This window comes from Cavia porcellus, unplaced genomic scaffold (genome assembly GCF_034190915.1).
Source record: "Cavia porcellus strain 051 isolate PalLab524CR breed Dunkin Hartley unplaced genomic scaffold, mCavPor4.1 scaffold_17, whole genome shotgun sequence".
In the NCBI taxonomy this organism is placed as follows: domain Eukaryota; kingdom Metazoa; phylum Chordata; class Mammalia; order Rodentia; family Caviidae; genus Cavia; species Cavia porcellus.
In genome coordinates, this window is record NW_026947500.1 from 5,404,941 (window position 1) to 5,526,836 (window position 121,896).

At 41.2% G+C, this 121,896-nt stretch overlaps 2 protein-coding genes across 4 annotated transcripts; one reads left to right on the forward strand and one right to left on the reverse strand.

Annotated features, from left to right (window-relative positions):
* Nucleotides 1-44,529: 44,529 nt before the first annotated feature.
* On the reverse strand, nucleotides 44,530-110,878 carry Nceh1 (neutral cholesterol ester hydrolase 1). Its single transcript, XM_003467541.5, has 5 exons — nucleotides 110,627-110,878; nucleotides 69,769-69,997; nucleotides 67,653-67,722; nucleotides 50,303-50,474; nucleotides 44,530-48,507 (listed from the first exon to the last, which is right to left on the reverse strand). Exons 1-5 carry the CDS (start codon nucleotides 110,762-110,764, stop codon nucleotides 47,890-47,892), a joined length of 1,227 nt encoding a protein of 408 aa, XP_003467589.2. The 5' UTR covers nucleotides 110,765-110,878; the 3' UTR covers nucleotides 44,530-47,889.
* A 49-nt stretch (nucleotides 110,879-110,927) lies between these two features.
* On the forward strand, nucleotides 110,928-119,045 carry LOC134470839 (uncharacterized). 3 transcript variants are annotated; one of them, XR_010039996.1, is made up of 3 exons: nucleotides 110,928-111,116; nucleotides 117,776-117,881; nucleotides 118,520-119,045. XR_010039996.1 is itself a non-coding variant. In XM_063227178.1 (3 exons), exons 2-3 carry the CDS (start codon nucleotides 117,079-117,081, stop codon nucleotides 118,695-118,697), a joined length of 981 nt encoding a protein of 326 aa, XP_063083248.1. In that variant the 5' UTR covers nucleotides 110,944-111,116; nucleotides 112,104-117,078; the 3' UTR covers nucleotides 118,698-119,045. The 3 variants fall into 3 exon arrangements, 1 of the variants encoding a protein (XP_063083248.1); XM_063227178.1 differs by having other exon boundaries at nucleotides 110,944-111,116; nucleotides 112,104-117,881; XR_010039995.1 differs by having other exon boundaries at nucleotides 117,776-119,045.
* The last annotated feature ends 2,851 nt before the right edge of the window (nucleotides 119,046-121,896 follow it).

Consider the following 121,896-nt stretch of genomic DNA (forward strand, 5'->3'; position numbering starts at 1 on the left):
TTGCTGAAAAAAAAATCATTCTTTTTTCTAAGAGTTTCTTAACTGGTAGAATGTGACTATAGAGATGATTATCACATGAAGAGAACCAGCCCTCGTGAGAATGAGATCAACATAGTCACACGGGAAAGGTAGTAAAATTGGAGAGATATTTATGTCTGGCTGATTCTTTTAAGTGCTTGGATTTAATTATGCAAGAACCCAGCCTCATCCTTTTTCAGTTATATAAACCAATACATTTCTGAATTTCTCTAAAGGTCTTTATTCTGGCTAAAAAAGGAATATTCTTGGTAGATGTCAGCAAAGCAACTAGCTAAACCATCACCTGTTGTTGTTTAAAAGACATTTTTACAGCAGTTTTAGATTCAAAGCAAAACTGAGCCAAAAGTTTATTCTTCATAATACTCCTTGCCCCTGAATAACCTCCCTCCCTATCAGCATCCCACACTAGAGTGTCACCAGTGATCCTCTACTGATACACCAAAGCTTACAGTAAGGCCCACTCACTAGATGCTCTACATTTTTTGAGTTTTGCTAAATATGTAAATTTACATCTATGTTCTGTCTATCCCTCCCTCACCATTATCCTCTGACCACCACTGATTTTTTTTGGATAATAGTTCTGCCTTTTCCTGAATGCTGTAAGTGGAACTCGTGCAATATATAGCCTTTTCAGATTTGCTTCTTTCATTTGGTACTATGCATTTAACTTTCTTTTATGCTTTCTTATGATTTCATAGTTCATTTATTTTTAGCACTGAATAATATCCCATTGTCTGGATATACAGTAGTTTATTTGTCTGATCCCTATTAAAAGAACTTTGGCTGCTTCCATGTGTTATCAACTACAAATGAAGCCACCATAATCATTTGTATGTAAATTTATGTGTGAATAGAAGTTTTTAAAATCTTTTGGGCAAATACCAAGGACATAATTGCTTAATAATATTTAGTTTTAAAATAAACTGTCAAACTGTCTTTTATAGTCTTCTTGGGCTACCAAAATAAATTAGTGTCAATTGTATAGCTTACATATAACAGAAATTTGTTTCTCACAATTCACAAAGCTAAGAAGCCAGAGATCCATGCACTGATGGATTTGGTATCTGGTGCCTTCTAACTGTGTCTTCACATGGCAAAAAGGTCCTGAGAAGGGTCTGACAGAGCCACTAATTTCATTGTATGTGTAGTGAACAAAAGTCACAGAGAGAAAGTGAGAGAACTGGGATCTCACGGTCTTTCTCGAGCACACACTCCCAGTGACTTAAGGACCTCACACTAACACTGCCTAAAAACACCACCTGGGAAACCAAGACTTGAACTATGGACTTTTGGAGGACATTCAACATGCGAACCATAGCAGCATATGATGTTGAACATCATTTCATGTGCATAATTAATGTTTGTATATCTTTCCTGATAAGGTTTTATATTTTCAGGTCTTTTGTCCACTTTATCAAGTTGTTTTCTTATTTCTTTGTAAATTTTGAATAACTGTCTTTTCATCAGCTAGTCTACAGCAAACATTTTTCCTCTGTTTCTTTTAAAATAAAATCAAATTATATCCTTGTGTTAAGGCTTGATTTGGAGGGACTTGGAAAACATCAGTACATGAGGGCATGTTGGCTACTTGTAGCTGTTTGAAAGGCAAGAGGAAAGAAAACATAGCTTTTCTAAGAAAGGTATGTGATGACTGAGTCTGGAAATCTAGTGATGTTGAAAGGCAGATGGGTACAGAGTTTGTTCTGTGCACCAAATTAAAGATAGAGAAAAGAAACAAAAGCAAATGGGAGTAGATAGAAGGATAAGATTTGAAGGAGTTTCACCCTCAATGCACCCTGGACAAAGCGGCCTGCTGTGTCTCTTGTAAAAATCGTTCCCTGAGGTATAACATGGGGTGAGAGGAAAGAGAGCTGGTCTTCAACTCAGGTGAGAGTTCTGAACTCCCAAGAAGCCCACTATCACACTGAATACTGAAAACTTGGAGAATAGAGGAAGCACTCTCAGTATATGACAGAATGCTTCATGTTTACCTCTTAACTCAAGAACAATAATTTATTAAAATCTATGGAACTGAACAAATATAAATCAATGGGGACTAATAAATATTAAAGGAGATGTTGTCAGAGAAACTTCCAGCCTATTACCTAAGACTCCAAACCTACAAAAATACAACCCCTAGAAACTAGAAATAGAATATTTCTATACCAGTTAGAAATAGGCTAATATAACACATCCTATAGAATGCAAATTTTCACTGCACCCATAAACAAATAAAGCCAAACAATAGTTAAAAGACAGGAGAGACACGGTGATTGATTCAGAATTCACTATCTTGGCAGAGAGTATGTGTCACTCCCATCTGGCAAGTTTTACTAATGCCATGAACCTGTGAATTTCATGCATTGTTTATCTATTTTCTCATTTGCAAAAGGGATTTTTATTATGAGTATGCTATTTACATCTAGTAGCAGTAGTAGTTGAAAGGTTCTTGCCCTAGTATAAATTATTGTACAATTATGGCAGTTGTCTAACATGGTGGAAGACCAAAGTGAGAATGCCCACTACTTCCTCCTTCTTTGGCCCTAATTGCAACTCCCTTTCCTATTTGCACACACAGAGAATTCCAATTGGTTCCTCACACATCATCAATGTCTGCCCATGCACCACTTCCAATCAGAGGCCATATAACCCTCTGCCTGTCTGTATCCAGTTGAAGGAGACAGCCCGCCTGCCATGGCTTGTGTGCTCCTTTCCATGTCCTCAATAAATGGCTTTTTTTTTTTTTTTTCACTTTTCACTTCTCTATTGCACCAGAAAACTCTAACATTTTGGTGCCTTGTGACTCAGATTGGTAGAGTGCATTGGCTCCTCGGAGCCACTCCCAGTTCAAGCTCCCCTGCCTGTGAACCACTTTTCCTTCCTCCAGGGCCTGCGTATTTGCTGCTCTGGCCTACATCCAACACCAAGCCTCCTCCTTCACTACACGTGAGCTGCCATCCAAGGTTTTCTGTTTCTGTTCCTCAGAGGTTAACAGCTTTCATATTCCTTGCACTGCTGCGGCAAAGTTCTTTTCAGCCCTAAAAATTCACGACTTTGTATCAGAGAACCTATCTGTTGCCATCCCTGGACAAAGATAGCAGTTTTTATGTTCCTTGGCAGAACAGCTTGAGGCAAAACTGTTACCCTCTTGTTCTCTGGGACTCCATCACCCACACTGTCGGTGACCACCCAATGAGAATGGGTGTTGGGACCTTCTGTGCCGCACTTTCAAAACAGGTGATGACTTCTTTTGATACGTGTGATCCAGGACAGCTTCCATGTTCCATGGTGGGGGACTAAAGCTCTTATTTCCCAAGGCAAAGTCATTCTCTTAGCTCATCTCTAATTTGGTTGGGAGGAACACCATTTCCTATTCCCCAAAAAACACAACTCTGGCCTGCTTCATTTATAACCTGGGTGCTCTTGACCTCAAGAAGGCTCTAAAAACAAAAAGCTGATCTTTTATCTATACTTTTGCCACAATGGTGGCAAGTTGACAGAAACCCCTTAATTTCAGGACTTTTTCACTTTGAGGACATGTTCTTCTCTCATCCTGTCTTGTATGGTGGTTCAAATACTTCTGGCTCACTCTGCTCCACCAGGAGCTCTCTCTTCCTCCCCACCGGCCCCTTAGATGATGGTTTTCCTGTCTTTACTGTTCCTCCCCTATCCTCAAGTCCAGCCCCTCGGCCTTTTCAACCACAGGTCTCTGAGCTCCCTGTTTCATTCTCTTCCCTTCCCTCACCCCCAGCAGTCTCTAGCTCTTCCTTTACTTCCTCTCTCTACTCTCAGACTCAGTCTCTTACCTTGAGCCATCTATCCCATTGGATGGCCTCACTTCCATCCCCTCTCTTCCTGTGTCACCATTCTCCCTGCTGGCTCACCATACCTTGTCTCATGTGTTTTAGCCGCCCGCCTAGCAGACAACATGATGCTTGTCCACCATCTTGTGATCCGATGCTACACAGCAGCCATCTTGATGCAGCTCATATGGAGGACAGGCACCATCTTGTGGTCCCTCATCACGTGCTCAGCCACAATTGTCTTGCTGTGGGTTTCATGTCAACCAATCACAGTCTTGTGCTTCCCTGTTGCATGGAGATGAGCAGTCATTTTATGGTCCATCACCCTGCAACTGTCTACAAATTTCTGCTGGGCATTTGGCTGCTTCCCACTCCACAGCCTTCTCAGCCTCAATCCCTATTCCCTGTTTGGGAATAGGCTGGTCCTGTGGGACTAGTTCACATTCAGGTTCCTTTTTCCCTCGCCGACCTCTCTCAGATTAACCATAAATTAGGTTCCTTTTCTGTTGACCCACAAAATTATATTAAAAACTTTAAACTTATAACTGTTATTTACATTTCAAGGGTATTTATGTGATTCTGAACATCACCCTCAGCTCACAAGAACAGGCTCAGCTATGGCAAGCAGCTCAAGAGAAAGCCAATCATAAACATAAAGCAAATACTACTAAAAATGACTCTGGGTCTGCTATTCTTATTTCAAGAGATCTCTGTTGATTAACCTACAGAAGGGTTCACACTAGCCTGTAGTTCAAACTGGCCAAATATATTTGAATGCACTCTGATTTTGTAAAATGTTTGTCAGTCTCTCTGTGTATCTGTTGTCTGTTTGTCTAGTGTGTTTATACTGTACAGGTCATCTATCCATGTTTGTCCATTTGTCTGCTCTGTAAACAGCTGTTCCTTTTTATTTGAGCTCAATAATCTTTTCTCTTTTTCTTTTCTTTTTTTTTTTTTTGTATTTTCATATCATTTAATCAAGGTTTATTTGGATTATAAATTTTAAAAAGCATGCTTCCACCTAGGTTGCCAGCTGGTCAAAATGGTGTCAAAATTGGTTAAACAAAATCCCTTGGGGTGAGAAGAAATTGGACAGGACTTCAACTGATGGATAAGAAACTGGCCTCCTGGTAACTTTAACCAATCCTTATTCATTAATTGGAGGCCCCCACTAATCTCCATAACCTTATGGGAGACACCCCAACTAAAGTTCATATTGCTAAGACAATTCATTGTTGCTGATCTTATGGTATATTCATGCCTTCAAATATAAATATTTTCTTTCAGGTCCAGATATCTGCCTTTTCTTGTGCTCCAGCCAGGATATTCAAGTCAAACCAATATGAGGTCATCAGTTAAATGATACTTTTTGAACAGAAATTTATGTAATGTATATGTTATATATGTACCACTAAACTTAGAGATGCTTAAATATTGAACAGTTTACAGAATGTCACAAATTTCTTCAATGACATCCTATTAAAGGACATGTATTACAAAATGTCTCAAATGTTAAAACACGGTTAACATAAAATAGCAGTTCCATTTAATGTTTTGTGTTAAGCTTACTGTCTCTACTACACTGTACTCTTATCAATCTTTTCTTCTGCATGTTCAACAATTAGAATTTAGAGATAATTATAAATTCTTTTTAGATTCCTTTTATGGGGATTCACCAGTAAATAATCCAAAAGGTCATATGACACACACTGGGGCTATAATTAACTATATTCAACAGGCCTTAAATGACACACAGCTGATCTCTCTCCTAAATAAAAAAGATAAAATTAATAAAACAGCACATCCTTCAAAATCAGATGGCAGTGGACATTCTAATAGCTTAAGAGGTACTTATGCAATTGTAAAAATTAAATGGGTGTATGAGAAATCAATGACATGTCAGTTTCTAAAATTCCCTGGACCTTATGCTTAACCTCCTTATGGGAAGCCATTACTAAAACTATACTCATAAATACCCTGTTGATTCTATTATTTGTGCCATGCATATTTAATTGATTCTTTGCTTTTGTCTCCTCTAGACTTAAAGCTGTATGCCTACTCAAGGTGAAAATGCCTGCGCTCTACTGAGGGTTAAAAGCTCTGCAGAGTATCCCTGACTGCCATTTGACAACTTCAAACCACTTCAGCCTGAAAAAGCCAGATTGGTCATTGCCCATTACCCCTCATGGCAGTTTGCGTTACTTTTTCAGAGGAAAAAATGTTATAGGAATCTGAGCTAGTTAAAAAAATATTATAGGTAGTCAGACAGGGATAGGGCCTCAAAGGAGCCAGACAGAGCACCTGATGTCTTGTGACCTTAGAGGAGGCAGATACCTCCCACTATGGGCCAGATCCCAAGACAAAAGACTAAACTTGGCACACAAATCCCACAGGGAGACCTTCTTATTATGGCTTTGCATATTTTCAGCAACAGAAATAAAAGTCAAAAGGAGCAAAAATAGAAATCTGATCTTTTAGCAGAAGCACTTGGGACTCTAAGACAAGTAAACTGAAACAAGGCAGAGCTTCTGAGCCCCTTCTGGAACATGCTTCAAGTGCAACAAGGAAAGACATTGTGCAAGAGAGTGCCCAAACCCATGAGTTTTTTAGGGATTGCCCCCTCTTCAATCTCAAGGGCCTTTGGAAGAGCGACTGTCGCAGCTACCGGAGAATGAGTAAGCCATCCTCTAACTCCTTGCCCTCACAGGAGATCTCATCACCACCAGATTCATCACTGGTTGATCTACTTGGATTTGCTGCTGAAGACTGACAGAGTTCAGGGCCCTTAGCCTCCATTAAGGTGTCCTTCTCAGAGCCTCAAGTCCCACTGGAGGTCTCAGGTGAGGTATTTGCTAGGATTATTTCCAAAAGATGAAAAATATTTCCAAAAGATGAGAAGTATAAAATAAAAAGCGGCCTTTATTCTGAGAACACGGAGAGAGATGACCAGCACCCCCACCACTGGCGTCTGGCGATCTCTCCGGCGGACATGTGGCGTGGGGGCATATAAATAGCCTTGGTTTGGGGTGGAACCTAAGGCGGGCATTAGGGATGCATAGGTAGCCCATTGGTACTAGGTTTGGCACCATATGTAAATTTCCAGGGGCGGGGAGATGGTGTCACAGGTAAATTCCTAGGGGTGGGGGGAGATAGAGGCTTCCTGCTTCCGGTTGAGGCTTTCCTGGCTACAGTGTCCTGTCTGGGCCAAAACCCTTTCAGTATTCTCTGTACTTATAGACACAGAGGTCATGTATAATGTTCTTCCTGAGTTTTCAAGCCATTATATTAGATCTTCAGTCTCTGTAGTGGGTGTTGATGACCAACCTACACAGTCTTTTCAATTAGGGCCCATTCCATACAAGTTCCAAACTCTTTTCTTCACTCAGAGCTTTCTGGTAACCCCAACATGTCCCACACCCCTTTTAGGTAGTGATATCTGCCAAAACCTTAACTCCTCCTTTACTTTCTCCCTCCTACAGTTCTTGTTCTCCGAACACCATCACAGTGCACCACAAAGGCATCTCCTCCTCTCCCTTCTTCCCTTGTTGATTCCATAGTTTGGGACACCTCCAAACCCACCCATACTACCCATGCTACACCTGTTTTAATTTTACTTTAATTAAGTAATGGAGAAGTGTGGAATTTTATCAAATGTTTAAACCCTTTAAAAAACCTCTCGGACTTCCGGGAGAACATGGCGGACAGATAACAGCAACTACCGGAGGCTCTCTGAAAGGCTCGGCTCAGAAGTCAGGAATGATGCGGACTAAGGAGACATGGGCCGGTAGAGATATGCTCTGCTGACTCAGGAACGAACTGGGCTGAGAGAAACCAACTTGGAATGCAGTCCTGGCGCTAAAATAAGAACAGAAAAGACTCGGTGTGGAGGCTGGACCCCACGCCATTGGAAACCACGATTTGGGTTTTCCGCCGCTCGGCGGCTGGCTGCCTCCACAGCGGCTCGGCAAGGAGAGACGTGCAGAAGCTCTGGGAACGGGAGTCTGTGAATGGAGTCGAAAACAGGACGGACAGGGAGGCGTACGCTAACTTGTGGCGAGGTGAGTGAGAGAAACTGACACTCTACCACAGTTTGACTCCAGCGGAGGACTTTCTGGGCTCGGGCAGTCCTGTAAGAGCAGGGCGCGGTGGCAACTCCAGCCACACATTCCCCTCTCGGACGGGATTGGTGAAAAGTGCCTGGCCTGCGTGACGCTGCGGGCGGACTTGGTAGGCTGGCCTAACCCAGATCCCAGAGCCTGACGGTGGCCCGGAGGGGCGACTGACTCCCGCGTAGGCTGCCTAGTCCATAACTCCCTGGTGTGCAGCGGTGGGCGGGAACACCTAGCCAGCGCAATTTGATCAGGCTGTGGCTGACAGGCAGGGAAGCTGGGCCTCCTATGTAAACTTGCATATATATAAGGAACAGAGAATATGGGGAAGGGAAGCAACAAGAAAGGCTCCTCAGCCCCCAATTCTGAGAAACAGGCAATAGCAGACACCGCACCAATAGACATTAAGCGCCATATAGAGAGCCTCATAGACCAATTCAGGAATGAAGTTATCAACGACCTGAAGCTAGAAGTATGCAGAATAGTTAGAGAAATGCTAAGCACCACCCAGGAAAAAACAGATGGTGGAATGGAAGAACAGAAAAAGAGGGGAGAATTGTTTGATGGAGAAAACAGAGAAAGCATAGAGTACGTGAAGCAGGTTCAAAGGGACTATCAAGAAATTAAGAAGTCTATCCAAGACTGGCATAACAGCTTGAAAGAAACTAAGGACAGACTATCTGAACTGGAGGGCAGACTCGTAATATGGGAGAATGAAATGAAAAACTTCTTAAAAATAACAAAGAAACAAACAGCAATAATACAAAGACAAGAAGATAATAAGAGGAGCCATAACTTAAGGATTAAGAACATAAAAGAAGAAGTAGGGACACAAACAAGTGAACTACAAAAGCTACTCACAGAAATAATCCAGGAGAATTTTCCTAATTTAGCAAAAGGTAAAGATACTCAGATGTATGAGGCATACAGGACCCCAGCTACCTACAACCCTAACAGAGAAACACCCAGGCATATAATAATAAAAATTCCAGAAATTCAATACAAGAACAGAATATTAAAAGCTGTAAGAGACAAGAAACAGACCACTTACAAGGGAACACCCATCAGAATTACAGCAGATTTCTCTGCACAAACAATTAAATCACGAAGAGCTTGGGGGGAAATAATTCAAGCTTTAAAAGATAATAATCTCCAGCCAAGATTGAGATATTCTGCACAACTGTCCTTGGAAATTGATGGAAAAACAAGGTGCTTCCAGGATAAAGAGGAACTAGGGGAATTTGCAACCACCAATTCAACCCTACAGAAAGTATTGCAGGATATTCTAAAAAAAGAAAAATACAAAGAATCCAGAAATAGTGGCGGGGAGGTCACAACGAATGGAGCAGAGAACAAAATGAAGAAGACAAACTGACAGCTACTGACAGAAAAAGAACTCAACAGAAATGAGACAGAGAAGATTGGATGATAGGAACAGCTATTTTGGAGAAAATGACATCTTAATAGGTAATACTGATTTAATATCATCTTGTTTTGAAGTCTCATCTAGCTTTTGTTCTGTCTCCAATGGTCTAAACAGGTTGTATCTTATTGGATTTTATTATGTACGATAGTATAAGCAAAAACCTTTTAAAGACAAGGAGATTATACAGAAACCATTGTTCATTTTCTGTTAGTCGATTCTAAATACTCTGTAATGCTGTCATTCTCTTAAATGGTTTTACATTGTTTTGATATACTTAATGCTACACTATACGAAGTTATACTCAAGGACTTCAAGGAAAGAGTCAATATGGTAACTACTTTTGGGTCGGAATTATCTGGTGGTGAAACACTATTCTGCTTAAATGGTTATGTTTTGATCTGCACTGTTTCGCTGTTATGCCCTCTTTTTTCTCAATCTCCACTCCATTATTTACTTTTTTATTTTTATCCGTTTAATTAAAGGGAAAAAAATAGGAGGATATAATATCGTAACCCACTTTGACTTTCTATTATCTCGATTTGAAGCCCTGTATTACTCTCACCATCTTGTTTTTGACTGATGTTCCCCTATTCTGTTTTGCTGGATAGTATCAGGTTCGAAAGTTTAGGCATCAGCTGTGAAGATAATGAGATTCATTATAACGCCCATTCTCGTTGACTTTTATCTACTTTTGAAGACCTACAATGTCTCCAATGTTTTGGTTTTGTCGGTTTTGTTCTTTACTGTTTTGTTCAATTGTATTATAACTAATGATATAGGCAATTCTATTAGAGATAGCGGGAGGCATTATGGTAACCATTGTTGATCACCTTGTATTATGTTTTTATATTATCTATTATGTCCACCCTTTTGACTTGACCGATTCTGTTCTGTTATGTCTCATTTGGTTTTACTCTCTTCCAAAAAAGCAGTAAGAACCGTGGGAGCAATGAAACCCAAAATGTGTAATAGTCATTGTACAAAAGAGAGGAAAAGAAAGTGCTCTAAACTATATAACTGCATGTATATTTAAGTGTATAAGATAGAAAATGATATCACAGAGTTTTATTGGATCATTGAACAGAACTGTTTGCAGTATCATTGTTGGAATATCCACTCTACAAGCTTTAATTTTGTGACTTGAACAATTCTAAGATGGCAATATGTAACCCATTAACTAATGATTTCCTACTGTTCATTTTTTTCTTCTGTAAATCTGTATAACTTGTACCCTTTCACTGTTTTTTTTTCTTTTGTCCTTAAAACAAAACAAAACAAAAAAAAAAAAACCTCTCTACATGGAGCTCGGAAGGACTTACTGAGGTTATCATCCTAATTTTCTGGTTGTAGAAAATGAGAAGACTAGAATCCTTTCAGTTCTGACTTGTATGATTGTATCTGAAAGAGAAGAAATGAAACTGAAAACAGCTAGGGGAAATGCATGAGTAATTCTGGGAAATCAGGCACCTACTTGGAATTTTCCAGGGAAGTTTAGTGAATAAACATTTACTGTTCACGTGAACACCAGACATTATTCACATGCACAATCAGATATACATGCAACAAAACAGCATTCCATGTTTTGCCATTTTTCTCCTTCTGGAAAAGGAACTTTAGGATCCTGATTCTTTTCAGACTAAACTGAAAGTACTTAAAATAGATTTTGCTAGTTGTTCTAACCATATTCAAGTTTATGTGCTTCTATATTTGCTTGCTCCAATATAATTTATACTGGAAATTCCTCTGAGCATTGTCAGTACATGTCTATCTAGTTTCTTTTCTCTCTTTAATTCAATCTTCATAAAGAGAAGTAAAATGGAGGTGAGAAAAAAGAAGAAATGAAAAGACAATGCACAGGAAAAGGATTTAGGTTTTAGTTTAAGGAAAATACACATATATGAAAGGAACTGTCAAATTTATTTAGTCCATTATATATTACAGCTTATTTCCTTAAACACTGGGTCTCAGATTCTTCCTAAAACCTTTACCTTTCCTCGTTTGAGGTGCTAACCAGGCAGAGGGCCAGGATTCAGGAGCCAGAGGAGGTTGGTCCTCTTCCTTTGCCGGCCCAGCCTCTTGGGAGCCTGTTTCCCAGCCAGCCCTTGTTTACAGTGGTGTATGCTGCAGGAGCGGAGAAGCTGTCTGCAGATCCCCACAGAGTGTGTAAGGACCCTGCTGCTCTGTGTGGAGCACAGCAAAGGTCACATGAAATTTTGTGGGGTTTTTTTTCCCCCTTGAACTGCTGGAAACTCCAGAACTCCACCCAGGCTAATCCATTCTAAATGACTTAGGGCGCTTAAGACTTTTGTACTTGCTGTTCCTGTTTTCCTTCAAGTTTGAAAGTCTAGCAGAAGCGGGCTTCCTGGTTTAAACCGGACCAAGTTCACCAGCTGACCTTCCTGAGCTGCTGTTTCTACCACTCTCTTCATCCCTCCTTTCTGGTTTTCCAGTCTCTGAAGACAGTGTGGACACTTCTGAGTTCTCCAGAGAATTTCTTTACTTTTAACTGTAATCTTTTTTTTCACTGCTATTTTAACAACTTGTTATAAAGATAAATGCCAATTTGCATATATAATGAGGATGAACTGGAAATAGTTTCCAGAGGAACTATTTGCAAATCTCTAGTGTTAAAGCTGCAGAGTCTGCTATCGCAGTACTATCTTATACAGGTGACAAATGAGGATGCCAAATCAGAGGGACATGAAGGTACTATGTCTGAGTTTGCCTGGGCAGGCTAAATCTGCTAGATACTACTCGCTTGAGTGGCTTAATATAGTGACTTACATAAAATAGAATTGGCAGGAAATTAGTTTGGATTTTCCCACTGAGTGGGTAGAATGTTTCACACGTAAATTTTGAATTGAATTCAACTTTTTAGATTGATATGGCAAAATTTTAGAAGGTGTGTTCAGGAATTTGAGGTAGCTTGTTTTTCTTTCCTGTTGCTGATTTCTCTCATTAGTTTGGATGAAAATTTCATCCTGTTGAGTTTTGGTTATTATTGGTGATGTCAGGAGTAGAGAACATGATTATGCAGGGGGGATGGGGACCAGAGTGCAGCAATGAGATGGAGCCAATCAGTTCCAATCCTTTTTAACATAAACTGCATGGGTTTCAAGAGCCTAGAATTCTATGAAAAATAAAACTAGGTGGACTTCCTAGGTTTTAGCTGTGTTATTGCTATGGTCTTAGCTTTTTTCCAACATGGATGGGTAATGATAAGTTAATTCCAAGAACTATAAAGTAAAACTTGTGTAACCAATTAAAAAAAATATCTCATGGGCTACGTGTCACATAATCTGTGTTTGGTAACTGCCTTCCATCATCTCTTTTTTCCAGGTTTTCTTACTACTACAACATTCATAATACCATTCTTTAGCCTCCAGCTTGAGAACTGTGATCTTGAAGCTCCCTCTTGCTGGTGTTGTGGGCACAACTCCCGGAAGGGAGGTACCAAAATTATTCAGCTGGAAAAAGTAACAACTGGAGCGTCATGCACCCGGTGGAGACGTTAATTAGATATTAACTTCCTTAGTGGACTTGTTTTCTGACTTCTGTCCTCTTTTCATGCAAAAAATGAGAGGGGTTTAGAGGGAAAAAAGACACTGGATCATAACCCAAAGTTAGTTCCAAACACAGGATTGCTGCTTTGGCATTGTGGGTCCTCTGGCCTCAGATTCCTGCTTGTTCGCTTAGCTGTAACCTTCTAGGGTAGCAATAAGGACTAAGTGGGATGCATTGGAGGTGCTTTGCCATTTGTGTGTATACTTTGCAGACATGAATCACTGGCATCCATACAGAGTTTGCTTCATAAGTTAGCAATATAAACACCCTTTCTCATTCAAAAGGCTGAGGAGTAGAGACTAAAAACAATCACTGTGGATTTCTGGATGTCTCCACTTTTGATGCATTCTGACCTCAGGAGAGTAGACTCTAGAAGCAGACAGATATGAATGAAAACCTTACCACTGTGACCTTTATGGATCACTTGCTGGCTTTGTGTGCCATTCTATCTGCAAAGTGAAGATGGCTACAAAACAAATAAATTCCTTCTCCAAATTCTTCACTAAAAACAGAATTGTAAGATATACTCACCAACCAAGAGCAAATGGTATCAACAACAGGTCATAGTTATAATAAGGAATACATGTCAAAATAAGTAATAAAAAAATTACCTTCAGAAAATTAAAATATATATATGATTAATTGCAGAAATATACTAATGCTTCAATCAAGGCATATTAGCAAGTTGATTTGAAATGGAGTGTGCACACATTCTTAGACCAAATTGTAGGAGATCAAATAAGACATGTAGTTTACATTATTGTTGTATAACACTGTGACACATGGATTGTTTTTATAAAAAAATTAAAAACTAAGATTTAAATATTCATTTTTCAAAGGGATTTTTAACAATTCTTTCATATTTAACCCGGTACATTTTGGAAGATTTTGTGTCATGATTCTTACAGATTATACTTTTGTGGGGTTAATTTATCTGATTCTTTTTCTGTTGTTTCTTCTTTAATTTTACTCGCGTGATTGACACAGGCCAGGAAATTGTGGAGTCCTCCAATATCACTTGTATCAGTTCTATGAATTGCAGCATCTATTTGACTTGGCCTGTCAGACATTCACATCAGTACAAATTTAAAAAGAGATGTCAGACTGCGGCCCTTCCAGGGGGAGAACTGTTAGGGCCGACGCCGCAGGGAAAGAGACCCCAAGGACTCAATTCTTGGTGAGGGAAAAAAGTTTATTTCCATGCGCATGGGGTCCCCCAGGCAAACAAGTGCAGAGGGGCCCCGAGGGGAATTTGTGTAGGGTTTTTAAGGGTACAAGCGGGAGGCAAGCAAGTTTACAGAAGCAAATCGCATTGGTTAATTTTGAGCAGCATAGGATTTGGCAGAAATTGATTGGAGGGGTTTGGGGTTGAGTAACCATGGAGACTGGGGGTCCTAGCCCAGTCACTATGTGCCCAGAACAGAACAGTTACTTGTCTTACTTATCTCGTTGAGACAGAACAACCTTGCAGGTGCATTTTTTCTTTTTTTTTTTTTTTTTTTTCTCTGCTCTGATAGCTCTGGGGAGTTAGGGAGTTAACCCTTTTATTCCCCGCTCTGGGGAGTTAGGGAGTTAACCCTTTCATTCCTCGCTCTGGGGAGGGGGTTATAGCAGGGGGGTCAACTCTCACATTCCCCCCTTTTCTTTTTTGATGACTTTTAATCTTAAAGGTCCTGTATTGGTAAGGGGTCATACTGTTGACGTAGCATCATAACCTTTACTTGAGAGATCTGAGCCCTCACAAACTGGGTTACTCGGTTAATGAGGTAAGGGGCTATAGCCATGACTATAATGAATCCAGCCAGGGGTCTCAGTAAAGAGAGAATATAGGGCAGGATTGATTTCCAGAAGGAGAACATTTTGGCTTTATTTGAAGGGGGCTCTTGAGATTTAATTTTTTTTTTCTTAGCTTTTTTATTGCATCTGTTTATAACCTTGTATGTGTCTTTAAAATCACAAGCTTTTAAGAACTTTGACATAGTTTATCAACTTGTTTACAACATAAGGCCCAGTAGGAGGATTAACAAAGGTCTTGTAGCTGTCATTAAAGCTGTTAACCAAAAGGAGAAAGAAAACCAACATTTAAATTTACTCTGTTTTACCATATAAGTAACAATTTTTAAGTCAGACAGAGGCCTCCTTGGGGTCTCTATAAAGGAGGAAAACACAAAATTATCAGTTATATTAGACAATCTTAAGCTTTAAAGTGTCCTTGGAAGAAATGACAGTTTACTTATTTGTAGGCTGACGGTCTTTTGAAGTTGGGACTTGTCTGCATTGGAAACGTTGAATTTAGGCAGGCTTTTAGCTATTTTGACAATCTATTGTGGCTTAAGAGATTTACGGTGAGGTCGCTCTCAAGAGATTTACGGTGAGGTCGCTTGTCTAGGTGTCTAGGCTCTTTAGCTGTAGTGGGCAGCAGCAAAGTAACCAGTAGATGGAAGTCACAGCTAGCTGAAAAGTCTGGGGAGACTTAATAAGATCTTGATTAGTTAAATTAGTTAATTTTTAGAAACCTCACATAAAACCTCAAAAGAGGAAATATCTGCAACATAGGGGGTGTATCACGCATGTAAAGGGGCAGAAGGAAAAGAGACTCACCCAGTTTTTGCCAGTTTTTAAGGCCATTAGTAATTATAGTCTTTAAAATCTAACTTATCTTTTTACCTTTTTTGAACTCTGAGGCTGGTAAGCCCAATTGAGTTTTTTTAATTGATCTGTAAAGCTTAGGTTAATTTGAGTTACTAGGCTATAAAAGCCAGGCCATTGTTGGACCCCACGGATAAAAAGGGAGACCAAATCAGAGAAACTGTTATCAGAGCTGACTCAGACTAAGTAGAAAACACTTATATTTTTGAAGTTTAGGCTTTTTATTTTTGTAAAATTTATTTTTTAGTGTTTTTAGGCATAGTCCCACGATAACCAGTGGTTTTTATTTGTTGCAGTACTTTTAGATTTATCAATTGGCACTGAGGGCATCTGAAGCTCACAGACTGGGCTAGCTTGATATTAGCCCCCGGAATCTCTTGGAAGTTGAGCTGCCAGATGTTGGTCTTTTTAAGTGTAAATGGGCTCTTGAGAGACATAACTATTTTTATCAGAGAAGTAGGATGGAACTTTAGACAGTAGCTTATCAACTACATAAGGTCGATGTTTCGTGAGGTGATCAATGAGGCAACGAGGGGTCATCCTCAGGCAGCAAAGTAGCCGAGTTTGAAGCTGTTGTTTCTAGAAATAGTGCCTGATAATGTATGGCTCAGGAATTAGACATCCATCAGTCTGGTGGGGCCTTGATGAGAGTCTCCAGTGAATAGGAGGAAACAATTAAGAGTTTGTGTCTAAAAGTCAATTTTTAAGCCTCCTTTATGAGGGGGCCATTGAAGAAATCACCGCAGACAGGGTGGCCATCTGGTTGCCACAGAACCAAGTCTCTTGGAAAGGTAGACAACAGGCCTCTGCCAGGGTCCCAAACTTTGGATCAGTCCTGTGGCTCTTAGAAATTTTGTACTTGTCTTTTAGTCACAGGGACTGGAATCCGTTAGATGGCTCACAACAACCAGTGTAGTCTTTTTTTGTGTAGACTGGTTCTGATAAGGTCGGGGGGACTCGCATCAGAGCAGTTACTTTTTTTTGGCTGGCCTCTCTCATGTGATTGTTACTCTTTCAGCAGCCTGATCTGCGAAATTGTTTCCTCAGGTGAATAGCAGTAATCTGCTGACAGCCAGACTGCTGTCAGCAAATTTAGGATTTGTGGAGCCCTCTTTTTTTTTTTTTTTTTAATCTTAGCTCTGGCCAAGGTTAAGAGACCTCGCTCTTAATAGATGGCTCTATGTATATGTATAGTAGCAAAAGCATATTTACTATCAGTATAGATGTTTACCCTCTTTTTTGTGGCTAGTTTTAGTACATCAGTCAAAGCAATGAGCTCCGCCTTTTGGGCAGAGGTGTCAGGCTCTAACCCTTTAACCCAGAGTACCTCCTTTTTGGTGGTCACTGTTGTCCCGGCCACTCATCTGTCTCTGTCGTTCTGGATGAAGCTGCTTCCATCGAACAGTTGTTGGCATTTTCCAAAAGCTGGTCAGTAAGATCAGCCTGTAGGTTCCGCTGCAGTTTGAAGATGTCAGCACACTCATGGAGAGGTGTCCTTTGTTCCTCCAGGTCATCATCAGGCATAAGGGTGGCTGGGTTTAAAGCTGAAGAAGTCTTGAATATCATTGACTCTGGGTCTAGAAGCAGGGCTTGACAGTAGAATTTTGGCATTGGAGAGCCTTTTTTTTTTTTAGGAGGGGTTTTGATAAGAGTCTCTAAACTGTGAGAGGTTACCACAGAAATCACTTGCCCAAAGCGTGTTTTTTTGTTTCCTTAAGTAACATTGTCACAGTAGCTAGTATTTTAAGGCAGGGGGCCATACTCCTGTTATTGGATTAAGTCTTTTGGAGAGGTAGGCTATAGGCCTCTTTTAAGGGCCAATGTCCTGAGTTAGGACTCCTTTGGCAATGTCCCTGAGTTTATCTATGAACAAGGTGAAAGGCTTGGTAACGTCAGGGAGTCCCAGGGCTGGGGCCTCTGTCAAGGCCCGCTTGAGCTGTTGGAAGGCCTGTTTACATTTATCAGTCCAGTTCAGCGAATTTTGAGTTTCTCCCTTATGAGAGTCATATAGAGGCAAGCATTTTAGTAAAATTTAGCCTACAGTATCCAATTGTCCCTAGAAACTCTCGTCTGTTTTTTTAAAGTTTTTTTTTTTTTTTATAACACCTTGGCTATCTTTTTGTAAATTTTTTAGTTTTTAAAGACCTTTTTGTGCTATCTTTATTAACTGGCTGAGGGGCATTTTTTTAAACCTCTTAAACCTTTGTAATTTTTGTCTAACATGTGGGGCCGACTGAGTTACAAAGAGAACAACTGGCGATACTGGGAAACCTCCTTACCTCTGGATGTCCAGTCAGGGTAGCACAAAAGGAGAACATGGTTTTGGCATTCCGGATCAGAGAGCCGGCTTCATCTGGATGGCACACTGCTTTTTGTCCAAGGGTGTCATGTGGCAGGCCATCATTTTATTAAAATTATATTCTTAACAAAAAGGGCTTTTTCACAGGTAACAAAATTGTGCTGCATAATCTCCCAGATGTTCACAGCACATGTAAGAATTTGTATCTTATTTTTAGTATCACCTATAATCTCATTTTAATGAAAACATTTTGTAGCAAAGTACAATCTTATGTATACTTTTATCAAAACTGACCTAATACTGTCAAATTCTGAACACATTTACTTTTTGTCAAACCTGTTATTTGTAGTACTATAAACCAAGACAAATACAAGACAAATAAAATTCACATCCTCTTGAGTCTTTTACAACTTACAATAATATCTCTCAAACTAAGCTTTAATCTTTTTCTACATTCTGGCATAGCCAGATACCTTTACTTGAAGACCACTCTCTTTGTCCCTCTTTTTACTATTACCAGTCAATTACCTTTTTTTTCGTTTCTCAGACAACATTAAAACTCACAATAGAACCCTTGAAGTCACCTTCTAGTAGTCTAAATCATATTTAATTATTTTATGTCTTTTTACCACATAAAAATGTTGTATTTTAAAAACAAAACTGTAACCTTTTAACTGGCTCAAATATACTACCATCTGGTTTTTACTTGGTAAAGTTGATATGATTTTTAATAACCATAGATATACATATATATGTGCACATGTTTACATTTTTACCAGAGAGGAAAAAATATTTCTTTTAAAAGGTATGCTGAGGTTGCAAGCAATCAATTGAAGTTTTACATATTAAACAAGGCGCCACAACATTAAAGACACAAACAAAGGGAGCTTTTTGTACAGTTTGGTCAGCTAAAGGAAATAATTTTTTTATCATGAACCTTTAATCTAATAAGCCATATGGATCCTACAACAGAAATGGGCAAGAAGCCCCTAAGTTAGTAACAAGTTTAAACAGGCAACCAAGGAGAGGGCGGAGGAAGGAAGGGTTTTACCCACGGTGGGGGCTCCTCCCTGAGGTCTTGTCATACCAAGATGTAGGCGATCCGGTCGGGGTGGCCCTCTCGTCCAGGGCAGAAGATGATGTTCTTAACTGCTAAGATGAGGGGAAGGTGGAAAGTCCCCTCCGGTAGCCAACCCACGGAGAATGTGGGCCACTCAGACGAGCAGAAAGTCTGTCATTTACTTTTTTAACCTGTAAGGAGAGATTGTGAGCCCTCTCTCGAGCCTCCGACCAATGGTTGAGGCTGAGGGACAATGGGGACGATGTCGTCTGGCCCATGATGTTCTGAAGACAAAGAGTGGTTAGCGTACACGCGACACAACAAATAACCGTTCACAACAGTCACAACATACAGGACAAACAGGCCGGCCACCTCACTCTCACGCATTAGTTTCACATCAAACGAGTCACCTTAGGGGGTGCCTCCAGATTGGCCCGGATGGACCACAGATTGGGAATGAAATTCCCCAGATTGGCCCAGAAGGACCACAGATTGGGAATGAAATTCCCCAGATTGGCCCAGAAGGACCACAGATTGGGAATGAAATTCCCCAGACCGATAGGAAAATCCTATCGCAGACGGTGAGTCACGGAAAACCGTGTGGGGCGTCCCCCGGTCACCAGAGAACAGAGAACAGATAACAAAAACAGGTAACAAAAATTGCCCGGTTGACTCGGGGCATAAAATACCGGTAGATTGATCCTCAGAGTAAAAATAAGAAGCGACCGGTCGTACTCACCCACCGCAGAGCCGTTGAGGTCACCTCCCGTGAGACGTGCTATCTCGCTGGGGCCTCCAAGATGTTAGGGCCGACGCCGCAGGGAAAGAGACCCCAAGGACTCAACTCTTGGTGAGGGAAAAAAGTTTATTTCCATGCGCATGGGGTCCCCCAGGCAAACAAGTGCAGAGGGGCCCCGAGGGGAATTTGTGTAGGGTTTTTAAGGGTACAAGCGGGAGGCAAGCAAGTTTACAGAAGCAAATCGCATTGGTTAATTTTGAGCAGCATAGGATTTGGCAGAAATTGATTGGAGGGGTTTGGGGTTGAGTAACCATGGAGACTGGGGGTCCTAGCCCAGTCACTATGTGCCCAGAACAGAACAGTTACTTGTCTTACTTATCTCGTTGAGACAGAACAACCTTGCAGGTGCATTTTTTCTTTTTTTTTTTTTTTTTTCTCTGCTCTGATAGCTCTGGGGAGTTAGGGAGTTAACCCTTTTATTCCCCGCTCTGGGGAGTTAGGGAGTTAACCCTTTCATTCCTCGCTCTGGGGAGGGGGTTATAGCAGGGGGGTCAACTCTCACAGAACCAGCAACAGCTCCTAAGATCCACACCATGTTGGAACTTAGGACGCTGTGAAACCAAACAACCAGCCTGCCTCCCTGCTAAGCAATAGTGAACCTACTGATGCACAGCCTAGAGTCAAACATCCCACTTCGGCTTACCCTGCCCCCATTACTAAATGAGAACCAGAAATCTGAGCGTCTCCTGGGAGGTTGAACATAGCAAATAAGGGGGACTTCCTTCTACCATCTCTTTGAAGGCAAATATTTTTATTACTGTTTTGTTCTATTCTGATTAATGGTACTGCTCTATTCAACATTCTGTTTTGATAAGTTCTATAATGTTCTGTATTTCGTCTCATTTTGATATATGTAATTGAAAGAACAACTATTTTAAAGATAACAAGATACTGTGATACCTATTACTGTTATCCCGGTAACCTGCTGTGAACTTCTGTACCAATTTCATTGTACGATCTTAGTTGGCTTTATTCTGTCTTGTCCTGTTGTATTTTACCACTTTCAAAATAAAATTAAAAAGTAATGCTAAGGAAGAAAGTTGTTTGAGAAGGAAAACAATTTTGTGATTATTCAGTTTATCAATGAATATCTTCAGGCAGTGATAAATTTTCCCTTCATTACCATGAAATATATTCCTTCACATGTTCATAAAGGAACTTGGGTAATGAAAACTCAAATAAGATGGAATCCCTGGTAATTCTTCTTTCTCCAACAAAGAAGTTCAGCATTTGATGGTTCATTTGTAGTAGACCGAATCTGAACTACATTTACTTTCACATAAAGGACTAGCATTTGCTTTATCAACTCTTAACCTGAATTGAGGAGTAACTGACTTAAATTCATTAATTCCTTAAATCAACACTCTGTGTTGTTCTCTTTATAACTATGTTCTCTTTATAACTTTATAACTATAATTGTATTTTAGTAACTTAATGTCAAGTGAAATTGAAAAATGAATGATTTATTGGAGTCCATTGTTTCTACCACAAAGAGAACAGTTTCTTTCTATTAGACAAAGTGTCACTGAGAGAGAAACACTAAGTGCTGTGGACTGGATGCAGTTTAACCCCCAAGGTTCATATAGTGAAGTTGTGGTCCTTGGAGTGGCAATATTGGAAGGCAATGTGGACCTTTAAGAGGTGAGGCTTATTGGGAGGCGTCATGTCTGAACTGAGAGACACCCTCCCAGCACACTTGCCACCCTCCACAAACAACAGAAAGCCACTAAAGGGCCACGCTGCCCTCAGCAAACAGAAAGGATGGCAAAAAAAAAAAAAAAAAAAACAAACCCTTAGGACAGTACACACAATCTCCAGGTGGTTTCTCACGTGCTGCTGATAACACACCGTGCTGGAAACCCAGGGTAGGTTAATTTCTCCTTGGAGGGTCTTACACCCCATCTCAACACTTCTCCCACTGAGGCTTCCTGCTGACATTGGCCTCATACCTTGCTCTAGTGCTCCAGGAAGCTCCTGCTACTCCAAATCTCTTCAAATCAGGTAAGGCCCTCTCCATGCCCCTCTCCTGCCTTTTTACCCTTCCACTCATGGGGACAGAGAGAGTTTGCCCTACTTTTCATGCCTTTGAAACCCAGCCCTAGAAACCCCCCAAGAGGGTTGCCTTCCCTTGGTGGTGGATCAGTTGCAGTGATGACTGCCTTATCCCTCACCCATGTCTCTGTTATTCTCCTGAGTCTCAGTGGAGACATCCAGTGTGGCCCTCAGTGCCACTCTCATTTTGTCATGTTGGACATGACAACGACCTCTTTCTACTTTCCATGGGAAACATTCCTTCTCTTCCCTCTTCCCTGTTTATTAAATAATGTAAATAACCTCTTCATATCTACCCAGATACGAACTCCAAATTTTTAATATTCTTCTGCAACACCACATGACCACAGTGCAAACTGGACAATGGCTCATGCTGACCAGAAAATGGCACTTCTGATTCTCTATTCTACAGGATTTAGAAAGTGACCGCCAGAGGCTGAGCAAATGGTCAAAGGTGTGGACATTCTTTGCACTCTGTAGTGAAGTTCTGACTTCGTGGGCCTCATGTAATCCCTCTCAAATCTTTCTTTTTTTCCTCCTGTCTGCTCCCTTCCACCAGATGCAGACTTCTTTTTGACAACAGAGCCAAAGGACCTAACTCTCCCCTGGTGGCTCCCCGCACCTCCTGCTTTGCTGCAGGAACTGCCACTCTCTGGGACTGGTATAGCTGCTTCCCCTTCTCACCCAGCGCCTCTGTCACTTCCAGGGGGTCAGGCTGAGCCCTCTGCTGCTGCTCTCCCTGACAGAGCCTCTGAATCTGACCAGGGGCTGTCCCCACATGCTGTCCCCATTCTCCCCTGCGTATGCTGGGCCCGACTCCACTGTACCTCATAACTGGTCTGGGTTATGGTTTGGTCCCTCAGCCCTTGCCCCTGACCCTCAGTTCCCAGGGGGGAGGGAATACTTAGGGCTCATATTCCCTTCTCTTTCACAGACCTCTCCCAAATTAGTCAGCAACTGTGCTGCTTCTCCTCTATCCCACTTAGTAAATGCACGATTCCACTTACTGGCTCAATCATATAATCTCACCTGGGCAGATTTCAGTGTTATCCTTAGCTCCATTCTTTCCCCAGATAAACAGTAATGAGTTCATCTCCCTGGCCCAGTCTACATATCTTCAGCCTGACCTTCCTGAGGGCACTGCAGCTATTCCCCTGGAGAACCCAAATAGGACTATCAGGTAGGAACCCGAGATACAGCCAAACAAGATTGAATAGTCCCAGGCTGGGGTGCAGCTCAGCAGCACAGCGCCTGCCTGAAAAATGTGAGGTCATGAGTTTGATCCTTGGTACCAAAAAAATAAAAAATAAAATAAGATTAAAAATGATTGAATGGCCTCTGCCTTGTAGAGGGACTTTACAGGGTGACCCTTAATGCAGTTATTAAAAGCTCAAACGTAATTAAGATACTTTTGATAAACTCAAAGAATCCACTCCAAACAGGAACAGGGATAAAATTCTAGCCCAGTTTATGGCTCACCTGGCCACTGCCCTCAGGCAATTCATAGCATTAGACCAAGAACAGCCAGAGGGATGACGTATCCTAAAGATGTATTTTACTAACAAATAAGCACCAGACAATTGTAAAATGAACAAACAAAAACACTCCACAGAAACTGGAGACTGGCCTTCAAACCTCACAGCAGGAAAAAATGGATTTGCTTTTTAAGGGTCACAACAACAGAGATGAAAACGGTTGAAAGCAGTGCATTTCTGAGCTGCAGATATTATCTCTGCCATAAGACATCCCCCAAATTCAATCACCAAGCTGACCACAAAGGGATCAAGAGAGTCCCCAACTCATGGCACACTTCCAGGAACTCGCTTCAAATGCTGCCAGAATGGTCACTGGGCTAAGGAACATGTGCAGCCTTGTCCATTGGGGGTGCCCCGCTGGAAGTCACATTAGCTACTGGAAGTTGCTTCAGCTGCTGCTGGCTCATAACCTGTGACCGACTCCTTCCCAGACCTTCTTGGCCTGGCAACCAAAGACCAATGCCACCCAGAGGCCTTGGAGGCCCCCTGGACCATCTTGGATGCTGAACTCCAGGTAACTCTTACAGTGGAGGGCAAGTCTATCCTTTTCCATTATTCGCCTGACTCTTCCCACAGCATCTCTTCTTCACCTGGACACACCGCTGACACTCAGTAATCCTAGCAGTGAACCTGGGTGGTCTTGCTTCAGGGTTTCCAGGGCAGCCCCCACTGCTTTGGTCAGGCCCTTGCACATGATTTACTTTCCTTTCATCCCTGCTCTCACCTTGTGCAGTATGCAGATGACCACTGCTCTGCCGTTCCATTGGAGATTATCTCCCATTTCTGCATCAAGCCCCAAAAGCAATAAGATATGCTGCTAACCTTCGCTTGATTCTCACCTTTATGAGGAATACCTGGCTGACAAACTGGTTTTGATTGAAGATTTAGCACCCCAGTTCCTATAGCCTAAGTGGACAGGACCTTTCTAAGTCATCTATAGTACCCAGTGACTTTTCATCTGCAAGACCCTCTGCAGTGGGTTTGCTGATCCAGGACAAAACTGTATCCTGCTGACAATTTACGGGGTCCTGACCTAGATCCCCGATCTCCCAAATGAGTGTATGGCAGAGGTTTAAATAAATTGAAACAAATCATATGATTTTAGGGCTCCAGGAGGGTCAAAACCCTTTAGATGGGCTCGAGAGTCTGAGGGCTGAGACAAAGACTTCTCTGGACCAGCCCACTTTTATTAGGACCAAGGACAAAAGGTGGGGAAACTGAGAAAAACATGGGAAATGAGCAGGACCTTGGGAGTCATTTCAAAGACTTCTCCAAGTAGTAAATTATGCCAATTTAGGAGAACCATCTTATCTTCCAGATGACATTTATGGTAGGATTGAGACTGCAGGAGTGAATTCCTTCAGCTGCAGTCTCTATTTACTTAATTAGTATTGCAGCCAAAGTGTCTTCAGCTGTGGCCTTATCTTGCCCTTTGAGGTATCTCTGGCCTCACAGGCCACTACAGGCCTCAGCCAGGACCAGTGATTCATAGAGGTTCACTTACTATAAATCAGCTCCCATTGACAGGCAAGGGGCCTAGACCTAGGACAGACTCACAGATAAACATAGAAAGCCAACTAGTAAAATTTAAATCCTGCTCAGAGCTACTCGTACTGGTCTCCAACAACAATTTGCTTGACCTGTCCTCCTTGTTGGAATTGCAAATGATCTCCTACTTCCCTCAGGCCTGATCCAAATTCCAGAAGACACACACCTTGCCTTACCCCTCCTGCTGCTCACTTCTTCCTGTGCTCAGTCTGCTTGGTGTCACCCTGGAGCCTCCACATTGAGTCCTTCTTTATCTGGATGGATCTCCTTTTCAAGGCACTCTGTACAGCTTCTTCCTAGAGGAGAGCATCTTCTCATCTTTCTCTTGTTCAATGATTGATAGAGAGAACTTTAAACACCCTCCTTTTCTATTATACATTTTCCTATGGGTTGTACTCTCCATTCTGCTGGGATTCCAAATCAATTGTTTTTTGCCTCAGGGACAAAATCATTTCTTATGCTCACATTCATTTTTGTCCTATTTAGGCCCTTCATCTTTCCTTCTCTATGCCCTTTGGTACAGTGATCCTTCTTCTTCTTTTCACCATAATCCATGGTTCCTTCCCCACAGCTTCTCTAAACAATCTCTAATTATCTCTCCAAGACAAGCAGTTAAATCATTCCTTGCTAAACTGATCTAATCCTTCCTTAGCCAGAAATTGCTGGCTCTATATTTCCATTTCTATGGCTACTTGTAAGGCTATCCCAGAACCTCCCTAGATCTGAGTCCTTACTAAGCTCACATACCACCCCCAATATGCCTCAACATAACTTCCTTCCCCAATACTTCTCTCCCAATTAGGCTGTTCATGCTTCCCCACTTGTCATAAACAAATTAGCCGTAAGAAACATTGTACAATTGGGGCTGGGGATTTAGCTCAGCGGCATAAGCACCTGCCTTGCAAGCAGGCAGTCGTGAGTTCGATCCCTGGTACCGATAAAAACGAAAAAAAGACAAAAAAGAAAAGAAAAGAAACATTGTACACTTTCTGCCCTTCTCTGTATGTAATAAAAAACCGGGAATTTCATGTCTAACCTGAGAGAAACTCTCCTAGCAAGCATGTCACCCGCCACAAACAACAGAAAGCCACTAAAGAGCCATGCTGCCCCCAGTAAACAGAACAGATGAATGCAAAGAAAATTTAGGACAAGACATTCAATCTCCCTGATGCTGGAAAGTCCAGTATTATCTACATACCTGCTTTAACCATCCTGGGAACACTGACCCCAAATATTCTACCCAGATTCTTTGAGATTATAACCACATTTCCAAACCCTATAAAAACTTAACTTCTCCTCTGGCCAGCTGCTGAAATCATTCACGACTTCAGGCTGTCTGCAGCCAGACAAAATACATGCAGCCTTTTGCTCACACAAAAACCTATATGTCCAGGTAGTTTCTCATGTGCTATTGATAACAGGAGGCCCATAGGTCACTGGGAGTGGTGCCCTTGGAAGGGACTAAGTAATTCTCTTGGAACATCTGATTTAATTCTCAGGAGATGGTTATAAAATAGCCAGCCTGGCCCCCTTCCCTGGTTGTGGCTTCCTGTGTAAAAATGAAAATAAAATCTTCAATGAGATACTGCTATACCTGAATTTTGTCAGATGATTAAACTCAAAAGGTATAAAAAAAATGCATGTGTTGGTGAAGATGTGCTACACTGGAACTCATAAATTGCTTGAGGAGTATAAATTATAAATCTGCTTTGGAAATCTGCGATGTTATCTACTAAATCTAAATGTATATATACTGCATGACAGAAATTCTAATACTGAGTATATAACCAACAGAAATAATATTGTTTTCCTTTATCATTTCTATGGTTTCAATTAACCACAGTCAACTGCATTCTGAAAATAATACCACAATGCAATGAGGAACACCACATTTTGAGAGACACCATGTTCATACAGCTTTTATTACAGCAAATTGTTGTGATTATTGTGTTTTATTCTTGCTAATTAGTTAAATGCATAATTCATGAACTAAACTTTATCACAGGAATGCATGTATAGGAGACAACAGAGAACATATAAAGTTACATACCATTGGCAGTTTCAGGCAGCCACTGGGAGTGTGATGATTAACCTCGATTGTTAACTTGAATAGATTGAGAAATTTCTAGGAAATTAGTCAAGCACACTTCTTGGGTGTGTGTGCAATGTTTCCAGAGACAACTGGATCTCAAGGACTCTAACATCATCCATTCACTGATGAGAGGGTAATTTGATATCATTATTAAGAGTTATTAGAAACTTAGGGGAAAAGTGGGTAACAGATGTGTGAACTTGGAGACTCTATCTGGGGTCCAGCTCCTTTCCTTCCTCTTTGTTCCCTCTTACTCTGTTTCCTGACAGCTGTGAGGTGAGCTGCTCTCCTCCATCCTGCCTTTCCACCATGGTGGCTCTGCCTTGCCACAGGCCTAAAAAAGCTGACTATGACTGAAACTTCTAAAACTTTGGGCCAAGTTGAACTTCTCTTCCTTGAAGTTGACTTATGTCACAGATATACACAGCTGAATATTTACTAGGGTCTTGGAACACACCTCTGTGGATAAAGGAGAAGAACTATAGATGTTTACATCACCCCAAAATACAGAAATATGAGTGTTCATGACTTCTTTATTAATTATGGCCCCAAACTAGGAACAATTATTAGTAGAATGGATAGATAAATTGTATTATATTTATACAATAGAATACTACATAGAAACAGAAATGAACAAACTACTGAGGTATGTATCAGTGTTGTAAAGAAACCAGACACACACATCATATTTAGAAGATGCCATAATTTAGAAGATGTTCAAAACAAGACAAAACTAATCAATAGTAACAGAGATGAGAATAACAATTATCTTCGTGTTATGGTTTGTGTCTGGATGTCCCCCCAAAGGCTCATGCAGTGATGGGGGTAGGCTTCAAAAATCTCTGATTGATTCCTGGCCCAATGCTGGGATTATGACTGTGAGTGCTACATCCACCCTAGGGTGGGGGGCCACATACAATATGAGGGACAGAAAGAGTCTTCTTTCTATGCTCCTCTCTTTTTATTCTTGTTCCTTTTGCTGTTTTCTGCCTCCATAAACTGTTGCCCTCTGCCACGTGCCACTCTGACTTGCAGTCAACCAAGTATAGACTAAAATATCCACAAACTATGAGCTAAATGATCTTTTCCTCCTTTAACTTTGAGTGTCAGGTATTTTGTCCCAGAAAAGAGAAAAAAAGTAACCAACACAGAATTTGGTACTAGAGAAGCAGCTTCACTGTTGTTGACTATACTTGACCATGTAGTCGAAGAGCCTTTGAGAATGACTTGTGGGAAGAATTTGAAAATGTTTGGAGATGAAAAACTAGAGCTGAAACACCTCAGCCTGCTCAGTATGGAAGATTCTGGTCAGAACGAGGAGGGCTGATAGAAATCTGCTGGTAAAGACCAGGTTCGGGAGGTTTCTGTTGGGAAGAAGGACTGCACTGATTGCTGGATTCCAGATGATGTGCGTTATGGCTTGGCAGAAAGTTTGTCTGCATTTTGCTTATCCAGAGACTTTGCCTGAGGCTGAGATTAAAGGTATCAGACTAATTAACCTGCAGAGGGAATTTCAAGAGACTTTGCCTATGGCTGAGATTAAGGATAGAAGGCTAATTCATCTGGCAGAGGGAATTTCAAGGCAGTCTAATGTTCAGGCCATGGCATGACTACAGTTGGGTGCTTTTATCCAGATCTATGTTGAGAATCAAGAGCAAGGAGCCAACCAGAATGTTTTAAAATGTTCCATTCTGCCTTTGGCTAGAAAGGAAGAGCCAATAAAGTTTTGAATTGCAGAAATAGAACTGAGGAAATCTTGATTACTGAGAAGGAACTGAAGATTATAAAGATGGCATGGGGCATCACAAGAAGCAGAAAGTCTCCAGCCTTTGAAGCCTCAAAATTGCAAAAGTGAAAGACTTTGTTTTGAGGAGAAAGCCATAGAGCACCATGTTCCAGAATGGAGGTTGTACCAGGTTCCAGGACTGTGGCAACATAGAGATTTGTTCCTCAGAATATGTTCAGAGTGCTCAGTAATCCATGTACCCTATAGCCAAGAGAGAAGAATGTTGGAAGTATTTAGATTTTTTTTCACCTATTCAGGGATCACAGTTAAGAGACTGCCCTACATCTTAGAGGAAACTTGGGACTTGGACTTGTCAGCAATGCTGAAACTGTTAGAATTCTGGCAACTCTTGCAGATGAACCAAATGCTTTTTGCATAAAGGGTGTGCATGAGTCTTTGGGGTGCCAGGGGCAAATGTCATGATTTGTGTCTGGATGTCCCCCCAAAACCTCATGCAATCATGGGGTGGACTTCTAGATTTTTTTGATTGATTCATAGTCCGGTGCTGGATTATGGATGTCAGTGCTACTTGCACCCTAGAGCGGGTAGCCTACATACAGTATAAGAGACAGAAAGAATCTTCTCTCCATGCTCCTAGCTTTTTTTCTCTTGTTCCTTTTGCTGTTTTCTGCCTCAATAAACTGTTGCCCTCTGCCATGTGCCACTCTGCCTTGGAGCCAGTCAAATATAGACAAACTGTGAGTTAAAGAAACCTTTCCTCCTTTAATTTTGAGTGTCAAGTATTTTGCTTGAGCAATGAGAAAAAAATAACCAACACACGTAAGTTAGGTGGTATTGACTGACAGGTGACACAAGTGAGCATTCTGGGGTACTGCACGTATTTCATAGCAATATCTTTAAGATTTATATGTTGAATGTAAATTATATATAAATTATATTTATTTTAATGGTCATATGTGATTATATAATATACATTTTATATTATTTATATATATAATAAAGAAAACTAGCAGTGAGTGACAATTCCATTGCTAAGGAATTCTGTTACTGTAATTTTGAAAGCAAACATTTATAATTCTTAACAGTATAGCATATTTTACTAGCATGAAAATATGATATCTTAATTTTAAAAAGGCTAGATAAGCACTTCACAAAATGTTAATAATGGGGTTGTGAATCACTTTTATTGTCACCTTTATGCTTTTCAGTATTTTTCCAGTTTTCTACGATGAGTCTTCATTTAAAATTAGAAATAATATATGAATAGTATTTTAGGGTTATGTGGTAAAGCTAAAAAGTATCTAATTTAAATGCATTGATTTACAATATTAATATTAATATTTTTTCTTTTTGTGTAATTTTTCATTAAAAGAAAAATTTTAACTTATGTCTCTCTGGGCTAATATTTTGTGGAGTAAATCAATATGGAAAGTATATATATTTCTCTTATTAAAACCACGTGGGTGTATAAGGCCCTGGATTCAAGCCCCAAGACTGCAAAAGCAGAAGATTTTTTTTTTGCAAAAGCATTTTCATTTTGCTTTATTAGAAAGCCCAATGTGAAGCATTTAAGTGTGACTGCTTGAGTTCATAGACAAAGCTCTCCTGTTTTCTGCTCCACTATTTCAAGCAACAAAGTTATCTTCTTACTGTGCAAGTTCTTTTGAACTAGGGAAGATAATAGCATCTATATAAAAAAAGTCATAAAATGAAGTCATTTTATCACCATTGCTGTGATATGTGATTAATTTGTATTTGTTAAATGTTTCTCTGGGTCTAGCAAAATTACTTAGAATTTTGGAGGATATTTTACTCGTCCTGAGCTCTCAAAATCTGAATAGCATAGCTTTACCAACTCCTCTGGCAATCTGCATTATTAATATAACCACTGAAACTCTCCATTGTCTAGCTGTGGCGGCCAAATGGCGGCCACTCCATGAAGGGGGAATGGCAGTACTTCCCTCTGTGCTTATGGTCACAGATGCCCAGAGGAGGGAAATGAGCCTTAGAAGACACGGAGAAGGCTGGACAGGGCAGAGGCCTTGTGCTTCACAGCCCTTCAGAGCCTGCCCTGCCACCTCAATATACACAGGCTGTTCCTGTCTGGTTGAGTCTAAGCTTTAATCCCTGCATGGCCTGTCTGATTTCTCCTCTGATCTAGGTGACCCCATCAGGCCACCCCAGCCCTCCATGTTCTTCCTGGCAACCAAACTCAGCTGCTCAGTGACTTTTCCAGTGGGCATACTGGTGCTGTTGCTTGCCCTTTGCTAGGTGCACTTACCATCTTTCAAAGCTAATGTTTGTCACCAGTGGGCTCCAGTCCTTCCTCTCTGCTTCCTCCTCCTAAAATAATTCCACATTTCTCGTATTAATTATACAGACGCTCTGCTTAATTGTAGCGTCTTTTATACTCTGACAAGCATTTGTTTTTCCTTTTAAAATTTAAATAATGCTCAGTTTTGCATTTCTGTTGTTTAGATGCTTGTTTTCCCTCTGAATTTCCTTCTGTTACTTGTTTTAAGAACTCTCAGACTATCCTACATAGAAAAATAGTACATGCTTAACAGATATGAATGAATGGGTAAATGATGCAGCAGGCAGGTAAACGTATATTTTAAGCTATTTATTTACAAAACAGGCTTGGGAGTACGTGACCTAACGTGCAGAAGTACTTCCCTGGTCTGGATATTTGAATGTAGTAAATGGCTTGCAGAGCCTACTTGCATTTCATTTATGAAAAAAAAAATTAACTTTTTTTAAAAAAAGGACTTCTGTTCTGTTGTCCTTGAGTTTGATCTCATTAATATAATAGAAATGACTCCACAGATCAAGAGACGGGGTACTCATAGACAATTTCCTGAATGTCAAACGGCAGAGAGGAAAGGCTGTAGCCCACTAGTGACAGATCTACAACCAACCTTTCTCAAGTGGGTCAGGGTGCTCCTGCCCAGGGCAACATCGTACTTCACTGATTTGTTTGAGGTTCCTCGATATGATTAAAGAGATTGTTGGAAAAAAGGATATGGCATGGTGGATTATATTACTAATGCAAAATGTAATTCTAGAAGTTGTGTGAAATATCCATTTCAATTTATAAATGCTCTTCTTTCTTGCTTAAAAGATAAATTTCATGTGATTTGATATATACTCAAAATAGTTTATGAAGCATTTTGTATCTATTAAGAAGTCTTGAACTGAATGTGCAAACTAAAAATATAAAAATAAAATGAAATTTGCAGTCAAAGAACCTTGGCTTTTAAAAAATAATTCAGCCAGCAGGAAGAACTTAGGAGATGTAGGTCACAGTCTATAAAAGTTATGTGTATGAATAAACTTGGGGATGTCAGGTAAGCAAGAGACTATATCGTATTGCTGGTGGAAAATTTGCCAGGTGAGCAGATTTTAGGTGCTCTTACAATAAAAATGTAAAGAGGAAGGAAGCATGGAAAGTGGAAGACAGGCTGATCTGTCCACCTGTAATAATAATTTTACTATGTAGATATATATCAGAACACTGTGTTATTCACAATAAAACTGAAGAAATAATGTGAAAATTTTTATGCTTGAAAATTTTACATTAAAAAGTGTTAAATGTTCTTTTATTTTATAGGTGATGAGCCTATTTTATTTCCTGAAATTCATAGGAACACTATGGACAAATTTGTGTGAACCGTGCCCACAGGGCAGTGCAGCGAAATTTCTGTACTGTTACTAGAGACTTGACGGTGGGCCAAGAGAAGGTGAAATAACAGCGGGATAGTCTCCGAATCTTTGGTGAGGAGGGTATTTAGCTGGACCTCTCCCACTCCCAATATTTGGCGCGGCTCTTGCAGCTGGAGCTTAGTATCAGAGAACTCATCTCCTTGATACGATAAAGACCAGGACTTCAGAGTTCAAGAGCGCTCGTCTCAGCCACTTTCTAGCTGTGTTGCAAAAGTTAATTTTATGTGTCAAATTTGAGTGGGCCATGAGAAGCCCAAACGTGGTTCACCACTATTCTGGGTGTGTCTTGCAGGATAGATTTGGATGGTAGCAACATTTGAGTCTGCAGATTGAGTAAGGTGATTTCTACAGTGTGTGGGCACCTCGGTCTGCTGAATACAGTGCTGAGGAAGAGAAAACTCACTCTGTTTCAGTCTCTGAGCCTGAAAGCCTGAGTCTCTTCAGCCTGAAGCCTCAGACTCGAACTGAAGCTTACACCGTCAGCTCTCCTATGTCTCCAGCTTGCCAACTGCAGATCTTGGGACTTCTCATCCTCTATAATTGCATAATTCCTCATATTAAATCTTTTTTTAAATAACGAATTCCATGATTTTTTCTGAAGAAGCAAGACTAACATATATTAACATGGATTAAGCTTATAAACCTCTCAATTTCCTGAAAAAGTACAAAATATTGCAGATCCTTGGGGAAAATATTTGTGATGTCCCCGTCACATTTATAAGCATTCAACACATCATATCAAATATAGCTAGTGCTTCCTGTATATAGCATTGTGAGTTATGTAGGATTGTTTCCCCAAAATTACTTTGCACTTAGTATTTCAGGTAATATAGAAAGCAATTTGCAAAGAGAAGATGAGTGACAGCAGATTAAATGTAATATTTTAAAGGTGTGTTTAGTGTTATTTTTAAAAGTACCTACAACTCAAAGTAATAGTTAAAACTAAATCAAACTGTGATATTAGTACTCTGTACACTCCATTTTCTTATGCTATATTCTTTGATTTTGAGACAGTTGAATCTTTGCTGTGTCTCTGGTATACTAAACTCGGTAGGGTAGGTCAAGGACAAAATAGGGCATGTCTCTCCATTCATGGGCAACAAAGTGTTCTCTCCTGTTTACAGTACTCTTTCTCTATTAGGTCATGCCACTTTGAGGACTGAAATAAATCATAAGGTTGAGACATTAAAGGGCATTTTCATTTGGCTACATAGAACTTCATGTGCTGTTTGGGGCACAAATTTATTATGGCCCCAATGAAGAGAACACATACTCCCCAGGCAGGAGGATAGAACAATGTTTATGGCGTTATCTTGTTATTTCTCCCTTTCAGCAAACCTGGAACAATATCCCAAGCTTGACCATAACTGACCTGGCCATCAACTCAGCCCTCGAAGGAAATCTTGAGGGAAGCAGCACCGGAACACATGCAGGCGATGGGGCTGGATCTGACTAGATCACAAAGCGGTGAATGCTGTCTGGTGGTGAACTGGGGTCTCCTAGTTTTATACTATTTTCCTCATTTTCAGGCCAACTTCCATTACACATATCCTTTTTCTCTTGTCAAAGTTTAAAACTGATTTACTCATGTCAAAATTTAAAAGTGATTTACATTCTAAAGTTAATAAGTTAATATTTTACCCCTTGTGTGGATATGGCTTTTAAACTAAGATGGCAGCTTAGAGCAGGACTTTGCATAGGCGGACACATCTATGACTTGTGTTTAGTTCCATCTCCACCAATCATGAGCCAGTAATTTACTTTTCTAAGTGTCAATTACTTGTCTGTAAGATCAGGGAAATAAAAAGTACTTCTAAACTGCCAGCAATAACATCTGCTAAAACAAGAAAAGAGAAAAGGCTTTGGTAGGCCAGGTACAGCAGTGAATGCCTTTAATCTCAGGAGGCAGAAGCAGGAGTGTGGGAAGCAATTCCAGTGACTCCCTTTGAATCCAAAACAATTGCTATGACTTTGAATATTTGGAGACTCGTGTCCTTATCCTGATATATAAAAAGGTGGCTGGGGTATTTCCTTCTCTTCAGTTAACTCTGAGCATGGCAAACAAGGCTAGCCCAGGTGCTAACCTGCAGCCATCACAGATGTGAGAGACAACTCCAGTGACCCCCTGCAAATCCAAAACAATTGCTGTGACTTTGATTACTTGGGGACTCATTTCCTTATACTGATATGTGAAAGGCTGCCTAGAGTATTTCCTTGTCTCTTCAACTGGCTCTAAGCATTGCAAATAAGGCTAGCCGAGGTGTTAGTGTGCAAAGTCTAGCCATCAGACAGTCCTGTTTCCTCACATGGTGCTCTCCACATTACAGGATGGAGCTGGCGAGAAGCAGAGCAATTTGCTCGGGGAATGTCAACTGAGAAGGAGCCTCAAGGTAAGAGGCTGAGACTCCCCAGGGCACAAGAGTTTGCATATCCAAAACTGAATCAATAGCCCCCCAAAACAATTCTACCGTTCCCTTAACCAGGTTATGTAAATTGATTCTTCTCCACGTCTTTATCTGTGCAAATTACAGAGACGCCATTCTTGCACCTGGCCAGCCAGCTCAAGTTACTCAGTAATCCCCGCCATCCTCACTGTCACTCATCCCTGAGCGACCCCTCCCTTTCTTCACAAGACAATAAGTGCGGGAGAGGCCTAAGATGGAGGCCTTTGTCCACATGTCCTCACGGGAAATGGACTTAGGATCCCTTGGCTGCCCTTAACTTGGAATACTCTTTGCTTTTATGTTTTTACTCTCGCTGTGGATTGCACTGCTGGTGGTAGATTGGAATTGATCAGCGAGGATTCTAATAACGTCTCATTGGGATTACAAATACAACTTTTTGGATTGTGAGGAAAGCTAGAAAAAAAGATTACAATACTTGGGTGACCGAACAATATTTGGGTTTCCAATACAGGAGGATCATAATGCTAAGGCAAGCCTGGACATCGTAGCAAGGCTCAGTTTCAAAATGAAGTTTAAAAAGATGCAGGCTGCAGCTCAGTGGTAAAACTCTTGGCTCATTACTGTACGAGACCCCTTTTCATTTTCCAGAACCACTTCAAAAAACCAAAAAGAAAGTCGAAGAGGACTTGCAGTTCTGGTCTGGCATGTAGCAAGTTTAGAAGTTGTCACTGCATCCTAAAATAAACTTAAAGACCATGAAAGAAGTGATGACACAGGTATTTTGTTGCCCTCAAAATGAGAGAAGCCAACAAGCAAACAGAGAATCTCAGCTGGCCTGAGAAGAGCCCACGAGTAGCTGTCTGCACCAGAATGAATGTCAGAGCAGGGAAACCTGAACGGTCCTACTTGGTAAAACTTCTGGCAGCTCTGTGTGGGTGACCCTGAGGAGTACAACCTCTAAAGAGACCCTGCTATGGGGCCCTCACCCCATGCCTATCCAGTGATGAAAAGCCATGGAGGAAACTTACCTAAAAAACTTACATTGTGCATGACTCTAGGTATATGCAATTTTGGAACAGGGAAAAAGTATGGAAAGGGTTAAAGACATAGATGGTTGCCAAGGGTTATGGGAAGTGAGGAATGAGTACCCAGGGCACAGAGGACTTTCTAGGGTGGTGAGACTATTCTGTCCAATACTATAATGGTGGCTCCGGGTCACTGTACATCTGTCCAAACCTGCAGAATGTGCAGCACCATGAGCAAAACCTTATATGACCTCTAGACTTCGGGTGATAATGATGCATTAACATAGGTTCATCATCAATGTATCATGCTAGTAGGAAATGTTGGTACTGGGAGACAGAGCAGTAGTGGGGAGGGAGTGCTGGAGTAATCTCTGTGTTTTCTGCCTAGTACTGCTGAGAATCTAAAACTGATCTAGAAAATCTCTTTTTTAAACAATCTTTGCTAAGCCAAAAATTGTGGCAAGCAGTTGTAGTGATTTTCATAACTAAATGATTATCATTTGCTTTTCCGTTCTCCACGTTCTTACACACTGTAAGCTCCTGGAGGGCATGGACTGCATCTTGCTTACTGTTGGATCGCTCAGGCACAGGCACTGTGTGAGGCATTAACCAGGGTGCAGCAGTACTAACTGAACTCATGGGTACATGCTGGAGTGACAGACAGCAGGGAAGGAGGTATTTTGAGTTCCAAAACCTTGCTGATTGTATCATGTATGTTTATGTCCTTTCTCTCCTTGGACAGTCTTCACTGGCCATAGAAGTAAAACAACTTTTTTCTTGGTTGATTAATAGACTGACAATCCACAGAAAGTCTTCATCTATATTAATGTTTCAATTATAGCTTACGAGATTCTGTGTGGCCCTCTAAAAGTCAAAATTAGTGCTCAGAAGTAGGCAGGAAATATTACTATAATTCATATTTAAAAGAGTAGGTTTGTCGTGTAGTTTTAGTTATTGAGCTTATGAACTTGAACCAGGGTAACCAACCACTGGACATAGATATAATGGGAGTACGATTGTGATTTCCACAGAGTGCCATCCAGAATTACACATCACTTCCATTTCTTTAAGTGCAGTTACTTCACTTAGCACAAAGAGCTATATTTTGTGTTAAATGGACACAGTTCTGTACTGTTCTACCCCAGGCTGCAAAGTACTAGGGGTTGGGCTGTCTTCCCTTTGCCCTACAGAGCCACTCGCCAGCTCTCTACCCGGCTGGGGGTGCACAGTCGGATATGGAAATCTGTAAAGGGTTCTCTCAGTTCCAGCTCTGAATGGGGGAGCACAGGCAGGAGAGTAGAGAGCAGTAGAAGATAGACATTTGATGTTAGTGCTTTATACACCCCGTGAAGAGGATACAGCTGATGCCAAGCTTCCACCTCACATCATCATCTCTCAGAGTTACCCCCTCCTGTCTCGCTGGTCCTATATTAGATGACAGCTCCCCACTGCTACTGTGTCTAAAGGACTGCCCTGTCTCTTGCTGGTTTCTTAAACCCTGCTCACATCTTCTCAAGAGCCCTCTTGTTAAATGTTCCTCATATAAATCACTTTGTATTTGCCATCTCTCTCCTGGCAGGACCTGACTGATATGCCACATGTGTAGAGAGAATGTAACACACCCATGAGTGTTTTTCTATCATAAATCCTTAAAACTTAGCAAAAGCCAGGATGGAAAACACTCACTTCTGTGAATAATTTGTATACTACTGTGTGACATTGTTATAGCTCTAAATTATTTGCTAAATATTGACATACAGCTTTTCAGTCCTGCCCAGGAGATGGGATATCGTCAGTAGTAGTATCACATGACACAGAGCTCTCCTCACAATATTTTCAGGGCTAGCAGCGGAACCATCACAGTTGAAAACTTCTTAAAATGGTAATGAATTTTGAGTTCTGTCCTTGACCTACTTTAGGATTGAGGCTACTGTCTTCACTTTAGCCAGCATTCCAGAGAATTTTAATGTACACTAATGGCTAAAACTCACTGACACACATGGCCACAGAAGTATTCTGATGTAAGTATCTTTGCCTTCCACACTTCAAGCCTCTAACCCATACAGAGGATTTTTTTTTTTTTTTTTGACTCAGTGGTTCTCAACCAGGCATGGATTCATGCATCAGAATAAAACATAGGGCTTCTTCAGAGTCAGATGCCCAGGCCCACACAAGATTTGCTGGATTCCTGAGCATCTCTGAGGCAGCATCTCACGTTTGAGGATCTCTAATTACTCCATCAGCTTAGGATGGTGAGAAACCACAAAGCTGCAGCAAGATCGTTCACCACTTGAGGTGTGAATTCGACCTCAGCTGGGGTAATTTTGGACTGAATGTTGGGTTGTCAGAACAGGAAGAAAGGGTTTTCTGGTATATATGGTTGGTTCATGTTATGGAAACTGTGGATGCAGATGGAGGTAGAACCACGTTTTTACATGCCTGGCCACTCACACACCTTTTCTTAGAGGCGCTAGTCCCATCCATAGCTCTGGCTAAGTGGGCACGTGATACAAATAACACAGGTCACATCCAAAATTACCCAGACTGCATCCAACTCATGTCATTGGCTGGTGACCAATCAATCACATTCCCTGTTTCAGAAATGGGCTGAGGGGGAGGAATGTGAGTTTGAGGGCAGCATGGACTACACAGTGAGAACTTGTGAGGAAGAGAGAGAGAAAGAGAGAGAGAAGAGAAGAGGGGAAGAAGGGAGGAAGAAGAGGGAGAAGAAAGAAAAGAACAGAGGGGAGGAGAATAGAGAAGAGAGGAGGAGAGGGGAGAAGAAAGGGAAAGAAAACAGCGAGGGGGAGAACATGAGAAGGAGAGCACAGTGGACCTTCCTACTCTCCTGTGTCTGCTGACCAGCAGCAGCAGGGAGTCACCTGGAAGCTCAATGTACAGTTAAAGCTCTGGATCACGTTGAGCTACCAAATTAGAATCCACACTTTAACATCCTCAGTTGATTCTTAGGTGATTCATGTGCAGACCAGAGAAACATACTTAATAGACAGCTCGTAGGCTATACTTTAACCCTGCTCAAAACTGGTAGCTGTGTTAAAGCGAGCCAAGAAAACCAGTATGTTGGAGATAAAAAGAAAACCATTATTTGAGGAGATAAAAAGAAAGAAGCAGCAACTAGTTATAGAGTGAGACTAAAGACATGCCATGGGTTCTTGAATTTTCTGTGCCAGATTCTCCTAAGGAAGGCTTCTCTTCATTTTTGATATTGGTGTCCAGGAAATTTCTAGTGGTATCCTTATAATAACCCCCCTCTTGACTTTAGCTTCAGTGAATGCTTCTTACAAGAGATGAATTATATCATAACTAAAATAAAATTAAACTATTTTGAGCCATTTTGCAGATATTTTACCATGTATATTCTATATGGATAAACTGCTTTTTCTTTCACATTTAAAATATTAAATAATACATAGGAATTATAAAAATATTTCAGAGTGGAGAAAACTGTATGAGGAAAGATTAAATCTTTCTTTTCTAGGATCTTTTCTTATCATTCCCCAGAGGTACCCAGTTTAAAAAGTTTTTATATAACCTTTAACAATTTTTCTATATGCTTATGTCTCTTTTCTTCCCCTTAGCACAAATACAAAAAACAAAAGTAGATCACTTTATTATCACTACCCCTGGAGGAACATTTTTAATATTATCTAACATTTGTTTAACTCAGAACTCTAAAAAATGTCCTTATTTAGCTTTATTTTGAAGTCTTCCAGGCAAACAATAAAACAAGCATTATTCCTTTCATAGACTGAATGTATAGATACAGCGAGGTTTAAAGGTGCATCCTCTGCACTCAGGTTCATTAAATAACCAAGAATGTGACAGTTTCTGTTCTATTGGTTTTACTATAATTGAAGACATTATTCACTGTCACATGTAGGAATTTTCTGTTAGAATTCAGGGTTAGGGAAAATTCATCACCTAAGAAGCTGGAAGGCATCTTCCCTCATGAAATGAAGGCTGAATCACTGGTGGTGTTTTCACTTTCTGCCTGGACCGCCAGGTGAGCAGAGCCAAGCCAGATTAGCCACTAAAACTGATATTTTTCTAGCTGGCCTGTGCTCCTTCTTTGCTTTGGCTGTAACCTACTAGGAAGGAAGCAAGGTGGAGCAGTAAACGCAGGTCACCAGTGAGAGTCACCAGATGCAGTGAGATGGACTTTGGCAGAGCTGGACTGGTTAGTGTCCCAGAGTTTGCTTGGAGCAGCTTCCTCTGGGCCACGGAGCCGAGTGGTGAGCTTCTCCTGGTTGGAGGGCAGGTCTGTTTCTGAAAGCATAAATAAAACCCCCATGTAATTTGTTTTGCGATGAAGCACGACTGGCCTTTTGTTCACCTTTTATACGAGGTAAAAGAAAAAGAAAGCTGCAAGGAAACCTTTTCTTTTTTAGAAATCTCCGTGAACCACAATAGCAGTCAGGGGACGGCAGGTGCCATCGACTCGCGCGCCCTCTGCTGACCAGAGCCGTGAACTCTGCAGTAGTACATAGAAAACGGGATGGGGTGGGGCAGAAATTTTAAAGACCATCAATAAGAAAAAATATCTAATACTATCACGCATAATTTTGCATACCACCAAAAGAAAACTATACCTTTATTGTGTATTCATAAGAAAAATAATGTACCCAGTTGTTCAGCAAAGACTGTCAAGTGCTGGCTGGTTACCTGTCAGGCCCAGGAGTCACTTAGGTGAAGTTAACATTACGATATCAAGGATCCTGGTTTTGCATGGAGGCAGACCCTTCAGCAGGCAATGTCCATACCATGGGTCAAGTGCAGTGCGAGACCAGAGTAACAACTCCTAATCACCTTCAAGAGGGAACAGTTACAAAACTTGGGAGGCTGAGGAAGAAGGATTGTTGCAAGTTTGAGGCCAACCTGAGCTATGTAGTGAGTTCAAGGCCAACCTGAACTACACAGAGACTTTGTCTCAAAAACAAAAACAAATACCAAAAAAATCCATTTGCATTTTAGGCCTCTCTTTTGCATGGGCTTTTATCCAGGAACTGAAGTGACCCTTTTATGGTGTGCAAGATTATGGTGTGGCAGGGGTGGTTGTGGGGTTATACATAGTTTGTGGGGAAATGCCTGCTCTGCATGCATGAGACCCTGGCTCTGACCCTAGCTCCTTGAAAAGGCAAGAAAATGTTACTGATTTTTTAAAAAATATACAAAGATCAAAACACCTTTTACCTGCATCTGGTTTTTCTTTCTCTTCCAACTCTAGCTTTTCCTCAGCTCATGATTCCTCACATGTCAGATGGTTTGGTTGGCTGCAGGCATTTTGGGGATCCTACTGAGGGAAATGAACTAGGAATATGTTCAGCATTGATTTAATGATATATATTTATGTGATCTGTACCTTCTTCCCTCAAATTACTGCTGGCTCAGTGAGTGGAGAGAGTTTCGGGGAATACCAGCTCATACACCCCACTGAGGTCTAAGTCAGATGCACTGCAATATAAACTTATTCTTTGCCACCCAGTACTAGAAATTTGAAGCAGGTAGAGGAAAACTAAGATTAGGAATGTATAGGGCCAGAAATAATTTGTAAGAAAGTCTCCAAATCATCAGCCATAAAGAAAATTAAATTTTTGTTCTAACCAATGACTGACCTAAATGCAAGTTCTCTTCTGGCAAGAGCTGTGGTACATTAAAATAGCGATAGCTCTCAGTCACTGCTTTCTTTAGGGTTGTGTTTGCTTCTTTCCCTTTGAAACTGGGCTCGTTCAGTGATTTGTTTGAACAGTGTGGTGGAAGTGATGCTGGGTAGTGTCCAAATCTGCCTTAGATACAATGCTTTCACCTTTTGCACACTCGGAAGGCCCTGTCACGATACCCAGATGACATGCTCTTAAAATTCCAATTCAGGAAGCCAGGGGTATAGTTCAGCGGTGCAGTGCCTGCCTTGCAAATGCAAAGTCCTGAGGTTGATTCCCAGTAGCCACACACACACACACACACACACACACACTACAAGTCAGGAGGAAAAGCCACGTGCAGAGAACACAGGTGCTCAGCCCATAGCCAGCAAAACTGGCCTGCCGAGTCCTCCTGGATGTTCTAAGTGGTGCAACTCTGAGACTGGCAGCTCCACTGAATACCATAGTTAGCAGACTGCCCACCAAGCTAAGCCGTGTGCCCAGAATCCTGAGATATCAAATGACTATTTTCTATGAATTTCAGAGTATTTCATTACTCAGCAACAGAGAACCCAAACAATACCAAGGACGTATACTTTTAAAGTATCTCTTGGTGTGAGGAAATTAGACTGTCTGAAGTAGAATCTTATAATGTTTTATATCAACCAGAACAGATAAAAAAATAGAGGTAAAGGGCAAAAAGGGGTTTCTTCCAGACAGTACAGACTTGACAGTATTTATAATGATGAGGAACCAGTGAGTAGAGGTGACCTTCAAAGGTATAGGGGTGAGGGGAAACACTGCAGCAAACTCTTGGGTGCACCAATGATTTTGTTTAGAACACAAATTGAGGCCCTGGCTTTGTCCAGGAGGCCTGTCTATGGGCGTGGTGGAAATGAAGTTCGTGGGAAAGGTGCTGCTTAGCTTAGCAAGCCATTATCTTAAGGTAGCATGCTTACTTAAAACAACTTTGACCTGTAACCAAGGTTACTTATCTGTGTGCAACTATTTATGACAGGGTCTTGCTAAATAGTCCAGGCTGGCCTTCCACTCATGAGCTTCCTTCTTCAGCCTCCTAAGTGCTAGGATTACAAGTCCGTGCTACCATGCCCAGGCCTTTATTTCTTGACTTTGTGAATTCAACTGGAATAAAGACCATAGCATTTGTTTCTCTACTAAAATAACAATAATGAAAACAAAGAATTGAAGGCCATGTCTTAAAAGCTACAGAATTTGTTTCATTAAAAAATTCTCAAATATTTATAGCTGACTTCTGTGAAATACTTGTATTGGGTCATCTTTTTGAGGGCAGTCTGCAACAGTTTATTCACCACAGCAAAAAATGTTAATATCTATCAAGAAAAATGAAGAACAGGTGCATTTTGGGAGGAAAAATAATCTTCATTCAAAAGCTATTTTTGACTTTAAAATTTGGCAGTTAAAAACAGGGCATAAATTATTTAAAATCTAATTTTGCTTGGAAATATTTAGTAGCTGTAACTATATTTGACATGAACTTAAATTACTTCTAGAAGACACACATGAAAAATCACACCATGATTCTTAAAAGTTGAATTTTTCTCGGTGGGACTGGTTATTCGAAAGCACTGTTTTTCACAAGTCTATTATGGGCTGCAGTCTAAGTGCTGAGGGAGTAGGGATGGCAAGACAGGGTCCCTGTAGCAAAGAGCTTACGTTTAAATGTAGAGAAAAAGAATCCAAGCATCATTAAATGAGTAAGATTTCAGACAGAGTGTGAGAGGGCAGACAGTTGAGAGCAAATGCAGGCTGGCGAGGGCCGGGGCTGCGGGGAGGTGGAGCGGGGAGCTGTGGTCAGGCAGGGGAGTTTGGCTGAGCAGGTGGACGTCTCAGAGGAGGGGCCTGAACCTGAACTGTGAGCAATGCGCAGTCTGGGGGAAGATCTTCTCACACAGAAAACGCGTGCAAATGATGCCAACCCTCACATTCTCTGATGACACAGGATAGCACGCTGGGTGATGCAGCTCGGTGATCCCTGTGTGCCTAAATAAAAATCCTATGGTACACTGCCGGTTGGTCTTTTGCGTTTGGGAAAGCTGGCACTGGAACTGCTATCAGTGATGACCACTTCTGGGTCTTCTGTCTTCCGGGTTCTAGACAGCTGGAGAACGCCAGTGGGCAGAAGATTTGGGCGGGGATGCGGGGTACAGAGGGAAAGACAGGGCAGCGTCTCCAACAGGAGCTGGACACTGTGATGAGGGGAAATGAAGAAGCACATTCCCAGATGGAGTCCTTTTACTTTTAAACAAAGATGTTTAAATTGGGATCTATTAGGAAACATGAGGTTACAGGAAAACAGGGATAAAAAGAGAAAGACAATCACAAGAAAAAGAATAGTAAGAGTTTACACTTAAATAGCCCAAATGAGACTTACAGAAACTACTTATGGATCCTTCTTGCAAAATATAGCTACACACCAGAGGTTTTGTTGAAGATCAAATTGAGTACACTGGAATGGGAACATTTAATTTATGTACTGGTATTTGACCATCCAGCACCAAAATAAATGATTTAGTGAAAAGATCTTATTTTGTAAGTTCCTATGATATAAACTAAACATAATAAACTCAAGTGATGATGCCAAAGTCAACTTGAGACTTGCCTTCAGTGACAATGCTACTTGCTGGCTGAAATGCTTCAAGCCCCACCTCACTAGCATTACAATCCTCTTTCCCAACAAGTGCACTCAAGGTCTCCAAACTTTCCTGTGGCTTTTAGGAATATTCTAGGTGGTCCAAGAAAGGCTTCCCTCGTGCAGAGCAATATGCAACAGATGCAGACGTGAAATGAATGCTATTCAAGGAGCCACTAAGCCTCCTCTGGGTGATGAAAAGCCAGCTGAAGAATGAAGGGGGCAGAAGATCTGGCAGGATGTGGGGAACAGAGAGAAAAAGAAAGAAAGCCGCGTCTCCACAGGAATCAGAAAATGCAGGGAGGGGGAATGAAGGACGCACATTTCCAGGTGGAGCCATTTTATTTCCAAACAAGATTCCAAACAAGAGATGCCTTGCCATCTCCACACTGAATTTTCATTTTACAAAATATATTTGCTCCTAAAATCCTTCATAAAATCTGTCTTCCCCTTTGCAGTGGGAAATAGGCAAAAAGTCAAAGGTTAAAATATCATGCAGAAAACATTATATCCACCAAGATAGTTGTACAATAATCTTAAGTTCTTCACAGGGCAATGATAAAACAGTACGATTAATTTATACTTCACTACATTTTACAGCACTTCAGGTTGTTTCTTCACATGTTAATGTTCCTGTTTCACAAACAATATTATAAAAAGGTTATCAACTTTTTCATAAAATAGAAAAACAAAGCAAAGCTACACACTAGAAAAGAGCTACAGAGCACAAACATTTTCATAGTAATAAAAAGAACAATGAACTCAAGTACTTCCTCAGAAACAGTGGCTGACCCTAACCCTTCACTCTTTTCATCAGAGGGCTATTCCAAAATCTGAAATCACTTGTTCATGTAACCACGACAGAATGTGTCTGTAATTCTGAGAGAAAGGTCATTTGCGAAGGAACTCTTGGATTATATGTTCTGTTTCTCAGAGGCAGTAAAAACTCAAACCAAGATTCTTTCAACGGTGTCAAAAGCCCAGGAATGGGGCTGTTGGCGTAGCTCAGTCACAGGGCACTTGCTGGGCATGCCGAGGCCCTGGGTTCCATCCCGGGGACACCCGCACCACCACCACCAAGGTGTCATAGGAGGATGGTAGCTATCATAGAATGAGAACCAAAATTTTGATTTCTTAGGAAAATAAATCTTCACTGATACGTGTGTCTATGTACGTGAAATTACAACTTAACAACAACAACAAATCACCAATACAATTTGTCCAGTCTGAAAAAAATGGTTGGAATTTATGACTAGAAGACAAATCAAAGATCAGTAACTCAGCTCTCTGATTTTAGAGGAAAGGGAGAAGAAACCCAGAGATGGTATGAATGCCTCACCTCGGTACATCAGCAAGGTGGCCTGCATGATTATTCTTATACACACACCACTGCACACAAATACGGTCGTGGTTGCATTTACTTGTGTTATGCACGCAAAATCCCACTATCTCTTACAATAGATACAAAATAGGCATGTAAATTTTTATTTGTTACCTCACGGCTAGATGTGGAAATGCCCATCCTCTAAAGGAGCGGAGCGCTCGGCCTTCCCTCCACGTGCAGCTGTACCGCTCTTCTCTGCCTGCTCTAAAAGTAGCACAGATTGGGGGGCAGTGGGCGGGGCAGGAAAGAGTACGGCTGTATGCACCCCAACTCAGAACTCAAGCTTCCCCTTACCCCAAAAACGCTCCCACTGGCAGTGCAGATTTACGTGATGGTAAGCTTGGGCTGCTGGAACTTGTAGACCTGGCTGGAAGGACAGAATGAGGCGTGGAGACAGTAGCCGGCAATGTTTTCCTGCCCCTCACCCAGAAGAATTTAATAAGTGCTCCTCTGACCATAAAAAACAGAGAGGAGCAGTGTGTTCTGACTAACATATTAAACTACAGGTTGGGTGTCTCTTCCGTGAAATGCCCAGGACCAGAAGCATTTTGTTTTTCTGTAATTTGCAGTATTTGTACATGCATGACATAACTTAGTGACAGGACCCAAATCGAAATAAGAAATTAATGTTTCACATATACTCATATGTGAAGCTTACATATACTTAGAGGCTGAAAGTAAGCTTATACAATATTTTTAATAATGTGCATGAAATAACTTTTCATTATAGTGTAGACTTGATGGCTCATGCCTGTAATCCCAGCCACTTGGGAGGCTGAGGCAGGATTGTGAGGCCAGTCTATGCAATTTAATGAGAATCTGCCTCAAAATAAAAATAAATAAATAAATACAAAGGGCTAGGGATGTAGCTAAGTGGTAAAGTGCTTGCCTCCCAAGCATGGGTGTCCCTAAGTTCAATAACCAGCACTACAAAAATGTATTGAAAAAAAATCTTCATGGTGTGGAATTTTCCACTTGTAATAATCACGTTAGCACTTAAAAGTTTTACATTTTGGAGCATTTCAGATTTTGGATAAGGGATGCCCAACCAACATAAACTTAAGACAATTTTATTAGGTGCAGAGTTTCTAATTATTTTATCTTGTATATGCATATAAACTATCAAAATATTTTTTCCTAATATATGGTACTATTAATATTTTATCTCTTTCCAGAAAATTACTTGTGCATATAATTTGAAGGTAGTTTTAAAAATACCATTCCTTTTAATATTTATTACAGACATTTTTCAGGAAAGTCCTTAAGTCTAGCTACATATAGTAACATTAAATAACTTAAAAAAATAAACAATACATTATATTTTACCAAAACAGTCATATTTTAAAGCCATATAAGTGAAAAAGTTGAGTTTTTAAGAATAGACCTTCTAAAGGTATTTTTTCATTAGGGAAAAGTATTTTAAATTAATAGTAAATGTTCTTTATTTCCTGACTATATCAAATATATGCACACTGCTCTTGGTAATTTGTGCCAGAAGTATTTTTACGATTGTTTCCTGTGTCTGTTTTTTTTTTAAAGTGGAAAATTTATTCTAAATCTAAATAAATTTGTTCCCAAAAGATTTCCCCAAGGAGACAATGTTACCAAACAATAACAAAAGTTTAATAACGTATATATAATCAGTGCATGCAGCCTCCTATTTTCTAATAGTAGTAATAGAAAGTAACCTTCAAGTATCATTTTCATTGAAATGGACTTAAAGATGCTATCTCATAAAATTAACACGCTAGAGAAAGCATATCCTCGAGGAACCTGTCTTGCTAGAAAGCCATTGCTGAAATCCCCACAGGAAACAAAACCATCTACCAAGAACGGAGGGCACTTGGCCCCCAGCACGGAGCTAAAAGTACACACTTCTAACACTGCTCTGAATCCAATCGGCTCTAATAACTTTAAGAGCTCCCGTTTCTCAACTCATCGCAGGTCGTTCCATCATCCACATCTGGAAAGACATCTTCTGAAAAGAATGTCTTGAGGAGGCAGAACCCAAAGCGATTTCCAACCCTGCTCCTGCGTTTTGCAGCTGTGGATCATAGTAGTAGTTGGCTAGAAAACAAAGAACAGAAAGCATGGCCCACTTTGGAAACTAAATTCAGATCTTTCTGCACTTACTCAGATTCGCTTTTGAAAATTAGATTATCATAAAGTCTACAGAGAATAGAGAATTCAAGAATCACAAGAACCAAAGGAGGGGGATTCAGCAACTAAAAGTTCACGTCTTTGCAAAGCAGATGCAGGAGGTCAGGAGGGGTTCGAGCCTTTGGAAGGTTTTATTCCTTTACAGGTTTTGATCCAGCCACTTGATGTAACTATTCCTCGTCCGCATTCCCACTGAGAAGTTGGTGGGCCAGCTGGTGAAAATCATGCACCCATGGAAGCCATCCTCGAAGTGATCGAGGGTCACCTCCACATCTGCGCTCTCCAAACGCTTGGCATACATGATCCCGTCGTCTCTCAGGACGTCGTGCTCACAGGTCAGAATGTAGGTCTTCGGGAGGTGCTGCAGCACCTCCTGGTCTGCGATGAGTGGGGAGGAGCGGGCGTCCAGCAGCTGGGGGATCTCCCGCACAATCCTGGCATTGCCCGTGGTCTGCACAACAGGTTTGTAGTTCTTTGTGATGGACGCAGGCAACAGGGAGGTCCAGTTTAGACGGGCCCTGAGGGAAGCAGCCTCTTCTACCTCCAAGGAAGTGTGATTGTTAATGATCATTGCTTGCACAAAGTCATAGCTGCCTTTGAAGTAGTCCACCCAGTACTTTACCATGACATAGCGGGGCAGGATCGGGGTGTTCACATTTTGCTGATAAGAGGGTGTATTAAAATCTAATGCCTGGAGGACTGGATATATTAATGCTTGCAGTTTGAGCTTGTTCCTTAGGTTGGCATCTTGACTGAACTGAAAAAGAAACACATCATTTTGTTTTGTGCGATTCCTTTTACAGAAAAGACACCCTATGGAGTAGCTTCATGTATTGCTTCGAGTCAGTGAAAGGAATACATTTTACATTTCTACCAGGCACGGCATCAAGTGATATAGTTTAAAAACAAACAGTGCTCCACCACTACCACCCTATCAAGCTCCTGGGTATTTATTAAGAAACCCATGCTGTTTGTAATTCATAGCTTTGAGTGAACCCGTAGTACATGACCCCTGAGATTTTAACACTATTTGTATCTACCCTTTGGCACTTAGCACACAACTTGGTAGACATTATGGGTGAATAATCTATGAACCTCATTTAATTTTATTCTGTATAAAGCCCCAGAAGGCAAAGGCTTCCTAAGGAGAAGAAAATGAGGCTTGCTCTTCCGGAAGAGAAGGGTAGTATAGCTGAATGAACAGATGACAAGACTAAATGATGAGCATTTAGTCTCCATGCTTGGTGAGAGCGTGACAATTTAAATAATGCTGGGAATGCACCTCCATTCTACTTAATAAGCACGTTCCTCAGAATAAAGCCAAAATGGAAATGGAATCACCTCTTCTCACCTGCAATTCTTGCTGGTATGATTAAATCATGGCATTTCTGTAATTCTATGGTCCAAAATTATATATTTGTCATTTAACATCCTAAAGGAACCTAGCTAGGTCATTATGTTTTCATAAGCAGCTAAATGATATTTAGGCTAACTTCAACCACGCTGTTTTGCTTCAAACCTGGATTTTCAAACCTTTTCCCCAGGTAAGATGTAACTGCTCCTATACAAGCAAAAGGAAACACTCAGGCATATGTTCATGCAACAGCACTGCAGCCAGGCACACTGCAATCATTTTCCGGAGGCTCCGAGGGTCAGGGGACTCACCCGAGCGCATACTCTGCAAGGTGGGACCTGCATTAGACCCCAGGTCCGACTGGCTCTAAAGCCTATGTTTACACACGAAAGTAGCAAATGTGAACATGTCTAGTTCAAGTTCTTTATTATTAACTGAAGTATGTTACAAATAAAATGGAAGATGCTGTTTAAACACATCAGAAGAAATGTAGATGTGAGAAAGCAGAAATGCTAGTTTAAGTTATTTAATCTACAAGAAGAAAATGTGCTTATCTTCAAGTTTGCACAGCTGCCAAAGCATCAGGTCTTATTAGTCAGACACAGCATTCACAGAGATTAGCCAGGTAAAACTTAAATCAACATGTGTAATTTGACATCTAAAAAAACCTGAAAATTGGTGTTTTTCCTTTTTATACATAAGGAGACATAATAAACTTTACATTACAACTTTGAGAAACAATAATTTTTCTCTAAGTTCTAAGAAGACAATCACAGAAAACAGAATACAAGCAAAAACACCACATTTTGCAAAGCAAACTTGGAAGAGAAGTAAGTGGTGCTAATTTTCATGGCTCTCCCTAAGAAGCCAGGAGTCCTCTAGGATGTCAGACAGCCTCTAACATGGGTTGTAATCAGGAACTCTAGACCTTTGGATGGGGTTCTTCCTTCCGTGAACCATCTTCTTTCTGGGCAGGGTGTTCTATGTGTGTAACCCCAGCCTCTCAGAAGGCTGAGGCAGGATCCCAAATTGGAGGCCAGCTTTTTCAATTTAGTGAGACCCTGGTCTAAATAAAATAACTTCTCTGTGTAGCTAGTAGCTGGCAAAATGTGTTTGCCCCACCTAACAGACCACGAGTTAATCTGCTGGGTGGAACCACACACTCTCAGCACCCAGCGATGCAGGGCAGCAGTGTTACCTCTTGTCCAAGGGCAGCAGCCAAATTTCCACCAGCACTGTCACCAGAAATGCCAATTCTGCCAGGGTCCACTTTGTACTTCTCCAAAACCTCCGGGTGCAGGAAATACTTCGTGGCACGAACCACATCGTGAATTTGCTCAGGAAAATAGACCCGTGGGACCAGCCTATATCTTTGAAGACAAAAATGGTATTCATTGAGGGGCATCATCAAGTTTTCATAGGCTATTTAAGGTTTAAAGACAAAGACTAATTTACTTGAAGTTAGAGATACGCAGTTAGTTTAAAAATTTTGCAACAATTTTGTGTTAGCAAAAGTCCTGTTTTCAGGATAAGCCACCAAACAAAGCTCAATACACTCACCACTGCCAACAACTCAAAAAGAAAACTTTAAAAGGCAGGTGTTAGCTGGGTGTGGTGGGACAGGCCTGTTACCTTGGCTCTTCTGGAAGCCAAGGCAGGAAGATCTGGAGTTTGAGGCTAGCCTGGGCTGTTAAGATCATCATCTCAAAACAAAAACAAAGGCTGGAAATGTCAGTCACTGCTATAGAACTTGCCTAGTGTGTACAAGGTCCTAAATTCAGTCCCCAGTACTGCCAAAAAGTAAAAACATAAATAGGCAGGTGTTGATGATTACATTATAGCTAACATAATAACAGATTTTGACATTCTGCTCACAGTGCCTCTGGGTTAGGTGAGCAACCATTTGACTGACCTCACACTGAATAAGTCTGTATGTCCCTCTTTGTAATTGATTTGATAAAATAATATTGTACTCTGATGAAGAGGTTGATGAAAATGGTGAAGGATCTTTCCTCACATTGATAAGTCACTGATGATAAACCCACTGCCTACATCATATTAAGTGGGAAAACTGGAACTGCTTCCTCTAAAATCAGAAGCAAGGCAAAGGTATCCGTACCATCACTCCTGATCAATACAGTGCTCAACACTTTAGCCAGAGCAATCAGGCAGGAGAGAAACACAAGAGACGTAGAGGAAGGAGCTGAATTATCTTTAATCACAGATGACACCATCTTTTACCTAGAAGTTGCAAAGAGCTCCCCACTGTAGGCTGAGTTGAAACACAAGCGACGCACACTCATGGGAAAGCAAATTAACAGGCCGACTCTGGCCTTCCAAAGGACAGCTAAGCTGGCCACACAGCCTAGGACGGGCCCTCTAGGATGTTTCTAGCACTGGAGTTCTTTGTGGTCCTGTCTCATAGAATGTGTAGAAATCCTGGTTTTGTCGAATGCCCCACTAATACTATTTCTGTACCTGTCTTGGTGGTGGTAGCTGGGGCACGCTCTCAGCCACCCCCCTTTCCTCTGACTGTCAGTCTTCTTCAAGCCTGCAGGAGAGGGTGCGGCTGACTCTGCTTCTGAGGTTGAGCCGCTATGCTAGCAACGCCTTCATATTCCTGTGTGCTCGGGTACATCACCACTCTTACTGTCCCTGTTAAAAACTGGTCTGGTTCCTTAGAAGGCCATGTTCTCTGATTCCCGGGACCCTTTTATGGATCATTGTATTTTCAGTATCTACAAATGATCTAGGCCTGTGGCCAATCTATTCAATAAACGTTTTAAATTTTTTTTTCATATTAACATAACTTTAGTTTGCAAATGAAGAAACTAAGGTACTAAAAAGTTATTTGACCTGTAAAATAAGTTAAAAAAAAAAAGGTTGAAGAGAAAATATCTAATTAAAATTTAAAATCTCATTTCAGACTCAGGTTGTTTGATTTCCATCTTAAAAATAGCATGGTTATTTTCACAAACTAATTTTTAAAGCTACTCTATAAAAGGACATTTATTTTATTTTATTTATTTTTTTGTCTTTTTCATTTTTATCGGTATCGGGGATCAAACTCACGACTGCCTGCTTATGCCACTGAGCTAAATCCCCAGCCCCTAGGCCATTTAGTTTTTCCACTTAAAATCTTGCTTTCTAGGGCCAGGATTTAGCTCAGTGGCATAAGCACCTGCCTGGCAAGCATGAGGTCATGAGTTTGATCCCCAGTACAAATCAATCAATCAATCAATCTTGCTCTTTTAAACATTTTGACATTCAGTGCAAATACAAATAGAAAAATACTTACGAAATTATTACATTTTGAAATGAAATGAAGAAATTGGTTTAGTGGTTGCCAAAAGTCAGATAAAAAAGTTATTTTTTAAATCTGTAGTGACCAATGAATTAACCAAAATTTTCCCCTGGCATTTGATTTTTACACGATGGGCAGAGAAAGTATGATTGCACCATTTTTCCACTAGATGGCGACATCACACAAGCGTAGTTCTGATCACTTGTAGGTAACTTCAGTATCACCAAATTGAATTCTTTATTTTTAGATAAACAAGTGAACTTCATGACATGTTGTGAAAATAGACTTTTATTTCATTAATATCCTTTATATCACGATAAGCGATTTTCTGGTCGCCCAGTGGTCAGAACACATTTCTACCAGGAGGCATACATGAATTAAATAACATTTTAAAGTGCTGTTTCAAAAAAGATTTCAGTACCATTAGATAAAGGAAAATCAGTAATCTAAAAGAGCACACTAATGGATTCCCGCACCGTGATAACATACCTGTTATCCCAGCTACTGAGGAGGACAGCAAGCTCAGGAGGAACAAGACTTGTCTCAGTTTTAAAACATAAAAAAGGCTTAGGGTCTAGGTCTCCCTGATTTCTCTGCTAAGCAAATGAATGAACGAATGGCATGCTACCGATTAATCCTGTCAACTGACTCAGACTGCAGAGCAAACATACTTAAAAACAGACTGTGATTTAAGACTCTCCCTTGCACCCCTGAACATCCATATTCTAAATTGGAAATGCTTGTTGACTCAGTAAAAAAGGACATTAGTTTTGCAGACTGGAGAATACACTGAAATTAGATGTTTCTTAGGTCATCACGTGTAATAGGAAGCTTCAAAGTAGCTAAAATGCACCTGAGATAACAAAATTTCACAGCATATTCACAGCCAAAGAAATCATACACAAATACTATTTGCTATCTGTGGCTTGTGTTCAAAGTGATGTCCCATGGAAAGCACTGAAACAGAATTCTTTTTTGTTTAGTTTTGAAAACTGTAATCTTGGAGTGAAGCAGTGGACGCAGGTATAAACATCTGTGTGTCCGTCTCAATTTGCCAACTCACTGCCAGGAGGCCACTCCTCAGCGTGGGCGTCTTTATCACTGCACACACCTCTTACCAGATGAGCAAAATTCCACACACACGCAGGCCTGAGCTTCAATCAGTTGAGTAAACATGTACACTCCGAAAAGCTCATGCCAGTCCTCCTACGTGAGACACCTGGCCAAGGGTTCTACGTATGTGCTCCACTCAGCTCTGAGTAAACCTGCAGGGAACACAGCTCAGCGGGGAGGGGCACATTCGTGCTCTGTCTACAAAAGCTGGAGTTTATTTTGAGGCAGGATCTGGCTAAGCCGCCCAGGCTGGGGCCTTACTTTACAGCTGACTTCCTAATCAGTGCTCTCTCCCTTAAATATATTTTCAGTCTCCAAAACCCACCACCTTTCAAAGCTATATAAATAAAAGCACTAAAATCTCAAAACTGTGAGCGCCTGACAGCTCAGAACACTTCTCGCAATTTCAATGAGTTTGCAAAATTCTCAAAATAAAACACCTGACAACATACTTGTCCTCCTCCCAAAGAAAAGTTTAAAGGCATACTTTATACCTTTTGCATATAAGATGTACAGCATATGGCACTACCTGTGGTGGGGAAAGAAATAAGCCATGTGGCTTTATAGAAAATTTTAAAAAGAGCCAGGTGTGACGGTGCATCACAGGTTTGAGCCTGGCCAACTCAATGGCTTAGTAAGAATCTGTCTCAAAATAAAAATTTTAAAAAAGGGCTTGTAAGGCCCTGGGTTCCAGTTCCAGTTTAAAAAAAATTAAAAAGGAAATTGTTCCTAAGCCCTATTGTGGCTGTATCCTTGGACTCCACCTCTGGATACCACACTCTGGGGTTCTCAGTTCAGAATGCTTTCACCTACTTGTACCATCTTGCAGCTAGCTTGCTTCCTTTCCCTTCTCCTCCTTCCTCTTCTATCTCTTTCCTTGTTTTTATTTTCAGCACTAAAGATTGAGCTCTATCACAAGGTACAGTCCTGATTCCTTTACTTTTTAATTTTGAGACAGGGTCTAGCTAGGCTGCACAGGCTAACCTTGAATTCGCAGTCCTCCTGCCTCCACCTCCCAAGTAGCTGCGATTACAGAGGTGCACCATATCTGGTTACTTGGCAGATTTTCAAAAGCACCAAGGTCTAAGCCCTGCTTCAAAATATGCCGATTCAATTAGTTGGTGAGGGTCATAAAATCACCAAAATGATTCTAATGTGCAGCCGGGGTTAGAAATACCAGATTCCAGTCAAATTCTCATTCTTTGCTGAACATATCTCCCCCATTCCTATTCCTAATACACTGGTCCCTCCCTCCATCCCCTGGGCCTCTTCTCAATCACTCCCTCATGAAGAGTCCCCATCCTCTAAGTTGCATTTTAATTAAATGCAACATTTTCCATTAAGCTTTCCTGATTCCCAGCCAAAAGTAACTCTTCTTTCCTGGAGCTTTCAAAATCTAACCATACATTATAACACATACACCTCACCCGTCTCCAAGTAGAAGGGGAGTCATAATTAAACACTGAAGAGTTACGATGTTAACCTACTTAAAAGGATCGGCACCGTTTCCATGATGTAATATTTACTTTATGACCTCCTGGACCAGCAGTGTCCAGAGACAGGGTGCTATGCTCAGAAAGACTGACCATTTGATCTTTATGGCAAAGGCCGCTGCTGTGTACAAGCCCAGGGTTGAGTTGCTTTAGGCACATTGGACGTGGAAGCCCAGGAGGACGCCAGGACTCTAAGACAGCTGAATGAGATTTTCTCTCAAAATGACTTCACTTGCAAAGTATGTGTACCACTTTCTATGGGAGGAAGGGCAGAGTCCACTTCACCTCGTGCCAGGTAGGTAAAAGGTGTGACAGTCTGGCCTGAAGTGACATTCCTAACAGATTCTATGAGGGACAGGGAAGTCCTAGTGTTTCTTGGCTTTTTCCTCCTTTTCACCACCTCTCAAGAACAGCTTAATTGACTCACCTTGAAAACATATAACACAGTTTCTGTTCCTGCAGTCTTCAGAAAGGGTTATCTAAAACAGAGCAATCGTTACATCCAAATCACGTGAGAGGAAGAACCTATCTTCCCTTCTAACAAGCTTCTTTTTTATTAAAAAGACATAATTAAACTCCCCTAAAGAGGAAGGACTGAGAATGGATGGCTCATTGGTAAAAAGTGCTTTGCACATAAAACTTAAAACAAGATCTTCATTGCTCTTTCTACTCTCAAAATTGACTCCTTGAGATAGTTCTGACCACCCTCACTCAGGAGAGAGTGCAGACATTAGCTCCTGCCCACTCAACAAGACTAACACTCAAAAGGACAGAGAGACCAGGGTGTTCAACAGAATGCCAGAAATACAGAGACCGCGCCTAGAACTGTGGTCTATTTAAACAGTCTGAAGCACCTATGATCTGTTCCCTGCTTCTGGGCTTAGAATAATAGGTCAGTGCCAGTAGAGTTGTGTGTCCAACCCCCACACCTAAAGGAGAAAAACGCACACATACACACAGCTCAGGATACAAATCTACATAAACAGCAGGGTCACCCTCAGGCTCTCTTGTGTTTACCTACACTGCCTGCTCCATTCCATCCAGGGGCAAACCTCGTTTTTAACCTGAAGGGCAAAGAGAGCCACAGAAGCCCAAGCAGGCTTGATGCTGTGTCCTTCTACTGTTCTTTCTTGGTGTAACTCCAGAAGCTAAAGATAGCTCCGCAAGGTCCAGGTGTGAGAGGCACCAGGCTTCCAAGCTCACAGTGGTTTTAGTCACAGATATTTCCCACCATTACCTGTGAAATTCTGAAAAATCCAAGCCATAAGACAGAGTTCAAGAGTTTTTTTTTTTATTTTAGAATAAATCAGAGCCAAGAAGACATTAGCTAAATATGTCTAGGAGAAGTGACTCAGTTAGTGACAGTGAAATAAATAAGCAATTTACTTTTTTTAGAATAAACCTGCTTTAAAAATGCACCCCTAAGTCTCATGTTCTCAGAGGTGGGGCTTTGGGAAGGTGGTGAGATAAAGGGGTGCCACCCCATCCGTGGATTAATGCATGAATGAGTTTATGGCAGAATGTGCTGGTGGGAGGTGAGAACTGTACAGAGAGGTTGGTCACCGTGGGCGTGACCTAGAAGGCTATATCCTTATCCTTGGCTCCTCCCTTTTGTGTCTCTCTACTTCCCTGCTGCCATAGACTGAGCAATTTTCCATCTTGTTGTTTCTGCCTTAGAGTCAACCAGCCATGGACTCAACCCAATAAAATAATGAGCTAAAATAAATCTCTCTTCCCTTATGTCACAGATTCCAGTATTTTATCCCAGCAACAGGACAATGACTAACACAAAGCCACAATATTTTTTCTCTATAGGATTAAATTATTTGTGAAGCTATTTAGGTTTGCTATGGTTGGCATGACTGAGGGAAAGGCATGTTTTGAGCAAACCTGCTGCTTTGGAGGGGAACACTTCAGAATTCAATCTTCCCACATTTTGGAGGTAGAGGGTGATAAGTGTAGGTTCTCTGTTGAAGACTTTGAGGAAACAGCAGGACAAGGAGAAACAGGAAATTCACAACAAGGTCACTGTCATTTCCTGTTTTTCAGACTGTCTTAAACATACTACTACCGAGAACATGGCGGACAGATAGCAGCAGCTACGGAGGCTCTCTGAAACAACCAGCTTAGAATTCAGGAATGGTGCAGAGTAAGGAATCATAAGCAGGAGGAGATATGCCCCGGTGACCCAAGAACAAACTGGGCTGAGAGAAACCAACTGGGAATGCAATCCTGGTGCTATAACAAGAACAGATAAAGCCTCAGAGTGGAAGCTGGAGCCCGTGCCATTGGAAGCCGTGATTTGGGTTTCCCGCAGCTGCCGCTGTGTCTGCATCCGCTCGGCAGGAAGAGAGACGCAAGGAAACTCTGAGAACGGGAATCAGTGAACAGAGTTGAGAGCGAGACGGGCGGGGAGCCGTGCATCCACCTCTGGTGAGTGAGGGAAAACTGGGACTCTTCCACGGTCCAGGAGACTCCAACAGAGGACATTCTGGGACCGGGCAGACTTGCAGGAACAGGGCGCTGCAGTGACTTCAGTCATGTATCCCCCTCTCAAGTGGGATTGGTGAGCAGTGCCTAGCCCACATGACGCTGCTGGCTGAGACCCAGTAGGCTAGCACAGCCCAGGTCCCAGCTCCTGAAGGTAGACTGACCTGGAGTGACGGGCCCCACATGAAACTTCCTGGTGCGCTGCGGTGGGTGGGAACACCTAGCCCACACAATTCAATCAGACTGTGGCTGACAGGGAAGGAAACTGAGCCTCCTATATACGCTTGCATATTTAAGGAACAAAGAATATGGGAAGAGGCAGCAACAAGAAAGGGTCCTCGGCTCCCAATCCTGAGAAAGAGACAACAGCAGACACAGCACCAACAGACATAAAGCGCTATCTCAAGAGCCTCATAGACAAGTTCAGGAATGAAGTTATTAATGACCTGAAGCTAGACATAAGTAGAATAGTTAGAGAAATGCTAAGCACCATCCAAGAAAAAACAAATGGTGGAATGGAAGAACAGAAAAAGAGGGGTGAATTGTTTAATGGAGAAAATAGAAAAAGCATAGAATACGTGAAGCAGGTTCAAAGAGAATACCAGGAAACTAAAAAGTCTATCAAAAACTGGCATAACAGCTTGAAAGAAACTAAGGACAGATTATCTGAACTGGAGGGCAGATTTGTAATATGGGAGCATGAAATGAAAAACTTCTTAAAAATAACAAAGAAACAAACAGCAATAATACAAAGATTAGAAGATGATAAGAGGGTCTATAACTTAAGAATTAAGAACATAAAAGAAGAAGTAGGAACACAAACAAATGAACTACAAAAGCTACTCACAGAAATAATCCAGGAGAATTTTCCTAATTTAGCAAAAGATAAAGATACTCAGTTGTATGAAGCATACAGGACCCCAGCCACCTACAACCCAAAGAGAGCAACACCCAGGCATATAATAATTAAAATTCCAGAAATCCAATACAAGAACAGAATACTAAAAGCCGTCAGAGACAAGAAACAGATCACTTACAAGGGAACACCCATCAGAATTACAGCAGACTTCTCGCCACAAACCATCAAATCACGAAGAGCGTGGGGGGAAATAATTCAAGCTTTGAAAGATAATAATCTCCAGCCAAGATTGATATATCCTGCACAACTATCCCTGGAAATTGATGGAAAAACAAGGTGCTTCCAGGATAAAGAGGAACTAGGGGAATATGCAACCACCAATTCAACTCTACAGAGAATACTGCAAGATATTCTAAAAAAGAAAAATACGAAGAATCCAGAAGTAGCAGCAGAGAGGCCACAATGAATGGAGCAGAAAACAAAATGAAGAAGACAAACTGACAACTAATGACAGAAAAAGAGCTCAACAGAAATGAGGCAGAGAAGATTGGATGATAGGAACAGCTAGTTTGGAGAAAATGACGTCTTAAGAGGTAATACTGATTTAGTATCATCTTGTTTTGAAGTCTCATCAAGCTTTTGTTCTTCTGTCTCCATTGGTCTAAACAGGTGGTATCTTATTGGATTTTATTATATATGATAGTATAAGCAAAACCTTTTATAGACAAGGAGATTATACAGAAACCATTGTTTATTTTCTGTTAGTTGATTCTAAATACCCCATAATACTGTCATTCTCTTGAATGGTTTTATATTGTTTTGATATATTTATGCTACAGTATACGAAGTTATGCTCAAAGATTTCAAGGAAAGAGACAATATGGTAACTACTTTTATGTCAGGATAATCTTGTGGTGAGACACTATTTTGCTTAAATGGTTATGTTTTGATCTGCGCTGATTTGCTGTTATGCCCTCTTTTATCTCAATCTCAATTTTATTATTTACTTTTTTATCCTTTTAATTAAGGGAAAAATAAATTAAAAAATAGCAGGATATATTATAGTGATCCATTTTGACTTTCCATTATCTTGATTTAAAGCCCTTTGCTCTCACCATCTTGTTTTTGACTAATGTTCCTCTATTCTGTTTTGCTTGATAGTATCAGGTTCAAAAGTTTAGGCAACAGCTGTGAAGATAGTGGGATTCATTATGACACCCATTCTGGTTGACTATTATCTACTTTTGAAGACCTATAATGTCTCCAAAGTTTTGGTTTTATTGATTTTGTTCTTTACTGTTTTGTTCAAATTTTATTATAACTAATGATATAGGCAATTCTATTAGAGATAGTGGGAGACATCATGGTAACCATTGTTGATCACCTAGTATTATGCTTTTACATTATCTATTACGTCCACCCATTTGATTTGACTGACTCTGTTCTGTTATGTCACTTTTGGGTCTATTCTCTTCCAAAAAAGTAATAAGAACTGTGGGAGCAACAAAACCCAAAATATGTAATTGTCATTGTACAAAAGAGAGGAAAAGAAAGTGCTCTAAACGATATAACTGCATGTAAATTTAAGTGTATAAGATAGATAATGATATTACTGAGTTTTGTTGGATCATTGAACAGAACTGTTTGCAGTCTCACTGTTGGAATGTCCACTTTATAAGCTTTAATTTTGTAACTTGAACAATTATTTCTAAGATGACAAAATGTAATCCATTAACTAGTGATTTCCTACTGTTTATTTTTTTCTGTAAATCTTTATAACTTGTACCCTTTCTCTGCTTTTTTTTTTCTCCTTAAATAAAATTAAAAAAAAAAAAAACATACTACTACCAATGCGTCACAGAAGCACTGTGGCTTGTTATCTTGCACAACTGTGATTTTATAGATAAGCATCAAAGTTCTACTGCTTGTTAACTCTGTGGGCATCAAAATAAGGCCAGCACTCCAGTGTTTTGTCTGTCTGCATTAGCAACAGCCTTCCTTCAGTTCTTTAAAGGCCTAAGTTCTTCTCAGTCACCAGGTGACACCTGACATTTGATGGCCTGTGACTAGGTCAAAGGTATCTACATGTAAAGTAGTTTACAATTGCAGAAAAAATTTAACTAAAAGGAAAACACAACCTGAAACAGTTTTCCACACTGAAAAGTGAGTAAAGCTTTTGCAGAATTTAATAGTGTTCAACATACCCAATACTTTATTATCTTGCATTTTACCTTTTAAAATAGATAATAAAGCTTTCTTATTTGCTTCTGGTCTGCTTTGTTCTGTTTTGTTCTGTTTAGTTTTACCCTTTAAAAAAAAACTAGAGGTAAAAAAAAGAACTGTGTTATAACTAACCTGCACTGAAGTTTATGAATATAAATGTCTGTGTAAAACAAGATTATCCTGGGTTGTATGAATGAGGATACACCCATGTAACATAGATAAGCTGAACTTTCTCCATGTATTTCCCAAACACTTAGTGGATAGCAATGTCATAGAAGATACCAAGTACCCGGCACAGCATTTACCTGTTTTTGTATAACCGAAAAAGGTCTTAGCCTGCTTTAGTTGTTAGGTCTGTCCCCAGATCCTGGAGAGCACAGGTGACATGAAGGGAGGAAGGAGTTCCAACTCCTGGGGCTCACACCACAGAAAGTGCTTCTGTGACCAGGGCTGCCTACATCGAAGGGATCCCTTCCCATTCTTTTTTTTTTTTTGCTTTTTAAAAATTTTTTGCAGTACTGGAGATCGAACTCACGACCTTGTGCTTGCCAGGCAGGTGCTTATGCCACTGAGCTAAATCCCTAGTCCCCTTTCCCATTCTTGTCGTGGTCCAGGAAGTTTCTATTTGTAATCCCATGGATAAGTTATAGGAAATCTAGTGAATTAATTACACACACACACACACACACACACACACACACACACACTTATGAGGAGCCATGGGGGTCCTAAATCCAGCCAGGATGAAGACTCATCGAAACAAAGGCTTTGATCCAGAGCCTAATCCAGATTTTATTAATTTGTGAAGACGGGAATGGCTAGAGGCTGAGTGACTGTGAGAATGGTGGGAATTACCTGAGGACTGTGAGCTGGGCTAGCTAGGAGGCCAGAAAGCACCTCTGCAATATGCAGAGAGAAGGATATGTAGAAAGAGCAATCTGTGTAACACAACTGAGATAGCATTTAACGTCTTGGAGGCTGGTGATTTAGTTCTGATGTGCAAACTTCTCTGCCCTGGGAAGTCATAGCCTCTTATTTCAAGGCTCAAACCCAACAGCCTGGAGCCCTGGCTCTGCATCCTGCTGGCTCAACCATGGTTTGATGGCAGGAGCAGGACAAAAAGGAACTGTCACTGAACTTCAAAGATTATGCAGCAGCACCTCAGCTAGCCCCATGTACATGGCTTAGAGCCAATTGCAGGGAAAAGGAAATAGCCAGTTCTGTGCTATCAGTACATGGAGATGGGACTAGGTTTAGCCAAAGTGGAGGTAACTGTTCTTTATTCAAGGACCTAGTTCACTGAGATAATCTCCACACACACCCACGCCTATTTGCTTCCTTGGACTATAATCTTCCCCCAAGGCCATGACTCACGATACCACAAAGCTTTGACCCCAGGGCACACTGCTGCGGATCTCAAGGACAAGGGATAGCTGGAGGCAGAGAACTCTGCTGGGAGCAGGTGGAATGAGTGGCGACCCAAGGGTCCACCATGCACCTGAAGACTCTCAGAACCACACACCATGGGAAGCACAAGCCCTTTTATCCGTCTTCTCTCACATTTCATGCTCTCTGCCTCCTCCCTTCCTCCCAAACCCTCTTATCACACCACTGTGGACTTGCAGGACCGATGCACTTTGTTTGAACAGGTTCTGTTTATCTTTGGGAACTTAAAGAAAGTAGGATTTTTAAGATGCCTTTTGTACCTTTCAAACTAGGTATAACCTTGCTTAGATGGGACAGGACACTGACTCCAGGCCAGATTGCCCCATCACTTCTCCCGCGTCTCCTTCCCACCACTTATCACACTGAACATCATGGGTTCAAGGCTTCTCTTTCATCTAGATTTTGACGACAGGAATTAAGCTATCACCATAGCTGAACACAGTAACTGGCACGGAACAGGAGTGTCATCAATATTCATGGAACAGAATAAAAAGGAAAGACCTAAGCAGTGAGAGGAAGTATGTCCCCAGTTAGATCCCCAAACATTCTTTTCAAGAGAGACACTGATCACATGACCTTGGTTGCATCTCCCTGGAACGCAGGTTGTAAAACTCTGTGGCTGGGTTGGACCCATTCCAAAAACAAGAACACATGTGAGTTCCAAACACGTATTGCTAAGTAGTTTGTACATTACCTTTTTTTCCCTACAAGCTACAGTACTAATCCTGTGTACCTGTCTAGTGCTCTAAGACATCTGACACCCTTTTATATCGATTGTCTAGACTGATCCCTGGCAGGGCTCTGAAGTTATTATCTCAGCTCAGCAGGCATCTGGCAGGCAGGGGCTAATCCTTGTCTTAGGTACTGCGGACCCTAAAGTAAGATTATTACTGTTCCCTGTAGTCACATTTGAAAGGACTCTGAAACCAATTTTGTACATAAACTTAAGTGACTTGCCAGTGGTACTTGACCACTGCACTATGGTACCTCCCAGTAAACTTCTGAACGCTACATTATAGAGATTAGGCACAGTGGGAGGCTTAGATGATAGCAGTAACCCTTCTTAAGTTTTAGTTCCTTAAAAAAATCTTACAAACATCTTATCTACCTGTCTGTGTTTTATGGTAAGCCTGAGACAGACACAAACATCATATCTGCACTGAAGTTTATGAATATAAAATAAGAGCTAGAGGAACACAGGAAACCACTGACCGGCCCCCGGAAGCTTGGCCATCTACACTGAGCTGGAGTGCTTACTCCATAATGGGGCAAGTCCTCTTAAACAGCTGCTTTCTTCTGGCCAGCGGAAAGTTCCAAAAAGCATGAGAGCTATTAGCATCCAAGGGACCACTCAGTGGGACTACAGGGCTTCTATTCACAAGATCAGAGTGGCCTAAAGACCCAAAAGAACAGCACTGCCAATAGACTGCAGAGAAAAAGATTCTCTAAGATCACAGAACCAGAGCAGAGGCAAGAGCAGTGAGCCATGAATGCAGAAAGATCTAGCGGAGGGGCGGAGGGAAGTAGAGACTTGAACAAGCTGGGAGCCTAGAAAGCAGATGACATGATGCGGCTGGATCCCATCACTCAGTGCTATCTGCTTCCTCCAATATTGGGTCAAAGGCCATAGGAATTTTGGAAGCAATCTGCCCTGGATTCGATTTCCTGTCCCATCTAGAAGACTAGGTGCTCCTTTTATCTCACAGGTTAGGTATAGAATAGGAATAGGTATTGGTACAGGTATTGGTATTGGTATAAGTGTAAGTGTAAGATAAGAGATAGAGATAGATATAATTTTTGTGGTACTGATGATCGAGCGTAGGGATTTCGCAGTGACCTACAAGCCCAGCTCTCTTTTATTTTTTATTCTGAGACAGAGTTTTGCTAAATTGCCCAGGATACAATCTTTTGGCCTCAACCTTGCAGAGTTATTATTCTTATTTCCATTCTTCTAGTTGCCAAAAAGAAAAAAAAGGCTTAAAACACATTGATAAAGACAACTCAAAACATAAAAAAGAATTACCATTACATTATACATAAAGATTTTTTTAAATACTTACCACTATTCATAAAATCCAAGTTAAAGAACCCATTGCCAAGATAGTAATTTTTCCAATTCTTGGCTATGGGAGAGATTCTCTTTAACTTTTTGGTTACTTTATAGTTTAAAAAAGTACATAATTGCTGATTATGCTAAGTACAACCTTGGGCAAATCTGTCTACATCTTACATATTTTATTTTATACTTCTTTTTCCTTCAGGACTAGGATTGAATCCAGGATTTTCTCCTTAACTGTAACCTTAACTTGTTTTATTTTTTATTTTGAGACAAAGCCTTGTTAAACTTCCGAGGTTGGCCTTGAATGTAAGATCCTCCTGCCTCAGTCTCCTGGTAGCTGGGATGACAGGAATGGAGCGCCACACTCGGCTGTTTTACATTCTAGTTTGTCACCTGCACAGTGAAGTTACTGAATCTTTACCTGGACTCCCTTCTTAATAAAAACATTCTTACTTCCGGGAGAACATGGCGGACAGATAGCAGCAGCTACGGAGGCTCTCTGAAACACCCAGCTTAGAATTCAGGAATGGTGCTCAGTAAGGAATCATAAGTAAGAGGAGTTATGCCCCGGTGACCCACGAACAAACTGGGCTGAGAGAAACCAACTGGGAATGCGATCCTGGTGCTATAACAAGAACAGATAAAGCCTCAGCATGGAAGCTGGAGCCCGCACCACGGGAAGCCGCGGAAGGTCTGCGAACAGGAATCGGTGAACAGAGTTGAGAGTGGGATGGGCGGGGAGCCGTGCATCCACCTCTGGTGAGTGAGGGAAAACTGGGTCTCTTCCACGGTCTAGAAGACTCCAACAGAGGATATTCTGGGACTGGGCAGACATGCGGGAACAGGGTGCTGCAGTGACTTCAGTCACAAATCCCCCCTCAAGCGGGATTGGTGCGCAGTGCCTAGCCCACGTGACGCTGCTGGCTGAGACCCAATAGGCTAGCACAGCCCAGGTCCCAGCTCCTGAAGGTGACCTGGAGGGGCGGGCCCCACATAGGCTGCCCGGTCTGAAACTTCCTGGTGTGCTGCGGTGGGCGGGAACACCTAGCCGGCACAATTCAATCAGACTGTGGCTGACAGGGCAAGAAGCTGGGCCTCCTATATATGCTTGCATATTTAAGGAACAAAGAATATGGGAAGAGGCAGCAATAAGAAAGGGTCCTCGGCCCCCAATCCTGAGAAAGAGGCAACAGCAGACACAGCACCAATAGACATAAAGCGCTATCTCAAGAGCCTCATAGACAAGTTCAGGAATGAAGTTATTAATGACCTGAAGCTAGACATAAGTAGAATAGTTAGAGAAATGCTAAGCACAACCCAAGAAAAAACAAATGGTGGAATGGAAGAACAGAAAAAGAGGGGAGAATTGTTTAATGGAGAAAATAGAAAAAGCATAGAATACGTGAAGCAGGTTCAAAGAGACTACCAGGAAACTAAGAAGTCTATCGAAAACTGGCATAACAGCTTGAAAGAAACTAAGGACAGATTATCTGAACTGGAGGGCAGATTTGTAATATGGGAGCATGAAATGAAAAACTTCTTAAAAATAACAAAGAAACAAACAGCAATAATACAAAGACTAGAAGATGATAAGAGGGTCTATAACTTAAGAATTAAGAACATAAAAGAAGAAGTAGGGACACAAACAAATGAACTACAAAAGCTACTCACAGAAATAATCCAGGAGAATTTTCCTAATTTAGCAAAAGGTAAAGATACTCAGTTGTATGAAGCATACAGGACCCCAGCCACCTACAACCCAAACAGAGCAACACCCAGACATATAATAATTAAAATTCCAGAAATCCAATACAAGAACAGAATACTAAAAGCCGTCAGAGACAAGAAACAGATCACTTACAAGGGAACACCCATCAGAATTACAGCAGACTTCTCGCCACAAACCATCAAATCACGAAGAGCGTGGGGGGAAATAATTTAAGCTTTGAAAGATAATAATCTCCAGCCAAGATTGATATATCCTGCACAACTATCCCTGGAAATTGATGGAAAAACAAGGTGCTTCCAGGATAAAGAGGAACTAGGGGAATATGCAACCGCCAATTCAACTCTACAGAGAATACTGCAAGATATTCTAAAAAAGAAAAATATGAAGAATCCAGAAGTAGCAGCAGAGAGGCCACAATGAATGGAGCAGAAAACAAAATGAAGAAGACAAACTGACAAATAATGACAGAAAAAGAGCTCAACAGAAATGAGGCAGAGAAGATTGGATGATAGGAACAGCTAGTTTGGAGAAAATGACGTCTTAAGAGGTAATACTGATTTAGTATCATCTTGTTTTGAAGTCTCATCAAGCTTTTGTTCTTCTGTCTCCATTGGTCTAAACAGGTGGTATCTTATTGGATTTTATTATATATGATAGTATAAGCAAAACCTTTTATAGACAAGGAAATTATACAGAAACCATTGTTTATTTTCTGTTAGTTGATTCTAAATACCCTGTAATACTGTCATTCTCTTGAATGGTTTTACATTGTTTTGATATATTTGATGCTACAGTATACGAAGTTATGCTCAAAGATTTCAAGGAAAGAGACAATATGGTAACTACTTTTATGTCGGGATAATCTTGTGGTGAAACACTATTTTGCTTAAATGGTTATGTTTTGATCTGCGCTGATTTGCTGTTATGCCCTCTTTTATCTCAATCTCAATTTTATTATTTTCTGTTTTTATCCTTTTAATTAAGGGAAAAATAAATAAAAAATAGCAGGATATATTATAGTAACCCACTTTGATTTTCCATTATCTTGATTTAAAGCCCTGTATTGCTCTCACCATCTTGTTTTGACTGATGTTCCTCTATTCTGTTTTGCTTGATAGTATCAGGTTCAAATGTTTAGGCAACAGCTGTGAAGATAGTGGGATTCATTATGACGCCCATTCTGGTTGACTATTATCTACTTTTGAAGACTTATAATGTCTCCAAAGTTTTGGTTTTGTTCTTTACTGTTTTGTTCAAATTTTATTATAACTAATGATATAGGCAATTCTATTAGAGATAGCGGGAGGCATTATGGTAACCATTGTTGATCACCTAGTATTATGCTTTTACATTATCTATTATGTCCACTCTTTTGATTTGACTGACTCTGTTCTGTTATGTCACATTTGGTTCTACTCTCTTCCAAAGTAATAAGAACTGTGGGAGCAACAAAACCCAAAATATGTAATTGTCATTGTACAAAAGAGAGGAAAAGAAAGTGCTCTAAATGATATAACTGCATGTATATTTAAATGTATAAGATAGATAATGATATTACTGAGTTTTGTTGGATCATTGAACAGAACTGTTTGCAGTCTCACTGTTGGAATGTCCACTTTATAAGCTTTAATTTTGTAACTTGAACAATTGTTTCTGAGATGACAAAATATAATCCATTAACTAGTGATTTCCTATTGTTTATTTTTTTTCTGTAAATCTGTATAACTTGTACCCTTTCTCTGCTTTTTTTTCTTTTTCTCCTTAAATAAAATTTAAAAAAAAATTAAAAAAAAATAAATAAGAACATTCTTATGACTGGCGCAATCACTTACTCAATGGAGACAATCACAGCATTCAGCTCCTCTGCCATCGCAGCACACAGCTCGTCGTAGTACCTGATCTCTGAAAGAGGCCAAGGGTGATCAGTCACTCCAGGGTGCGTCACTACAATCACCCATTCTTAAGCTTTGCTAAGTGTGGGTTATTTTCAGACCTGCAGCTACTGATACAAACAAATTAATAGCAAATGGGCACAAATGTTTTATTAATAGTTATACATATGGATGCAAAAATTAACTGATTTCTGATAAAAATGCAAGTAAGTATAATTAAAAGGAAATTTCTATTATATTAGTTTTGAGTATGTTATTAACTAATGAAATGCAGAACATTGATTTTGATTTTATAGTTCTTCAAATGGTGCATTTTTCAAAAAGCTCACAAATAAGCATTTTTCTCTTGAAATCACAAAATTTTGTTTCTAATAGCCTATTTGCTGTGTTGCAGAAACTTGCTAATTTAAAGATTGTTACTCTTTTTAAGCCAACATATAAGGAACTAGAATTTTACAACATCTTAACATTTCCTAGAACACAAATGTCTGTAGGTACAGAACCAATTTTCCTCTTTTCATTTTCTTTCCTCCTCTCCTCTCCTCTCCCCTCCTCTCCTTTCCTCTCCCCTCCTCTCCCCTCTTCTCCCCTCCCCTCCCTCCTCCTCTCTTCTCCTCTTCTCTCCTCTATCTCTTCTTTGAGATAGGGTCTCACTATGTAGTTCAGGCTGGCCTTGAGCTCATTATGTACCCAAGGTTGGCCTCAAACTCCAAGCAAACTTCCTGTCTCAGTCTCTCAAATTCTGGGATTACAGGCATGTGCCATCACACTTGGTTTACAGAACCAACTTTAATGTGTAAGAATTTAATCCTTTGATTGTACTTCTGATAAAATTAAGATAGATACTGTGCCAACAGTCTAATGTGTCCTTATTTTCAGGCTTTCCAAGGTAACTTTGGAAGCAGCTGTTTTAAGAATTGCATACCTCCTCTGGCAGAAATAATCAATCCAAATTCTGTAGAGAAGCCAGGCTGGTCATTGTAATCCATACCACTCTGGTACCTGCATTTCATGTCTTCCAATGCTATAGCTCTGCTGGCAAGTGTCAGATGCTACAGAGACAATCTCTATTGTGCCAGAGACCCAGTCCTATTCATTTATGTGTCTCAATCCCTAGTCACAATAGGGTGACTGATAGTCCATGTTTGCCCACAACTGCTTGTGTTTTTTGCACTAAAAAAGTCCTGCACTCAGGAAACCCCACAGCCACCCTCTATATACACAGTGAACAACTTTGGAAAATCTGAATAAATTAGTGAATGAAAGAAATGAGCTAAATAAAATGAGATTGGGAGAGGAATTTATACTTTCTTGAACTTTCCTACATTAGGAAAATCATACAGTGGTATCACAAACATTTCACTGTCTTAAACTTAGGGAGTGCCCAAAGCTCTAGGCTGAAGAGGAGAAAGTAATTTCATGATCTCCAGAGGCACAGAAAAGGTCCTGATGTCCTGACTTTGCCAGGGACTGCTTCACTCGGCATCCTGCCATCTCAAACCTTTCCTACTCATGAATGGTATCCAACGCTAAAGATAATACTCTTGAACTTTTCAAGTTTGTTCCCTCTTAACAGCTACATACTTTCTATGTTTTAATGCTTAAATTGTGTAAGCTGATAAAATGCCAATGAGTTAACATGTAAAGAAATATCTACTCTACTTCAATAGAAAGGTATCTTCAAAGTACAAGTTGGCAAAAGCACTACAGATAATTCTTTCATTTTCTGGACAAGCAAATTTCATGTTGTTTGGGTTCCAAAAGTGATTATTATCAATACTTCAAAATACATCTGTGATTTAGACTAGAGAGAATATTTTCAAAACAGTCTCCTGCGTTAATAAACAAAACAAAAGGCGAAGACTCTTCTCATCACATAATCATTTAATTTACCACTCAAAATAGGATTCTATTGGGATAGCATGGGTTAAGTGGGACAGTCCAAGACAGGCAGAGCAAACACTCTCCATACCTACCAAGGAAGCCAAAACCAATCCCAGGTCCTCCCCAAGGCCATCCACAAACGCCGCACAATCAGAAAGTGACCAGGACATACTTGCGCTTGCCAAGGCCCAGCCTCCTCCATGGATATAAACGACACTGCGTCTCAGTGGCTCGCCCGGCTTGGGAGAACCTTCAAACACTCGGACTTCCACACCATCGAAGTCAGTGTCGGTCACCTTCACGTGGGCAGAGGACCACGCACTTTTCTTGCCAAAAGAAATGATGATAAAATTGAGTGCGATCAGATGATGGCTCAGTCCCAGGTAGTGGATCAGGTTACTCTGCAGGAGGAAGAGGAAAGCAGAGGGGGAACAGGTGTCAACCTGGCCAGCATGAGAGCTCCTGCCCTGCTAACTCATACCAGCAACTGTCACTGAGCTGGAGGACTCACGGGCAACTGTAACACAATGGCAAGTTTAATTACCTTTCGCTGTTATAGTGGACAAAACATTTTCACATATGAAACATCCTTTCATTTTTCAAGCCAGTCCAGAGATGGAAATGGGGTGGGAATCATCAGTTCCATTTTCCTGAGAAAGCTTAGGAAAGCACTGAACTTGCCCACCAAGATGATTAAGTGCAATGCAGAGACTCAAACCTAAGATTTGTGAATTGCAGGATTTAGCCCTTTCTTCTTCTTGTTGTTAATGTTTCATTTTCTAAATTAGCACATCACAGTTCCACAACACACTAGGAATGGAAGAAGAATATTGCTGAAGTGCAAATTAGAGGGAGGGCAGTTTTACTCTAAGGATCTTTTAAGTGCTCCGAAGTTTATATATCTATGTGTGCCTGTGCTTTGAGAGCAGGAGCAAGGAATGAGTGCAAGAGAGAAGGAATCTGGTCAACTGAGTTCCAGCACTAACAAGCAGAGCAGCTCAGATACAACCAGGAGCTCTCCAGAAACTGCAAAGGCCATGCTGTCTGATGTCTCTTCCCTTCTCACCCCACACGGCACTGAACTCTGCATAAAGTATTCACAGGAAGGTATATCGGGCAGCAGGAGGCATGGAGAAAGAGGAGACCTAAATCACCCACGCAGCAAACCCCCTGCAGAGTTCGCTTTTCTCTTTCCATTTCTCCAAGTTCCTCAGGAAGGAGACCAGCTGGAGAGCAGCAATGCTCTTTTGTAGAACATGAAGCAGAACCCTGGCATTCATTCAGTACAATGATTACTGCCATCGTAAGATCAAAGGAACAGTGATAGCAGCCACCAGGACCACATGATGCCCACACTGTTCCATCCCAGCCTCCTGGCTTATGGGGACATCAGTTTCCTTGGGAGAGGAACGGGTAATGCTCATCCCTCAGCCTCTGGCAGCAGCCAGGCTTCTGAGCCCTATACCCAGTTTCCACAGAAATGCTATTATTGCCTATAACATATGACTTGTCTTGAAAAGCACTGCATTTATAAACTACTAGTGCATACTTGTGAACAACAAGAACAAGAGGCAATTAATCTCACAATGAACGGCTATTTCAGGGATTCTGCTAATATCCATTTGTTGGCGAGTATAAAAGGCAGCAGTGCAAATAAATATTAATAACTTGTACATGTGCCAACTTATGAGAGTTAAAATAACTATTAATGTCCTATTAATATTAACTATTAAATAAACAAATAAATATATGGGGGGCACATGCATGTGTACACAATGAAGATTCTGTCAGTGTAAGTTTCTGGCAAGTCGGAAAACGCCAACCATCATTCAAGTTTTGTGGTAAAAATGTCAGACAAACTTAGGGATCACTGAGACCTAACAGGGCAGAGCTGAGAGTCACTGGATTTGCCAAGATTTCCAGGAGGGACATAGTAAGCTCTCATCTGTTATTAATGAATAGGAAACAAACAAGATCCACTCCATTCCTTGTAGGACACTAACTTGATAGCAAGAAATGCTGAGGTGTAATCAAGGGCTCTGTCCCTGACTGCCCAGATGTGAGCTTCTGCCATGATGCGCCTGCCTTGCAGCGACCATGAACTGAAACCATGAACCAAATCAAAGTCAGGGAGGGAGGGAGGGAGGGAAGGAAGGAAGAAAGGAGGGAAAGGAAAAGAAACATGAACAAAACATGGTAGGCTTGATTTTGCTACTTTCCATTTTAGTTAAATGAGATCATTGTTAAATATTTAGCACAAACTATACATGAGTATCTTCCACTGTAGGAAAGCTCAACAAGAAGTGTGCTGCCTTCCCAGACGGACAACAGAGCATTCATTTTACAAGAGAACCCACCTGGGCATCCCCGACGTAGCACACGCTCTGAGTACACGCAGACCTAACCTAGTTCTGCTGTCCCTGTCCAGAAACACCTCTGCTTGGTGGCTTTTGTTCGCTTGTACGAGTAGAATTTCCAAAGAGCCATCTGTATTGTTTACAGGGGCAGGGTGACTTGAGGACAGAAGCACGGAGTATAAAAGGGACAGAATGAAGAAAGGGCAGCTGGTGAGAAAAGAATCCAGAAAACTACAAGAAAAACTGTCCTGAAATTTGTAATTACAGTAATAAATCAGAGAATGGGACAAAAATTCATTCTTTAGCCAATGCTGAGATGCTTTCAAATTTGAAAATGGAGAAAATCGATCAGTAACTTACTGGCAGACACTTTTACCGTGACTATTCCTAATGGCAAGTATCAGTGCCTAAGTGCCTATACTACAGTGAATGAGAGAGCGGGTGTTAAAGTTGTCTGCAAGTCTATGAGGTGGGAACTGTTCTATTCCTCATTGGCAGGAGGGAAGAGAAGCTTAGAGATTAACTACAGAAGCTGGATTCCTACAGCCGTGAGAGAGCTCAGGGGCCAGAGAAGTACCCTGGAAATGTTGGCTTAAAGCAGTGCAGGTCCCCCAGCTTTGCAGAGTCTTGTTCCCTCAGCTTTTCTTCAAGAGATATTACTCATACCCTTGATTTTGTGAAATAAAAAGTTCTATTCACTCAAGGAACATTTTGGAACAAAGTCTCCTGAAACTCTTTTGGAAGTAGCTGGAAAACTCCAGTAGAACACAGAAGCAGACCCCACAGGAGAGTCCTCTGAATGGCAAATTACTAAACTTGGCAGGCTGAAGTATCGCAGGGCTGTGCTAGAGGTCTTAAGCTTTGCAGGCCCTCAGGAAGGTAATTCTGTGGAAGGAGACGGAAGGGGAAGAACTCACTACTCATCCAGGACGCAGTGAAATCTAGCGGGGCCCTGGCTCCCTCCCCAGGGCCAGTGACTAAGACAAAGGACAAGCAGGGAAGCTAAGCTCCAGCGGCACTGTGCCCATTAACACACACATCAGCTGTGAGCTGGGCACACACCTGAAAGCCCTGCACTTGGGAGGCTGAGACAGGAAGACTGCAAGTTGAAGGCAGTCTGGTTACATAGTAATCCAAATGCTCTAAGGTCGAGGCAGGATGATTGTAAGCTGGAGTCGGGCCTGAACAGACTCCAGCGCCAGGAAGCCTGGGTTAAATTACCAACTCTCTTCTTACTAGTGCTGGAACCTTGGGAAAATTACTATACGTCTCTGTGCTTCCATACCACCAACTGCATCAACACATTGCTGTGAAAGCACCTAGAACAGTGCCTGCCACATACTAAGCCCTAACTAGTTGCTTCTCAGACAAGGGAGATGCCCCTGTCTAGATCATTGTATAAAGAAATTGAGTCCACGGTCATATGTTCCAGTGTTTCTAAAGAAGCTGCGACTATCATTTTTCTTACTATGCACATTTGTTATTGGCACCATATTCATGACCATACTAGAAAGTTGTTAGAGGTTTAAAAAGATTTGAGAGAATTATCTCTGAAAAGCATATTTACATGCTCACATCCAGGGGTAAAAGGGACTGGGGAACAAGCAGTGGTATAATTCGCCAGTCACATAAATAACTTAACATGTGCTCAAGTTTCAACATGAACCAACTGCATTAAATACTTAGAGCACTGTGGACTCTGACTTGTGACCTGCTTCATTTCATCTGTCTGATGATTTGGATTCTATGTCTGTAATTATCCAACTTCTCCAGCATCCTCATTTCATTCTGCCAAACACCTACTCTTTTCAGATTGCGCTTGACTTGTGTCAATCAGAGGAAAATTTGCAACCCCAAGGATCACTTATTTTTGTGCATGAAAGTTTGTGGTCATTTGTTGTGTGTGTGTGTGTCGGGGGGGGGTACTGGAACAGAAGTCAAGGGCTCTCCATCACTGAGCTACAACCCCAACCCTTTTCCTTTTTTCTATTTTAAGACAGGGTCTAATTTGCCAAGCCTGGCCTAGAACTTGCCACCCTCCTCGCCAGCTTCCTGAATAGCTATGATCATACACATGGACCACCATCCCTGGCCTGTGGTCCTATTTTTTAAACACTGTAAAGTCTGGGCATACTTTTAAATGTAGCATTTTCTCTTTATGATATTGGTGATAGAACTCAGGGTGTCATTCATGTTAGGCAAGTACTACCACTGGGGTACATCCACAACCCTTTTTATTTTTTGAGACATGGTTTCACTAAGTCGCCCAGATTGGCTGCAAACTTGTGACCCAACTGCCTCAGCATCCTGGATAGCCTAGGTTACAAGCACCTGCCATTATGTCCCACCAGATTCAATTTTTGTTGTTACTGATACTCAACTTATACGACTTGTATTTGAGAACACTGTGCAGATCTCCTGACACTAAACAGAACTTTTATTCTACACAGAACCTGTAATGCTTGTGGCAGGAAACCACCCAATGACATTGCTATGGCTTGGGGGGTGTGTGTGGCATGTGACTGCTCAGTCCTAGGTGTGACCATGTGAAGGACAGTGGGACCTTCAGGAGGCAGGTCCTTAGGTTACTAGGAGGTATTAAGGCCACGTGCATGAGCCTCAGAGTTTTCCTGGGAGGATGAGTTGTCAGAAAAATCTGAGATGAACTCCTGAACCACTGTGGTATCGTGTCTGGCTGTGCTCTGGTCCTTGTGATGCCATTCACCTTGATGCTTTCACTAGTGCTAAGCTGATGCAGGAACGATGCCTTGGATCCTTTGGGTAATGAGACCTCTTTTCATTATAAACTAGCCTATTTGTTGTATTTTGTTATAGTAAACAGACTTACATAGTCTTATAGCTTTAATTCAAACTTAGATACCTATTAATGCTATCAATTATAATAAAGTATGAGTACAAATGGAACAAGAATTCTGCCTTCTCTTGATTTTTTTCTCTTTCCTTCAGTCCACCTTTCCTTTTTCATAGTCATATGAACTTCCTTGGAGGCTGACTTTTAGGGAAATCCTATGATTCTAAAGTACTGACTCAGACTAATACTGTATTTATTTTTTGTACCAGGGATCGAACATACGACCTCGCACTTGCCAGGCAGGTGCTTATGCCACTGAGCTAAAATCCCAGCCCTAATACTGTATTTTTAAAGTTTGCAGAATAAATCAATCCTATCCGCAGGCCTAACTGCACTAAAAAGGGCCATTGAATGCAGCTTCAAATACAGAGGATGATCTTGTCTAATTAAATAAGCAGCTGGCAAGATAGAGGCAGATTAAATGGCATTCTTAACTGAACACCTTACTTGTCAATGAAGAATTAAGAGATTCTTGAATGCTTTTTATAAAAATAAGTTTATGCTGTGTAAAGAATTACATAGCCAAGGTATATACAACAGTCCAGAGACAGAAGAGATTGAAAGCAAAGGCAGGAGTTGTAAGAAATATATACGGAACAAATTTTCCATGTTCTTTTTCCTGTTTAAAGAATTTGGTGATTGTCCACTGGAGAGCAAATGGGAAGCATACCCCACAGAATACAGGGCAGGGCGCACACACAGAGATCACTGAGGCCGAACTGACAGGCCTGGCAACTGGTCAGAGAGCGATGGGACCACAGTCAAGTAGGCCGGCTGGTGAGGCACACAGAGAAAGGAGCCAAAGGTCCCGGACGGTTTTCTTTGCAAATGAGAAGTAGAGAAGTCAAGCAGAAGAACAGGCAGGGAAGGTAAAATAAATTCCATTTTAGAATTATCCCATTTAAAATTGATGAGACATCTAGGTAGCTGAACCCCAAAAGGCAGAGAGTAAAGGCAGGATCAGAGAGTCAAGGTTGGGCCCCGCAAAGTACTCAAGAGTTATACTAACAACCCATACGTATGGCAGTGAAGCTTAAGGGAGGTAGCAAAAATATCTACTCCATGATCAAGGATACTAGCCATGGAAGAAAATATTCTTGGACAAGCTAGAAAACAAACAAACAAACAAACCAGGGGAGAAATCCAGAGAGGTCAGACTGCCAAAAAAGCATAGAGAGAAAAAAAATCGTAACGCAGAAGACAAATTGGAATCCCAAAGAAAAAGCTGAAATTTGGCCACTTAAGGAAGCTAAGGGTAGATAAATGGCCACTAGCCCACGCAGAAGTCATCACTAGCACACAAAGGATTTGTCAGGCACATCATGGGAGCAAAATGCAGTTATTCCAGGGTCTTCGTTATCACTGTCCTTGCTGTATGGTACGCACGACACCTCAGCTCTGCACTGCGTACTGCTCTCCTGGGAAATCTAGTGGCTATGGATTTTTTGGCTGTGTGATGCTTTCCCCCTGCCTCCCATTGCAACTTACCGAGTGGTAAAAACAAAATGACATTCAGGAATAGGAATTACAGCACGATATCAATCTTTCTCTATCAAACGTACAAAATTGGTCTAATTTCAAATTAAGAACATCATGTAGGAAGCCAAGCTACTGGATATGAATCTCATTTCTACCACTTATTGTGTATCTTAATTAATATTCCTGTGCCTTAACTTCATCTGTAAGCTGGGAATAATAGTGCCCAGGTCATAGAGTTGTTCTGAAGACTAAGTTAACATATGGAAAGTGCATAGTATCTAGCACATACTAAGCATTATATAACAGTTTATTATTATGATTAACAACAAATAATTACTATTAAAAAGAGACACATTACTTTGGTTTAGATTTTACAATAATCCTCACATTATTTATACCAAGAAGGGAATGTTTGGCTAAGTTAATAAAATTTACAAATTCAGTATCTAGAATTTGATTTGGTTTTGGTTGTCATTAACTTTGAACTCTAGCTTTTTTTTTTTTTTTAACTCTAATTTTATAAGATCCTAGCCTAGGAGTGAGGATTTGCTCAGCAGTGTAAGTACCTACCCGGCAAGTGCAAGGTTGTGAGTTCAATCCCTGGTTAAAACAAAACAAATCAAAACAAAACCAGCCTATCTTTTGGTAAATGTAAATAATGTAAAATACTCCAAAACCTCTTAAGTGAGTTTTTTAATTTTGGTTTTTTATTGACATACAGCACATAAAACTTGCATAGGGAGAAACGATACAAATATCAAAGATTAGCACTGAAACCTTAAAGAAATTATGGGTGATTTAGAAAGGAAAAACTAGGTAGATAGACTAGTTTCAGAGACTAGCTATGAGGCAAGATGTAACAGGCTTCTTGGCCAAAAAGCTACTAGGAGCATATTCCAGGCAGAGCTGAGAAGTCAGATGCATAGCCCCATGCAGAGAAAAAGATACACATGTCCTACAAATGTGGAGGACAACGCGATTGTGACACAGATAGGCTCCTGTGTGGGCTAACCCCCATTCAGCCACGTTGTTAGAGGGAGCCTAGCGCTAACGGCACATTTTTCCAAATGCTGCACAGTTCAGCCTATTGGCCAGTGCTAAGTGAGTTACAAGACACTCTGCCCCTGGAGGAAGCTGCCCAGAAGCTGGAAGACAGCACGAGGGAATAGTCAGATTCTGGTTCTGCCTCTTGCCAACTTTGTGGTTTATGCAAAATTATTACATCATTTTGGGCCTCTGGGTTTTTTAAAATATGCTAAAAACAAAAATCCTGACTCACTTCCCCAAATTCTTAATCAGAACACAGGGGTTAAAAACATACTTACACTTGCTAAGAGCTGGAGCTGTGCTCCAAGCCAGCTCTGGTCAAAGGACAGTTTTCTCTCCTTTTCCTTTCCTCCTATCCTTCTCTCTTTGTTCTCTTATCTTCTAAGATGAAGTTATCCTAAATTTTTGTCCAGGCTGGTCTCAAACTGGCAATCCTAACACCTCAGCCACCTGAGCAGCTAGGACTATAGGTATGCGTCACCGCACCCAGCACAGCACCATGTCTGGGAGGATTCAGATCATACGGTAAATTGCACCAGGGAAGGAAAGTCAATTTGCTGAGGACTTTGCAGATTTTATAAGTTGGATAAAGCATTTTTTAAAAATGGAACCTTGGAGAACAAGAGTGGTAGGAGAGGGAGAGATAAAATATAAAATATTAGTGTCAACTCTAATGGTTTGGCTTCAAAATGAACTGGCTTCAAAAAGTCATGCTTCTTTAAAGGTAAAGATAGTAACCGAGCTGAATAGAAATCAAGTTTTATTTAGAAACAAATGTCACCTTTCCTCCAAGCCTGCAGTACATTTCACTTGTTATAAACTTGCCCAAGACCAAGGCTTCATTTGCTTTTCAGATTCCCATCTCCTTTTTCCTAGGGTTTCAATGTACTCAATTCTTTTGTCTTCTGTAATCTCATCTCTCACTCTTCACAACAGCTTTCCCTACATGCATAAGACTTAGACTTGAAAAATAATCCCCTAAATTCAAAGACCCAATCCAAACAAGGGCGGCTGAGATGAATACACATTTCTCAGATGAAGAAATACAAATGGCAAAAAAATACAAAAAATGTTCAACATCACTGACCATTTGAGAAATGCAAATTAAAATAACACTGAGATTCCATGTTACCCTAGAAAGAATGCCTATCATCAAGAAATCAACCAATAACAAATGCTGGTGGGCATTGAGGGTAAAAGGAATCCTTCTCCACTGTTGATAGAAGTGTAGGCTGATATTCCTCAAAAAACTAGGACTAGAGGGCCATTCATTTGATATAGCTAGTCCCCTTCTGGGTATTTTCCAGGAAGAATTAAAAACATCATACCACAGCTATATATGTGCACCCATGTTTATAGCAGCACAATTCATAATAGCTAAATCTTGGAAACAACCCAAATGCTTATCAACCAAGGAATTGATAAAAGAGATGTGGTATTTCTATACAATAGAGTAGTACTCAGCTATAAAGAAGAATAAACTCGAGGCTTTTATAAGTAAATGGATGCAACTTGAGACCCAACTCATAAGTGAAATAAATCAGACTACCATGTGTAAACACTGTATTGTCTCCCAAGTGTAAGACACTGAAAGAGTAAATAAGGCCCAAAACGTATAATAGATACAGTGAAAGGGAAAGAAACTGCTCAAAAGGAATGAACAAATGGGATGGGAGAAAGGAAAAAAGAAGAAAAAGAATAAAATATATATGTATATATGTATACATATATATACACAATAGCTAAGATAAGCATTACACTACTAATTGCTATTAATTCACTGAAAAGAACTGTTTGTACTTATTATATTTGATCAACTTTACATGTCTATATCTCATAATCTGAGCCATTCCTTTGACAATAACAAGATGCAATATATTAACCACTGTTAATTTCCTATTATCTTGTTTGAAATTGTTATTGTTTTTATTATTTTATCTCTTTAAATTAAAAAAAAGGAGAGAGACCTCTCTCTGCTTAAAAAAAAAAAAAAAGGTTTCTTACTCTTCCCCTCAGGCAATGCCCCGGCACCTTCCTCCTTGTCTTTACAAACAGTGAAAGCTGTCTGTCTACTTTCCCTATCCTTGTTTCTTCAACTCCCACTCACTTTGCAACCTGACTTCCAGCCATGTCTCTGATGAAACTATCTCTATTAGTCACGAATAACCTACTTGCCTTCTCTGCAGACATCTGACAACCAGCTCTTAAAATTCTCTTCCTCAACTAGGGGAATATGCAAGCACCAATTCAACTCTACAGAGAATACTGCAGGATATTCTAAAAAAGAAAAATACGAAGAACCCAGAAATAGTGGCAGAGAGGCCACAATGAATGGAGCAGAAAACAAAATGAAGAAGACAAACTGACAACTAATGACAGAAAAAGAGCTCAACAGAAATGAGGCAGAGAAGATTGGATGGTAGGAACAGCTGCTTTGGAGAAAACGACGTCATAATAGGTAATGCTGATTTAGTATCATCTTGTTTTGAAGTCTCATCAAGCTTTTGCTCTTTTGTCTCCATTGGTCTTAGCATGTTGTATCTTACTGGATTTTATTATATGTGATAGTATAAACAAAAACTTTTATAGACAAGGAGATTATACAGAAACCATCGTTCATTTTCTGTTAGTTGATTCTAAATACCCCGTAATACTGTCATTCTCTTGAATGGTTTTACATTGCTTTGATATATTTATGCTACAGTATACGAAGTTATACTCAAAGATTTCAAGGAAAGAGATAATATGGTAACTACTTTTATGTTGGGATTATCTTGTCGTGAAACACTATTTTGCTTAAATGGTTATGTTTTGATCTGCGCTGTTTTGCTGTTATGCCCTCTTTTATCTCAATCTCAATTTTATTATTTACTTTTTTATTTTTATCCTTTTAATTAAGGGAAAAATAAATTAAAAAATAGCAGGATATATTATAGTAACCCACTTTGATTTACTATTAACTTGATTTGAAGCCCTGTATTTCTCTCACCATCTTGTTTTAACTGATGTTCCTCTATTCTGTTTTGCTTGATAGTACCTGGTTCGAAAGTTTAGGCAACAGCTGTGAAGATAGTGGGATTCATTATGACGCCCATTCTGGTTGACTATTATCTACTTTTGAAGACCTATAATGTCTCCAATGTTTTGGTTTTGTTGGTTTCGTTCTTTACTGTTTTGTTCAATTTTATTATAACTGATGATATAGGCAATTCTATTAGAGATAGCGGGAGGCATTATGGTAACCATTGTTGATCACCTTGTATTATTATTTTTACATTATCTATTATGTCCACCCTTTTGATTTGACCGACTCTGTTCTGTTATGTCATATTTGGTTTTACTCTCTTCCAAAAAAAGTAATAAGAACTGTGGGAGCAATAAAACCCAAAATGTATAATAGTCATTGTACAAAAGAGAGGAAAATAAAGTGCTCTAAATGATATAACTGCATGTAAATTTAAATGTATAAGACAGACAATGATATTACTGAGTTTTGTTGGATCATTGAACAGAACTGTTTGGTCTCACTGTTTGAATGTCCACTATAGAAGCTTTAATTTTGTAACTTGAACAATTATTTCTAGGATGATAATGTGTAATCCGTTAGCTTGTGATTTCCTACTGTTTATTTTTTTTTTCTGAAATTCTGTATAACTTGTACCCTTTTTTCTGCTTTTTTTTCTTTTTCTCCTTAAATAAAATCTAAAAAAAAAGAGAGAAAAAAAAATTCTCTTGCTCAGCTTTTCCAGTTTCTCTTTCTCCTGTCCTCCTGACAATCTGCCTTCTCACGGTTTCCCTCCCATCTCTGTGTGTGTCTGTTTATTCTTAACTGATTATTGTTCTTCTCTTACCTACCAGTCCTTTACATGGTGGTGTTCTTTAAAGTTCTACTTTTTGTTATATTCAACTTAATAATTCCTGTTTTCTTTGATCAGGGCTTCAGTCCTTGATCCGGCTTTCTTAAACTCCAGACTCGTATTTCTTTTTAACCATCTCTAGGATCTGGCTTTTGCACTCCTCAGAATTAACATGAACCATCTGGGGATGTAACTCAGAGGCAGAGTACTGCCTATCATGAATGAGCCCTGGATTCGATAATTAGCACTGAAAAGAGGTCTCTTCTTCCTCTCCCTGCTCAAAACAGCAATCACTAAATTCTCAGTTAAGTATCTGACCATAAATGTAGCTTCCAAGGTAGAAACCTTGACACCTCTCTCAGCTCCTTTCTTGTGCTGCATTGTTTCTAATCGATCACCAGCTCATCTCCATTCTAACTGCCAACAGTTGCTAAATATAGCCCCCTGCACACAGGATGCTTCCTTGATAAAAATGCTATTTCCTGAACTCGCCTATAAAGTTGTAGACAACACTCTCTATAACCTAGTCAAGAGTTTCCTACAGTTGTCATGTTACCTGACTGCTTAAAAACCAGAACTACCTGCTTCCTTGGGGGGGTGGGGTGGGATATGTTCTTGGCATTTCAATCTGGTCCCAGTCAATATTCCAACCTCATTTCTTACCACCCCACCTTTGTGTTCAAGTAAACCTTGAGTCCCAGTTTTATTTTTTGTTGTTTGTGGCTTTGGCAACGTCTTTCAAAGGTATCCTGGACCCGGCACTTGCTGGGACACAAAACCAACTAAGAAATTAACAGGTGGTTTTTAAGTCAGTTGACATTAGGTGAGGAGCTTGAAGTTGGCCATGATGGAAGTATTTAGATCATGGAAATCTGCACCTCTTACAAATTAGGATACACTTATTCAGGTCCCTGGCCTTTGATAGAAGTGTATCCAGTTTAGTACCTTTTCTAGATCTGTCCTTCCTTCTTATTTCCTTTATCTGGCATTATCTTTTGTTGAACAAGCCCTTTGTCCTGCGATAAAGTCTACATGGACCCGAAGAGCTCTAAGTGACATGTGGTTATTCTCTGCCCTCTGGTAAAGCAGTGGAGGGGTTTATCAAACCAACTTGTGAAACACAAATACTATAATTATGTGACAGTAAATTTCTCTCCACTCTATTACAGAATATTCAATTTGCTTCAGATTGTTTACTTTCACATTCAAGAATCCATTACAAGCTACAAAGCAAATCTGAGAAGATTCCAACCACCATCCACAAGGCAATGTGGATCAGAGAAAGGATTCACTTTCTCAGTTCAGTTATACTCTCCCTCCCAGCACATCTCTAGGGCTGCAATTCAATTTCGGGGAGAGCAAAAGGGATAAACTTGTCTCTGCTCAGTTTGTAACTTTTACAAACTTTACTACCATACAGAAGGTAGTAGCTTCTATATGGCTAAACCCTGTTAGCTTCAAAAGTCTGCTATATTCTAAATCTAAAAGATACATCAAGGGGAAAGGCTTATGCATGCTGATGCTCTGCCAGCCTCTGCCCTCACTGTAGGAGAAGGTCAGGCCAAGAGCAATCCCAGGAATCAGTCCAGGCCACAGAGGGTCACACAGGCAGCTGCGTGGTGAGCTGGATGTCACCTGCGTGTTCTGACTGCAGAACCCTCAATCATCACCTTTGACTGCTACTCATCAGTAAAGCTATTTTTAAAAATGAGCTAATAAATTTGCAGCGAAATTTATAGCATAAAACTAGATGATTTCAGATCTGGAAGGAACATTTAGCTTCTCATATTTACACAAAGGAGAATGGTCCCAGGAAGGATACAGCACTCCCCCAGGTCCAGCAAGCCGCTGGATCAAGGAACTGCTCCCGTTCCCTCCAGCCCTGCCTCACTGTGCCGTTCTCTCTCCAGTTCCATCTGGTAGCACCTCTCTGTCCTGTCCGTGGCTTGCTCTTCTTTGCCTTCTGTATGCAGCCAGGTTGTGACCCTCTTCCCTCAGCCTCCTGCAGGCTAGAAGTTCTCTTTTACTTTCATCTGTATTAGTACTGTCAGCAGTAAGTACGGAGATTGTGAGTTCCTTCAGACAAGGTGTTGATCTTAGCAGTCAAATTGTTTTTCCTGAGGCTGTGTGTATGCTCATTACCCGCAATGTAGTCTTAGCCTGTGGAAGATACTGGGATCAATTTCTAGTACTTTTGTAATCAGGGTTTACAGGGGAATAGATTTAATGTAGGATACAAAATTCATTGGATTGTTTTATAATATTCACCCAAAGAGTCAAATACAAAGGAGTGGAGAAGATCCGTCCACACACTAGAGATCCAAAGAATCCAGCTGAGGGCCTGGATCCTAACGCTATGTCCTTGCACAAGACCAGCTGAAGTCCTTGCGCCCATGACAATGTCTCATGCAAGTCTGTATCAAGGATCTACACTGGGAAGGTCAGTGGTAGAAGCTAGAAAGTCTGCACCAGGATGCAGGATCTGTGGAGCAGCTGAGAAATCTGCACTGGAGCCAGGAAGCAGTTCTCAAGATAAGGACCAGAGCTCCCCCAAAGAGAACCACAGCCATCCTCAGTGACAGTGAGGACCTAAGCTTCTCTGACTAACAGAACAGCTGAGTTCATATCAGGAAAGCCAGTATGATAATCTTCTCCAGGAGAATCAACAGCACACCATCTCCTGTCCTTCAGGTGGGCCTTCCACAGCAGAACCATGCTGATCCAGCTCAGCTGGGTGTTACAAGGTGCCCATTAGTTAATTCGCCACAAGTTACAAAGAAAAAGAAAAACGTTGTTTTCCAGTACCCAAATACTGCTGACCATAAACACATGTTCTTCTCAAAGCTACTCAAGATACTACAAGCTTGCCTTGATTGCTGGAGTAAGTAGCATTTGTTTCCATTTACGTGTTCCAAATAGCAGCTGACTAAATAGCAGCATGAAAGCATTAAACTTCTAAGCAAAACCTCTTGAGCTCCCTTCTGGGATATGGCAATTCTGAATTTACCCACTCCTACCCTCCAAGTCAAGTACATTTCACTGGATAGCAAGAAGTTGGGTGGTTCTTCTGCTTTCTATAAAGTGCAGGATGCAGAAAATTCGATAAGACCCTTGAAATAGGCTTTCTTAAATGACACATAAACTGCAACGCAAATGATTTTTACAGATGTCTGAAGAACCAGACTCAGATGATTAAAGTCATTTAAATACCCTTTGTATAGCCTTTGTACATGCTCACACGGTTTATGAAAAATTAATTCATACCATATAAAATAAAAAATAAACAATAAATTATGTATTCTCTGGTATGGCTGGTGACCATTTAAACTCTTATCGGTTCGAATCCCACAAAGACCTGTGAAACTGGAAGAGCAAACATCACGCTCATTTTATGCTCATTTGAGGCTCAAAGAAAGAAAGCAGTTGCCTTAACCAGATCATATGGCTCCAAGTGAGCACCAGGATTCAAAAGTTCAACTGCCTCTGACTCATTGTTCTGAACATTGCACCGTGTTACGCAAAGATTACAAGACAGTCACTAGTCAAATCATTACTTAAAGGCAGCGATTTGACTGTCTTCTAGCGCACAAATCACTTGAGAGTAAGAGGTTCAGAATCAGTGTGGAAAAAGGAAGTAGGTCATCAAATGGTAGCCCTCTGCCAGCGGCTCTGCTCAGCTGGTTAGGAGGACAAGTTTGCCTGCATAAACAGTGCCTGAGAAAATGAGCACCACAACAAAAGCCAGAGCCCTGGGAGCAGCTATCATTTGTACTGCCAGCAGTTTCAAGCTACTTCAGTCAGGGCAGTCATTCCTTGTCCTGAGGCCTCAGAATTCAGGGCAGCATGCCAGCCCCAGAGGCAGGCACCGGCTGAGGACAGTGTGAATGAGTCCCCCATGGCAGGTTCACAGGCAAACCACAACAAGCTTCTCCTTTGAAGGACTCCTGGGCTACTTAGCCACTTAGTGAAACCCTGCCCCCAAGTAAAAAAAAATAAAAAGAAGGCTGGGACTGCAGCTCAGTGTAAAGGCCCTGAGCTCAGTCCTCGTACAAGATGAGAGACAGACAGACAGACCAACCGGAAGACACTATGGAAATTGAAATGATTAACTCCATAATTTAGTTTAGTTTAGTTTAAATCCATAATTGTAACACTCAACCTAATCTGTTGAATGTTTAACACACTAAGACTAAACAGCTATTGTCTTCCTCTGAGATATTTATGCATCGGTTAATTATAAGGAATCATTTTCATCAACTCTTGCAGCAAATGTTTAAATGCCACCAGGCAATAAAACTGATAGAGATGAGAAATAAAGCAGAGTCCACCCTTGTCCAGCACAAGTTCGTGTTCTCTAAAAGTGAAGAATGGATTTTAGGAACAATGGAAAGTTGAGCACAGTATATTTAGTGAGAGAAAAAAAGCTTCTGTCTGAGAGAGAACAGAAGGGGTCACAAGTGGGCTGCCCAAGACTTTGTCTTTCTAAAGACTTTTAGAGAGCAAAACCACAAAGTGAGGCAGGTCTAAGGTGAGGAAAACGTGAACTCACAAGGTGGGCAGGAGGTGAGAGAACTCTGGTCAGCCAGTAAGATTACAAGAATAATTGCTCAGGTAAAGCTGAATAAATTGGGGACAAACAGGGAAGTGGGTCACAGAGTCGGCAGGCACGTATTGCTGGGGCTCTTTCTGTAGGAGTAGGGTTAGTGACTCCTCCTGGCTTCCTCAGGATGATAGAGAACTACGGAGAATCTCAATTCCTGATGTTTATCCTTAGGATGTGGGTGCAGTATCTGATCTTCTGTCTTGAGGTCTGGCCCACAGAAGGAGGTGTCTGCTCCCCAACAGTTACAAGGTATCTAGTCTTCTGCATGGGTTTCTTCAAGGGTCCAGCCCTGTCTGACAGCCTATAATATTTCCTATAACGTGGAGACAAAGCAGAGCAGCAGTGTGACAATAAGCCCTAAGCGCAGTCACAGAGAAAGAAGTGAGGTTCTCCACCTGCAGGGGGCCTATGACATGTCCACAGCCTTGGTGACACGTGACCTGGGCCTCTAAGGACAAATGACAATTTGCCAGAAGACATTCTGCACAGTGGAACAAAGTGATTTCCAGAGGGACAGAATAGCATGGCTTGCTTGAAAGAAAGATTGTACTGCTGTTCTATGGTCCACAAAAAAATAGGATTCATACTGTGTATATTTCAGCATGTTAAAGTACTTTTTAAAAATATTCTTACTTTGGTGACTCTAAGAATCTGACCATTTTGATCGTATTAAAAAAATCTATCCCCCTCTCTCTTTCACTTACATGTCCACCCCCAGGAAAGATCCCAGATAAGGAGAAGTCCTGTCCCATAACAGACCCACCCAGACATGCTGTGTTGGCAGCTTAGGTTTAGTGTCACATTTAGCATGGGGGAGAAGGGACTGGGTTCCACTGAGAGAGAAACAGAGACAGATGAGCTAGAGAGCAACAAAGACAGGGAAGGAAGAGCAGGAGAGGTTAGAGAGAAAAAGATGAACTGTCAGTTGGTAAGGCAGGAAACTTAAAGGGCAAACTCCTATTCTTAGAGGAGAGAAAATTGCTACCCCATGAAACGACTATTAGCATACATCTGAAGTTGTTTTTGTTGTTCTGTTTTTTGTTTTGTTTTGTTTCAGCTAAGGCCCTTCAGAAAAACTCGGAAGCTGCGTCACATAAGTTACTCTGACTCATTTCTTTCGCTGACCCAAAGTAAACTTTGCTCATTAGAATACTAACTTCTCTACTCAGAGGTGTTCCTGTCCACTGTTTTACAAAAGAACCTATCGCTGATGACCTTCCACTGAGCATGCTCAGGAATAGCCCGTTTCAGCAGGTGATGATGAGTCTTCCTACAGAAATAGGTGTATGTCTCTCCAGGAAAAGGCCTTGTTTTCTTCGTTTGGAGAGAATGATGCTTTGCAAATGAACTCCAGGGCTCTGCTTCTGGCCAGCAAGAACCCTCTCTTCACAACTTTATCTCCTAGTCACCAGGAGCTGACCTTCCTGTATTCAGTCACAGTCCCATCCTTCCTGAAGAGACAAAAGGAGCCTGATTTACCAATTGGCAGTAAATTATCAATTTAAAAAATCCATCTGTTTTAAAAAGAAGGTTATTAAGAACTTTTTAAAAACAGTACTAGGGATTAAAACCGGGGCCTTTGCACTGAGCTACATCCCCAGCCTCTTTGAGACAGGACCTTGCTAAGTCACTAAGTTGCCAGCCTTTGACTTGGGATTCTCTCACTTCACCCTCCCAGAATGCTAGAATTACAGGTATGTGCCACTGCCTATTTATTTTATTCTTATTATCATTAGAGGGTGATCCACAGACTACACTTGGATATACGGTCTTTCACCATAACTATCTATTGAATTACCATCTTTGGAGAAAGAACCCAAGCATCTCTCCAGGTGATTCTTTTGTCTGGCAGAGTTGAGAAACACTGGCCTGGTCCATTCAAACTGTGAAAGAGTCCTTGGGCAGTTTTTCTTACTGATTTTCTCTGCAAGGGTAATGAATAAAGGTCTGGGGGGAAATGCTTCTGTGACTAGGCCTAGTAATACCAAGCCACAAGCAGTCTGACTTAACCACTGCCAGCCCTCCTCAAGCCTGAACTTCGTATCCTACAAGACACCTCCTCTGTGAAGGCTCCTAAGGTGCCTCCTTTCTTCACACGTAACTGGTCTCTTCATGCTCTGTGTGGCGATGTCTTGGATACAAGTTCTGCACCTGAGTGAGTCTGGCTGTGAAGACACAGTGAGCCAGGGAGAGTCTGGCACGCTACTGGTGCACAGAGATGATGGGGACCATCATGAGATCCAGCCCAACATCTGCAGAGGAGGAGGAAACCTCTACATCCTGCCCCTGGGCCTGTGAGGAGCCCATTTCGTAAACAAGCCTGTACCCTGGAGTTTTGGGGATCCTGCTGGGGTGCTGGGCCTCCTTAGGCAACATCTTCTGCCTGTCAGCTTCTCTAAATTGTCAGATTCAGGAAACAAGGGACCTGTGGGACCAAGTCAGGCAGCTGCACAGCATGCAAACTTGACACCACCACTAGCCAAAGAGCGGAGGAGCCTCAGACCCTTCGCAAATGCACCGAAACTGAAAACTGACTTTATCAAAAGCCTGTCAACCCCAGTGAAGTGCCCAAGTCCTTTCCCTCAAAAGCTGCAGGAGCAGTGTGATAACGATAGAAGCCAAATTTGATAAGGCTCTGGGAAAAAAGTATATTGACCTATAAGCCCTTACTTGCCAAAACATATGAGCTCAGGGGCAAAACGAAAGAATGTGCCTGGACCTTTAGGGGGTGAAGACCTTGAGGAAGATGAAGTGATGGGGATGGAGAGGAGGAGGAGGAGGAGGAGGAGGAAGGAGAGGAGGAGGAGGAGGAGGAGGAGGAGGAGGAGGAGGAGGAGGAGGAGGAGGAGGGACGGGAGAGAAAGTAGAGATGGGCTCAAAAGAAGAGCACCCGCACTCTGAGCTGTTTCATAACAGAAGTAAGAGGGGCCGGAGATTGATGAGAAAGCAAGCAATCAAGGAAAGATATTAAAAAGTTTAACATATTTATTGACTTGAGGTAGACTTAGTTTTCTACTAACCACTACCGCTACTAAAATGCAATATGAATCCATTCTAACACAGCTATAATATATTCAAGTGAGGTGATCGAGTCTTCATTAGCTCCTGTAGTTTGAATTAGATTTTCATTCTGAACACAGTAAATGTATGCAAAGGTATTTGCAGTGGAACTTGAAACGATCTTTCCATGACCAGTTCTGTGAGGACTGGAAATTGGGCGTTAGCTCTGTAATTTCCTAGTAGAGCTAAGGCAGAACCCAAGAAAAATGCTCTTTTGTAACTCAGAGATCAGCTTTACAGCGCAGAGTGAGGATGAGAGAAAGCCTGCAAAGGAGATCATGGTATTAACTCTTACTGGAGACAGGGAAGCTGCCACTCCACTGAAAAATGTTCTAAAAATCATATTTAGGGAAGCAACAGGTTTTGGTGACCATGATAGATATTAACTTTCACACCACTATTCATTATTTACAACCTCATATTTGAGTGGTTTTTGATAGTATCAGTTTAAAAGGAAGGAAAAGAAACCATTAGATCACCTTACCTAGCTGTGTTTGTGTGTGTGTGTGTGTGTGTGTGTGTGTGCACACATGCACACAAGACTAGGAATTGAACCCAGGTCCATTGCATGAGCTATATCCAGCCCTTTCTATCCAATGTTTTTTTATTTTGAGACATAGTCCTGCTTCATTGCTAAGTTGCCCATGCTAGGCTCAGCTTGCAATCCTTTTGCCTCAGCCTTCCTGAGTGTGGGGATTACAGGTGTGTACTACCATGCCTCGCTACCTAGCAATGTAGAAGTATTAATATTCCAGAAGACAGAAAATGCAACAAATTCTCTAAAACATGTGTATTTGGTGTTAGGTAGTTTGATGCTTATGTAATCTTTTCATTATGTAGCTTTTACAGTATGAAATTTATCAGAACTCTACTGAAAATAGTGTTTGGTAAAAATACTATGTTTGAAGAACCAACCCAAGTATGTGCCTCTATCACAGTTCAGAAGCAGAATGTGCTAGTCTTTATTACTTTGCAAATGTGAATGTGACAAATTAAATATAAAATGATACATGCTCAAATTTTGTTGCTTGAGAATAGACTGATATACAGTTAAAGATTTTCAGGAAAACCAAATCTACTACTAAGAATTGGGGGGGGGGGTTGTGGGTTTTGAATTGTGTTACAATCCAGAGAGCTAAAAGAAATAGCAGCATAAGGTTGTTTACCACAGTGATGTTAAAATTTAATATTATGAAAAATTTTTTCCTCTTAAATGGTGTAAACAAAGTGACTAAGCATATTTTTTTCTGCTAACGTTTTCCTAAAAGTTAACATTCTATATAACAAAATAAAATACTTATTAAATAATAATAAATGAGGAATGAATGTTTTGCAGTCCTTTGAGGTTAGGTGCCCATCTGAGTAGGTCAAAGGAAAATAATGTATCTGCTTACTGCTTTACTCTAAAACTTAGCAGGGTGTTATATGTCCAACAAACATCTGTGGAATGAATGAATATACAAAAATCACACTTAAAATTATGTATTTAGCTAGGGACAGTGGTACATGCCCATATGGGAGCTGAGGAGGGAGAATCACATGACTCAATCCTTGCTAACTTAAACTGAATGTAAATGGCATCAGACAATTTTAAACCAAATGGGCCCACAAAAACAAACTCTTTTGGACAAGAGATTTAGCTCAGGGGCCTAAGCGCCTGCCTGGCAAGTGCAAGGTTGTAAGTTTGATCCCCGGTATCAAAAAGAAAAAGAAAGACAACAAACTCTTGAAAAAATAAGGAAACCGAGTCCCAGAAACATAGCTGATAAGACCTCAGTCACTCAGTTACTGACCTATTTGGGCCAGAATTAGATCAGTAGATTGTTAGTTTCATGTCCTTTCAAAACATTTCTGTGGGGGCTGGGGATTTAGCTCAGCGGCATAAGCGCCTGCCTTGCAAGCAGGCAGTCGTGAGTTCGATCCCTGGTACTGATAAAAACGAAAAAGACAAAAAAAAAAAAAAAAATTTCTGTGGAACAAAACTCCAAGTTATCTTAAAGTTTTTGCTACCCTTTTTTTCTTTCCATTTCCCTGCATGGTAAAATTGACCTGTTCTATACTTTTTTTTTTCTGTTTTAGATTTTCCCATTTGCCTCTGACACCTAGAACCAGAGCATCCACATCTTGACAGCATCATTCAAATCCTCAACTATCTTTAATCTCTTTGGATACGTTTAACATACCACCATCTGTTTGAATGCCCCCTCCAAAAGTCAAGATGAAAATTATGCCACTATAAGACTAGTAAGAGGTGGGACCCTTGGAAGGTGATTAGGTGAAGAATGGGATTAAGGCTGTCATCTCAGGAGCTGGCATCCAATAAGACAACAAATTAATCTGCTTTGTTCTCTGGTCACATGATGCCTGCTGCCGTGCTGAGATGCAAGAAAAAGGCCCTTGCTTGGCTCAGGTACCATGCTCTCAGACTTCTGATCTTCAGAACCACAAGAAATAAACTTTTCTTTATGAATTATCCAGTGTGTGACATTCTGTTATTGTAATGGACATAACAGACCCTGGATTTGGGGCTGGAGGTTTAGCTCAGCGGCATAAGCGCCTGCCTTGCAAGCAGGCAGTCTTGAGTTCAATCCCTGGTATCGATAAAAAGGAAAAAGACAAAAAAAAAAAAGAGGAAAATAGACCCTGGACTCAGACAACTCTGGAGTTCTAGGCTTCTTTTTACATAATTGGAATACTAAAATGATAAAGTTAGAAGGAAAATCAGAGAGCACTGCAGTTTCCAAAATGAGTTTTATAGAAAAGCAGATCGAGGAGGTGATTTTATACTAAGAACTGAAGGGCAAAGGGCTAAGGGATCAGCTCAGATTGGGAAAGACATCAATTCCTGTCTCAGATTCACAACGTACGGCAGCTATTTTTTTTTTTTTTTCCTTGATGAGACAGGGCCTCACTAAGTTGCAGGGCTTGGTTTAAAATTCTAGGACTATCCTGTCTCAACCTCCCCAGTAGCTAGCATTATAGGCATGCATCACTGCATCAGGCCTGTATGTCAGTTTTTAAAAGACACTGAGAAGTTCTAGTAGTAAAAGAGAAATTTATTTAACTCAACTTAATCTTTAATCTTTTCACCCCTATTAACTTTTCTTAAAATAGGTTTGGGAAGGCCCCGTCTAGCTCAGTACAGTCCTTCTGTCTTACAAACAAAGCCTGAGTCCTAGTTCATGGCTCCTACTAGCAAGTCCAGGGCTGAGCCTACTCTTGAACTACTTGTCCTCTGCTATATCATTTCTTCCCAACTTAGGCCACCCTATACCCAGGCAACCCTTCACCTGGGATGACTACAAAGGTTCAGTGGATGCCTGTGGGGGACAGGAAAGGGCCAGGCACTTACTTGCTCTTACTTCAGCTTGGTCTTTCGTCCAATACATGTAGGGCTCACTGGCTGTCCTCACTTACACAACTTGCTTGTAATACTAGATGCTGTGATAAGGTCACACACCTTAAAGACTTTTCTCCTAAGTTCCAAGAACTAGAGGAGCAAGCCCATTACAAAATGTCCTAAAGAAGATTCGCAAGTGAAGCCCTTCACACAGGGCCCTCCTCTGGGGAAGGGTGGGGAGCATGTGGGCCCCTCTGGAAATTTGGCAGTGCAGGCCAAACAGCCCACTGTTCTCCACCCTGCCTTTCCATCTCCTCCTAATTTATAATCCACCTCCTTTTCCCTGTTGTCTCTCTCGTACCTAATTCTAGAGACTGTAACAGAAATGAAGATCTCCTCTCTATGTTTTCCCTCTTTAGAAAATAAAAAGCTAGCAAGAAGTAGCCTAAAGCGGGAGGCTGGGCTGGGGATATAGCTCAGCCACGGCACGAACACCTGCCTGCTAAGCACAAGGTCCTGAGTTCGGATTTCTGGTAGCCAAAAAAAAAAAAAAAGGAATATTAAGGAAGTGGAAAATTTACTTTACATAAAGAGTGTATTTGCGTTGCCATGGGCATTTCCAGAGTGACCGTGAACAAAGAATGAAGCTGAGACCTGAAGGGGCCAGGCTGCTCGTGGTTCCCACGTGTGCTCATTCCTAACAACTTGTTTTTGCTCGTTTTACATTATTTGTCTTAACATCCACATTGTCTACGTGCAGTGCTATTCTACAACTTCAATCCCGGCTCCCCAAGGCCGTTCCAGCCCCATTTTTCCATGCCATGTTCAATGCCCTCATTCAACTGCCCAACTGAAAAATGCCAGCTACTTACTGCATCCTGGCATCTCCAGGCCTAAGCTCCAGTACTGGTTTACATGCTGTGCAGTGATGTCGCATCTTCCCAAACAGATCCTGCGCCCCTTGAGATCAGTGAACCAATGGGATCACACAGAATGGAGGTTATTTAATGAACAATGGTTAATGATATGAGACACTGAGTGAGTGTTTATTGCTGCACATGTTATGAGATCATAAACTCATGTTTTCAGGCACAGGGCAACTAATAAAGAGTAAAACAGGTGTCCTGGAGTGGCACGGCTTGTGGCAATTTGGAAAAACAATGGTCTCCTGAAGCAGCTGCTGCTTAGCCCCAGGTGACTGCAGGGAGGGGCAATTCTGGCTCTGTGCTCCAGATGATGACTTTTCAAGAGGAGCAGGAACCCAAGAGTGTTGCAAGAAATATCTGGCACTCTTAAGTGTTAGCAGTGAATTTTAAAAATGTTTAATATACAAAATAGCCAAAAAATAGCAAGGGCAGGTCTGTTTTCTCCTCTCAAACTGGTTACTAGAAAGTGTGACCACAATTGCTCCCACAGACAATACGCATGAGCAACAATATTCTCTCCTTAAAGCTGGATGATAGCAAGTAAGATCAGAACATTAAGTCAGAAGGATTGGATTTTTTGGTTGTGTTTATTTTGCATTTTAAGCTACATTAATTCACAGATGTAGTTTACTTATCGGTGAATATGGGAATCATAGAGAATCTAAACGGGATTATCTCAAGGACTTCAGAGGAGATTAATGTTTCTTTCTAAAACTTCTTTTCAAACTACAGAGGTTTTCTTTGATTTTGGTATAGTTAATTTGATGGAGATAAATTATGGTCATTCTTCCTTCTTAGGGGAAATCACAAATTTCAGGAGGTCCCCAGCTGCCTAAATGCTGTTTCCCTTAGCACTCCGGGCGTTATAATCCACACTCAATGTCAGGAAGCAGGAAGCTTTCTACTGCTTGGTGTTATAATAAGAGGCACCCAATTCTGTCCTAAGGGTCACAGGCAATGCTAAAAGGTTCCCTCTGGCCCTCTTCCTTAAGGCTGACAAGTTAAATGCTTTGTGGTAACCCCAAAGTGCTCTGGGTAAGCCGGGCTCTACAATCCAGGCAGGGAGTGGAAACCAACAGTCCTTACAGAAATGGAAAAACAAAGCATGTAAGTGGCTTCACCTCTGAAAGTGTTGGGTGTTGCCAAGTAAGACGGAAGGTGGCTACCACAGAGTAAAGTATTTTTCACAACTGTTTTCAAAGACCTTGGTTCACTCATTGTTAATTATCTGCAGCCACAGTTCTCCTGGAACAGGTTGTGTGGGACAGCTGAGGCTTTAATTTTGTTCATGGTGAGACTGTAAAGCTGCGAGATTGCTGTTTACACAGACTTCATCAAGTGGACTGGATTGCAATCTGTAAGGATCTGTCGTAGACGTGACATCAATGACATCAACATCATTAGGTTCGACTTGGAACAGCACATTTGAAAGAACAGACACCCTGTTAACAAGCCCCTTTCCCTGAAGTGGACTGGAAAAACCAAAGGATTAAAGTAGCTCAGACTGTAATTGCTTCTTAGTTACTTACCTGCTGTACGAGTTTGGGGGGAAATATTTAACCTCTGTAACATTTTTTAAAGTAAGCATATCTCGAAGTCCAAGAATAAAGAGAATGAGAACAGCGATCATGCTTATTTACTACTTTTTCTCCAGTGTAATGCTGGTAATTCCAATGTCAGCTGTTTTTAAAGAAATTCAATTAAATGAGGTATCTATGTGAGGGGTAAAATTAGGTTTGTAAAAACTATTATAGGAGCCAGTCATACTGGCACATACCTATTTTGGGTATTAGAAGAGTTTTTAAAATGCCACAAATTCTTTGATGCAGTCATTACAAAGAGAACTTGGGATATTATGAATTAATAGTCTGCTAAATCCTAGTGAGACTTGAAGTAAAATAAGTAGTACACCTAACAAAACAAGGCAAGATATGAGAGAGAGAGAGAAACAAAAATAACCAAGAGCAAATGGTGCTGGTTATACGAAGGTGAGCCTACGGTGATGCATTTATGTTTTCCACAATGCCTATGACATGATTATTAACCTTTTAAAGAAAAATAATTCTGCCAATTTACTAAAGGAATTATGGTTCTACAGAGAAAATTTTAAAGTATCTATGACACCCAGGGATTATAGAATTTAAACATTCTCTGACTCACACCCACTATCCAAACATACCCTTTACCTACTCTTAATCCTATTCACTGCTTCCCAGTACACAGACTGCCTGTACGACTTGATGGGGAAGTCCATTCCTTCTCCAGCAATCAGGCAGGGCAGACAGAATTACTTAGGGAGGTAAGTTACACAGAAGTAGTTAAATGAAAGAATAGAAAAGAAAGCAAGGAAAGAAGAGGGTAGAGTAAGAAGAAACTATGGTGAGTCAAACTACATTGGGTATTAAAACAAAACAAGTTCTCTAATCATAGTCTCATTCCTTTAGTGAGCGCACAAGGCGCCTGTGTCTCAAGGCGCCATAGCTGCAACAATTTCAGTGTTCACTTCAAACTTTAAACAAAGAATGACTTTCTAAATCAGCATGCTAAGGAGTGCAGTGAGACTGCTTGGAAGTATTTTATGAGAGACAAAAACCAAAAACAGGATAAATGCAAATTAAAAGATTATCTTCAATTAAATTCCATTAACTGGTCAACACAGATAACATTCATTCTCTCTGTCTCCTTATCCATCCTAGCCTTGCAGTGCTGAGGATCAAACCCAGGACCTTGGGCACACTAGGCAAGTGTTCAGCCACTAAGCTGCACCCCAGTCTGCAACACTAATATTCTTAAGTAGTCCAAGCTTTCTTCACTAGCTAGTATTTATTCTTGAAAAATCATAGGTTACTTTATGCTTTTCCACGGCCTTACTGTTAGCTTATTGAAAGTGATTATAAGTAAGTATGTGACCTTTTATTTTTTCATAGGGGAACAACTGAGAAATCTGGTCATCCTTGTGCAGGAGCCGTGTTATTTCCATTTTACTGAACGTGCTGCTGAAGCAAGGACAGGTATAAAGGACCTTACCTAAAGACAATCTCGTCCTAACCAGCGGCTACTACATAAAGATCTCCAGCTTGTCTTCTATAGTTTCAGAAACGCAGTAGAAACAGCTTCTTCTATGTGCCAGGCTCTCCCACACCTCAGACTAATGCCCTCGCTGTGTCTCTGCTCTCCTCACCCGCCCTTCCCTGTCTGGCTGCTCAGGGCTCCTTCTTATCATTTGAGACCCAGTTCAGCAGCATTTCTTCTTCAAGTTCCTCTCCCCAAGTTCCTCAAACTTGGAGGTGACTTCCTCTCTGGTTCCCAGTGCTCATGACACACCCCAGATGGAAGCAGTCAGCAAGCTTTGTCAGGACTGCCTACTTCTTGGTTTTTCATGGTGTGAAAAACCTCGAGGCCTCTGCAGGATCTGGCACATGCTGAGTGATCAATAAATGTGTCTGGAAATAGACTTGCATTTTAGAATAATGCATCATTTTCTTCCAGGAACAGAAAGAGGAAATGCTGGAACAGAGTGTGACACTATTCGTTTAATTCTAAGGTGCATAAAGGCACTGGAAATAAACCTGCACCTCCTATGAGCACAGAAAGTCACAGGAATCAATTTTTATTCCAGTCAGATAAACACAACCTAGAAATGCTGCCTATGATGGCTCGCCACTCTCCAAAGCTTAAATATAGAAACACACAAGAAAACTGAAGGTGGGTGGTGGAAAGTGGCATAAAGACATTTACGTAACCGCTGACAACAGCCAAATGAAAAACCCAACTTCTTCAGCGTTTGTTTGTCTCTTTGTTTGTTTTGGCAATGCTGGGGAATAAACCAGGTTTCATACATGCTAGGCCAACTCTACCACTGAGCTCTAGCTCCAACATAAAAGTCCACCTTTTTTTTGAGACAGTCTATATAATTCACTATCTTTGACAAAAATACAGTATGCATATTCAATATTTTACTCAACTATAGAACTAATAGGAATCAACCTAAAATGAAACAAGGTTCAGCTGTGGTGAACCTCATTTTGGAGCAGACAGGGCAAGTTACTTATCTTGTTAGAAATCCACACTGTACAGGGGGAAGGAGATAGAGGAGAGCTTAGTTAATGGCCACAAGGGCACAGCTAGAGAGGAGGAATAAATTCAAGTGTTTTATTATACAAAAGGAAGTAATAGTTAACAAAATGATACCAGCAAAATAGCTAGGAGAGGATTTAGGTTTTGTTGCTGCTTTGTTTTGCTTTTTGAGGCAGAGCCTCATTAAGTAGTTCATGCTGCCCCTGAAGTCCCCTTAGGAAGCCCAGGCTGACCTTGAACTTGCAGCAATCCTCTTGTCTCAGCCTCCCAAATGCTGGGATTACAGGCGTGTGCTGCTATGCTCGGTTTAGGGAAGGATTTCGAATGTTCATATTTTAACATGATAAACAATTAAGAGATGGATAACCAAAATACCTGAAGTGATTATACACAATCTATATGTACTGAAATATCACATTATACCTGTAATTATGTTATTAATCTGAAAATCTAAAAAAAATCAAACAATAAAAAAAGATTTCAGATTCTGTACTATGCTTCCATATAGACAATTAGCCAATAAAAAAATTTTAAAAATTAAAAATTAAAAATTTAAAAAAAAATTTAAAGTTAGTTATTTGGTGAAAGGGCATTTCTTGGTGTATCTTAATATATACAGATAAGTAATACCCTCCTGTAACCTCCATCTCAGATTTTAATCAGAACCTAGAAAGCATGTTTTGACTATTTCCTGTCAGAAATAATAGCTAATATCAAGACTGCTAAAGTCAAAGCATCGATTTTGGCAGACATCCTGGAAATCATTCCAACAAACAAGGCACAGATCGAGATCCTGAATGTAACAGCCAGGGTTGTCCAGAGGACCTTTGTGAATGACAACCTACCAGGACGGCAGTAGTGCAGATGTTCCTCTGCCTCGCAGGAGAACGAACACAGGCAACCACGCTCTTTCTGGCAGCACTCTTCCTAGGTCATGCTGATGCTCTATTTTCCAAATTTTCTTCCGCGTTCCCTAATTCCTTTGTTGGGTCTACTTCTTTTCCACAACTCTAACACCACTCATCTCATTCACCATTGTTTCTTCAGGGGATTTCCTGTATTTCCAAGCTTCCAGTTATCTTTGGTCTGCCAACAAACTTGCAGATTTCCCCTTTCATAACTACCTGCCACATGCTTTTGGCACCGGGTTGTAACTCCAGAAGGGTTAGGTGCTCTTTGTCTTGTAAATTGCTATATCCCAAGAGTTAGCACATAATAATTGCTCAAGCAACAAATGATAGAGTCCACAGTTAATTTCTCTAATTATGGTGGTTGACTGAAGACAGTCTTTCATGACATTAGAAGTCAAAGTTATCTGTTCCACTTGTAAGAGGCAAAATGCCTGGACACCAGAGACATTGATCACTTGGGCAAATCCAAAGCCTTTTGCTAAAAAAATGTCATCCCTGCTTTTAAGTACTTCTTTTTGTTTTTTTAATCAGATTTTATTGGTACATTTTAGTTATACATAATGACATTTATCATAGAGAATTTGTACCTATACATGATTTAACTTTTTTCCCATTCCTCTACTCTCCCTTCAACCCTTTCCATTTACAAAAGCTTTGTTTCCATGTTTTCCTTCTTTTATCTTTTTTTCTGTTCCCTTCTTTCCTTTCCACCTTCCCTCTCCTTTGTTCCCTTCCCCACTTGAACATTTTCTTCCTGTTATACATTTTGGTTCCGATTTACACTTTTGATTTCTCACACCAGAGAAAAGATGCGGTATTTACACATGTGCATCCAATTTATTTCACCTAAGTATATGGATTCAAGGTGCTTCCATTTTCCAAGAAATGTCTTGTGCATATCCTTCTTTATGGCAGAGTAGTACTCCACTGCATTAAAAAAATCAATCTTTACCCATTCACTTGGGTTATTTCCAAGATTTGCTATTAAACACAGGTGTGCATATATCACTATGCTATGATGCTTTTAATTCTTTTGTGCAGATACCCAAGAATGGAATGGTAGGGTCAAATGGAACCTCTAGTCCTAATTTTTTGACAAATCTCCAAACTGATTTCCGCAGTGGACCAGTCTACACTCCAACCAACAGTGAAGAAGAGTTCATTTTTGCTAACTTACAGGTGTGGCAAGATGACCTACTACTGATACTACAATTCAAGAGAAGCAGTTTAATTTTTATAACAAAATTATCATGTGTGTCAAAAACATCACCTCAGGTAACTAAAGCGTTAAGGAACTCTTTTCAGGGGTCATAAAGTTCTAAAATGAATTGGTATCTTGGTAAAGCCCAGGTGGAGACCATTAATATAGGATTATTAAAAAGATACTCAATCTCTCTTGCTTTTAGAACTGCAGACAATCTGCATTAGAATTCTGACTCTGTCACTTACTGGCAATGTACCTTGAGCAGATACTTAATTTAACCCACTGTGCCTTAAAGTCTTCATTTACCACACAGAAACAATAGTATTTATCTCACAGGATTGTTATAAAGATTGGGTTGAAGTATGTACAGCAAAGTTAGAATGATATGAGGTAATGATGATAATGACAATGTATTTCAGCAAACAAAACCCATGTGCTCCAGAAATCTAACATTAGGAAACTGCTGAGTTCTTGCTAGAGGCCAACCACTATGTTAAAATTTATATACACATTGTGTTTAATTTTTATGACAAGCTTTGAAAGAAACACTGTCATTATCACCACTTTTACAGATAAAGAAACTAATAGTTTCTTCACAGTTCAGTCCTTGTTCAGTGAGTCACGTAACTACTAAATGCTAGTGACAGGATTCAAACCTAGTAGCCACAGACAATAACAGGCCATGTGGAGCAGGCTGACACCTGTAGAGAAACATATAAACTTGAGAACACTATCAAACTGGAATGATAATGATGAAACAATGTATTACTATCATAGTGTACTGTAGACAACGGCCAAAATCAGATCTGGACTAAATATAGTTCTTACATGCTAGGGATTGCTCCGAGTGCTTTACATACTAACTCATGCCTGATGGGAATGATGATGGTGATGTCAACAAGCAATGAAGCTTTATATGCATCATCTTATGAAATCTTCATAATAAGTTTATAGGCAAAGTATTATAACTACTCACTAGAATAGGAAACAAACTCACAGGTTAAACACTTGGTTCAGAATCATACAGCTAGTACAGTTCAGAAACAGGGTTGCAACACAATGCTCCTGAAGCCCAAAGTCCATACTCTTTTCCTTTCTCTATTGTATTTTTCCAATACTAGAAATTGAACCCAGGACCTTTGCACAGAGCTGTTATCTCCTATCCTTTTTAAACTTTATTTTATTGGAAACAGGGTCTTGCTAAGTTACTACATTGCCCTTGTGGGGCTGGAACTTTTGATCCTCCTGTCTCAGCTTCTCAAAAGTGCTAGGATTACAGGCATATATCATGTCTAGCCCAAAGTCCACACTGTTAAACACTATGAAAATGTCCAATTCCATGAAGAATTTTGTGAAATAAGAGATCTGTAGTCAATTAAATTTGAGACTCACTGTATATCCCATTATGATTTAAAACCCACATTAGAATAGTAGGGATTCTAAAATGCTTTACAATTAAAAAGAAATTCTAATGAACTAGCTCAGTGTTTCTAAATACTATTTAACTACGGAGCACTTTGCAACGTGTAACATATGTTGTTAAGACAAACCAGACGGAGCCCATTAACCTGAGGTTTTCTTATATCCAGAGCTTTTAAACAATCACAAACCCAATTAAGTTTAACCAATCAGAATCTGCCAATTAACCTCTAGCACTTTCCACTGAATCATAAGTAAAAAGACAAATGCCTAACTGTACGTAGCTAGCCAAGTAACTACTATTTTGCTTCCAAGCTGCTACAAAACTTCCCTGCTTACACTGCAAAGCAGAGCTTCCTGAATCTCTTCAGATTTTAGGTGCTACCCGATTCACTAATTATTCTTTGATCAAATGAACTGTTAAGTTTTATTTCAAAAAACCCTGTAAAGTCTGGGAGAAATGTAATTTGACTCAAGTTTCTCTTTTAACGTTAATATCCTGTAAAATTAAAATCTGTAAATATAGCAATATGCTCCCTTTGAGCGTTAAATTTTTAATGTGGACTGCACAACTTGTAGGACAGAGTTTGGCATAGTAGAGGGATGAGGTGGGAAGGGAAAAGAAGTTGAAGTCCCAAAATCCAGACGGCCTTGTTCTCAGCCGGCCTTACTTGTGTCCATGAACAAGTAATTTTGTTGGAACTCTATTTTCTTTCTTGAAAACTAAAGATATTACTGTTTTACAAATTGGCTGCACTTATTATTCAGTAAGAGGATCCACTGTGAAAAAGATCCTACCTTAGAATAGACACATACAAGAAAGAATGAGGTTATCCTATTAATATGTATAGCTTCTGTTCTTGTGTATTAGTTAACATTTTAAAACATAAAAATTTTAAAAACAATGAGGTAAACATCTTGCAGTCTAAAAAAGCAGACTTTGAAATGTTCAAAACAAAGGGTATATTGGGTCGTAGGGTTAAGGTTGGTATTTTGGAACAGGCAGCTTAGAAGACGGTGTCTCATTGATTTTTCATGGAGTATTCATCAATTATCCCACTGAAAAGTACAAGGTAGAATGATATAACATACATTGGGAATTTGCTAGTGATCTTTAAAGAGATGCTCTGTGACTATAACTAATATGAGCGAGAAGGAGGTAGACAGCACATTATAAGTTCAAAAACAAGTTTCACTCAGCAAAACTGAGTTACTTATGAGGAAGTTAAAGACACAGAAAACATCAAGGCTTGCAAAAAAAGTTTGAAAGGACAACAAAAATCCATTTTTACCAGCATCCAGAGTGAAAAGCACCCAGAAACACTGGGTCTATCCTTTGCGACAGACTAAAAGAAACCAAAGAGATGAATTTCTATTTTTCTTTCTATTTCGTCTATCATGTATGATTTTCAAACAAAAACAAAAACAGTAAGAGAAAAACTGTATCTCTCATAGACAAGAAAGCTGATGGTTTGGTAAAGAGCCTGTACATAAAGGAGTTATTTGCTATAAAGGAAGTAACATACAAGGGTCATTAAAAAAAAGTGCTGGCAAAGTGTAGAGAAAACTGCAGGCTGATGTTGGGGAATGAGATGGGGAAGTTTTCTTTTTTTTTTTTTTTCATTTTCTTTGTCGTTTTCGTTTTTACCGGTACCAGGGATCGAACTCACGACTGCCTGCTTGCAAGGCAGGCGCTTATGCCGCTGAGCTAAATCCCCAGCCCCAAAGTTTTCAAAAAGAGACGAATTTTCAGTTGATGTTGAAAGATGTGTGGGATGTTGGCAAAGAGGGCAGGGTGGCGTGCCAGTCAATCAGAGAGGGTAAGAGGAAAGGCGTCCACCACAGCGTGTAAACCTCTTGAGGGAGACCGTGAGGTTGGAGTTGGCAGAGTGGTGCCAGCTAAAATAATTTTGTGCTTTTACTCCAAAGCAAGCTGGGGAGTGGGTGAAGGCTGGTTTAGTCGGATTGGAGCACCCAGGAGTGAATGGGAGCACAGGCACGCTTCTACCACAGTGACTATGTTAGGCTGAAAGTTTCAAGTCAATGTCAAAAAAGAGAGAGAGAGAAAAGAAAAAAATATATAGTGTGTGAGTATCTATTCAGGTCTATCTGGGAATAATTTTGTTTTCAAACCACTGTCCTGAGCTGGGCATGGCAGTACATGCCTGTGATCTCTGCTGCTCAACAGACCAGGAAGGAAAGTCACAAGGTCAAGGCCAGCTGGGACAACTTAGTGAGAGCCTGTGTCAAGATAAAAAACAAAAAGGCCTGGGGATGTAAGCTCGGTCGGTGGCAGAGTGCCCTTTGGTTCTGTCCATCAAATAAATGAATATTGAAAAAACAATGAATTATATGGCTACTCTAGATATATATAACTTGGGGACCATCTGAGTTTAACAGGAATTATGATAAACTTGTACCTAAACAGTTACAAACTATAGAGAGGTGAGCTACCCAACAGGTTCACTACAAATAGTTTACAGATAGGTCACCAGATGTGGATATTTCAGTGTGTTACGCAGGTAACAACTTAAAACCATTTCTTATTAACTACTCAAAACTCATTAGAGTTGATATTCTATTCAAGAATCATTTGTATAACTCTTTACAAATCTTGTCACTTCTGTCTCTTAAGCTCATATCCATACAGATTCTCTCCAAATTGCTTCTAGTAGCCCCCAGTATATCAGAGAAACACAACTACCAGTGTAAATTAAAAAAAGATTAATTGTATGATTAAAAAAAAAAGGTCAACACAGGGAGGAGCCTGTACCTGTGACAGTTATTAAGAGTTCTCAAGAGCATTCCCATGGCACAGCCTAGCAGGGACAAGGAGCCTGGGCACTTCCATTCCAGGCCCTACTTCACGGTGTAATGAATCTCGTAATCTCTAGAAGGTCATGACCTTTGCTGAGCCTCTACTTACCTCAGCCGACAAGTAGGAATGACCATGTCAACCAGGTACTAACTGTAAAACATTAATTAAATCAGGGAACATAAGGGAAACTTTATAAAACCTAGAGTGCATTATAAACCCGAAGTATAATACAAATCACGGTCTTGAAGGTCTCATCGCAGTGCGAGCCTCTCCCTCTTGCCAGAGGTGTCACCCACAGGTACCCTTGGTAGAGTCCCCATCTTACTCTTGACACGCAGCATTCACTTCTGCTACTTCCACATCACTCATTTGCCAGTGAGCCCCGAATCCGTGTCTCCCAGCTTAGAGCTCTCTCCCGAAGCCCAGGCCTATATATGCAGCTACTTACGAACCGCCATCCTGTTCACTCCTCACGACAAGGCTGCAAGCTCTTGTCTTCAGCCTTCGGCTCTTCCTCCTAAGCTACGGTCACTGTCATCATTACTCCAGTCTGCCCAGGGCTCATCTTGGCTCCTTTCTCCCCTTCACTCCACTCTATGTTTTCAAGCTGCCCCTCTCCCTCCACAGCTCAGGCCCTCACCCCACTGGTGCTTCCCAAACCATCCCGGACCTTCACTCCCGCTTGTTAAATTCTAGGCACTACTCTGAATCACCATGTGCCTTTCCTGCCCACAGAGCTCTTCGCTACCTGACCCATTCATCCATTCCCTCTCGCTCTCGGACCTCTGAAGTTGAAGCTCTGGCCAGCCTGAGCCGTTTTCAGTGCCTCAGCTGTCCCATCCTCTCCCTTTGGACACTGCTTTTTCTGGCTGGAATGCACCTTTCACCGCTCTCTATCTTGCCCCACGTGGCCAGTTCCTAGGGACAGGAATCTAGCTCAACAGTTCAGCTCCAGAACTGGGGACCAATACAGGCCAGACTTCAGCGCAGCTCCACCTCTACAGACCTTGCCATCTTGGAAGTTGCTTTCTGTGCACTGCAGTTCCTTCCTCCAGATAAAGAAAAACAAGGCGCCTGCCTGACATTATTAAAGCAGGACTAAATGAATTACATGCAAAAGCACGAAGCACCGTATCCGACACAGAGCAGACCTCATGTTTAAAAGATGCTATTTCATTGTACACACTCATCCTTGTAACTGAGGATAATGCCCCATGCCCAGGGATACTTTAGATGTCCTTTTCAAGGCATTGGCAGGACCTCACCACAGCTCTCCTTCCATCATTGAAGTGTATGTACACTATGTTATCGGCAGTTGGTTTATTTCTCTTCACTCAACTACAATATCTCAAGATTAGGTGTCTCTCTTATTCATCTGTTCTACCAGCCCCTTGAACTGCAATCTAGTCACTATTTGTTGAATAGGGTCAGGGGTATAATTCGCATGCTTAGCACCTACAAAACCTAAGTTCAAGTCTCTAACACATACATATGCACACATGCATGTGTGCACACATACAAAATTAGTGAATAAGTGATCATTTCTAGAGGGCAGGATTTTAATTTTATTTTCGACACCCTGAAAGACAGATTTTTATGATTTCATAATATAACACACCTTAGATTAGCCAGGCAATGAGGCCAGGTTTGTCACTCAGAAATTCAATGACACGTCTTCGTTCTTTAGAAGAATAAAATGGAGAAAAATAAGTGATAGATGTTTTCCACATAGTTTTTGTATTTTATTCTTTTTCTTTCCAAATCTGTTTTATTTCAAAGGTAAAAAGAAAAGAAGAAGAAGAAAAAGAAAAAGAGAAAGAAGAAAGAGGAGGAGAAGGGAGAGGAGGGGGAGGAGGAAGAAGAGAAGAAGAAAAAGCAGCAGCAGCAGCAAAATTTCAAAAATGTCAAGCAGGGTCCACACAGTTTTATAGGGAAAGGAAAATAAATATATGGTCACTATTTTAAAAGAAGTAACTGCATAAAAAGAACATTTATGAATGATGAGCTTCGCTTCCACACTTCACAGAAATGTCTTCAGATCAAGTTGCATGCTAGAAACAGGATGTCCCATTAAAATAATGCATAATGATGGCATTTCTATGCTCTGGGCTATGTTTGTAAAAGTACTAGAAAAAATAAAAATGAGGCTATAAATTGGGCATTATCTTACAGTCTTGGCCAAATCAATTTGACTTTAATGTTTCCCAAGTGCTCTTTGCAGAGACAACTCAGATTGCTCACCTGCCAGCACTAATAACGGTTAAATGGTGCCCTGAAGTTATTCCTAAAGCCTTCTGTTGCCATGTGTTTAAAGAAAATTTTTAGTAACCAGCTAAAAACTACTGTCATTAGACAAATCTCCAACTTACATGAAGCAACATGCATCATCACAAGTCTGGAAGGCAGGAGATGAAACATTATTTATTCCTATTTTGAAGTTAAATTTACCTGACATTAGTAAAAATTCTAATTTGAAATTGTTATAAAAAGGCTAGAACCCCGCAGTTTTGCAGGGTTCCCAGCTGAGCTGTCATTTAAACCCACACCCACACAGCCTGAAAGCACATCCTGTGCAGAGAATTCAGGTGAGAGCACATTAAATCTCATCGAGTTTGGGGATGTTTCACAGGAAAACAAAAAGGAAAGGAAAAAAACCCTTGCTCAACTAGGCCTAAAGCACTATCCTCCATAGGAAACAGGGAAAACATCAGCAGAAATGCCAACTGTAACAATCTCTTTTAGATTATGTCAGTAAAAAAATCATAGTACAAGGACTAAGAAGTAAAGGTGGGGAACACTTCACTGATAAGAGCATATATTTAGTATACATGAGGCCCTAGGTTCAATTATCAGCACCCCAAAATAAAAAATTTGACAAAGAGCTAATAGGTAAAGAGGTATAAAGGTATGAGACGGCGAGCTCCCAGGCTCTGGCTTAGAGCTGCCCTGAAACCATCTTCATCACTCTAACCTGACACAGCATCTCCCTCCTACAAGCCTGTGTAACTGTACCTGTCCTAAGACAGCCACTGGCTGTCAGCTTTTTTTAAAGACTATTTTTGAGCATTTCCTCAAAACTTCATGTTGTAGGTCTTCAATCTCTCTACAAGTTAATCTAAGTGACTACTCAAGAGAATATGCTATCAGGAGATCTAGAATACCTTCTTACAAAGACATCTGGTTTTCTTCATAGAAAAATCCCAAAGTATATACCACATTGATGTGTATATGACCATCAGTTCCACTTTTTATGTAGGAAATACTCTTGGGTCAAAAACAAAATGTTAGAATAATTTTTTAGTAATATACGTTCATTATGAAAAAATTTAGGGCTATGGTTGTAGCTCACTGCAGACCCACTTGCCTAGCATGTGTGAAGCCCTGGGTTCAATCCCCAGGACCATAAAACAAACACTCAATCCCCAGGACCATAAAAACAAAACACAACCACTAAAGTATGTATTGATATGATATAGTATATCTGGTGTTTTATAACCTTTTCCCACAATACACAGGACAAATCTTTCTCAAATCTTTTAGCATTATTTTACAACATGAATTTTTAAAATTTTATTGCTTTTAGGGGGGATGAGGTCAGTCCTAGGGTTCCTACATGCTAGACAAGTGCTTCACCTGAGTTACTCCCTAGCTCCCTCTTCTTCATCCCTTTATAGTATGCTTGGGGGAAAGGCTGTTGAATGTTTTCTCATATTTCTCATAAATGATAATGCTTTGATAAGAACTAGTTGACCAGTTTTTAATCCTATAAAGTGTTTCCATTTTTTATTTCATTTGCTGTGTTAGAGGTTGAACCCAGGACCTCATGCATGCTATCCAAGCACCGTTCAGCCCCTAAAAACAATTCTTTAAAAAAAATTCTGAGAGAGTCTTGCTGAGTTGCCCAGGGTAGCCTCAAACTTGCAGTCCTCATGGTTTAGCCTCGCTTGTAGCTAGGATGGATTACGGGTGTGTGCTACCATACCTAGCTAAAAGGTTCCATCTTTACAGCTCCAGAGTGTGTGAGCTAGCAAGTGATCTACCACTGAGCTACATCCCCAGCCCAATTTTGTCTATATTCATCATGATACACAGTAAATTCCATACAGAGTGATTGCAGGAATAGAAAAAGCACACTTCTCAGGCTCCTGACCGTTACTGCGAATCTGTCCTTTAAGAAAGTGGTTTCAAGCAGCAGTGCACGTTTCAGTCCCTTCACTTACACTGGGATTACCATTTTTTTTCACTTGCATAGCACATGGAAATCAGTCTTCAGAATTTCTCCACTCTCTCCTTTCTTCCCTCTGCTTTTCTTGACCATCTTCATACAAACCGCTCAACTGTCTGTTCCAGAACTATCACTTTCATTTGTGCTCTTCCCCTGTTCAAGTCTTACAATATTTCTGTTATAACACAGAAATTTGCCTGGCTAGTAACTTATCCTCTTAAGACTCTTAGAGCCAAAGTATCAATCAACTAATCTAACAAATTAATCTATGCTAATGTAAAGGGGCTTGTTCTAAAGAACATACGTACAATATAATTTGAACAGTTTAAGGAAAATACATCATGTATAATAGGAATGTATTTTATAAATCAGTGGTTTTTAAGTTTTGCTACAGCTAAAGTCACCCAGGGGACGTTTTAAAATGTTGCTAAAAATACGTATCTCCCAGAAATCCTGGATTATTTCTTAAACAGTAAGACCTGAACATCAGGATTTTTTAATGATTGCTAGAGGATTCCAATGTAGCGTCTGTGTTTGAGATGAGTTGAGAGAGAGATCCTCAGTAGCTTCTTCTTAGATAATATTAAAGGAAGAAGAATTTAGTGCATATAATCTCAGTAATCTGACTCACTGAGTAAGAAAGGATACAATACAGGGTAGTGAGGGGTGAGGCAGTTGCCAATAACAAAAGAATAAGACAGCATGTGTTTCTTGATGCTAGGTAGGTGCCCCTGTGTCAGGAAGTAGGCCAAGCTTAATCTCTTAAGTGGTTTCAACTGCTTTTGCAACTGAAACTAAAATTATTGGAGTAACAAGGCTTATGCTGTACACTTCAGTGGTAGCTCTCTAGGTTTCAATGACACAAATTACTTCCAGTTCACATCTGCTTCACTGTGCCAACAAAGTCGGGCAATCCTGCAGATTTCCTACACAATCCACAGGGGATCCCTGGGAACGCTTTAGAATAACCACCAGTACCAGGCATTTAAATATATTCCCAGGCTGGAAGCATAGCTCTGCAGTACAATACCCACCTAGTATGCACAAGGCCCAGGGTTCAACTCCTATTATAGGCAAAACTCAACAAAAATTATGTTCTTGAATAGCACATGCTTTCATCTGACCTGAATGATCTTTACATGATTTACAATTCAGAAGAGAAATGTTAAGAGCCACTTCTCTGCAAACCCGCTCAGGACTGGTCAGAACACCTGTTACCTCTTCTTCTGGGACCTGGCATTGTATTTCCACACAGTCTGTGGGCACACCAAAAGGCCCATCCACACACTGGCTCTTCATGATGTGGTGGCCCAGCTGGGGAAGAAAAGCCATTCTCCAAGCCTGACATTACTTTATGATAAAGAAGACTGCTTGGTGACCTGAAAACCAAGACTCATCCCTGCAGCTAACAGCAGTTTCTCTTTCCCGGTTTTCTTTTTCAGTTACTGGAGACAGCCATTTAACGTACCCAGATAAATACTACTGCCTTCCTGAAGCTCTGAAAGGTGTTACTTCCAAATTATCTAATTCTGCCTCAGGAGAGAGAAACGGTGGGGCTTCCTGAATGAAGACTGACTTTCTCGGTATCAATACTAGAAAAGGGGCTCTGGTCACTGTTCCACCATATCGAATTTTAGCCAGCGGAGGAAAGGAATGGACTCTAAAACTTTGTATACATTTCCTGATGGGGAAAAACAAAAGGCCTTGGAGGTTGGAGAATGTGCCTGAATTCAGAAAAAAGCAAATTTCTACTAGGAATGTGCTACAACATCCTAATAAGGGGACTTTTAATAGGCCAAAGCTCTACAGACTGTAATCTTACACACAGGTGTACAGGGAAAAGAAATATAAACCCTCTAGGAAAAAAACCAGGTGTCCTTCCTTCCTTGTCTAGTAGTCAATCCCAAAAGAATTTCACAAAAATAACCTTGATTAAAGCCCAGGGTCGAGGCGAGGGAGGCGACTTGATTTTGGAAGAGGGTTAAGAGTTTAGATAGGGCAGAAATACTGTCCAATCATAGAACTCAGACTTGGCTGAAGGCTGTAGTTACGACACTAAAAACAATGCATGGAATAAACCACAGTTACCTTTTTCCTGTCTATGAGGGGGAACACACACACATATTCATGATACTGTGGGCACAAACGCTATCCTTTCAGGTTAAGCCCAGGCACCCTGGCTCAGGCAAAGGTTACTGCCTTGGTAGTCAAGGACATCAACGCTGCGAGGCAGGCAGCAAACATACATTATGCAAACTGGTTGGCAGATCCTCCACCTCCGCCGCCTTTTCAGCCTGCCGGGCCTCTTTGCCTCCTTTCTAGCACAAGAGCCACAGATGAAGTGGGAGATCCGCACGGTTCCTCCAGAGCTGCACCCTCGGGACGGGAGCGCGCCGAGGCCAGAGCTCTGGGGGCCCGCGGTGCTCTTTTGCTTTCCAGGTGGCTGCATCCCTGGACTCAGCGCCGGTTCCCTCTACTAGCCTTTCGACTTCCTAAAACGTTTAACTCACTCCCTTCCGGCCCCTCTAGGAGAATGAAGATGGGGGCGGGGAATGGTTTACAAAATGCTGAAAGATCTGGCACTTGACATTGCAGACCAAGCCGAGGTTTGGGACGGACGAAAGGTGAACCAGCTGTTAAATACTGTTCGGGAACTCCTGCTCTTCCATCGCGCTAACTAGGCGACTCAGACCCAGCTCCGTGCCCGATGGGCCACCTTAAAGGGCGATCGCTTCGCTGCACTAGGAAAATACGCACTCGGGGGACGCGCAATGTCGTCTCCCCATCCAATGCAGTTAAGAGGAGAGAGAGAAGCAGCGCCGGGCTGCGCCTCACCACTTGCTGTGCGCCCCGGAAAGTCGCGTCCAGCAGCATCAGCTTCCAGGGATCCGACACCGAGCTGGGCAGCGGGATGTAGACGTAATAGGCGGCCAGCGCCACCAGGGCGGTGAGCAGGACACAGGACGACCGCATCCTGCCGGCTTGGCTCGGCTCAGCTCCACGAGGAGGCGACGCCAGACGCAGATCTCCGCTAAGTTTCTGCCAGCCGCAGCTGCTCCAGTACGGGTTTCTTATAAACCCGGGAGCCAATCACCGGCGGCGCCGGGAGGAAGTGGGGGTGCTGACGTGCGCCCTCCGAGTCCTCGCGGAGACGCTTCGGGCGCTCCAGGTTGGAGGACGCTCCGGCCGGGCGGGGCGCAGCGCACCCTGGAGGACGAGGCCGGTACTGCGAGCTGTGGCTGGGCCGCCTCCTGCCTAACCCAGTTCTGCCCTCCTGATGGGTCTCAGTCCATCCCGACTCAAAATGCAGCTGCTAATTAGCACGGTGAGAAAATGCTGTTATTCTAGCCCCAGAATTGCAATATAAAGTTATAACTGATAGGTAGGAGGTAGAGAGAGTCACAAATTCCTATAGCTCAAGCAGTGATGGGCCCAGGGCACATCTAGCACTCAAGGCTTGGTTGGTTTCCAGATTTCATTCTCCAGTGAAAAGAATCAGGTTCTTTGTTCAAAGTCCTTAGAAAAAAATCTGATTCCAAGGCCAAGACAGGCAAATTAGAAGATAAGGAATGTTCAAAAGATAGCAGGGATGGCTCAAAAGGTCACAGGTGGTAGATTGAAAGGTCTCCTTGTGGCTAAAGCTGGAGTACTTTTAACAGTAAAATAAATTACCCTAATGGATTATAAGCCATCGAATGAAATAAAAATCCAGGAGTTTATACTAAAATAAATGAGTAAATGGATGGAGTAAGAGAGGAGGCTTTCCTTACAATGGAATGCCAGTTATTAACCGCAGGAAATGATAAACGCTAAAACTAGCGAGTGAAAGTTTGACAAAAATTTTAGTTTTCATTAAAAGGAATGTCCACAAGCCAGGTACGGTGGTACAGGTCTGTAATCCCAGCACTGGGGAGGCTGAGGCAGGAGGATAGCAAGTTGAAGGCCAACCAGGGCTACACAGTGAAACCTTGTTTTATTAAAAAACAAAACTCTTCATGTAGATTATCAATTAAAAAGGAAAAAGTAATAATTTTATAAGACACAAACCTGATTGATACTGCTGGAAATAGTTCTTTTACTGGGTCAACAACAGCAGAATTATTTGGATTCAAATTTCCTGTTAAACATAAGAGAAGTAGGGTACAGAATGGGAGAGAGCAAACCTCACTCGCAGTTACAACCAGAAATCCAAAAGGAACTCTTTTAAGGAAGTAGTAGAACAACTCCAAACCTATTGACCAAGGCTTTTAAATACCTGGTACATAAAATCATGCATCTTAATATAACAATTTAAATTTAATCTAATCCGCAGGTGTAAAATAACCATCATTATAGGACTGATGATGAGACGAAGAGAAAGTTGGTTTCTTATTCAAAGTTGGAGGTAAACATTCTGAAGATCCCACTTAACTGGCATTCTAAGCATAAGTTGGGGTACTTGTTTTTCAGCTTTTTATTTATTATTTCTTTTAGTTACTGGTTAAGCAAATAACTTTAAAGAGATAAGGTTGTATGTGTTGTGAATACATATGCGTGAAACTAGAAACTAATCTTAATGGGTGATAAGAGACAACCTCAGCAACATAAGCCAAGCTAACCATTGGATTTAGTTAACGTTATTTGTTTATGTATGACCTGTGAAGTAATTCAAAGTCTTTGATATTTTTTCTGGAGTTTGATTGTATGGTAATAAAATCACTAATCTTAGAACTAATGAAAAAAACCCTAAACAAACAAAAACAAAGTCACACACCTGACCCTGGCTTTCATCTTTGGCTATAGGAAGAAAGCTCAGTGTTGCAGATTTGTCTCTAGAGGACCAGACCAACTACGTGGCTGGCTCATCCTGTCCTCTAGTGTGCAGTGACAGAGCCAATATTCACTTCTTGGGCATCCCAGTGCAGGGCAACTTCCTTGAGATACAAACTGAGAACAAAAGAACTGTTTAATTCTCCACACTGGATCAGAGAGTTTAAAAAAGAGAGAGAGAGAGAGAGAGAGAGAGAGAGAGATAATCTGAAACTATTTAAAACACTTTCATGACTCTTTTTCAATTTTTCATTCATTCAACAATTATGCCTCACCTGTACTGAGAAATAAGGGTGTTAAGAGTGATATGGGGGGGCGCCCGCCCACCACACTAGATCGTGTTCATTGTGCCCTTCCTGCAAGCATCGTGATTTTTCCAGCTTGTGCCGGGAGCAGTCACCATGTAGCGGCCCTCCATCACGCAACAAGGTGCCACCATGTTCAGATGGGTCACATGGTGACAGGGTGCCACCATGTTTGGATGGGTCACGTGGTCACAGGCGCCCCCATGTTTGGACGGGCCACGTGGTCAATGGGTGCTGCCATATTCGGACAGGTCACATAGCCAATGGGTGAGGCCATGTTCGGATGGGTCTCATGGTCAATGGCTGCCCCCTTGTGGCTCCTCTTGAGAACAGCAACAGCTGCCTTGTTGTGGTTCACATGATGGTTGCCGGCAACAATCCTCTCGCTGCAAGGCACACAGTGAGATGCCATCTGCCTGTATTTCCTCGTCCCAGGGTGAGTGGCAGCTGCTCTGTATCCGTTGTGCAGATAATTGCTCACACACGCCTGCCGGGCAGATAGCTGCCCAATGGCACTCTTTTCTACATTCTTCTCCTCAGGCTCTGCTACTGCTTTGAGAACAAGCTGGCCCCGAGGGGCTGGTCAATATCCATGTACATTTTTCTCTTTTGGATCTATCCCAGATTACCCATAAATTAGGTAGCTTCTCTGTTGACCCACAGAATTACATCAGGCAATTTGAATTTATTACTAATTGTTATGATTTACATTTTAAGGATGTTTATGTGATTTTAAATACCACCCTTAGCTCACAAGAGTGAAATCAGCTGTGGCAGGCAGCTCGAGAAGAAGCTGACCACAGGCATAGGGCAAACACCACTGAAAATGACCCTGGGCCTGTAGCTGTGCCAGACCAAGATCCTAACTGGAACTATCAGAATGGACAAGGTTCAAAAAAACTACATAAGATGATTGAATGTCTGATTGTGTGCCTTAATAAGATTGTTCACAAACATACAAACTACAACAAGCTTTTAGAACATGTCCAGGAGGCTAATGAGAACCCGGCTGTATTTTTAAATCAGCTTTGGGAAACCTTAATTAAGTATACTAATGTAAACCCAGGCTCTCATTAAGGGATGATTGTTGTTAACTCTTATTTTGTTTCACAGTCTGCTCCTGATATTCATGCAAAATTACAAAAGGTTGAACATGGCCCTCAAACTCCACAAGGAGATCTACTTAAATTAGCCTTCCATATCTTCAACAATAGAGATAAGATTCAAAAAGAGGAGAAACAAGCTCAAAAATTAAAGTTTGCTAAATATCAGTCTGACCTCTTATCGAGCTCCCAAGACAAAAAAATCTACAACAAGGTGTGGCTGCCCGAGTCCTGCCCAGACTATGCTTCAAATGCAGCAAACAAGGACATTGGGCAAAAGACTGCCTTAACCCTGGCATTCCTCTTGGACCCTGCCCATACTGCAATCTTAAAGGGCATTGGAAGAGCGACTGTCCTAGCCGCCAGTGAGCAGCTAAGCCATCCTCTAATTCCCTCACCCTCACAGGAGACTCCGTCAATGCCAGATTTGTTGCTGACTGACCTGCTTGGACTTGCTGATGGGGCTTGGGGCTCACAGCCCCCACTCCGGTAACCTTGTCGGAGCCCCGACTCTCACTGGAGATCTCAGGCAAAATAATATCTCTGCTTATGGATACGGGGGCAACTTATAGTGTACTTCCTAAATTTTTAGGACCTTGTAATAAGTCTTTGATTTCTGTTGTGGGCATTGACGGCCAGCCGATCAACCTTTGCAGACTGGGCCTATCCCATGTAGATTCCAGACTCTTTTCTTTACCCATAGCTTCCTAGTAATCCCAACATGTCCCACACCCCTTTTAGGTAGAGGCCTTCTTCAAAAGCTTAATTTTTCCTTCACTTTCTCTCTCCCCACAGCCCTAATCCTCCAAACAGCCTCACAATACATCACAAAGCCATTCCCCCCTCTTCCTCCTTCTGTGGTTGACCCCATGGTTTGGGACACATCCAATCCCATTCTGGCTATACATGCCATGCCTGTTTTAATCTGTCTCAAGGATCCCTCCATTTTTCCCTGCATTCCCCAGTACCCCATAGCTCCCCAACATTTAAGGGGACTTAAACCCATATTAAGTGGCTTTTAGACAATGGTTTTCTTAAACCTACCCATTCACCCCACAATACTCCAATTCTCCTGGTACTCAAGCCTGATGGGTCCTATCACCTGGTACAGGACCTTACAGTAATTAACAGTGCTGTTACCCCAACTCACCCAGTGGTGCCAAATCCTTATACCATGCTCTCTCATATCCCTCCCTCCACCACTCACTTTATGGTTATAGATCTTAAAGATGCCTTCTTCACTATCCCCCTACACTCTGACTGCCAGAACCTCTTTGCGTTTACATGGACTGACCCAGACACCCTCAGGTCTCAACAACTTACTTGGACAGTGCTCCCCCAAGGGTTCAGAGATAGTCCCCACTTCTTTAGTCAGGCCCTCGCTACTGACCTCACAGAACTTAATCTCAAACTGAGTGTTCTTCTTCAATACATAGACGACCTTTTCTCCATCCCATATGTTAGCCATACAACACTCAGCCAGTCTTCTTAATTTCCTTGCTAGTCATGGATACAGGGTCTCTCCTGCTAAAGCCCAGATAGCCTCCCTAAAAGTCAAATACCTAGGTCTTGCTCTCACCCCCACTACTCGCTCCATCACCTCAGATCGTAAGGCAATTCTTCATGATCTCCAGGTGCCCACAACTAAACAGCAGGTTACATCTTTCCTAGGTTTAGCTAATTTCTTTTGTCTCTGGATTCCTAACTTTGCAGCCCTAGCTCAACTCCTCTACAAGGCTGCTAAGGGTTCCTTATCAGAACCCCTGGACCCTACTAGGCCCATACATGCCTCCTTTCAAAAATTAAAAGAGGCTCTCCTAAAAGCTCCAGCTCTTACCCTTCCTGATTCCATCCAACCTTTCATCCTATATACTGCTTCTCAGGGCCACAACACTATAGGTGTACTAGGACGCAAAAAGGGACCTTCTTTTCAAGTAGTAGCTTACTTGTCAAGACAGTTAGATCACACAGTAAAAGGATGGACTCTTTGTCTCTGAGCTCTTGCAGCTGCAGCCCTCCTGACACAGGGCTAAAAAGTTTACATTAGGGCAATCTATTACAGTACACTCACCTCATCACCTACGTGACCTTATCTCACATAAGGGTGCTCCCTGCCCTAATGACCCCTTCTTTCCTTCAACAGGTACACTTAGCTCTCTCTCAAGACCCTTGCATCTCTATTGCAACTAGTGGTCCTCTTAATGTGGCAACCTTACTTCCCACCTCAGAGGGCCATCCTCACCATGACTATATTGAGTTCTTACAGATGACTCCCACCCCTTTCCCTCACATCAGTAGCACACCTCTCTCTTTGGCCTTTGACACATGGTTCATAGATGGCAGTTCAACAAACACAGACAACCAAAAGAAGGCAGGATATGCAATAGTTAACCAGTCAAAAGTTATAGAGGCAAATCCACTGCCACCTGGGACCTCTTCCCAGAGGGCAGAACTTATTGCCCTTACAAGGGCTCTTATACTAGCAAAAGATAAGATTATAAATATATACACTGACTCAAAGTATACATTTAGCATTTTACACTATCATGCCTCTATCTGGCAAGAACGGGGTTTTATTACCACTCAGGGAACCCCCATCATTAATGCTCCCCTTATCCTTAAACTTCTAGAGGCAGCCCAACTTCCAAAGCAGGCAGTAATTATTCATTGTAGAGGACACCAAAACTCTACAGATCCTATTGCTCAAGGCAATGCCTTTGCAGATTCACAAGCCAAGTTAGCTGCACAAGGGCCCTGCGCTTCTCATCTTCTCCCGTTAGTCCCAAACAGTCTACCTCAGCCCAATTATTCACCAGAGTAGTTACAGCTACTTCATAAACCAGGTTACACACAAAACACTCAGGGATGGATTTTTCAGGGATCTGAACTTGTTCTCCCACATCAACAGGCCTCAGACATCATCACTGACTTACACAACTGTTTTCATATAGGATCACAGGCCCTATACAAACTCTTAGCCCCAATAGTCACACACCCTTCTCTAAAAGCTATCATTCTTAAGATTACTCACACCGGTGATCTTTGTGCCAGGACCTCTCCTCAGGGACGCATGGCATCCCCTTCCTTTCCTATCCATCAGTTTCGAGGACACACCCCTGGTCAGGACTGGCAGATAGATTTTACAGACATGCCCCACCACAAGACTCTCAAATATCTTCTCACCTTTTTTTGTACCTTTTCAGGATGGATAGAAGCCTTTCTCACAACCAGGGAAACTGCTGATGTAGTTACCAAAATCATATTACAAGAAATCATTCCAAGGTTTGGTCTACCTCAGAGTATTCACTCAGATAATGGTCCCGTCTTTATTTCTCAGATCACTCAACAGGTATCCTCGAGCTTACACATCACCTGGCACCTCCACATCCCATACCATCCACAATCCTCAGGGAAAGTAGAAAAGGCAACTGGCCTAATAAAGACACACCTTACAAAACTCACTTTAGAACTACACCAATCTTGGCCTCAACTTTTGCCGTTAGCCTTAGCCAAGGTCAGGGCACTTCCCCGGGCTCCTACTTTCTTAAGTCCTTTTGAACTTTTATACGGCAGGCCATTCTTACTCCACAATCTTCCTACTCCCCCAAATCTCCCTCCCCTGGCTGATGTCCCAGTTCTCTCCTTCCTCCGACACTTGTGGCAACAACATGCTGATCTCTGCCTTCCACAACCCTCTGGAGAGGCCAAACCAGATCCTCCCATATCCCCAGGAGATCTAATTTATCTCAAATGTTCTAAATCCACAGGACTACAACCAAGGTGGAGTGGCCCCTACCTGGTCTACTTGGCTACCGCTACAGTGGTCAAAGTTGCTGGACTCCCATCCTGGTTTCACATCACTCAGGCTAAGAGGTGCCCTCCCAGCCCTAAATCTGATCATTCTGAGTGGTCATCTCATCTTCTGTCGCCCACCTGTCTCCGTTTATGAAGGCGTCACAGCCACAGTTAACAGGCTAAGTCATGTTTGTTATCTAATTTGATTCCTAATTTCTTACATTCTATTAATGATCATTTTTACAGCAGGACTCTTGACAGTGTTTCCTAGAGACTCCCACATCATGCGTAAGATCATCTTCATAATGATCTATGTGATAATGGTCATAGTTCTTTCTACCCTCAGCTGTCTGGTTAAGTGTGACATCCCTGAAAGCCTAAGCCCTTACCTTCCCTATACTGGTACAGCCACCATCTCCCCTACTCCCCCTATTTTTTCCAGTTCAACTCCTGAACCGGAGACAAGTTTTACACACCTACCCTCCTAACTTTTATGCTTTCAGATGGGGGAGTAATCACCTCTCATAATTTCATTCCTTCTAACCTCACACCTATTTTTCAGAATTCTACCTCACCGTAACAATGATCCTACCTCAACATCATCCTGATAGAATAACATGTCTAAATCAAAGGCACCTTTCCCTCTACCTCAGCTGGGTCCTTAAATGTGACAGTGCCATGTCTCCTCATAACCTCATGTTTCTTTGTTTTTCCAGTCTGACATATGTGCACTCACCAGTGAATGCACCAGTGAATGTTATCCTGGCTAAAACACCTGGCGTCAGCGTCTACCTGGGCATCAACCATCATCCCACCAACTCCCCTAGGCTCCAGTACAGGGCCTTCTGCCAGCAGGAAGTAGTTAAAGAGAGAAATCTTCGCCCCTTTTCATAATAATCATAAGATGGGATATGAAAGGGTTTTGGCGCAGATAGGACACTGTAGCCAGAAAAGACCTCAGCCGGAATCAGGGAGCTCCTGTCTCCCCCGCCCCTAGAGATTTACCTGTAACTCTATCTCCCCCCACCCTTCGGAATCTGCCCCTGGTGCCAAACATGTGCCAATGAAATACCTGTGCATCTCTAATGGCCCTGGGGCACTACCCTAAGATTAGGCTACTTATATCCCCCCACGCCACGTGTCCGCGGGAGAGATTGCCGGACTTCAGCGGCCGGGGGTGGGGGGTGTCAGTCATCTCTCTCGGTGTTCTCAAAATAAAGGCCTCTTTTGTTTTATACTTTACATCTTTTGGAAATAATCCTATCATTTGGCATCCTATCACTTATTATGAGTGAAATTCTGTGGGAAGCACTTTCAATATATTATTAATTCATTTAGTTTCCTAACAATTTTGTGATGCACTATTGTTATTCTGAAAACAAAGGCACTGAAATATGAGGTGCATTGCCTCAATTTGTTAAGCTGGTGAGGCATGCATGGGATTTGAGGCCCCAGAGTCTGGGCCTAGTGCTCATGTGCTCTAGATTCAATTCCTGAGCAGCAACATGACCAAAATAGTCAGACAAGGGGCCACCCTGTGGATGGCTGCTACTTTAAACTAGGTGAAGAAGCATGCTCTGAGCAGATGCCATTTGAGCTTCAAAATAAGGAGAGACCTTTGTGACCTCAGAGGAGAGCCTTACTAAAATCTGGAGGCCAAGGAGAGCACTGCAGAGGTTCTAAGGTGCTGGTGACAACAAGAAACAGAAAGAGTGCCAGCCAGGCAGGAGCAGGCTAAGGGAAGAGGCTCAGACAGAGAAGGAGGAGGCTGAGTAGTCACTTAGGACCAGTAAGTAAGCTGTGAGATAAGAGGTGCAGTGGAAGCAGCTGGAGACCTGAACGTAGGGAAGTGACATGATCGGGTCTGCCTTTGAAAAGGTGGGAGCCAGATGCTCTGTGGGGAACAAAAGGCCATGAGGTGGCTTCTGCAGTGGCCAGGGGAGAAATGATGTGGCCCGCAGTAGCAACTTAGCAGTGGAATGGAGATAGGAGAAAAATCTGGGATAGAGCTAGGAAAGATAAAAACATATCAGTGAATTGTGAAGAGGGGTAAAAAGAAAAGTTAATAAAATTCTCTGCTTCTAAGGAAATAAAACAGCTCTTGAATCAAGCAATTAACTTTTCCATTTTCATAGACTTGCCTTAGATTTATTTTTGGTATAATCTCTAAAGTATAGGGCACAGCAAAATCATTGCTTAAAAAATTATTTATTTTTACTACTTGGAAAAATTGACTCAAATGCCATATACTACACCATGTAAAGGGGCTTCTTCATCCCAGATGAACAGAACCTTAGCTGAACATGTAATGAATTTTGTTATCTCAAAGGCATGGTTGTAGATGCTGATGTGATGAAGATATGGCCCCATTGCCCACCAAAAGTGTTCTCTGTAGCTGGAGACAAAGTCAGACAAATAGATAAAGTTTAGATGGAGGATTCTGTTATGTAAGGCTGGGAAGTAGGGTACACCAGAAGAGGTGACAAGGGAGAAGGTCTGCAGGCAGAAGAGCACGACGCAGACGAATTCTAAGCGAGACTGTCCTCGGCAGAGAGAAAAGCATGGACAGAGTCCTAACGTGTAATGTGAGCAGAAAATTACAAAAGTTCAGGATTTCTGCAACATCAAATGCAGGGAAGAGGAGGGCAGTGAAATTTAACCTGAAGAGTTAGTAGAGGTCACATGATGTGGGCCTTATGTGTAATACTGAAGAGTTTGCGCATTATCCTGTGTGGAGAGGTTGCATTAGACCCCGCTGGTATCAAAATGAGGGCAGATTGGTAGGATGAGAGCAGAGGAAGCTTTTGGGAGTGTGTTACTTCCACGATGTCCAACAATGAGGTATTAGCTTAGACTTGATTCAGGTGACAGCCATGTGGATAAAAGTCCAAGGATGCCTAACAAATAGAATCAAAAGGACTTAGAGAAAAGGAGAAAGTAGTTGAGAAGAATTCTCAGATTTCTTATTGAAGCAGCTGTGAAGATAGTGTTGCTTTATCTAAGATAAAGAATGGTAGGAAATAACTAGAAAGATGCCTGTAATCTCAGCATTTAGGAGGCTGAGACAGGAGGATTGTCATGAGCTTAAAGCCAGCCTGGGCTACATAGTGAGTTCAAATTCAGCCTGTACTGCAAAGTGAGACCCTGTCTCAAAAACCAAAAATAAATAAAATAAAGAAGAATAGTGGGAGAATAAAAGGCTTAAGGACAAATGATAAATTCCATTTGGAATATTTAGGTTTGAGGTACATGTGAGATATTACAAGAAGGCTTGTAGGTGCATAAGGCCAGTAGTCAAAGGAGACATACCAGCTGGAGATGTATATATGAAAGTCCTTGTCTTATAACCAAAGCCATGATGGTAGATGAGAGAGGAGGTGAGGGGGCTGGGAGAACCAAGCCTGAGGGTCTTATATTTACTGTGTCAGGGAAGGAGGACAAGTTGATTAAAAAGGCCAAGAAAAATGACCAGAGTTCTACTCAAACTAGAGGAATGGAATAGGGATAGATAATGAGTCATTGAGTAGGTAAGTTGGTAGAATTTCTTCACTGGATACTTAGACAGAGAAGGAAAGAGGAGTTAACAATGACTCCAAAGTCTCTGACTTGGGCAGTGTCATTAACTGATGTGAGAATTTTTGACAGGAAAGCAAGTTTAGGGTTAAGAGAATGAGTGCAGTCTTGTGATGGACTCAGGATAAAATCCCCAGGTGGACATGTTCAGCAGTACATTGGATTTAGAGCCTACAAGAGGAGAGATGTCAGAACTCTGCTAGGGAACTGTCATAACAGACAGCTGGAGCAGCATAATATTTCAAAATGCTGATGCAAAGTATATAACACACAGCATGCAATACAAACAAAGTTCCAGGAATACTAATATATTGAACCCTGATCAAATCATAAAATCATTAACACAACATATGTAAGAATAAAAAGAGGGATATACATGTCTCTAAGAGTTTTAATTTACTCAATTTATATTCAGGAACATTTTCAGGAATGCCATCTAATTGCAATGGGAAGATTTCATTAAGGTCTAAGTCACTATTTGCTATGTTCCAGGAAAAGTAGTTGGTGAATTACTGCATTA

What these genes read in the sequence shown, in the direction of transcription:
- Nceh1 (XM_003467541.5), bottom strand. Translation starts at nt 110,764, where the DNA reads ATGCGGTCGTCCTGTGTCCTGCTCACCGCCCTGGTGGCGCTGGCCGCC. An exon ending in TCCGGGGCGCACAGCAAGTG is followed by an intron (nt 69,998 to 110,626) that starts GTGAGGCGCAGC and finishes TTCCTCCTGCAG; the next exon opens with AGTAACCTGATCCACTACCT. An exon ending in CTGGGCCTTGGCAAGCGCAA is followed by an intron (nt 67,723 to 69,768) that starts GTATGTCCTGGT and finishes GGCCTCTTTCAG; the next exon opens with AGATCAGGTACTACGACGAG.
- LOC134470839 (XM_063227178.1), top strand. Translation starts at nt 117,079, where the DNA reads ATGGCATCCCCTTCCTTTCCTATCCATCAGTTTCGAGGACACACCCCT. An exon ending in CACATCACTCAGGCTAAGAG is followed by an intron (nt 117,882 to 118,519) that starts GTGCCCTCCCAG and finishes TTGTTTTTCCAG; the next exon opens with TCTGACATATGTGCACTCAC.